Source organism: Clarias gariepinus, chromosome 13 (assembly GCF_024256425.1).
Source record: "Clarias gariepinus isolate MV-2021 ecotype Netherlands chromosome 13, CGAR_prim_01v2, whole genome shotgun sequence".
Lineage (NCBI taxonomy): Eukaryota > Metazoa > Chordata > Actinopteri > Siluriformes > Clariidae > Clarias > Clarias gariepinus.
The window spans coordinates 13,277,288-13,409,785 of record NC_071112.1 but is presented as its reverse complement, the minus strand read 5'-3'; the positions used below and the strand labels follow the sequence as shown (position 1 = coordinate 13,409,785).

General features: G+C 36.8%; 3 protein-coding genes across 8 annotated transcripts; 1 reads left to right on the top strand and 2 right to left on the bottom strand.

Moving 5' to 3' along the window:
- Positions 1-1,767: 1,767 nt before the first annotated feature.
- Positions 1,768-40,027, top strand: LOC128535599 (1-phosphatidylinositol 4,5-bisphosphate phosphodiesterase beta-4). Of its 6 annotated transcripts, none has more exons than XM_053509607.1 (37): positions 1,768-1,851; positions 10,831-10,919; positions 13,152-13,232; positions 13,322-13,381; positions 15,784-15,927; positions 16,681-16,760; positions 16,981-17,034; positions 17,224-17,305; positions 17,501-17,601; positions 19,412-19,469; positions 19,817-19,925; positions 20,178-20,388; positions 21,370-21,463; positions 21,662-21,741; positions 22,756-22,840; positions 22,927-23,017; positions 23,179-23,268; positions 23,521-23,618; positions 24,040-24,184; positions 24,979-25,063; positions 27,640-27,764; positions 29,851-29,902; positions 30,691-30,793; positions 31,187-31,351; positions 31,641-31,845; positions 32,044-32,132; positions 33,884-34,028; positions 35,593-35,654; positions 35,757-35,822; positions 35,988-36,103; positions 36,325-36,397; positions 36,506-36,681; positions 37,465-37,566; positions 38,534-38,591; positions 38,681-38,767; positions 38,889-38,925; positions 39,645-40,027. In XM_053509607.1, the coding sequence occupies exons 2-37, from the start codon at positions 10,836-10,838 to the stop codon at positions 39,731-39,733; spliced, it is 3,582 nt and encodes a 1,193-aa protein (XP_053365582.1). In that variant the 5' UTR covers positions 1,768-1,851; positions 10,831-10,835; the 3' UTR covers positions 39,734-40,027. The 6 variants fall into 6 exon arrangements, with proteins under 6 accessions (XP_053365582.1, XP_053365581.1, XP_053365580.1 ...); XM_053509606.1 differs by lacking the exon at positions 1,768-1,851 and adding an exon at positions 2,501-2,561 and having other exon boundaries at positions 10,814-10,919; XM_053509605.1 differs by lacking the exon at positions 1,768-1,851 and adding an exon at positions 10,530-10,596 and having other exon boundaries at positions 10,814-10,919; positions 35,596-35,654.
- An 18,664-nt stretch (positions 40,028-58,691) lies between these two features.
- On the bottom strand, positions 58,692-72,197 carry tpo (thyroid peroxidase). The gene is made up of 10 exons (XM_053509799.1): positions 72,163-72,197; positions 71,904-72,067; positions 69,783-69,915; positions 68,874-69,003; positions 67,647-67,853; positions 64,879-65,391; positions 61,506-61,764; positions 59,580-59,750; positions 59,201-59,438; positions 58,692-58,905 (listed from the first exon to the last, which is right to left on the bottom strand). Exons 1-10 carry the CDS (start codon positions 72,195-72,197, stop codon positions 58,692-58,694), a joined length of 2,064 nt encoding a protein of 687 aa, XP_053365774.1.
- A 4,636-nt stretch (positions 72,198-76,833) lies between these two features.
- Positions 76,834-126,351, bottom strand: sntg2 (syntrophin, gamma 2). Its single transcript, XM_053510215.1, has 17 exons — positions 125,680-126,351; positions 117,166-117,303; positions 116,150-116,206; positions 113,082-113,139; positions 112,033-112,076; positions 110,444-110,485; positions 107,810-107,897; positions 107,333-107,424; positions 103,294-103,421; positions 99,616-99,745; positions 89,028-89,066; positions 88,286-88,402; positions 87,418-87,489; positions 87,074-87,283; positions 81,489-81,581; positions 80,368-80,478; positions 76,834-77,819 (listed from the first exon to the last, which is right to left on the bottom strand). Exons 1-17 carry the CDS (start codon positions 125,746-125,748, stop codon positions 77,688-77,690), a joined length of 1,620 nt encoding a protein of 539 aa, XP_053366190.1. The 5' UTR covers positions 125,749-126,351; the 3' UTR covers positions 76,834-77,687.
- Between the last annotated feature and the right edge of the window lie 6,147 nt (positions 126,352-132,498).

The following is a 132,498-nucleotide window of genomic DNA, read 5'->3' as shown; positions in this document are numbered from 1 at the left end:
TCTGTTGATACATAAAACTGCTAAATGTTGTAAAAGCAAGGCTGTGTTTACTGTACTATAAAGCATTAAGCACAAACAAACAAAAATAAATAAATCAAACAAACAAAAATAAATAAATAAGTGTGTTGGTGAAAAAGAGAGAAGCAAATGTCAATCATTCTAGAAAATAACTAAAGGCCAGTCTGTGTGTGTTTTGTAAAAAAATAAAATAAATACACAATTATAACAAAAATTGTAATAGAAATAACAAAGCAAACAAACAGATACTACTACTACTACAACAACAACAACTACTACTACTACTACTACTACTACTAATAATAATAATAATAACAATAATAATAACAATAATTGGCCATGACTTTATTATATATTTATTATATATTGTTCAGGCTAGATTTCCCCCTGTCCAGAAGAAATTATTATTATTATTATTATTATTATTATTATTATTATTTAAAGAACGCATTCATCCTCCAGAGGGCGCCAAAACATCACTCTCGAGCCTGCGCGTGTCCAGCATGAATGCGCATGCGCAGTATTCCGCTCGGTTGCCAGGGGATACCGGCTGCAGTTTCGCGCACAGAAACCCCACCAAAACATGCATTTGATTTTCGCAATGTGTTTTCTAATAAATTTATATATAATTGTGAAGTTAGTTTAGTTTACTTTTCAACGTCACTATAAATTGAAATATTTCGAATATTTTATCATGTATCATATAATTTTCTTTCGTTATTCCAAACTTTAAAAACATGCAGTCATATACGATGACGTGGTTTGTTATGTCCTGTTTCGGTATCAACCTATTGGTGCTAGAGTTCGGTTTGGTGTAATCAAGTTGCATCTTCTCCTCATGATTAGTGGGTTTCCTCCAGATACTCCAGTTTCTCTTATGTATTGTAGGCTTATTGATGGTTCCAAATTGTCTGACGTATATGAGTGGATGCGTGAGTGTGTGTGCAGTTCTGAGTTGCAAGAGGTTGGCAGCGTCCCTTTCCCTTACAGAAATAAATTCTGCACAAAAGCATACGTCATTACAGCCAACTATTAGTTCGAATGATGGTTTAAGATGGGTAGGTAAACAGATATATCCAAGAGACCTTTGGAGGTAATCTATGTACACATGGAGTACAATACACATGGGTGTACAATAATATTTTGCATGAATATTAAGCCAAAGTTTTTATTTATTTATTTATTTATTTTTATCGGTTTGGTGTAACCAAGTTGTTACTTTTTAAAATCTTGACATTCGTGTTCTCTTGTAAATTTTAAGAATCCCCATCTCTACACGGCCCGTAGGAACAGTATAATTAAAACGGCCTCAGTAATAGAAAACCTCACAGTTCACCTGGAGGTGATGTTGTGGATGCTTTTTGTGATATTTTTGCTTCCCCTGTATGATCGTCACCTGTGTATCAGGACAGAGCATAGTGGTGTCATACATAAGCATAATAAACATAAACCTTGTCTCTCTTTTTTTTTTTTATGTCTTCGTTTTGACACAGATCCGTCCACTCGCTATCCCTCCTGGCAACTTATGTTTCAGATGACCTCAATCTGGGAGCAGACCTTATCTCCAGGGACGACTTTCTGGTGACAGAATGGTGGCTCCACCCTTAGGGGATAAAACGGATATGGGATTGGTTTGGCAGATTGATCTCGCCTCATCCAGAAACAACATGCCTGCTATATTTCTCTCTGCTGGATCACAGACTGATGCACACAGATAGACAAATGTCTCTCTCATTTCCTACTACATGAGTTACTCCCCAACACAGTAAAGAGGATGCATCAAGAGGGCCGGTCTTACATTCTCTGGGTTCTGCAATAACCAAGGAAAGCATAGTAAGGAGAAATAAACAAGGAAGCAGTGGAGACGTCTGCTGTAGTGAGCCCCTGTCTTGGGAAAAGTCCTTGGGATCAGTCAGCTTTTCTTGTGGCCATGTGAAATAAGTCAGATAGGTCTGCCGGAGCAGGTGGGATTGGTCAATAATAATAACTTTGGTAATAATGGGATTAAAAATCTGCATGCACATTTAATCAATTTTGTAAGTTATGGTGATTTAAGAATTCTGTAGAGTTATATTCACTTATTCATTCATTTCCTATATTGCTTATCTTGGACAGCGTCACAGGGAACTCCAGGTACGCAAACCCACAAATCAAACCTTTGACCATGGAGGTGCAAAGCGACAGTGCTAACCACTGGTCCACTGTGCCACCAGTAAAGTGTTGATATTGCTATAATAGTGTTAGGCTTTTTATTTGGTTTACCTGATTGTTTTACATTTTCAGTGCATTAAATTGTTAAAACTTTGACTTTATTAAAAAACAAATTTTACTATAAACAAAAAAAACTGCAGAATAGTTTATAAAATCACAAAACTCAAGAATCCAACGAAGTGCACTAAACTAATTCGCCTGTGTGTGGCGCTGTTTCCGGGTCACTTTTAACACGCATAAGCCGAGTGCACTTGAGCCAGCGGCCAGTGTGGAAATTAGGACAGGGCCAGGGACACACAGAGCGAGTTTCCCTCTGAGGCAGCGGCGAGCGGGTGAGTGAGTGAGTGAGTGAGTGTGTGTGTGTGTTCCTCACACAGCTCTCTGTCTGGAGTGACACACACGCCTCCAGTCTTCACGACTGACTATAATTAAAACTCACATCCTTGTTTAAAATCAGCTACCCGTTGCCGCAATTGTTAAAAATAAAAGCGCGCGTCTGACAGTTACTTGAAAGTGCAGACTGTATGTGTGTTGTGTTTTATTTAGTCGTCTTTAATGAGAAACAACCTGCTAAAAGAGAAATTTGATTTAAATCTACAGGTTCGATTTGTATTAAAATCAAAGTATTTAATGAAGGTCCTGTTGGTTTGCCTGAGGTTTTAATGACTTACCCAAGTTAGTGCTTAGACTGAACCTGACAGTGTGGATCCAGTCTTTACCGAGAGGAACCCGAGACATCTGCTAGAGTTATCAGAGGAGAAAGAGCATTCAGCCTGTTATATGCTGCTCCAGTGTTTTTCTCCTGCTGGCTTGCCAGATATTAGAATTTAAACTGGTGCATTAAAAAAAAAACTTCAACACACCGGGCGTTCAAGTCAAACCGGGACTTTTGATAGCCCAGAACACAGTTATGAGAGTAAAGACTAGTTTTATTTCTCTATATTGTCCCCTTCAACACTAATGCACTAACCGAGCGTTTCACTAGTGCTTGGATACCATAAAGATAGAAAGTGTTCTCGGTATGATCAGACTACCTGCTTCACACCTGAAACTCTGCCCTTCCGGAAAACTCCTTTAATAACCCAAATATGTGGAAATAGCTTGAGAATTGAGGTCAGGACTGTATGTTATATTAACTTCCATTCGAGTTCACATAATATGTTATCCGTGGATTTTCAAGGATCAGGCGTTCCACATTGCACATGTGCTTTAAGTTTTGTTCTGAAATCAGGTTTGCATCCTCATATACGAGAAATTATCAAGTCCCGGTTTGACTTGAACACCCTCATAAATATGCTGTAGATCAGTGGTTCTTAAACTTTTTTGCACCCATTGAAATTTTAACAAATATTTCACTGATACCCTCAGCATACATTTAATCCATTCATTGATTGCTTTATTCTGGCCAGGCTTGCTGGAACACTAGATATGGAGTTGGAATTTATTCTCAATATGATGCAGGTCCATATCAGGGCACCAAGCACACAGATTTACACCTTGGGGCAATTTTCCATAGCCAATTTATGTATTGTTGGCACAGTACGACAAAGATTTAGTGGTTATCACTCCCACCTCGCACCTTCAGGTTAAATTTTTTTTTTTATCTTGCCTCTGGATTGTGTTTGTTTAGTTTGCATCTTCTCCTCATGATTAGTGGGTTTCCTCCAGATACTCCAGTTTTTCTTATGTATTGTAGGCTTATTGATGGTTCCAAATTGCCTGTCGTATATGAGTGGATGCGTGAGTGTGTGTGCAGCTCTGGGTTGCAAGAGGTTGGCAGCGTCCCTTTCCCTTATAGAAATAAATTCTGCACAAAAGCATACGTCATTACAGCCAACTATTAGTTCGAATGATGGTTTAGGATGGGTAGGTAAACAGATATATCTAAGAGACCATTGGAGGTAATCTATGTACACATGGGGACAATCTAAATATTGACATAATATGTGACTTATGAATTAAATGTGTACAATAGTATTTTGCATAAGTATTAAGCCAAAGTTTTTTTTTTTTGTTTGTTTGTTTTTATCCTGAATTTTCCATGTGTTATTAAAATTGTCATTAGATATAAGCGGATGTTTTTTTTTTTCCTGTCTACTTGTTTGATGAGGTTTTAGTTAAATTCATTTGATTCCCTATGACCAGCCAAAAAGGCTAATAATTACAAAAAGTGTAAATTACAGGAGTTACTGTATGCTTTAGAGATGCTTTCTTTAAGGACCACGTTTGTGAACGATGCATAAACAGTAGCACACTAATATTGCCTAGCCAATACATAATGCCATATAACATTGTTTGCAGGGGGAAAAAAACAAATAAAGAACCATATGCATGTTACATTTACATTTACATTTAGGCATTTGGCAGACGCTCTTATCCAGAGCGACTTACAAAAAGTGCTTTAATGTTTACATAATTGGATACATACTTACACTGGGTTAACTAGGTTAATAACTAAACTAATAAGCATGTTCCCATGCATCACTTGGTCAAACTCTAACTTGCTTTAATGCTGTGTTTATGTGCTCTGTATTTTAAATATCAGACTAGTTTAGGACCGCTATACTGTAGGTAGTAGGATACTTACGTGCAAAGATTGGAAAACAAGTCTGTACCAAGAGCATGTGAAAGCAGCATGAGGCAACTTCTATATTTGGTTTATTAGTCCAGTTTCAGATATGTGTAGCCGGTATTGATACAGTATTTATACCAAGCACACATTTTCCACCCTCTCTCTCTCTCTCTCTCTCACACACACACACACACACACACACACTCTCACACACACTCTCACACACACTCTCACACACACTCTCACACACACACACACACACACACTTTACATATGCATAATATCACTTGAGGAATTGCTGGCTGGTAGCAGTAAAAGACCAAATGTGTTCTCTGATAATAGAAAATAACTTCATTTTTGTCGCATAGCTTATGATGTTTTAAAGTAACACCCAAAGGTAGTTACAGGGAGTTGATTCTTTATTCCGAGAATTTTACCTTGTCTGCATCAGGCTTGCACATCTGTACAGCATATTTACTGCATCTGGCCTTAAGTATATGAGCCAGAAAGCCAGCTGGACACCAATAAAACCAGTAAAGTTTAAATGTACACAGATCAGCCATAACTTTAAACACTTTAACATAATAACCACCTAGGTTTTAGGTTCCCCTTGTGCCAACGGGGTGGCTCTGGGCCCTTGGAGGCGTGGTTCTATGAGACATCTGGGGTGTGGTATGGTGTCTGGCACAGGGATGTTAGCAGGGGATTTTTTGGGATCAGGGTTGTTTGTCTGGCACATCCCATGGATGCTTGATTAGATTGGGATTTGAGGAATTTGGAGGAATTTGCACTTATTCCAGTGTTTCACTAGTGCTTGGATATCAAGATAGAAAGTATCTCAGTATGCCGGAGCCATGATTGGAATGCCTGCTGCATTTCTGAAATGTTGGCCTCTCAGATACTCCCTTAATAGTGAAAATTGGCTTGGATCGAGGTCAGGACTGTATGCGCTGTATGTGACAATAGCTCCCAGCCGAGTTCCTGGAATGTGCAAACGATGTTGCTTTTAAGGATCAGGATTTGTTCAAATGCTTTACTGCGACTATGAGTCTTACTGTGCTTGAAGTAAAGACTTTTTTGAAATGAGTTTTGCATCCTTATTTATGAGAAATTTTATCACAAGTCCCAGTTTGACTTGAACACCTCATGGCTCCTCGAGACATCTGGGTGAGTGCTATGGTGTGTCTGGGACAGGGATGTTAACATGGGATTCTTTGAGAATCATTGTTGTTTGTCTGCCACAACAACCTTGAACTTTTGCTGGCTAAGCCCTATACAGTATCTGACAGGCTGTGGTGCACTGGGTTTTTTGATACCTTTGTTGTCTCCCCAGTTACTGCTGTGCAGGCGTGGACGTTTTACATCAGTTTATTTGTTCAAGTGTGGTGTGAGCAAAAATGGATGCCCTACTTGTGATTTGCACGAAAGAAGAGCATCGTGCTGTGATTAGTTTTTTTTTTGTAGTCTGAGAGTGTACCTGGTGCTGAAACAACTAACGGAAAAGCATATACAAACAAACTTTTTAACTTTTCCCTGGAAGGTGAAAGTTTCTTAAAGAGAATTATTGCAGATGATGAGACATGGATTCATCACTACGAGTCTGAGAGGTTCAACAATCAACAGTGCTCCTTACAGTTAGATGCTTATTAAAGAGCTGAACCCTAAACTTTGGATTAAACACAGAAGACTGCTATTCAATGACATTGTGATCTTGCATGACAATAAAAACTTGGAGGTGTTAAAGCATCCTCTCTGTTGTCTTTATGTTGACTTTCACCTGTTTGGTACCCTGAACGCAGACTTACAATGATGAGGAAGTGAGGATAGCGGTGCTTTTGTGACTTTTAGCTCAGATAAAAAAAAAAAAAATTAATGAGGGAATATTACATAAAAAATAAATTCTATAGCCAAAGTCCGGAGAATTTTTGACTCACCGCACATGTGCGTGTGTGTGTGTGTGTGTGTGTGAGTGAGAGAAAAGCTCACAATATATATTAACTTGTTTTGATCCATATTATGGTTTGCAATTTTTTTTCCTCCCCTCTTTCAGTAACAGGACATTGCATCGCTTTGATCAGGAGTGCAAGAACGATCAAAGGACAGTGTATTCCATTACAGTCCTCTCCAAATCTTCTAATCCACTAGCTAGACAATTTTTCTTGGAGCACTGGGGTCATGCGCCTCGTCAACAGAGATGTAAAGCCGTGCAGCTACATATTTCAGCTCTTTCTTGCGCCGAGTAATTCAGAAGCCGTACTCAACACCAACAACTAATCTATGGGTTCTCCTTTAGATGTTAGAGGCAAGTCTAATGCTAATATATTCTGCAAGGCACACTTTGTAACAGCACTCAGCTCTTTAGGGATTTTGCTAATTCCCAAAGCTGTGCTATTAGCAAGTTCTCTAGACTGGCTACTAATCTGCCCTAATGTTCACATTACTTTGTAACACTTCTTAAAAAAAAAAAAAAGATAAAATAGCACCAGCGCTCAGTTAAAGAAATGAACTGATCCAATTTTGATGTCATCACTAGAATTCAAGTTTTGCATTTAAGTTGGGACAAAACTTTTTTTAATTATTATTCTTATATTTTTCTCATTACTAATACTTACATTTGAACCACTGCAATTTCAACTATTAAAATGTTGAAAAAAATGTTCAGAAAATGTTAAGTGTTTTTCTTTTTTTATCATTAGTAATAAGTTTCTCAGAAGCTTGAATGGTGGACACTATACAGTACATAAATGTATACTAATTATATAAAGTAAAGTAGGGTAAATAAACAATTGGAAAAGGTTTTTATACAATCCTTAGAATGTAGGTAATGTTACAAGCTGTTGTTGTTCAAACGCAAAAAAGGGGCAAATTTGTTTTGGTAGGTATCAAAAGAATTGTCATGAGGTTCTAGTCAAACCGGTATTGTGCAGAATAACAGAACACAGTTATGAGAGTAAAAACTACCTTTATTTCTTTATATAATCCCCTGCTACACTAATGCACTTGTTCCAGTGTTTTACTACTGCTTGGATATCATCAAGGTAGAAAGTTTTCTCATGCCATGCTCGGACTGCATGCTTCACTTTTTGAAATGCTGGTCTCACAGCAACTCCTTTAATGTGCCTCTCCTTTATTGAAAAAAAAAAACAGCCTGGTTTGATCACCAAAGCCATTCTGTTTTTTCAGGGAAATGCATGATCTTATACTGCCCATCGCACTACTTGGTCTGCACTACATTACAGGAACTTCCTCTGGACCCCCAGTGAACACCCTCACTACTTTCCTTCCTTTCTTTTCTTTCTCCATCCATTTTTTCCTAATAAAATGACCCTTTTTCCGTAAGACCTTGCCTTGTGTGTCCATGTTTCCACCTGAGTGAAAGAATTTACATCTGCAAAATCAAAAGTCCTAGTTTGACTTGAATGCTCCTCATATCTCCAAATAGCTTCTGTATATGCTGGTATGAGTTTATTTGGTAATTTTTTTTCTCTGTAATGGCATCTCCCATCATGTTTATTTTCATATTTATCTGATTGCCTTTGTTAAATGAACATTTCCCACCCACACACCTCAAAAGGTAAAAACCGTTAGGTCTGTGTCCAACTCCATCCCTATCTTGGACCAGTATACCTCTCAGTCTATATTTCAGTATACAGTATTTTCATTACCTTCACAGAAAATAGACCTTCAAGATAATATATCTCTATATAGTTTATTTACTTGCAGATAAACAAAAAATGGATGAGTATTATTCTGACCTTTCCTCACAGCACTGACTGATACATGTGGCTTCTTGCACTCTATTCAGCTAGATGCTAAGTCAGGTCAGCAAATTCTTCACGAGTTCGTCACGTCTGTCCTCTTAAATTGTCCTAAGAGACACTCACTTTGATTAGGACAATAAAAAAAAACTTACCTAGTGCTCATAAGATGGATCCCATGCATTTTAAGTCAAGTGGGACATGAGCATCTGGGGCTCACGTACAGTTCAGACCTGAAAATTAAATATGAGAGTTAACACCAGCAATCTGTTTTTTTTTCATTTGTCTGGACTTAATACTGCTTAACACTGCTGATTTGACAAAAGGGAGATACTGGTTGATTTAGGAACCAGGAACATCTATTTTGAATAAATGTTTACAGTTTTAAGTTTTGCTTAAGGAACACCCCTCAGGGAAAGCTATTAAGCCTGTTTGCATTACTATTACGAATCCAGTGAAACCAACCTCCTCTAGCAGAAAGGACGTGAGAAGGTCAAAAAAACAAGGTTAGTGCAGTAATCTTCAGTGTGTGCTCCTTTCTCTGGAGCTTATAGAGAGTGAGCCGCAGCTGGTACTTCAGCATGCATTATTTAGAGCTTAATTCAGTACTTATGAGGACTTGTACACACACATGAGTGAGCAGCATACATGTTCCATAACGATCAGCTTGACTCTCCGGTGCTGCAGACTTGATGATTTTGACAGACTGAAGTGTTTGTAATGGCCCCCACTTGGCCCATATTGTTTGATATGCTTTTTGGATGCTGCTAACTGACCACAACACACAGCCAATTCCAATGAGCACATAGGAGCTGATTTCCACCCAGCACAAAGAACTTGGGCTTTATTAACATTAATACTTTATTTATAGGCCAATAAAATTTGCAAGCAAATAAAAAGTTAAGGTCATTTAAGGTTATGAGCTCATTAAATAATATAACTAGAAAATTGTTTTGTTCATACACATTTTAATCTGATACTTTCTGGTTACACTTCTTTCTTACCTTAGAATGACTAAAATGCTACAGTAATTAAGATTACTGTTAAAATCCTGAGCACTGGTTTGTTGAATTGGATCTTTGTTGTAAATCTTTGGATCAACATAAGATGACTCAGTCACATTAAAAGATATAAAAATGTATATCTATTCTACTTTTTGTTTCATCTGACTGTTAAAGCCACAATTTGCCAAGAGCTTACAGCAATGATCTAATAATCAAAATGTATCAATCAAGAGAAGGGTTGCAATAAGAATTACTAAAACATTGGATGTACCATGAAACACTGTGAAGAGAGACATTACAAAGAACAGGATGTTCCTCCAACATACTGAATAAGGCAGGCTGCCAAGAGACCTACAGCAATATTGAAGAAGTATTATTCACTCTCTGCATGTGACAACAATCTTGTGTTTTTCACAGGCCTGGTTTTATGGGGTGGGTACAGTAAATGCAGCCCTTCTTTGTGGAGAAAAACATACAAGTCTATCTATTTTGCACCAAACCACATGGCCAAATGTTATGGTCTGATGAGACAAAGGAAGAACATTTTGAGCACAATTCTAAAAGAATGCACAAAAAGAAGGCAGCTCATCACCCAAAGAAAATACCTAATGCCAGTCTTATGCCCGTGAGGACCAAAGGCTAGTCCGTCTGGTCTGTCTTACAGAAAAGCCAATACAGCACAAACTGCCTAAAACTCTGGCCATGATAGAAAAGTATCAGGACACTCAGTGCATCACAGCCTAACTAATAACAAACTGACAAAGAGTTCAAGGTTCTTGACCTGGCCTCCAAATCCCAATTTGATCAAGCACCCATGGGATGCGGGGGACAAACATGTCCGATCCATAGAGGCCCCACTGAGCAACCCACAGCATCCAATGGACCCTTACCCAAAGTCCTGTTGCAAGACACCACAGCACACACCCAGAGGTCCTGTGGAGTCAGGCCCAAAGGGGTCAGAGCTACCCCTGCAGCGCAAGGGGAACCCAAAACCCAAGTTCAATTTTGATGGTGTTAGAGTTATGGCTGACTGGTGTGTATATATAAAGGGTGGTGTTTATTATTATTTTTTTTAAATCCTTTTGGTCAGTCAGTCAGTCAGTCAGTTAGTCAATCCTAGTGGGGCAGTAGTCTATTACAGCACCTCCCATTGCTTGTATTTATGGATGCTTGCCCTGGGTTCTATCTTCTCTTGGTGCATCCTGTGTGACGTGTAATTCACTTCTTTCTCTGTCTCTTTATTGTTTTAGCTTCTCTTGTCTTATAGGACAAATGGCCAAAGCATATGAATTTAACTGGAAGAGGCTGGTACCTCACTTTATGCAAGTAGGGGAATATTTTGACAGATTTGATGAGGTAAGGAAATTATATTATAATATAAAATATTATTTTTGAATCCCATGTTTTTTCCTGATTTTTATTTCTTTCTACATTGTAAAGCAATGCTGTAGGCAATAATCTCCTCTGAACAGTTGATATCGGTATGTGTCTCCTACTTATGCTCTGTAAAGACTTTATAACAGCTCTGATCTGCGGTGCTGTTAATTTTTAATTTTTGAGGCTGGTAACTCTAAATGAACTTCTTTTGAAATGAAGTTTTGGTCTTGCTTTTCTGGGATGGTTTCATCATGGTGCTTAATTGGGTTTTTAAATGCACTTGACAATACCTTTCTTGCAAGAACTATTTTAGAACAGCTAACCCTTTTGATTATTATTATTATTATTATTATTATTATTATTATTATTATTATTATTATTATTATATGTGTTTGTATAAAATATGGATCATGCCTATGTGTTTTAATTTACATTTAATTTATGTAGTTTTTTTTATCTGGTGCTTATTTTGTTAGATATCATGTGTCTGGGAAAGAACCACATGATACCACAGTGTCTGGAAAAGAAAACGTCTAAATGTCAGCTTTAAAGATTTAAAAGCATTGCTAAAGTCAAAAGTTGATAGTCTTTTTTTTTTACCTCCTTTAAAAATATCCGTGATACTGTTTTACAGAGTATTAAAGTACGTAAGAAACTCAGCTTAAATGCTTAAATAGAGATTGGTTAATTTTCTAGAGTTATTAATGTTGAAGTGTGGTTTAGTTATTTTGCATGCTCCCATTGACTCTGAGAATCTATGCATTTAGAATCTATTCATAAAGCATTTGCCCTAGCAGTACTATACGTCCAATGCAAGATTCATGGATTCTGCATCTTCAAAGTCATCTTTGGCTGAGGACATCTGCATTCTCAAAAGTCCTGTGAGAATTCCTGGTCAGTCTATGCTAGTTTATCTTGGACTGAATATTTTTGGAAAGCTGTTATTCTCACGTACAGTGTGTGAGTGACCGGACTAAAGCTGTCAAACCCAAGCATGAATTTCCCATGAGGGACCGCAGAGCACTTTGGGAGTTCTTTATATCCATGATATAAAAATGCAGCTGAGTGGTATTTGTTTAGTTAGTAAATATCCTCTGAACATCTTCCACACTGTGTTGGTTCATTACAAGGAATAGACTGTAATCTACTGCAGTTTATATTGTCTTACTTAAACCCCCCTCAAAACTTGACAAAGTGCCCATTTAAAAGTTTCCCACAGTACCTCAGAAATAAGGTCATAAAAAATGACACTGGAACCAGTACAAATTCCCAGTAAGATGCAATTTGGCGTGCATCAAGGGTAAATTGTCATAAAACCTTATTATAGTTTATGAGTTCACACTTTAGTATTAAATATGGAACAATTTATAAAAGTTTATAAATGTTTTCCTCTGTCTTGTTGAGAAACAAATGAAGCAAAAAGCAAACTTGGCATGCATCAGGACAGTGTTCAGATTTATCATACAAAATAACTTTACCACTGCGTTTGTGGTATTTCCTTTTAACTACTCACCAGTGTCTTGGCTCAGATTTTTAGTTTTTTTTTTTCTCTTATTTTTGGAAGCTTTTGTATCAATGAGCTAAATCCCTTAAAAGTGGCATACACTGCCTTCCGGGTAGCGTTATATTAGTTTATTCGAACAGTGGAATGACTTCTGACAAGCCGAAACCATAAAACATAACTGGTACTGTAATTGTTAATGAAGAAATGTGAAAAAAATGTTATCTATGACGAAGCCCTGAACATTTGTAAGCGTGTTTTTCTTCCTTGGAGCAAAGTTTTTTTTGTTAAAAGCTTTTAATGTTTTAGACTCTCAAGAAGCTCTTATCTGGTGAGCAGAATAATAAGATCGCAGTGAAGGGTACATGCACATAGAATTTCACATTTATGTCTTAGAAATGGTGCTGTCTTTATTTTTTAGATTTTCAGAAAGACTTATAACGGTTTAGAATGCAACAATACAGCTAATGAAATGTTATGAATGGATGCATTGAATATTTTAGGTTGTCATTTAAAGCTAAAGGCAAATTTCTCAAGTTATCACTTGATTTAACAATTTAAATAGTTTTGCAAACACTTACTGTCTGCTGTCCTGTCTTTGATTTGTGGTATTTGTTCCTCCTAGAACGGTGTATATAGATTAATTATATATATTAGTTCTTCATTAGTGTTTGAATAGTGTTTCTGTCCTGTTTGTTTTTCCCCCTTAGGATCCATTTGTCTTTGAGCCTCATTGCTTTTTCAGAGTGGATGCCTTTGCATTCTTTATCACATGGAAAAGTGAAGGAAAGGTATGAGCACTTCTGTTAGACTAATGCAGTACTTTATAGTAATTTGTCTGGGTTTCAGAATATTTATACTGCTTCTTGCTTTTCCTTAGGAAGGTCAGGTTCTGGAGTGCTCTTTAATCAACAGTATAAGAAACACAAATGTGCCCAAGGTAAAGTCATTAACATGCCTATAATTTGCACTATTAAATATAGGTTATAAAAAAGTTCGCCACATTTTTTCCAATTTGGTTTATGGTTCAAATGATGTAAATCTTTTTACGTAATGGGCCGCATTACACATAGTTAAATATAAACTCTTAAATTATCCAGACAAAACCAATCAGTTTAGTGTCCATTATACAACATTTAGTTGTGGTCCACTGATTTGATTGGACAAGTGGCGTGCCAGGAGTGCTGATATTTACAGTCTGCTCCAGAAGGGTTAGCACAGTGACACAATTTGTGTAATTTCGCCTCCCTACCACAGTGGATTTGAAATGAAGCAATCAAAATGTGATTGAAGTGTAGACTTTCAGCTTTAATTCAAGAGGTTTAGCAAAAGTATTGCTTAGGAAAATTATTTCTCATTGTTTAGGAATAGGAATGTTTTTACACAGTTTCTCCATTTTCCTAGGCTCAAAAGTAATGGGACAAATGACTGATAAGCGTTTTTATGGCTAGGTTCGGCCCGTTACCTCAATAATGTTACAGGTTATTACCAAGTTAATACTTGTACTAAGTTAATAATAAGGATATATATGGCGATATAATGCTCATCTCATACACTGATAGGAGATAGAAGGTCTGGAGTTGATTGCAAATGTTAAATATGTATTTAGCAGCTGAAAAATGGAAACTCCTATCATTGAGCAGAAACTTTAGGAGTGGCTGAAACAACAATTTGGCAATAAAATGCACTGATAAGCTCAAGAACACCAAAAGGACTGGATGACAACCAAAAAGGATGGCTGCAGAGTTCTTTCCCAGGTGAAGAAAAATCCCATCACAGCTTCTAGCCAAATCCGAAACACTCTCGAGAAAGTAGTTGTTATTATTGTTAAGAGATGCCTTTATGAATGTAAATACAGATGTTTTACCTCAAGATGCAAACCAGCATAAGAACAGAAGGGCTAGATAAAATTTTTTAGAAAAGCCTGTCCAGTTCTAGAACAACGTTCTTTGGAAAGATGAGGCCAAAACTACTGTAACTTGAGAAGGCTCACGAATGAAGGGGCTCATGATCCAAAGCATACAGCACTACATCATCATCTAACATGGTGGAGGGAGTGATATGTTATGGGTATGTACTGTATCTCTCCCAATAAATATGAGTCACTGGTGTTTATTGAAGATGTGAGTGCTGATACATGTAGCAGGGTGAATTTTGACTTCTGTGTAAGAGCTATACTTTCTGCTCAGACTCATTCAAATGCTCTAAGGCACTTCAGAGTGCAGATAAATAATGACTCAAAACCTACCACGAGCCACAAACAAGCATAAGCTCAAGGTGGCTGCAGTAAATGTCTGGCAAAGCATCTCAATAGAGGAAACTTAGCATCTGGTGATGTATATGCGATCCAAACTTCAGACAGCCATTGACTACAAATGATGTGCCTAGAAATATAAAAGGAATGATGTAGAATAATACATGTGTTTTGTATTGTCTGTTTGTCCAATTATTTTTGATCCTGTGTAAATGAATGGATCTAAGATAAAAGGCATTCATAGCTTTAAATGGATAATTTATGATTTTTTTATAAAATGGCAAAATTACAGTATAAAAATTTACATTTTCAAGATTTTTACTGTATAGAACTGTCTGTGATGTACAGTATCAGCACTGGTACATTTCACTGTTTATGTTCACAGCAACAACAACATAAAAAATCTAATTCTTCCAGTAGTTTCTTTGATTAAAACTGTATTGTTGCTACTCTTACAGACCACAGGCTGTCAGTCTGCCTGGGTTGCACGGCAACACACACCATTCTATTCAGCTGTGTTTTCTTTCAGGGCTAAAACAAATGAAATATTTGTGAACATATATATTACCGTACCTACAAAACAAATGTCAGTTATTTATACAATATACAGTGTACAATTTTGTGTGTGTACAGTCTCGTGGAGTAGAAACTAATAAAATAGAGAATAAGGAAACATTTTGTACAAATAAAAAATAGATGTAGTTTGTCATTCAGGACAAAGGCCATGGGTATATACAAAACCCATGGGTATACTTACAAAAAACATGGTTTAAAAGCAAACTTGCATATGATCTGTACTGTATGAAATATGAAGAATTCTGTCCTTTTATTCATTCATTCATTCGTTCGATGTGGCAAGTCCCTTAGGACAGTGTCACTGTGAAGCCTGATGGCAGATGGCACAAATTCTAAATTCATTTTGTGGGCTAGATTAGATCCTTTAATAGGAGCGTAATGGCCCGTGGCCCATATGTTTGACATCTCTAATCTAAATCATTATTATTTTATTTAATACGTTTATTGCTTGTTATTGTTTTGTTCCTTAGCACTGTATGATGAGTATTCAGCTGTGCATTCTGCCTCTGTAGGATCCAAAGATTCTGTCAGCAATTGAGACCACAGGGAAGTCTGAGAGTGACTTGGAGGGCAGGATCATCTGCATATGCAGTGGCACAGACTTGGTTAACCTCAGCTTCATGTACATAGTGGCACCAACCATTAGCATTGCAAAGGTAACCTAACCACTCACAGGAAGTCGAAATCCATCCTGAGGTAATCTGTTTCTCCCCGTGCACTTCAGAATATTTTCGAGGAAGGAAGAGTACTTGACTGGAGTACCAGTACATTTAAAGACCTCACACTTAAGCACTGTAAGAGGCTTCATCTGTCTCCCGGTATTTTGAGTAAAAATAGCTTCCTCATGAAACTGTTATTTAGAATGATGAGATGGAGGAAATGCGGGAAGAATGCAAGAAAAAAATATCTCCGTCTAGGAATGTTTGTGGCATCATTTATTACATATCAATGCAGCTTATCAAGCCTTGAAATGGAAATACAATTTTTGTAGTTCTCATAAAACTTGGAACAAGGTCTGACTTAGAAACTTCAGTTACCAGGAAAGAATGAATGAATATATGAGTCAGTACATGAGAGTCAGTCAGTATAAAAAAAAAATGTATACACACAGAAAAGTAGTATAGAGCAATTAAATATATAATAAAACTTTTTATATGTTTTTCTTTTTAAAAAGAATTTTTTGATTCTCTGTGTGTACATATACTGTGTGTGTGTATGTGTGTTTATATGGAAATATGTAGAGTGTGTACATCTATCTATCTGTCTGTCTGTCTACTTACTTATTAACTTATTTGCTTGTACTGTTTGGTTGTTTGTCATTTCCATGGCACTGTTGCACGTGCTGCAGAAATGTTCTTTTACCATTACATACATTTTTGCCATACATTTCCACTCGCCTCTATTCACAGCAATGGACCGTCAGCTTGCGTTTATTGATTCACAACACCCGTGCAAACAATGTGTGCCCCATGACCTGTCTCAAGAAACAGTGAGTACCAGACTGCCACTGTCAAACAGAGCAATTAAGTCACCAATTAAATTTTCTTGAAAAAGAAATGTATGATGATGTTCGAATTTCTGAATAAAACCTGTACCATATTTAAAGTTATGATTTCACACTCGGCTCTGTATCAAACAATATGACTCTTGTAATCCTGACACTGCTAATTATTTGCCCGCATTATTTAATGACAATCTTCTCTTGTTAGCTGGATGAAGCTGTCGTCTTTGACCAACGTGAGTGGAAAAATCCCGGTGAGAAGGTATACATGTGCAGCTATTTGATAAATGTAATTTCTACTTCAAATAAATGAGTCATGCGTAACGAGCGTCCTGCTGTTTGTAAAGTGGTCATGCTGAGAAGCATCAGTGTGATTAGTCCAGTGTTGTGCTTATTTGAACATCGAGCAAAGTTATTTTCAGATGTAATTGCATTTTTCCCCTTTGTACAGCATAACAAGAACTTTTGCTTCCGGCAAAACTGAGAAGGTTATATTCCAGGCGCTCAAAGACCTTGGTCTCCCAAGTGGAAAGGTGAAGTGGGAGAATGTTTACGAAAGTGCTATTTGCTGGGTTTTTAATTATGATCTCCTCAGATTGATTTTCAGTTAGCATTAGCATCAATTATCAAGAATCCTGTTACAAGTAGATCTAGTTTAGCTCATTCACCTGTACTGACCAAGTTATTTTGCAGCAGACAGCTTCTACTTGTTCTCTTGCTGCTTTCAGAATGATGAAATTGAGCCCAATGTTTTCACCTTTGGCAAGTTTTACTCCCTCACTCAGAAGATTTGCCCCAGAACTGACATTGAAGCACTGTTCAAGAAACTGTGAGTAGGCCATCATGTACAGTCCCCACACATTATCTGTAATAAAGTCCCAGGGTTTTTCCACATTCACGAATTGTTCCTGAATCAGTAACTGGTACAAGATCATAGGAAATGCTAGGGAGATTAAGTGTGATGTATTATAGTGTAGGCGTAGGGAAAAAAATCACAGCCACCTAAAAAATGCATAGAAGTGGTGTGTAAGTTATGTGTATTGGATCATACCGTTTTTTTTTTTTTTAGGCCTTCATAGATGTTTCATGCTTTAGGCAGAATTTGCTGCCATTTAAACTGTCATGATGTTAACTCATGATTAGTCGAAATTTGCCAGGGTTTTGCCAAGAGCCACTACGGTCCTGCTACATACTGCTTTCAAAATCACATGCACTCTTATAATTACAGTATGTGTCGATGCAGGCACTGGCTATGCAATACTGGCTAACTATTTTGGGTTGGCTCATTTTTTATTGACTCGTACAGTAATGCAGTACTAGTGAAGGGTGGTAGAATGGTAGAATATATATTACACGCAGTGGCGCAGTGGTAAACTGCTCGCCCTATCATCCGGAGATCACTGGTTTGGTTCCCGGGTGAGGCTGTAACTTCTCGCAGCCGGAGGTCTAGAGTTCCGCCGTTGCCGGTTCCCAAGTGCCAGATGAGAAAGGAGAAGGGTTGGGCTTTGGACTAGCAACCTGCCCTGGAAAAAAACAACCGCTACGGAAACAGCGAAAGTCCTCTACAATGGAGAACTCTCGTTGCCCTATGCACCGATTGGTGATGGTGGCCTTAAGGATTAAGGATAGTACAGTACACTTAGATATTATGCTGTTGAAAGTCTTTCGACTGCTCCCATCAAGGGGTCGCCACTGCGGACCATATGACCTGCACACACCTTGTCACAGTTTTTTAATTATTTTTTTTTTTTACTTTTATGTCAGATGCCCTTCCTCACACTACCCACTCATTTTATCCAGGCTTGGGACCAGCACTGCATCCAGTGGCTGGGGTTTGGGTATTGCCTGGGAACTGAATCTGGGCCTTCCATATGGCAGCTGAGAAACCTACAGTACCACTGAGCCATCAATTCCCATACTCAGGTTGTTGTTAACAGGCGAAAATTAATGATGTGAATGAAAAAAGAGAATGGGTTGCCAATATATAGAAACTTTTCTTAGCATACAGGAGCCATAATTATACTGCCTGAAACTCTGGCCTCCCAGGAACTCCTTTAAGTACCCAAACATGTGGAAATGGTTTGGGGCCAGTTCATGACCGTATGGAGGATGTGGCAACAACTCTCAGCCATGTTCCTGTAATGTGCAAGTGGTGTGTGTGTGAGTAATTGTGTGTGCAGTTCCCACAGACAGATACGGTATGTCCTTTGATGCTTTGATTTTCAGGGATCTGGCATTTAATTCACTGAATGTTCACAAAAACGACTGCAGTGGGCTCTGAACCATCTCGGTCAGGATCGTCATTCAAAGCCCCACACCCTTCTTTAAAACGTTTGCACCATTTAAATGCTTCACTGCAGCTAAGAGTTTCATCACCTTACTGTGCTTTCAAGAACAATTTTATCACACATTCCTGTATGACTTGAACACCCCTGATAAACAAAGTGGCAAAGTAAATAACCAAATTCCTTTTATTCTAACAAACCTAGTTTTCTTAACAAGTTTATTAAAATCCATAAATATGAAATGTTAAAAGGGAAAAAAATACATTATGGCAAGATGATTTTTTTTTTATAATTATAAGTAAAAATGATGACTGTATTTTATTGTTTAACACTGTTTCTGATATATTTTTTCAGCTGTGAAGATAAGAATGATTATTTAAACATAGAGCAATTAGTCAGCTTTTTGAATGAAGTAAGAGGCTTTTAAACAGTTACTCTACTTGCACCTTGGCTTCCTGTTTCCTACATTGTTAAATCACACTTCTCCCACTTTGCTTTGCTTCCTTTTTTTGACGAAAGAAAAATCTCTTATCCTGACACAAATGTAACCTTTTCACACTGTTGACTGATTTCTGCACATTTCCTTTGTAACAGTCTTACACTTTTTGAAGCATATACAAAGCATACTTTTTTATTTATTTATTTTTTCCTATGTGTGATTGATGTGGTTTCATTTTAAAATGGCAATACTGTAGACATTTACAGCCAGCTGGAGTCTGCTTCAGTACTAAAAAAAAACAACAACTTATTTTCACACAGAACCAACGGGACCCTCGGCTAAACGAGATACTTTTTCCGGTTTATGACCCCAAACGTGCAAGGCAAATCATAGAAACCTACGAGACTGACGAGAAGCTTCGAATGAAAGGTAAAAGTTGAAACATACATGTAAACCTTTTTCCAGCCTTAGCATTTAGTATCATTATGGATGTGTTTTGATCTATGAGGATCAGATAGCGGTGAAGCAAAGATTTGTATTTATTTTCCTGTGAAGTTCATTAGTATTCATTACACTAGGCTACTGTTGAGATCCTCCTTGATATTCATTTATTTCATTTGAAAAGTGTATGTGTCTTAATAATGTTTTTGGTATACACAATCTAATCTCTCTGCCCTTTAGGAGTGATGACATGTGATGGGTTTTGTCGGTACCTGATGTCTGATGAGAACGCACCAGTGTTTCTTGACCGACTGGAGCTCTATCAGGAGATGGATCATCCACTTTCACACTACTTCATTAACTCCTCACACAACACCTACCTGACTGGCAGGCAGTTTGGAGGAAAGTCTTCTGTGGAGATGTACCGGCAGGTCCTGCTCTCTGGTTGCAGGTTCATAATCGCATACAGTATGAACACATTGTCTGCTGTCAAACTAAGGATGAATGATTTGACACAAAGACATATTAAGACATTTCTGTGACATACAGTTATAATGTATTCAATACGAACTGTAGATTTGCCTATACTATGATGGGGTGATGTTGTCATATACTGAAATGAAAGTATTGCTTGTAATGTTTCTTATAATTTAACAATATTTTGTTCTATAGCCGACTCAACACAAAATCTCAATCAACACATGACTTTGCTATAATTTTTATTGTAGATTTTATTGTGGACATTTTAATTTAAGTACTCAAAGAAAGCATGGACAAAATCAGTTTGCAACACTTTTTACTTAATTGTAAAAAAAAAAATATATATATTTTTTTCTTAAGATGTCAAAATTAAATTATCATATATTCTTAACTAAAATATAAACAATATTCTGGGACTCATTTTACTGACAAATTAAGTATGAAATAACTGGATTTCATTAGGTTTATTTAAGCTTTTGCAATAGTAGCATGAATAAGTATTGGCTTAATTCTTATTTCTTTTAAAAGGCTGTTTCACATAGAAGGTTAGGCCTTCAATCTAACAAAAATGAAGACATTTATTACAGGGAATCTGAAAAAAAAAATTTATGAGAACTGACTCTAAAATCACATGCAAACAGCTTCTCTCTGAGTGTTTTTAACCTGTAATCATGCTGGGGTCAAAATATTTCATGGTTTAGTTTTGCAGCAGCCAAGTCTGCTTTATGTATATGAAATTAAAACAACCATTGAATAGAACAGTACAATTTAAGGAAATATTTGCAATGTATTGGCCCAATGCTCATACATTCTCTTGTAACAAAGCTTTTAGATATTTAAAAATGAATTACATTTGTTTCAGTCATTAAACAGGTCATCATTAGGAAGTTACTGAACCTCTTAGTGTGCTAGCGTATACATATTGATGTGCTTTTGTTTGTTTTAATTGCAGATGTGTGGAGCTGGACTGCTGGGATGGAAAGGGAGAGGACCAAGAGCCCATTATTACTCATGGCAAGGCCATGTGCACAGATGTGCTTTTCAAGGTGAATGCTAAAGACTTCAAAGGCTTCTTAAGAGGAGCTCATTGTACTTGAGTGCTTATTTACAATATAGCAACATTGCTGTTTTTTTTATAGTTTAGTAAATTGCTTGACTGCTTGTCATGCCTTTTTTAAGGACTAAAGATTATGTGAATGATGGAACTACAGTCTAATTGAAAACATATACACTGCATTTTCCAGGAGGTTATTCAAGCCATCAAAGAAACTGCATTTGTGACTTCTGAATACCCTGTGATTCTTTCATTTGAGAACCATTGCTCGTATGTATGTCTTGTGCTTAAAACAAGTGGCAAAAGTAATTTTATTTAAAATATATTGGTAAATTAATCATTTAATGTATTACATATTTTGGTTAAGCATTTGAGCAAATCTGTTCATTCATGCAATTATTTAATCAGCCAATCATGGGGCAACAGTGCGATGTATAAAATGATGCATGTACAGCTTAAGAGTTTTAGTTTAATGTTCACATTAAACATCATAATGAGAAAAAAAGTTGGTGATGTGTGGGCAGAGTTGGTGTGTTGATTAAAAAGGTTCAGTTTTAGGTGATCTTGTACTCCCACTGTAACCTCAGATTCCTCTTCTTGGCTGACACAAGTGGAACCTAATTTTAACTTCAGTAGTTGTGGCCTATCTGTACAGTAACAAGGTTCAACATGTTCTTGGATGCTGATCACTATACTTGTAAAGAGTAGTTATTTGAGTTGTTGCCGTCTTTCTTTAGCTCTGAACACTAGGTGTGTATATATATATATATATATATATATATATATATATAAATATATATATATATATATATATATATATATATACCCTCAGAATTCCTTCTTACTGGATTTTTTATTTATGATTTTTTTGAGCGGCATCCTGCTGTGTAAACTGTAAAGATTGTTATGTGATAAAATCCCAGGAGATCAGCAGTTTCTGAAATACTCAAACCAGGATGTCTGCCCCCAACAAACAGACTAGGGTTAAAATCACACAGGGATCGCATTTCTCCTCGTTTATTAATGGAAGCTCCTGACCTGCATTTACATTTTCTTTTGTTGTTGGTGTTTTTTGCATTGTGCTCCAGCTCTATAATTGGCTGATTAGGTGATTGCATGAATAAGCATGGTTGCAGGTGCTCTTATTAGAGTGTTTTTATCTCAGTTTATTTACGTTTAGGTACAGATATATCTCAACATATCCCCATTCATGTCTAAAATCTTTCTGAACATTAGTTTAGGTTCTTCGATTTATACTGTCTTTTTTGCATTCATGTTTTATAGGAGGCATCAACAGTATAAGCTGGCCCGATACTGTGAAGACATATTTGGAGATATACTTCTCAAGCAACCTTTAGAAGACTTCCCAGTATGTGTTTAATAAAGATTAATGATTTGTAATAATGTTTAATGGCCTTCTTTAGAAGAAATTAATTTTTTTTGTTGCTGTTTTAGATGGTGCCTGGACAGCCTTTGCCTTCACCAAATGCTCTTAAAGGAAAAATCCTCATAAAAAACAGAAGACTTAAACCTGAAGTTGAAAAGAGTAAGAGTGTATATGTATATGTATATTATATATTTGTTGTTGAAAACTTGTTAATGCACTAAATAATTTAGTAGATCATAAGCAATTATGCATTAATATACACTCATTGTAGCTATCTATATATTTTTAATGACTAAACTCTTTTTCTTTTTTGTTGGTAGAGCAACTGGATCACTTCAGGAAGCATATGGAAGCTGGAGAGACGAATACAATAATGTCGGAGGATGAGAATGAGGAAGATCCTGGCTCTGGTGGGAAAGTGCTGGTTCTCCAGCTGTTTAAATGCACAGCACATACTTTTATTATAATGTACACTACACTATTTCTACATTAGATGCTATAATACCATTAGCTAAATGCATGGAAATATAATGGCATGTTGAAATTAAGTATGTCGTCTCTTTCGAGGATGAAGAAACCTCCTGCATAGTGCTAATGAATGCTAGGACTTGATGGCTTCATTTACTAGAGAAAATGTTTTTGTTAACTTTCTATGTGTGTAGCGGAGCCCGTGGATGAGGCTCACCCAGAACGGATATGTGGAAACCTCGTCATTAGCCAGACGAATAATAGTGAAGGAAATATGCTTGCGGCAAAAAAGGTTATCCTGGATTTTTTTTTTCTTTCTCCAATGTGTGACTAAAATAGAGTGAACTTCAGATTTTTTTTTTAAATGCAAATGATATTTAAAAATAATAAACATTACAGACTATAATTCAGAATCTGTACTCGAACATTGCCATTGTTTGGCTGTAATATTTTTTAATTGTCAGTTTCTCAAGATCTTCAGTTGATGCTAACAAACTGGTGACACTCAAATAAGATCTTGTCTCCTTCTTCTCCCTGTGCTTTCAAGACTTTCTATTGAAATATCAACATTTACAGCGTTTGATATGCACTGAAGTTCAAATGTACTTTGTCTCCTTTGTTGTGTCAAAGATCAATATGCTTTTGTTTCATTTTTGCCATTAAATTCATTTATGCGTTGTACTGCTAAATCTGAACTTTATTCTCTCATGCAGGCTGGTGAAACAAATGTGGCAGATGAGCAAGCTTTGATCCAGTCTTACACATACGTTGCAGCAACCACTAATATTCACCCCTACCTGTCCAATATAGTAAACTATGCTCAGGCTGTCAAATTCCTGGGTTTTGAGGAAGCTGAAGGCAAGTTTTGTATTCTTATTAAGTTAGAACTTTTGCAATATGATCTGTACATATATTGTAGCATACGTCAACAATTTGTTGTTTTGCAGCCTAAAATTGCCTAATATTTCTAACACTTAAATATGCAACATACTACCAGCTTTGTGGTCAGTTTGCACATCTGGATTCAAATATTTTTGGCCTGAAAACTTTTGAGGCTGGTTCTAAACCGTTATAGTAGAGTTTCGCCAGTATGACTATTGTTATTTTCCTGATAAAAGGGGAGCATCTCACCCAGTCTCAAGTTGCTTGCAAACGGGAACAGTTTGTTTCTAAGGTCCTGGCTTTTCTTAAGTATTTGGCTCCATCAATAAGCCAATCAACCCACAGCAGAGAATGTAGTCTTAAATGGGTGATAAATAGTCTTGGTTTTCCGCCAATAGTAGCACTTAATGCCTAGGACAAAAAGTTCAGTTTTTATTTTTTGAGACCTGAGAAACCTTACCACATATTTGCTACTTCTATATCACGCCTTTTGGCTTTAAACAGCTTATTGCTTTTAGTAGTTTTGCTTATAATGAAATAAGCAAACATATTTTCATTAAGTGCTTAGAAGAACAGCTAATTGCTCATTTTCAGCTTAAAAAAAAAACTCCTGATTAAAGCTGTCTTATAAAACTAGTGAAAAAGGTGCCAAATGTGTCTGTCAAAAATAATGTTAAGAATGAAGCTGTATTTCTATAACACTTGGATGACTATTAATAGTTTACCCTGAAGCTACAGTATAAGCTGTGTTTTCTTATCTTTTCCTGCAGAGAAAAACATCCACTACAACATGTCTTCCTTCAACGAGTCAGTAGGATTGGGATACTTACGGACCAATGCTATTGAATTTGTCAAGTATCCTTTTCCAGCAGCTTGTCCTCTAATGATGGTCATTGAGAAACATCTTGTGGAAATTGTAGTTTCAAGTGCATAATGAAAACCCCTTTAACGAACACTTTTAAACTAAAATAGACAATCCCCACAACATTAGAGTTGGATAACCAATGGTCAGCTGGATATGTGCTTATTTATTTCAGAACTCTATTCTGCTTAGCATGACAAAGCTTATAGGACATTTCATAAACGTTCTTAAGAAGTCTCGACGTAATACATTTGCTTGTTAGGAATTGCCTTTTCCTTCCCATGCATTCTCCATAGCACTTATTCCGTATACGGTTGCAGGAGGCCTGAAGGCTATCCCAGGGGACTCGGGGCACTAGGGGGGTACACGCTGGACAGGGGGCCAGTCCATCACAGGGCACACAAGCACACAATGCCAATCAGCCTACTCCGGAGTACCTGAAGGAAACCCACCGAGCGCAGGGAGAACACACAAACTCCAAGCAAATTGCCCTTAGAAAAACCCTTGCTGGATAGCACAGTGGGAGGAGGTTTCTTGTAGTTGTTTACCAGATTTGCACACATCTTGGGATGCATTTTGATCCACTATTCTTTACAGATTTTCTCTAAATGTTTAAGGTTTCTTGCCTGTTGCTTGGCAACTCGAAGTTACAGCTCTCTCCGTGAATTTTCTATTGGATTAAGGTCTGAAGACTGGCTAGACCACTCCATGACCTTAGTTGCCTTGGCAGTATGTTTGGGGTCATTTTCATGCTGAAAGACCCATCCACAACCCATCTTCAGGACGTTCTCATTCAAAATTTTACAACACATGGCCTCATCCATTGGCCTCTCAGTGCAGCAAAGTCAATCTGTATCTTTAGCAGAGAAACAGCCCCAAAGCATAATGTTTCCACCTCTGTGCTTGACTGTAGGGACTGTGGTGTTCTTAGTGTCAGTCGGCATTTTTCTTTCTCCGGAAACAGTAAGTCAAGTTGATAACAAAGAGCTCAATTTTGGTGTATGTATGTATATATATATATATATATATATATATATATATATATATATATATATATATATATATATATATATATACACATACATACATACATACATACATACACAAACATGAAAAATGTAGCATGCTCAGTGGGCAGGCAACACAGTCTTTCTTAGAAGACTCACATCTATCTTTACTAAAAAGTTGTATTCTAACAGATAATGAAATTCTTTAAAACTTGTTTTGAAAGTAAGTATACGTTTTGCATGCACCTTGGCATTTGTATAATCAGTGGTAAAGTATTCGCATGCCTCATGGTAGGATTAGGTTTAGTTCCTTCCTAATGCATCATACCCAGGCACTGGGGTTGTATAAGGTCCCAAGCCTGGATAAAAAAGAAGTAGTGGGGCATGGGTCGCAACCTCAAGAACATGGGATTATCTTTTGCATGCACCATTGGTTGATTGATGACCCTTTAAGATCCATTGGCATAATTGTCACCTGTCTTTTTGGGGGGAAGGGGGAGGGCTGGTTTGAGGCCATCGTCTATGAGAGTTATTTGTCTCCCATAGAACTGTGAAGGTTATTTAGTTGGCACACATCTGCAATGGCTTAGCAATGCTTGCTGGTTCCTGCCAACTCTTCCTATACTCCTGTGAGCATCCAGGAAACCCTTTTCAGATGCTGGACTGCTTAGATTTTAGTCCATCTGTTTGGAGGTATCTATTGTGTGACTTTCTCCATGTCATTTCTGTCACAAAGGATACAGCAAGGTCTGTTTTTTTGTGTCTCAGTACTTCGTTGGTCGGCTTGAAGTTTGGCGTGTTCGGGGATCTGTTCCGATTCTTAAAAGACAGTTTGGTTTTGTTTAAAACTCAAGTTCACTTTGGAGATGATGGAAACTCAAGGGAGTTCTCATGTCCTTATATGAAATGGTTATTTAACTAAAAACAAATTAAACCTTCAGTAAATGATTTTTTGATATTGATGAATACTGTATGAATGGCTGCATCAAGTTTAGCGTACTGTGAAAAAAATATTCCTTTGGGTTCAATTTAAATCTACACATTTGACTGTTTACATATTTAGCTAGTGCCTTGAAATATATTATTATATTGCCAAGAGGCAAGAGTGTTCACTGTATACTACAGTAAGTGCTCACTTGTTATATAAATGAGACAACTCATTTACTTCAAGCGTTGTTTGTCTGTCTGAAGCCTTTAAAATCATTGAAGAGGAAATGAAAGAAACAATGAATTAGATTTTTATTTGGGCATTGCAATAGATAAATGTTTGGTATAAATGAATAACTGCACATTATTCTCTGAAACGTGTGAGAAATTCGAACAAAAGAAAAACTGTCTCAATTGGGGAAGCATCACCGAAGAAGTTCAGCATCTTTCTTTCTATTTTGGTTAAAAATATGGATTTAAAGCAAGGATGCTTGAGGCACATAAAAACAAAAGCCTTTATTGAATATGCCTCGTGGCGTTAACTTTTTTTCAAAGTGTTTTGATCTACAAACAATCCATAGATTCAACTTGTATTTTTCAAAACCTTCATGTTTTTCCCTGACTTAGATGCCCAGCTACAACAAGCGCCAGATGAGTCGGATATACCCCAAAGGAGGCAGAGTGGACTCTAGTAATTATATGCCTCAGATATTCTGGAATGCAGGCTGCCAGATGGTAGCGCTGAACTTTCAGACCCCTGGTAAAGCAAATGGCACCATGTCACTTGCTGTAACAAACCCCTTATGTACACATACAGTTAGAGATGTAAAATTACTTTCATTATAATCCACAGCATGCTAAAGATGGGACTAACTGCTGTAGCGCCTTAGGCTTGTGATTGTACAACAAGGTTCTATATGTAGAACTAGTGGCAAAGTGGATGACGGGTTTATTTCCCCCTCAGCAATTTAATTTTGAGGATACCTAGGCTTCATTCATAAATTATATGAAACATTCTATTTAATTATCAAAACCTCTAGCATCCAGTGAATATTGTAAATATTATTTTGGTCATATGAGCTGTGAACTATTTTAGTTTTCATTTAAAAGTTATTCTGAAAGTGCGATTGGGCTGCCACACATCGCCAGTCAGTGACACAGGGGTTTGTGGAGAAGCCATCCTTTTGAATATTCACAAGCACCCTCTCTAGAAACCTTTATGTCATTCCAAGACATCTGGAGTGGTCACATTTCTGAGTTTCTTCAGAAGCCCAACGCATAGGTGAAGCCCAGATGAATGTGCTCAGTAATCAGAAACCTGTTTGTACTACTGTGGCCTTCTGAGACCTAGTATGCCAGACTTTGTTTGAGTGTCAGAAATTAATCGGTTTGGGGAAATCACTGGAAATGTCACAGTCTGAGTTAAACCAGATTGTGAAACTGTTGAGTTAACGGGAGCCGGTTCCATGAAGGCAGTGTCCTATGCCCAATTATATTTAATTCAATTTCATTTGTAAAGCACTTTTAACAATTGCCATTGTCGCTAAGCAGCTTTACACTATCAAAAGGAAATTATGCAAAATAGTATATATATATATATATATTTACACACACACTCACCTAAAGGATTATTAGGAACACCTGTTCAATCATCTAATCAACCAATCACATGGCAGTTGCTTCAACGCATTTAGGGGTGTGGCCCTGGTCAAGACAATCTCGTGAACTCCAAACTGAATGTCAGAATGGGAAAGAAAGGTGATTTAAGCAATTTTGAGCGTGGCATGGTTGTTGGTGCCAGATGGGCCGGTCTAAGTATTTCCCAATCTGCTCAGTTACTGGGATTTTCACGCACAACCATTTCAAGGGTTTACAAAGAATGGTGTGAAAAGAGAAAAACATCCAGTATGCAGCAGTCCTGTGGGCGAAAATGCCGTGTTGATGCTAGAGGTCAGTGGAGAATGAGCCGACTGATTCAAGCTGATAGAAGAGCAACTTTGACTGAAATAACCACTCGTTACAACCGAGGTATGCAGCAAAGCATTTGTAAAGCCACAACACGCACAACCTTGAGGCGGATGGGCTACAACAGCAGAAGACCCCACTGGGTACCACTTATCTCCACTACAAATAGGAAAAAGAGGCTACAATTTGCACGAGCTCACCAAAATTGGACAGTTAAAGACAGGAAAAATGGTGCCTGGTTTAATGAGTCTCGATTTCTGTTGAGACATTCAAATGGTAGAGTCAGAATTTGTCATAAACAGAATGAGAACATGGATCCATCATGCCTTGTTACCATTGTGCAGGCTGCTGAAAGGCTCAAATCATTTCAAATTGTTTTTTTGAACATGACAATGAGTTCACTGTACAAAAATGACCCCCACAGTCACCAAATCTCAACCCAATAGAGCATCTTTGGGATGTGGTGGAACAGGAGCTTCATGCCCTGGATGTGCATCCCACAAATCTCCATCAACTGCAGGATGTTATCCTATTAATATGGGCCAACATTTCTAAAGAATGCTTTCAGCACCTTGTTGAATCAATGTTACATAGAATTTAGGCAGTTCTAAAGGCGAAAGGGGGTCAAACACCGTATTAGTATGGTGTTCCTAATAATTCTTTAGGTGAGTGTATATAAACATATATATACAAACATACATACATACATACATATATTCTGAAAACATATCTTATTAAACTTTTTAAATCTGGTAGAATGTTTATTTACTGTAACACAGCTTTAAAATAAGGTGAGATATAAAAAGAACATTATTTTACTGTATTATACTGTTTGACAAATAAAGTTTTTCTTCTTTTTATTCTCTTTTTGCCTTTTTTAGATTTGGCAATGCAGTTGAACCAAGGAAAGTTTGAGTACAATGGGTCATACGGGTACGTGAACGTTAAACTCCTGTTAACATTTATTGTTTGGGAGGTCATGTACTGTACAGTACTGTAACTTTTGATTTGCTCTCTATATATTCAATGACCCACAATATTTTTATTTTTACTTGTAGTTGCTCTGCATACAAAAAAATTAATTACAACTGTCCCTGTAAAAAGCGATTTCCTTTCCCATTTTGGGTCTGACTATTATTAATGTGTGTTTAATAATGCCTGTTGTACCTTCAAATGCAATGCAACCATAAAAAACATGCATTGTATCTTTATACAGTATGTTCTCCAAATGTGCTTACTAGACATCCCATTATATATTTTGTACCCTTTTATTGTTATATAAAGTAGCTTTCACTCTTTTGGTAAGGCATTTGTACAATGAATGACTGTACTGTAGGTGTGAGGGAAAGGAATACTTTTAACCACACCATTAAAAAATATATGATATGATTGTATGTATATGTATGGTATGCATTTTACTTATGTAGATTACACACTGACTCAATAAAAGCACATTTATTCAAACAACATACTCAAACATAGCTTTTTTTATAATCTTAAAATAAAAAAATGAAAAAATTACAGTAAGTTTCAGTGTCCCACGACGGAGTGTTATAATGTCTGTACGTGTTACACATCTGTAAGTGCTATATATTGAATATGAGACAAGGGTGGATTAATTAAATGGGTCATTGCTTTAAGGGACTGGAGGTAACGGTACAGTTGGACTATAATGGAAATAAACTAGCTTTGACAGTTTGCTTAATGTTTTGTCCTTGCAGTTATTTGCTGAAGCCAGATTTCATGCGTCGACCAGACCGCACATTTGACCCTTTCTCAGAGACCCCTGTGGATGGAGTGATTGCAGCCACTTGCAGTGTCCAGGTTCATATTATTTAAAAATAGAATAGTTTTAAAAATGTGCTTATTCAGGGGCGGATTAAAAACACTTCAAACAAGTTGCTGGAAAAAAAAAGTTTTAACTAGGCATGACAAGAACATCTTGAAATACTTGAGCTGAATTGCTTAGGGTGTGATGATGACAGAGTTTGGGGAAAAAAAGCATACAAAGTGTCAAATTTTAGAGGAACGACATAAAAGAGTCAAAGTTTAGAGGAAAGACATGAAAGTACCTGTAATCTTCTGATTTCGCATCCAAGTGTCATGTTCTTTTAGCTTAATTTATAAGTACCATTTTCGATCTCTAAGTGTAAAGCCTTAACTAGCTCAATGTTCATCAAATGGCTGAAGAACAATTCCAGTTGTGTGTTGATGTAGGTAATTTCAGGACAGTTTTTATCTGACAAGAAGATCGGCACATATGTGGAGGTGGATATGTATGGCCTGCCCACTGATACCATTCGGAAGGAGTTTCGTACTCGAATGGTGATGAACAATGGCCTGAACCCTGTATACAATGAGGAACCATTTGTTTTTAGAAAGGTAATATCTGATATGGCTTTATTGCTTGATAATGCTGATGTTTTTGGGCCATCTCTTATTCACATACTGTAGTCTCGGGCTGAGATTGTTTTATTTAGAATCTTTATGATATCATTAACCCTAATCTACAGAATGCTTCAAGACAGCAGTCAGAAAAGCAGTTGTGTGTGTTAGTATGCCACTTTGCCTCGCTGTCCTCGTATCTCTGCTCCACTGCACGTCAAATTTTTGCTTATCACTGAAATTCCTCATGTGTGCGCACACACATGCACTTTCCGTCAACCCAAAGGTAATCCTTCCAGACCTTGCGGTGCTCAGAATAGCAGTGTATGATGACAACAATAAGCTGATTGGTCAGAGGATTCTCCCCTTGGACGGTCTGCAGGCTGGCTACAGACACATCTCCCTACGAAATGAGGGCAACAATCCCCTCTCCTTACCCACCATCTTTTGCAACATCATCCTCAAAACATATGTACCTGATGGATTTGGAGGTATCTTGATCTTCATCTTATATATTCAGAAAACAGATTCACCCTGCAACAGGTCTTCTTGTTGCTAATGTTTGACACTACCAATATAAAGCATATGTCTTTAATTAGCCTTAATAATATTTGTCAATTTTAAGAGTATTTTTTTAATACATTTTATACAATAATAATTTTACACATTCACATCTTTTGTTTTTTCAGCCATCGTGGATGCTTTGTCTGACCCGAAAAAATTCTTATCCATTTGTGAAAAGAGAACAGACCAAATGAGAGCCATGGGCATTGAGACGGTAAGCATGTCCATAAATACTGCATCCAGACTTCATCCATGCTTATTAATTATTCCTCTCAATGTTTGGTGCATTTTTTTTTTATATTAAACCCTATATTATGATTGTTTACATTTTATGTGCAATATTAATGCATTGTGCAAGCCTTTTTAAACGTAAAAGAAAACATGAATTAAACATTGTTGCACAAGAAAATAAGAATAATGTAATTGTTTTATAATATAAAGGCAGTTATTGTCAGAATAAAGAAAGAGAAATTAATAACCAATGTTTAGTTTTGGAGTTTGATGTGGTTAGTACTTATCTACCAAGAAGGAAAAAAAATCCTAAAGAAATTATTTATTTATCTGACAGTACACATTGCACAGATCTAAATAATTAAACAATGATCACTGCACTCGATTATAAAACGGCACATTATTTCTTATAATGCCTCAGTACTCTATCACATTGGATTTTAATGAAAACCATAAGTAGCTGTCATATGATTGTAATAACTTCAATATTGGCTGATGCACGTACAGTAGGAGTAACAGTACATCACCATTATTCGGAAAATCTACTGTGCACACTACAGTCAATAGCCTGACTACCAGTAAACAGTATGGCAACAGATTAGTTTTGGTAATGTATACACATTCTCTGGATTGTCATTCTTTCTTTCTCTTTCTTTGGATGTTCCAGTTAAGAGTAGTCAGTGAAATCCATACACTATAGAATTGTCTTGATTCCTTTTCCCATAATAAATTGAGATTAAAACATAAATTTTTGTGAACTCCTGATATATATTGTAGTATTTAATGACATCTTTAAACCTAAGCATCACTTGCTACTTGAGAAAATGACTTGAAAAAAAAACATACATTTAGTTTATGATGTTAAATTGATGGATTGTATAGTGTCTACCATACATTTAACCCCCATTGTAAGTGGCACTGAGTCACAGAAGCTCCACAGAGTCGTAACCTTATATTTCTTCCAATGTCCATATTAATTAGTGTTGATTTCTTTCTCTATTAATTACAAATTCTCACCTAGTGTAGGTTTCTATTTTTTTTTTCCAAATCTTTAAAACATTCCATTGTTTGGATTGGATATGCTAAATTACTTTTAAATATAGTATAGTATGAATGAATGAGTGAGTGGTACTGTATATGATACAATACACTGGTTTTCTACTAAAGGTGCTTCCCGCTGTATGCTAAGTGTTCCTGTAATAAGCCCCAGGGCCACCGTGACCCTGTCTAGGTTAAAGGTTTTTAAAAGTTCTTTTAAATCTGCACAATGTGTTTGTTGTGTTTACCTGTGGATTTGCTATTGTGAGCACAGCAGGAGACACAATGATGATAAAGTGGGTCATTATGAGCATGAATCAGACATTCCTTAATCAATGGCAATTATTATGCAGTTGTGTCATCATATTAATTTCTTTTGCATGATCCTCTGAATGACTAATACTGTAAATAAAACAACCAGGGATCCTGTATTATTCTCAATACATGTAAGTTGTTTTTTTTGTTGTTTTTTTTACAATGTAAATATTCTACAATTAAAGCTGATGCATTTTGCATTGCAACCTCATAGTCATTGGTCTGTTTTATATGCAGTAGTTGGCATGCAAAAACTCTGTCACTGAGTTATAATGAAGAAATACTTTTCAACAAAGTTATGATCTAGTTATAGAGATTAAAAACTGTCTTTGCTATAAATGTAATCATTCATGAGATGGATTCCTGTGGTTGTGTGTGCAGTGGGAGATAGCTGAGGTGCCAAATGACAGCCCGAAGAGGAGTAAGAAAGGAAAGACAAATCATTTTAAGTCTGCGTCACCTCAGAAAATTTCTGAGCAACACTTTACATCATCAGGACAAAACTTGAGTGTTTCCTCAAACAAGGGTAGATTTTATACATTTCAGCTATTATTTATGTGTTTTATTGTATGGTGAAAAGGGTGTCTATAGGGGTAATGTTTGATCAATTTTAAACATTTATGCATAAACAATTATGAATTGTATCAATTCTTAATTAAGTTGATTAGGAACACCTGTTCATTTGATACTTCATGTATTTATGTTATTAGCCAATCATCTGGCAGCAGTGCACCACTTAAAATTATGCAGATACCGGTCAACTGCTTCAACTACTGTAATGCTCGCATAAAGCTTTAGAATGGGGCAAAATGTGATTTAGATAAACATCAGTGAGCTGCAGTTATGTGGGTGAAAACGGCTTGTTGTTGAGAGGACCAAGAAAATGACTCTTCACAGCTATGTGCAATCCGTTTTGAGGCAGATGAGCTACAAAGGCTGAAGACAACGTTGAGTTTAACTCCTGACAGCAGATAACATGTAGACTTACATAAACTGGGCAGATGGAAATTCAGGAAAACATTATCAGGTCTTTTTGCAGTCTTAAGCTATTCATGTGTATATAAATTGTATGTTTTGTGCTGTTGTAACATGTTTAGAAGATTGGATAAATGCATTAATCAACAGGGGAGTAGGTACAGGTGTTCCTATTAAAGTGACTGGTGTGTACAGTATGCATTAATGTGAAAAAAAATCAGAATTGTATTGTCTCTCACTCTTGTTCTGCCTCTATCATCGCATTCTTTCCACTTTAACACACTCGCGCTGTCATTCCTTTTTTAAATTCTTATACAGTATTTTTGCCTTTGTTCCCTTCTACATTTTTTTTCTCTAGCACAATCCCTGACCTCTGTCTAATTTAAGATTGAAGGGCAGATTGATAGAATTTAATGTTTTGTGGAAGTTTGACATGACAGTACCGATCCAAAGAATAATCCAGGTCACCAACTCAAGGTCAGGGATGCGTGTAAAAACGAGGCCAGCATTTCAGCTTGCATCCACAAGCTTTAAAACTGTAAAAATATTGGCCTGCATCAAGAAACTGCTAAGAAGATTTGCAAGTTGCAGTTACTTACTGTAAGTTGGATTGGGAACGATCAAAACATTATTAAAACCTGAAGCCATGCACACATCATGCATAGTGGCCACTATACAAGCCTCAAGAGGAGGTGTTATGATCTGGAGTTTCTTTGTCGTCAGTTTATTTGGCAGTACAGCTAATTAAGCTGATAACCTGAATGTACTAAATGACCAGGTTATTATATCAGTAGAGTTTTTCTACCCTGATGGCATGGTCATATTCTATAAATTAAATCCTACAGTGTGCTTTTTTTTTTTTTTTTTGGCTAGGCAGTATATTTTCTTATGTGAAAATTATTTTGATATGAGATAAGCTTTCTTTGTATGGCATTAAAACTCATTAAATACTGTTTAATCCAATTCTTTACTATTTAAAAATTTCAATAGCACATGGATTACATTTAAAGCAGTATCAAATAATCAATGCAGAAAATATAATGTACAGTATCAGCAGACGCCTTGAATGTATTTTTTTTCATACAGTTTTGCTTTACATTTTTCTTGTGTGTTAGCAGTGAGTCCTACACCTTTAAACATGCCTGAAGTTACCATCGATGACCTGAAAGAAATGAAGGTAGGAAAAAATTTATTTTTTGCTAGTGGGGGTGTCTGCATTTGTTATTCAATTTTTATTTTATTTTTTTTGTTTATTTATCTTCTTTTTCTTTAATTCCAGGCGTATATAAAACTAGTAAAAAAGCAGCTGAAGGAAGTCGATGCATTGAAGAAAAAGCATGCAGAGGTGATTTAAAGTGATTTTTACTTTGTGGCAATTGAATTGTGGGTATAGTATGGTCACATTGAGCTTGTTTTTGAAATAGATGCCTAATTATATGTGGCATCAGAAACATGAGCTGGGATATAAAAAGACTTGAATGTTTAACAGTGATGTTTCTTCTTGTCTTAGGCATACACTGCATTGCAGAGATCTCACTGCACTCAGGTGGACAAAATGGCCACACAACACGAAAAAGAAAAGCGGGCCTTGGAAAAACAATTTGAAAAAAGTGGCAAGAAGGTCAGGTAGGTAGACACAAACAGCATCATCCTGCATAGGACCTTCTGTCCTAGATGCATAACGCCTGTGAGACATGATGATACCAAACCTATTTGATTATTAAAACATGGCCTCAAGAGCTTAAAAAGTAAAAACATGCATAATGGGGCAATACAGAATGCATTTTTAATATTGGTTTGTTCGCAAAACAAAATTGAGGTCTTTTTCATTTTTTATGCTTCCTCAGTGAATGCAACTTGGAAACCAGAGGGGAAATAGAGAAAAAAATAAAGACCATTATTACAGACCACAAAACAAAGGTGCAAAATTCAGTTTGTTCCTTTCTCTCTAAAGCAGCTTGTGCTTTGCACAGCACAGCACACAGTGTGTTCAGTGAGCTACTGTACTGTTCTGCCCTGTTACGACAGGTGAAGAAAACGCTTGCTGCACAAGCAGAGGAATTGGCTGAGATTGCGAAGACCCACAACGCTGAGAACCAGGACCTCGGTGACCAGCATGTGCTACAGCAATGTGAACTACTGCGAAAGTTAATGTTAATGACACAGGAACAGCAGACACAGCAGCTCACATATCTTCATGAGCGGTGAGCCATTAATGTAAATACGTTTACTTTGATGGTGCGTCCTTCTTCAAATGAAGAATCACTTTAAGGGCACTGTGGCAAATGAAACATTTGAGAAGGGTGTTAGAAACTGCCTCTCTCACATGGCCAGGACTGGAAATAGCTTCCTTTTGAATGTGGTGTTTGGAAATAAATTTGTCAACTATAGGGTTGCTTGTGTGTCTTGTGCGGGCTGAATATCAATGCAGTGATGAATATTTAACATTGCTCAGTCAATTAAAAATGCTAAGATACCGCAGTACTGCACATGTACCTCATGTGCAATTTATTCCTGTGTTAGTTTATTTATTCAAACTCGGCAATGGCAAAGTTTGTGCTTCCCTACAGTTCCAAATAATACCCTCAAGTCAACCTCTTTACTTTGGGTTCCCCCCGCCCCAAGCAACAAGAGTGCCTTCTGTGAGGTTACTCCAGGGTGGTAGTTCATTAAATATAAAAATATTAAACACTGAAATAGATGACAGCTCTGATTTGTCATGTTGAATGAATCTTCTTAAGTTGTCTTGCCAATTTTATATATTATGTCTTTATATATACACCACGTCCCCATCACGGCAGACTCATTTATTACGGGACAGGGTAGAAAACATTATCCATAAAACGCAGCATGGAATGTTAATGGAATCTGGATGTCCTACAGCAAGTTAGTATTATTCTCTTCAGATATTACTCCTGGTCTAACAAATGACTCTATTTGTTGCTTGTTTGTGTGCGTGTTTTTTTTTTTTTTTTTTTTTTTTTTAGACAGAGTAAGGAAATGAGAGCTAACCAAGCAAAGTCATCAATGGAGAACAGTAAAGCCATTAGTCAAGACAAAAGCATCAAAAACAAGGCTGAAAGAGAACGGTAATGGTCCAGTTAATGAGAACGTCCAAGCAGAATGTCCGAATTCAGAGTTGTGCAAAACCCGGTCACTGATTTATTACATATGCATTATAAATACATACATATATGCAACAGATATGGATTAAGCCTGGTAAGTATGTTTTAAAGTGTTCTACCTGTATATTTAAAGAATTATATTAATAAAAACAACAGTAACAGAATGTATTATTTTTTCATAATAATGATGTTTATTTTTTGTTGTTTTTTGGGACATCTGGGTTCTAAACGATGTCCTCGTATTACTTGTCTCAAGCACTTATTTCCTTATCATACTTTATTTTTTTACTTTTTCTTTTTACTCACATGGCAGAAAATGTAGAGTTACAAAGTAACACTGAAGTCTTACTTTATACCTGTTAAATAACCCTCTCTGAACAGAAAACAAATCAACAATGAGACATTTTCTTTGAAAATGTTTTTTAAATCAGTTTTTTTTGTTAGCTTTAGATCATGTAAATTTATCCGCATAACATTTCCTGTGAATGCTGAGCTGTTTAGTGTCCAAAGTTCAGCTGAGACTCATGAAGCTTCCGCAGTCCCACTTGAGCTAAATCGAGTTGGTATCTTTCAAAGTTACAGAGCAAATTTAGCTTGCTTCTTTCCTCGGAAATAGCCTTATGGATAACTGGAACTGGCCATTTAAACCTTAGAATGCATTTTTTTGCACAGAACATGGGTTGTGAAATTTGACCCAGATTGCTTACACTGCGCTTGCATACCAGGTGACATATTTCATAGGCCATGTGCAGAACAGGAAAATTTAGAACAACCTTTTGTAATGTGATTGTATACATGTCAGTTATAATTTAAGACTTTATATAATTTAAGAGTTAAATATATATATATAATTCCTTTTAAGATTTAGTGTACTGTTTTCGTTTGTTTTGTGCTCTTTTCATCATTTTGTTTACACCATTTTTGTCTTCAGAAGAGTCCGAGAACTGAACAGTAACAACACAAGAAGATTCCTCATAGAAAGAAAAAAGGTACATACTGTAACTCTTTTAAAAGAAATCGACAGCTCCATATAATGCTTAGTTTTAATTCTTTTAAATGTTTGCATGTGGATTGAAAGCTTGCCGTAAATCAGTCCAAAGAGCTTGACCAGCTCCAGACAGTTCAACGTGAACAACTGGAGCAGCTGGATAAATATAACGCCGAGGTATTGTTGGTTCTATTTTTATCATTCCAAATCACCCGATTGTTCTCGACTAATTTACCCTATAATCTGTTCGACAATGCTTTCATCGTTTTTATCACTTTGTTTTTATTTTCCATCCTAGCTCTTGAAGTCACACCTTTCAACATCTCCGTGCCAGGGTAGAAGCTTACATTCACAAATCAATTTTACAATACCTCTCCTTGCTCATGACTCTTTTATTTCTCTCTATAAAAGTGCAATATATCATGCCTATGAAGTTTTTACTGCATCTCTCACACTCTCTCAGACTGCTAAACCAATCAAGCTGATCAAAGGGAGGAAACTGTTCTTCTATAAGTGTTGTGATTATTGAAAGTGTCAAAAATCATATCATCAATCAGTAAAAGTTGTCATGGATTATATTGTTTAGTGTGCATGACAGAAAGGAGATCAGTAAGGAGAAAAGAATTCTGCTGGTTTCATGTATACATAGATATAGGCATCGTACAGTATATAACATACTTGTGCCAACCCTAAAGTTACTGCCAAGACTAACTTGGGAAATTCATTTGCATCTTTTAATACCCTTTCTTTGAAAGAAAGTGATTTTGGCTTGGAGCAATTTGGCAATGAAGTGTTTTTCACAGCATTTGAATTATTTCAGCGACAGATTTAGCTGCACCTGATTAAAATCCTGTGGAGAATTAAATCTTTAGGAACTCCACTTAGCAGTCTGTCACTAATGTAAATCACAAAGCCAGGTTTGGTTTGCTTTCTAGTGTTTAGGAAATTAATATGTTGTCATCTGAATTTTGTCATTGCAGAAAAGCAGAGCTTTATGGGGATATGTGCACATCTGTTGTTTGTGCTAATGCTGCAACGATGTTCTCTTTCTTAGACCAGAATGACACAGCTCATGCAGATGAAGAACACAGAGGTGAAAAGGGTCTAAGTCCCAGTGGTGCCCTAAACTCCATAACCACATGAGACAGCAGCAGCCCTGTGAACAAATACGCACATGAACAGCTGCACAATTTTTACATTTTTTTTAAATAATTCAGATTATAGGTGGGACTTCATCCAATAAAACATTTTGTATTTATCTTTCCACACCAGTAATTTTATATAAAATATTTTCTAAATTTGTATTATAAAAATGCATTTATATATATTTATGTACCACTATACTATACATTTGTGTATTCTATAAAGATGTTTTTTTCTGCTCATTTCTTGGTTTTATTGGTGATCCGTAATGCTCTCAAGGTAAATTACTGTGGCAGTGGGGGAGTTTATTTATTTATTTATTTATTCATGTATTTTACTGAAACCTCTCATTTTAATATTGTTTAGCATGCAATTAAAATATCTCTTGAATATAAATATTAAACCCAGCGGAGAGTTGATGAGTAAAAATAAAAAGGTTTTTACAAGAAAATAGAAATGCTCCGGTGACATGCAGTACAATCACTCCAAACTTCAAGTTATTTTTATAAAAGAACTATTCTTTTTAAAAATAAGCATTCTCAGTTTTTCAACAGACACTCGCACTAATATATGCACTTCATTTTTTTTTCTTTAATAATACAGACGATTTTTTTTTTAAGTCTTTAAGAATTCAGTTTTTCCAATCTTATTTCTGGTGGGTTTCCATTGTTAGACATGTCACTGTCAATGTCTCATCGTTTAAATACAATGATTCAGTGTGCACATCTGAAAATAAGTCCAAAATGTGTGAAGGGGAGGGGGCACTGCAGAGATTATGAATATTTATGAGACCACTTGCAGTCTTTAAAAGTCCTTGAGGAAATGTCTTCAGGAATACCAAGACGAAAAAATAAATTTTAAAGATACATTTACCACTGGGTACCTCAGACTAACGGTGAAGTATACAGTACAGTTGTCAGTAAACATTCTTTACACCTGAGCTGCTCACTATTATAGATTTTGGTGGGGAAGAATCACAATAAAAACTTCAAAGCTTAAAAATAAACAAACAAACAAAGACAAAAAATGAAGGCTTAACTTTGTTTAACTGTGTTTAATGCAGCAAATATGTTTCTAATCCTGGAAAAGTCTGGAAACTATCCTGCAAAAATTTTGCCATGGGAAAAGAGATTCATGTTTACAGTATTTATTAGCCTTTGTGTGTGGAAATATGGGCACTGTGGTGCCCAGACATGATTCACTCCATATTCCCTCACACAATATTTGATCTTTGCAAAAACTGTCTGGCCAAAAAAAAAAAAAAAAAATTACACTAATATTTTGTTGTTTTGCCTTTAGCTTTGATTATGGCATTTATTCGGCATAGAATTTCTCAGCCTTATAAAACATCATGCCAGAGTTGCCATTCTTTTTGTATGAGACCTTGCATAGAGTCAAAATGCTCCATAAAGCCTTCTCCAGCACATCCCAAAGACTTTCAATATCACTAAGGTCAGGGCTGTGTGTTGGCCATTTCATGTGTGAAAATGATTCCTTTTGAAATTTGCCTGGAATATGGAATATGCCTGCGCCATTAGTGAAAAAAGAATCCAGAGATGTGACAACCTGTTTATTCAGTACATTCAGGTCATCAGCTGACTTTATTGTATTGCCTCGTAATGTTGCTTAGCCTATACCTGACCAACTGAACCCACCGCAAATCCTGTAACTTCATAAATCTCCAGAGGCTTGTACTGTGGCCACAATGCATGATGGGTGCATCGCTTCATGCACTTACCCTGCCACACCCATTACATTGGACCCATCAGACCACATGACCACATGTTTTTCCATTGGTCCAAAGACACTTTCACTCTTAAGCATAGCTGTAATTTCACCTGTTGAATTCTACTTTAAATAATAAAGAAACCTTTAATTTTCAGATTTTCTTTCCCCCAACCACATTTCTTCTGCGACGCTGATGATTTGGCATTGCACAGTTTTTAACGCAAACCTTCTTAGTTATTCTCTTTGCTTGATGCAGACTAATATTTTGAGCTTTCTTAAACACAGTAATATCTTTTCCACAACCATGGCATATGGTTTAAGAAATTGATCCCACCCAAAAGATATTAATCACTGCAGTAATTATTCAGTAAAAGAGTTTTTGCTAATTTAAATGCAAATTGTGACTTTTTTAGGTGATCAGTGTATCTTACAATAGAAGAATAGAATTAGAATAGCTTCTGTACATTATAGACACTCTTTCTGGAATCACACAGTGCTCGTTTTTGAAAATGAGGTATATTTAACTCTGTTTGCTGTAGAACAAGGGCTTGGCAGCCATGGTTCAATTCAATTCAATTCAATTCAATTTTATTTATATAGCGCTTTTAACAATGGTCATTGTCCCAAAGCAGCTTCACAAGAAAAAAATTAAAGATTTTTTTTTTTTTAAGAAAGAAAAGAAAAGAAAATATTTGGAAGTGTGTATGTGTGAGAAAAATGTGTCTAGATAATAATTAAATGAATGAATGATGAATGAAATGTCTCTGATGAGCAAGCCAAGGGTGACGGCGACAGTGGCAAGGAAAAACTCCCTGAGATGGCAATAGGAAGAAACCTTGAGAGGAACCAGACTCAACAGGGAACCCATCCTCATCTGGGTGATAACAGATAGAAATAACATCAAGTGTGTTGTGCAGGTGAAAGTTCAATATATCAGAAGTTGTGTAGATTCAGTTCAGCAGTAGGTGCAGAGGGCAGATGGGGTCAGATCACTGGAAGCACAGGAGCAGGATGTGTAGCTCCAGCCATCATAAAGCAGAATCTAGCTGGAGCAGGTCCTTCTCAAGATGCTTTAGAAACCTCGCAGGGTTGGCCTTTGTCTACTGAAGCTGGCACAATCTCCAGATGTCTCAGGATGGGTAGAAAAATACAGAAAAGATGGAGAGAATTAGCGTAGTTGCCATTCAGGATAGGTGTACTGGAGTATGAGGTTATGGGATGTGTTACGCGTATGCCAGATTAAAGAGATGCGTCTTGAGTCTACTTTTGAATTGGGAAACCGTGTCTGCTCCCCGAACAGTGTCTGGAAGGCTATTCCAAAGCTTTGGAGCCAAATATGAAAATGCCCTGCCCCCTTTTGTAGATTTTAAAATTCTGGGAATTACCAGAAGTCCAGAGTTTTGTGATCTTAAGGAGCGTGGTGGATTGTAGCGTATCAAAAGACTGGTTAGGTATGAGGGAGCTAAACCATTTAAAGCCTTGTATGTAAGTAGTACTATTTTGTAATTAATTCTAAATTGAACAGGTAGCCAGTGCAGGGATGATAATATAGGTGTTATATGATCATATTTTCTGGATCTAGTGAGAACCCTGGCAGCTGCATTTTGGACTAACTGTAGCTTGTTTATTGGGGATGCAGGACAACCACCTAGTAATGCATTACAATAGTCCAGTCTGGAGGTCATGAATGCATGAACTAGCTTTTCTGCATCAGATACGGATAGGATACTCCTAAGTTTGGCAATGGTCACACAAATGATCCGATCACAGGTTCGATCTCAGAGGCACATTGAAACCAGGATGCCTGTTATTGCCAGGTGTAACTGGGGCCACAAAGTACTTTAAAACTAATCTAATTTGGCAACTCTGTCATTACCTGTCTTGTCCCCTGCTCCTCCCCTTAACATACAAAAGCATGATTCTTGCCCCAGACACCCTACTTTAGTAGTTTTTACAGTTAGGTTTAACTTTGTGAAACTAAGTGAGATGGAGGACATTCTGTCTCATGATATTTTTAAATGCTTGTACTGATAAAATAGTATTTCAACTGAAAAAAAAAAACATATAGATGCGTCAATGAGAACTCAATCACTCACTCACTCCTCGTTTATACCGCTTTATTCTGTATTCAGGGTCGTGGGGGACCTGGAGCCTATCCCAGGAGGCTTAGGGCATGAGGCGGGGTACACCCTGGACAGGGTGTCAATCCATCGCAGGGTAAAAACTTAATGAAGATTAATATTTGTTGAATAAGTAAGTAGTAATATATTCTTGGGATTAATATGTATGCCTATTTTTTACCATTTGCCTGAACTTTTATCATTTGTATAGCTTGAATGTTTCCAACTCCTAATTGAATACATCATGCTTAAGTTAAAATAGGATTTGTATATGCATACGGTCTGAAAAATCATCCATATGTTACTGTTCCTTAATACTGAGGAAAAGCCAAAAATGATGAAAGTCATATTTTATGCTTTTTTTGCCTATAACATGCTTTGACAGCTAGACTTAAAACTTACTAAAATGATGTGGACATTCCATTTAGTTTGTAACCTTGCTTATGCTTCCAGCTTAACTTTGTAGCCAAGTTTGCTTTTGATCATGCACTATGGTGGGGAATGAATATAAGCATAATAGGATTAGTTTGTAAATTATACAAATGCAAGATGTGAAATCATCCTATTAGACAGTATGTTGTCTGTCAGTGGAACTGGAATAGAATATTTAATATGTAATTTTCTCCTTTTTCACTTTCATGGGACTTTTAAATACAGATTTTAATAAGCTACAACTGCATTTCTTATTAAGGTACAAGCAAAGGTCTATATTTCCAAGCACTAGTGATACACTGGGATAATTGCATTAGTGTAGCAGGGGATTATATGGAGAAGTAATTTTTAACTCTCGTAACTGTGCTCTGGTATTCTGCACTATCAAAAGTCCCAGTTCGACTCGAACACCCTTCGTATTTCTGGTGAAAATGTAATTAATATTAGTTTTAAACCATATCGCATTGCAGGAAATTAAAAACATTAGGATGCTGTGTAAATGTTTTGTTCTGTTCTTTTTTTTTTTTTACTCAACATTCTAAAGCTCGTCTCATCAGCCTTCAGTTCTCTGGCCATTTGCTTGCTTCTAATCTAATCTTGCCTTGAGTTTCATCACTTTTATAGGTCTGAATATATGCTTTTCTTCTCTTCATGGATATTTTTTTGACGCGTCTTTGCTCATTTGTGGATGGAAATGCCCCTTGATCCTCCAGTTGTGCGCCAGTCAAATTTGTCTGATTTGCTGTTTTCATCTCATAATGATGTTTTTCACATGAAATTCATCTACGCCTGTGGGGTTCCTAAGGTGAGCCTAGAAGATGAAAAACAAGAATCTTCTCCTTTTACTTTGTCTCTCTTTGACCATGTTCTTCTTCATGTTCTCTCTCTTACTGTGTTCGTCCTTTTTTTTTTTTTCCAAATCTCTCTGGACACTTTCTCCTTTACTGCATTTTTTTCTCACCTGTTCTTTCTCACTGTATGTTTTTCCTCACATGTTCTCCCTCACATATTTTCTCTGACCACATTCTTCTTCACTGAATTCCTTCTTACCATATTCCATCTCGTTGTGTTATTTCTCATTTGCATTTCCCTTTGCTATGTTCTGTCTTACAATTTTCTCCTTCGCATCTTTTCTCTCTATATTATTCGTCACTAGACTCTCTCACCATGGCTTCCACTATCGTTTTCTACCTCATATGTTCTCTCACAGTGTTCTCCTTCACAATTTTTTCTCCCTCCATTTTCTCACTTAGTGGATTTTGCCTCCGATATCCTCTCTCATCATGTTCTCCCTTACAGCATTTATTCCGCAGAAAAATGTAAAATGCAGCAGATACATTTTCTAAGAGCATGTCACAGACACACCACATTGTCACTCAGGCATGAACACATGTTCACACAAAGAGCAAAGAATTAATTGGTTATTTTTTAAAACAAAATGTTTTGCCCCTATAACAGGGCCGGCGAATCTTGGGATACATCTGTGATAGTCTGGTCTCGGGTATCCAGTGCTTCAAATTGTGTGCATTTTACTCAAAAACAAGTTTGTTGTGTTAAGTAGGAAACTTCTACTTTTACAGGCACTTTCCTTGCCAGAACATTTGCACGTTCGCTTCCTTAACTTCTTTGGAGTAGATGTTCCACTTACACAGAAAAAAAGTATAAAGAACAAGGAAGTAATTGTACTCTACAGGATATCCATAATGCAGTGCTAAACATACTCTCTATAATTGTTAGGCTGTACATGTACAGAAGCTAGGCTTTTAGGAATTGCCGGGCTGCTTGCCAAACCTGGTTTCCTTAATATCGAGCAGTGAAGGTTATAAAAGTTTGGTTAGCAGCTGTACTGTTGTGTGCGGTGTCTGAATGATTGTCTATGGGAAATAAAAATAAAAAAGGCGAAGTTTTGATCCTAGACTGTAAGAAATCCCTTTATGTCTATCAAGCTCTTTGTCTATAAAAGTGTGCCACTCCTTTTAAGGAAATCATGCAAGTCTCCCACAGTAATCAGTGTTTGTAGTGAACTTCAAGTAGCACAGGATGTTTGTCTTTCTTGATCCCATGTGTGTTTTGTAGACAGACTGTGATCGTTTGAACCTCCCTCATGGGTTACTGTATGTTATAAAGATGAAGCAATGCTCAGCCATGGATCTCACAGCATTGCAGCTAATTATAAAGGCGAGCGACTTTATCTTCTGGTTGCAGCACAGCAAAGTGAGTTTTTTTCTTTCTTTCTTCTTTTTTTAAAGACAATCCTGCCCAGAGCTGTTTATTTTTTCATAAGTCTCCCCGAATTCATCTGCTTGTAGCAGGGGAGTTCCTAAGCTCTATTAAATGACCTTAATTATGATAAACTTCATTACTTCCATTGGACCTACAGTACTAAGCACATGCTACAGTACAGTTGGCGTATGTAATACACCATATTTTAAAAGAATGTTGAATAGGGCTGTGCAAGGATAAGGCAAAAAGTAAAATTCCCAAATGATGCTTAGGACCTGCAGGAAGGTTTAGCTGACACTGGAGTGGAGTTTGCACAAACATGATTTACAAACGACAATTTACTGTACCTGGAACCACATAATAGAGGTTAAATGTGTTACAGAGAATTACATAGAAGTCTGATCTCAAAGCATCTTCTAGATAAGCCAAAATTTTTTTAATTTGGACAGATGCAGTCCATATGATTGGCCACAGTCACCAAAGATGTTTGAAGAAAAAAAAAAAGCAGTATTTACTAAAAAGAAAACCTTGCCAAATTCTAAGCATGAGGCTGGATCTGACACTGTATGGTTCTGGGGTCTTGTGGCAGCCAGTAGCACAAGAAACATCGCATGGGTAGATGGAAGAATGGATTTTAGTAGATATCAGCAAGTTCTGAAAGCAAATATGGTTCACTCAGTCGAAAAACTAACGTTGAAAGGAGATTAGTGTCTACAACAAGACAGTGATCCAAAACATATCCCAAAATAAAAAGCATGAACTGTGAGAAATGAGAAATGCAAGCTGCAAGTGTTTGCAATGGCTTTCACAGCAGTTTGACTTGCAAGGTGGCCCAGTAATAGCTCAGAGCCAGAACTGTTCTGCAAAGAAAAGTGGGAGACATTTCCTGAAGCAATAATATGGAAGAAAACAAAACAAAACACTAGCTCCCCACAATAAATGTTTGCAAGCTGTGATATCTGCCAGAGGGGTGTGTTACGAAAACAATGATTTAGTAGGTTTTCCAAACATTTATTTATTTATTTATTTATTTATTTTAATTGATCATCAAGTAACTTAGCCTTAATATTGAGATAATTCTTTTTTTCTTTAATAGTTTGATATCAAGTGATTTTTTAAGCTTCAAAATCAACAAAATATGTAATGCACTTCTGTACATTTCTTACCTTACTGACTTTCTCAAACTAACCAGCTCTGTATACTGTATGAGCAAATGAACAACAGTGGTAAACCATAGATCATTTTCCCAGACAAAATGTATAATTTGCATGCGTCCTTTGTTTTTTATGCACCTTCCAATGCGAGTGCTTATCCTCTAAGGTAAGAACCGTCTTGTCAGTTTTACTTTACTGTCGTGTAGATTATCTGAAGTTTGCGTATGACTTTCATTGCTTCACCTAACAGTATTTTCCATATAATCCGACAAGGTTGGTATTAGATTGCAGTCTGGTTATTTTGCAAGACAGTCAATGTGTCCCTATGTTTCATCATGCCGACTGAATAAGTAACGCAGAGATTTGGCCTGTCCACTTTACATTTGGGAGTCTCAGAGCTATGTTCTGCTAGGACATGAAAAACCCAAAATATAACCCCAAAATCTGTCAAATGGGTGAGTGCATGATTTAAAGTGAAGTCACAATGTACTGTAAGGTCTACCTCCTAACATTGTACAATGGTGTTATTAGTCGAAGTGACTAATAGTCAGTTCAAAGAGGGTCTGAACTGGTAGGTGCTTGAGTTTCCATGTAGACAAAAGGCAACGACAAAGAAGGGTTATGAAAGTGAATGTTGTAGTGGGAATGCTCTTTTTCCAGCTGTATTGTCTGTGAAAACTAAATATTCTCTTTTTTGCAGTTTACTTTTTTCTTTAATTGCTTTAGCGCTAATTGGTTCCAGGCTGGATGGCATTGTGCCACAGTAGGCAGTGTTGCTGCTTCACAGCTGAAGGGTCCACAGCTCATGTCTGTGAAAAGATTCACATGTTCCTTCCGTGTCCTTCTGGTTTTCATTTCTAATCCCCAAAATACTTTGCATGTTGAGTGGCTATGCTTAATTGCTTGAGAATGTGTGTGCACATGTGATGTCGATCTCACATCCAGAGTATATTTCAGTCTCATGTTTAGTGTTCCTGAGATACAGCAGGAACCAGATCCAACTGTGATCCTGATCTGGGCTAAGAGGCTAGTTCAAAAAAATAACTGTAGTTTAATAGTTGCATGCAGATAAAAGAAGAAGTCACCATGTTGATGGTAAATAAATGGTTTTTAACAATTTCAGTAAATTTCATCCTCTGTTGTTACACTCCACTTTCTCTCCATTTTTACTGCTTTATTTGGTGCCAAAATAAAAAGAAAGTAATTTCAGTGTTATGAACATTAATTAAAGTCCGTGCTTGAATGCAAATTTGTAAGTTTGTACTGAAGTAAAGAAAACATATCAATTTTTGAAAATAACTTTTTAAACTTTGATTCTCACAACAGCAGAATAATAAAGATTTTCTTTTTATGAATTAGGCAATTTTTTTCAGTATGCAGTCTGTTTCCTTTTTTTTTTCAATGGCATTTCTGTTTCCCTGTTTGTATTCTGTGAGCTTTTTCTTTATGAGAATTCTTATTTGGTGGCTCAACGGCGAGCACTGTTGCCTACTGTATCACCTCTGTGGATGAGGGTTTGAATCTCACCTCTGGTCTGAGTGTGCATGGTCCCCCATGTACAGTTTCCTCCCACAGTCTGAAAATGTGTGTCCGCTGATTGGCATTTCCAAATTGTCTGTAGTGTACGAGTACGTGTTTGTGTCCTGCATTGGTTTTGCACCCCACCTAAGGTGTCCCCTGCCTCACTGTATGCCCTGAGTTCCCTGCAGAGAATAAGTGGTATGGAAGGTGTATGGATTGCTAAAATGATAAAACTAAAAGGCAGCCATCAGTGTTCCCCACCACAATTCAGTATGAGGTTTAGATTTCTAAATTGACAGGCAGGTAGAACTTCCTCTCTTCGTTTTTATTCTCGAGGACATAGGCTAGGTTTCTAAGCTTGTTCTTTATTGATAATTTCCAGGAAGCAAGAATAAATTCAGTAAATATTACAAAAAGTGTCAACCTTTTGCATGAATTTTTACCCGTACAACTCCAGTCGAAAATGAGTTAACTCTATTGAATTGAACACACCTGTTCAGCCGTGCCTAAGGTGCCTTAAATATGTCACCATGACACACGCTTTTGAGTGCTGCAAATATTTCATAAGCCAGTAATATAATCACTGTGAATAATAAAACAGATGAGGAACAGGAGGTCTGTGTGAAGTATCACTGAGAAGAGAGAGAGAGCGAGACTCTGTGCTCTGAACCATTCCCTTCTTCTTTTACCACTGTTTGAACTGGGATTATGTAGGCAATCAGCAGGGTGAATGGTGGTGACCTGCTGTCATCTCTTACCCCTCTCTTTCTCTCCCTGTCTTTTACTCTCACTTTGTCCCTCAGAGGTATGTGCTGGGGGGAAAAGTGAACTCATTTGTCTGGGCATGATGGTGGAAAAGACAGAACTGAAGAATAAAGGTGCTCTAGAATTACAGCATATGAACCACTCACAAGAGAAACTTCAATTAGGTTCAAAGCACTTCATCATTATTTCTTTTTCCCGGTGATTAAAGTTTGACATTTTAACTCATGCAAACATGAAGATATATATTCTACCCGTTCCCCTTTGGGGTAGGCGGCAGGCTAACATGCAATTATTACTTCAGCTATGGCACATTTAAGCGTTGAACCTTTTCTCTTTTTTGGTGTGAGATAAATTTGACTCAGCTGTAGATAGAATAATAATAAAAATAAAAAAAAGTGCTTAAAACCCGAAACATCATTTGTGATGAAAAAGCATAAGAAAGGATCACCTGATTGTGAAATGCAAGTGTTCTGATGGCCATTTTGAGGAAAAATCTTTTAAAAGAATGAGAGTGCGCGCTTATTATAATCATTATTCCAAAAAGATTTTCTGGCGGTGCACCTGTGGCACACTTCTCTAATGCAGCTATAAATTGTACTAGAACTTTTAGGTCAAATAGCATGATTATTCAGAGTGTAATTGTCCTCAGTCCCACTCTTCCTAGGATAGACTAATCTTTCACACTGACCCTGAACAGGAATTAACACTTATACATAGAAGTTGAATAAATGAAAGAAAAAAATGAGTAAAACCCTTAGAAAGACTATAAGAATATTACTTTACACGTACAGTACTGTACATGCTGCACTATGTTTATAGAGATGTCAATTAAAAAGTTACATCTAGAAAAATTTATGTTAATCCTGAATGCCATTCATCAACCCCTTACGGTACTGCATGTGGAGCTTGTCATAAATAAACTGATTTCTTTTTTCATTTCAATAATAAAAGTATGATTATGATGAATATTGATCAACCTCTGTAACATAAAAAAAGTGTCTGATATTATGTAAAGAGCAATTTTCTCTTGGTTATGTTTGCATATAGATGACCCTATTACAGACTTGGTTTTAAAGATAGTATCAGTTATGATCTCGTGCACTTGGCAAGTTCAATTGAAGCTTGGAAAACCTTTGGAAAGCTATAATATGGGCCAGACTGCTTATTTGCGTTTCAACAGGCCGGTGAAGCCAGATAATTCTCCTGCAAAGAAAAAACAATGCTTTCATAAAACTTAATAATAAAACCAATAAAACCAGGATAATACTGGCATGTTGGAGTCATTTTTTTATTACTTGGACCAAAGGTATCACACCTGAGCCTTCTATTTCAAAAGCATGGGCTTAACATGGAGTTTCCCTTCCCTTCCCCCCCTTGCTGGTGTAACTGCTTCCACTCTTTTGGGGAGACTTTCCAATAGAGTTGGGAGTGTGGCTGAGTGTGGGATTTGTGGTTGTTCAGCTACAACAGCATTAGAGAGGTCAGGTACTGATGTTGGGTGAGGAGTTTGGGCCCCATTGTTCCATTAAAGGGTCATCTTAATGCTACAGCAAACGCAGAAATTCTGGACAATCGTGTGCTTTTAAATTTGTGGCAAAGGAAAGGGCTTAAAAATGGACAGGGGTCCACATACTTTTGGATACAATCTCTATAATATTATTATATCTTTAAATCAGAATGCATATATTGTTATAACTTTGCTTTTAAACAGCTGAAAATAATGTCATGACAGTCCTGGCTAATGCAAATTAAACCATCTTTTTTTTGGGTGCAAGGAGTAAAAGTGATTAAACTCTGCCAATTTAACACTTACTGGCCTACTGTAGTTGATCAATATTTTCTTATGGTGCACAGTACTTTATGAGATCAAATAGGCATGGTCTACCTGTGTTTGGTGGGTTTTCTCCGGGTACTCAGGTTTCACCTCACAGTCCAAGGACATGCAGAGTGGGCAAACTGATATTTCAAAATTCCCAGTACTGTGGAAATGTGTGTGCTAATGTTCCCTAATAATAATAATTAGGGGCTATACTAAGCCATGTTTACAGTTATTTTCATAGAGTACCCGATTCATTAGCTGCCATGTTTTTGGGACAAAACCCACATGAACATGTGGAAAAAATGTGCAATGTGCAATGTGACTAAATTCCCCTTGTTTAATACTGATTCCGAATAATTTATATACAATAAATATACTGTACAACAATATACAAAGGTGACCTGTAATATAAACTACATTAATTGCCTTCAGTGTCTCATTGAGGATTTCTTACTATTTAAAAACCTGTACGAGTACTTGCCTCAAAAAGCAACAGATCTGCTCTATTTATTACATGAATAGACTTTTATGATTTATGGGTCCCAGTATTGCTATATTCATTATCATACATTTTCATTTAGATGCTTTTACAAGAAGAAATGTTTTAGAGAAAATTATTTTTATAAATAAAAAAAGATTTACCACAGATTTAAATCTATATGATGCAAACACAAAACATTTCATTCTATTTGGAGTAGTGAATATAAAGGAAACATACTGTGAATTTGTTATTTTTTTTGAAAAAGGCTTTGATAAAAAAAGAGAAATAAAAAAAACACACTTTAACAACTTGCAGTTGATGGAGATTTGTGGGATGCACATCCAGGGCACGAAGCTCCCATTCCACCACATCCCAAAGATGCTCTATTGGGTTAAGATCTGGTGACTGTGGGGGTCATTTTAGTACAATGTTGTCATGTTCAAGAAACCAACTTAAAATGATTCGAGCTTTGTGACATGGTGCATTATCCTGCTGAAAGTAGCCATCAGAGGATGGGTACATGGTGGTCATAAAGGGATGGACATGGTCAGAAACGATGCTCAGGTAACTCGTGGCATTTTAACAATGCCCAGTTGGCACTAAGGGACCTAAAGTGTGCCAAGAAAACATCCCCCACACCATTACACCACCACCACCAGCCTGCACAGTGGTAACAAGGCATGATGGATCCCATGTTCTCATTTTGTTTACACCAAATTCTGACTCTACCATTTGAATGTCTAAACAGAAATCGAGACTCATCAGACCAGGCAACATGAGCTTGTGCAAATTGTAGCCTCTTTTTCCTATTTGTAGTGGAGATGAGTGGTACCCGGTGGGGTCTTCTGCTGATGTTGCCCATCCGCCTCAAGGTTGTGCGTGTTGTGGCTTCACAAATGCTTTGCTGCATACCTCGATTGTAACGAGTGGTTATTTCAGTCAAAGTTGGTCTTTCATCAGCTTGAATCAGTCGGCTCATTCTCCACTGACCTCTAGCATCAACAAGGGATTTTCGCCCACAGGACTGCCGCATACTGGATGTTTTTCCCCTTTTCACACCATTCTTTGTAAACCCTAGAAATGGTTGTGCGTGAAAATCACAGTAACTCAGCAGATTGCAAAATTGCTTAAATCACCTTTTTTCTGACATTCTGACATTCAGTTTAAAGTTCAGGAAATTGTCTTGACCCGGACCACACCCCTAAATGCATTGATTAGATAATTGCATTAATGAGAAACTGAACAGGTGTTCCTAATATTCCTTTAGGTGAGTGTATATACAAGGTGACACAAAAAAACTTTTTTTTACAATCTAATAAAACTGGAAGTGATAAAAGAAATAAATTTTATTTATAGTAATTGAAACCTAAAACTTGCCATTTACGAAACATTGATGGAATTTATCATTTTTAAAAAATTACGTCCTTTATATATATATATATATATATATATATATATTAGACAGATATAAATAATATATATGTGTGTGTGTGTTCAGCTAGCTTATCCTGAGACTCATTATTTTAGGTGTAAATGAAAGAAGCTTCTGAATGTCTATGATGTCATTTCAATCCATGTCATTCATGTCATTTTAAATGTCCTTCAGGTGAGAGGATTGTATTTATACAGAGATTCAGACATGGGATTAGTCAACCTGTAATGCAAGGTGTTCACTTAATTTAAGGAATCATTATAGAAGTTGTCAAAAGCTTACCAACTGTTTGCCATTATAATACTGTATAAACATATCACTTTCAAATATATGTGTGTTGTGCCTATTTGTTAAACCTGAGCCTTTGGATTTTATAGAGTTTATCTCAGAGTTAAGACGTAGACGTGGCCTGCATATCTATAAATATATCTGTGCTCATTTGCAGCTAGTGATGAGAAAAGGCAACATCTTGTCTTTAGATGTTTTGAACCATTTCAGCATATTCACTCATTCGGGTATGAAAGTAAGAATATTCTGCACCTCTGTGTATCTGCTGCAGATTGAGGCATGCACCATAAAAAAGAACAAAAAAGCAGTCATTCATGACGATAATTCTTCTATTTCTAATAGGGGCTTGTATTGAGATCCTGAAATCTAGGCCACTGTATACTATATATTTAGATATTTTACATGCACTTAACCAGGATTTTGCTTTGGTATTTACTCCCCTTGTTGCATGTCCTTTCTCTGACAGTTTTGAGTAAACACAGCTGAGGCATCCCTGGTTTACTGTGATGATGACACCATTGGACAGTCAGATAAACTCCATCATGCATGCCTTTTTATGCTGTCCAAATCATTTTACGTCTGCTAAAGGGGGTGGGGGGGCTGAATCGCACAAGGAACACTTCCCAATTAAACGAAACAATTCTAGAGCCTTATAAAGAGCAATCAGTTTAAGACCTTCCAGTTAATTAAATTAACTTTACAGCCTGTGCCTTTTAATCGTGTGTATTTTGTTTGCTCAGGAACATAAAACATGGCTCAGTCTGCCATCTCATAAAGCATGTAGAAAAGAACATAATCAGTACAATGTGTAATCAGTAATCAGTACTGTATTTAATATGAATCTATGTATTATGTACAGCACGGATTATGTACAGTATGATCTAATTTACAGTTGTTGTTTTTTTTTTTTTTCAAATTTAGATGCATTTAAGAATGTCCTAACATTTAAAATGTCTTGTGTTGTCATTAATAACTGCATGCACTGGATCTTATGGGTTTCACAAGTTTGTGTGATACCTGATAATCGCTTTTAGATGAAGTGGATCAACGTGTCCTTGGAATGCATGCTTCAGTGAAAGGGATAAATCTCAAAGAAGAGCTGAGCTTTTATATGAAGGAATTAGTTTGGTCAGTATCTCAAACTTGCTTAGGTTAAAATGAAAGATTTGCAGCATCTTAAACACTTAAATTCAGTATATTGGAAATTTTCTTAAGTGTAAATACAGAGGGACGATTAGCTACATTATCATCACTGTGTGTAGGACAATTACTAATCTTGACTATATATATAAACATAAATGAAAAGAAAAATTTTGTTATTGTTTTTATTTAAACAAAGTGAAAAAAGTGAGAAAGAAAAGTGTTGGGATTTCTCCAGATTAGCAAATTGAAACCATCCAAAAATAGGACTTCAATTTGTGACAATGATGTCAGACTAAGCACAAGGGCAAACGAGTGTTTATATATATAAACTACTGTACAGTTTTAAAATTCTAAATAATAACCTTTTTTTTGAAATGCTGTGAAATACAATATTGTAGAAATTTTTCATTTAAGAAGGTGGCATACACTATGCAAACACACAGAAAATATCTGTAGTGCTAAGGATAATGTAGTGTCCAGAGTTTGTCCCAGGAGCACAAAGGAAGAGGCAGAAATACACCCTCAATGGGACAAAAAAAGATCAAGAATGACTGGTATATAGCTACCCTTTATGTGATCTGACAATGCATCTTGCAGTCGGTTAAATTTACTTCAGTGGACAATAGGAAATGAACCCCTGGTATTTGGGATCACAAGCATGAACATGATTTTCTTTTATTTTTGAATTCACTTCTATCCAATTTTATGCCTCCCCAAAAAGATGAAATGACTGAGCTAGATGTTGGTGAAAAAGGCTCATTGAGTGTTGCATGCTACGGTATTCACTATATACCTTTGGATAGTGTAAAGGCAATCACACCGGAAGAAAGAGACATTTTGTCAGTGGAGAGCCTTTTATTTGGGCAGATATGTATGTGTGCTTTCCGTGGCCTGAGGACTGGGCAATTCTGTATAGTGACATCCATTTTCTCCCTCTCTCTTTTCCCAAGGACATTATCTCAGCCCACACCATCACAGCAGCAGCCTATTACATAGCCTGCTTTCAGAGGAAGATTGAATAAACACTACAGATATGGCTAGAGTGTGCCATGACCTTTAAGGTCACAGGACCATCCTAAAGTAAACCTGTCTTTCTTTTCATATATGGATGTATAGAGAATAACAAGTGCTGTACTCGAATAATATAGACCAGCCTGAGTTTCAGATTCAGCACTTCTTACATGATTTATAGACTAATTCCTGCATAGTGCTCTAGGCTCTAAATTATAATCTATTCATAGATAACTGTTTATTTACTCATTATAAAGATTAATTTCTCTATGCAACAAGTGTGAATACGTGCATTGTTCTGGCAGAGCTACATTTCTCTAATGGATCAATATTTGTCATCAGGCAGAACTCCAGAGTTGAAAAGATTGCCAGCCCATGAAAAACTCATTTAGAGACCACACTGAGGATCATGGGAACTGTTTGTAATCAAGACACTCAATAACGATCAGGTGGATGGATTTTAGGGACTTGCCAAAGTCATACCTAAAAATCTTTAGACATCGGCCATCCAAAAAGCAGCCAATGACCTGCCATTATTGTGTACGAATATAATTGATCATAATATTTTACACATGCTATAATTCATTAATTGATCTTGGTGTAATCCTCAGTTTGCCTTATTTTAGTTCAGTGTTTTTTTGTCTTGTTCTGTCTCAAGGCTGAATTGAGAGAGTTCCATCTTTATTTTATGAATATCTCTGGCTCATGCCGGTATTCAGGATTAACAAACCTTCATAAAAAGTACAAACAAAGTAACACTTAGTGTGTTGAATTTGAAATGAACTGCTCATTTTTTATCTCGCCTGGAAGCCTGCAAGATTTTTAGCATTGCCGATTGAAGTCATCTTCTGAAGTTCAGTTTAAAAAGTAATTATCCAAGTCATGTCTTTACCACAAAATGTGGTTACAGTTATCATTCAGGACATGTTTGGTGTTTGCTTCTTTAGTTTTGCATTTAAGTTATGAGACGAAGGGAATCCCAAAAACAAGAAAAGTCAATAATTTTCTACACATTGATTCAGAAATATTAACTACAAAAACGGATAATAGTGTGTGCTTAAGAAATCTCACATTTAATATTTTCTGTCTTTGTTACTATCTTTTTTTGCTTATCAGCCAAGGCAAACATTTGATCATTTATCTATGTCCTATTACACTCATGCAACATTTCTCGACACTATTTACAGTACAGTATATGGGAAGTAGGGGACGTCTTATTTATTCAATCAGTATCTGATATATCACGGTAATCATTGTAAGCAAGTGCTTGATTACAGTACACAAGATTTTATCACCACTACTTTAAGGTCAGTACATGTCACAGAGACTGTACCTGGTTTACTTTATTTTAGTAAGATTAGTATCATGAAAAACATTTCACTGTCAGGAATATAAACCCTCAATTTTTGAAGAAGAGCCAAACAAATATCAACCGTATATTATTTACGTATGCATTGTTAATGCAATTTTACTATGTAGATTACTCCTAGCAATTTCTACAACAATAGTTATTTGTGAAAAATGGAGTAATACAACCACAAACAATGGATACAGACCATAAAGCACTTCCATACAGAACATAAAGTATTAGAATATGTGATTAACCTGTGCCTATAATCCCAAAATCATAATAAACCACAGTACAAAAGCCCGCTAACCCCAATTGTGCATGAACATAGCAGATAGAGTTTGGGCTAGATCCACTTGAACCTGAAGGAGATTTTTCACTGAAGACATGAAGCAGAGATTGTTTTTCATCTAGTCTTCTGTTTTAATGCATTGAGATAGCTAAACAGTAATAAATAATGAATCATTTTATATGTAAGTTTTTTTTTTTTGCATCTTCATTTGCATGAATGATTGTCTATATAGATGAAATCATCTCTATGATTTTATGGTTTGTTCTCTCATTATGCCTGTAGCAATGACTCATTTCAAAAGGATTCCAGAATAATAATTTCACAGGCTGTCCTTTTATGACTTTGAAATAAAGCGGCAAACTTTATTGCGTCGTAATATTCCAACAATACACGATAACAGGTGTTTTAAGTCAACTGTAAAAATAGTATGAAAATCAAGATGGGCGAGGACAGTATGGTTAATGCAACATTTGATTACTCTAGTCTGCATTAGCCAATGCTGTACAGTACGTATACAGGATGTTGCATTTATGTTATATGAAAATGTATGTAATTCCTACCTGTGAGAAACAGGAAGTTTGACAGCAAGATAAAAAAACAAATTTTTGTTTTTGTGTGTGTTTTTTTCACAAATTAAGCAAGAAATATTGGAAACGGTGTTAACAAGCATAAATGGCAAACTATTATGTCAAAATTGTTTGGATTCTATCGGTGTGAATTTTATGTGATTTGGACACAATGGATAAATCAGCCTGCATGATTATTATGATTATGTTTGTGGTTATTTACTGTATGTATTCTACAGTATGTATTATCAATAATGTGTTGTTTGAGGTTAAATAACAAAAAATATAGCAAACCCATGTGCTGGCTGTGACTTTTTAGTGATTCAGTGAGAAAGTAGGTGCAGATTAGAGTTTTGTTGTATAAAAAAAAACTTTAAATTACCAAAAAATATTGAAAATCATAAGAAACAAACAAAAAAAAAACCTTCAGTTTACAGCATCACAAGCCTCCTCTACCAGCTTTTCGTTTCACTTTTTAGAGAAAGACAATCACCTACAAGACCAGCATTCATCTAGTAAAGTATTTATTTTTATTATTAACAATCTCCTGAGAATGTTAGCCATCTAGTATAGGTGGTATTTTTACATTTTTAGTACTACTTTGATTTCTAAGTTACCTATACTACTTTTATGTACTACTTTTGATTAAGTTCCTCCTTCCATGCCTCCAGATCCATTGATGGTATACTGGTGCATGACAGGAAGTGTTCAGGGTACATTCCTATAATGAAAGGATCAGCGGGAACCTCTGTCAGACCACTGTTGTCACACAAGACTCGCGACAGTGAGTGTCTCTGTAGCTCTTGTCTCTGCTGCTGGGAAAACACCCCTGGCTTTTCCCACCAGAATCTGAAACACATACAGTACAGTACATCTAGACATTGATTGACACATCATTTTGTGAATGTAAAAAAGCATTATCGAATTCTTTGTTCAAGTAAAAATTCAATTAAATGTCTCTATATATTGCTGTATAAAGAAAATGGCATATTTTTTTCCCTGCATTTTTATCGATCTATAATAGTGCTATAATAGTGCTCTTCACCCTTTACTACCTCCTTTTTCTTTTTCATTATTATTTGATAAGGCTTTTACAATAAAATACAATTTACTGCTTTCAATAACGATAGACTAAACAAGTTACCTGTCACCTTCTCTAAGCATCTTCATCTGTTTTCCGATCAAGCATGCAAATAGAGGGCCTGTCCTGGTGCCAGACATTGAATCCTCTACCAGACCTGCCAGCCACACATCAATATTATCAGGATGCCCATACAGATCCATTATCTTTTCCACCAAAGCACTGTCATGTATCAGACTCTTCAGATCTGCTATGCTTTGCACTCTGTCATATCCACAAAATAACCTCCAGTCATTGTAACCTAAAATGAATTTTAAGGAGACAATATTATATATTCGCCCTTAAGTGTTGCTCGAAGCATGTCTGTGCCGTTACTGTCATTTATCTAACAATGTATATTGTAATTTACAATGTGTCGTCCTTCTATTGGCAGTGCAGTCACCTGGCAGCCCATGATCACGTCCTCTTTGGAGGTTAAGAGCTGCCAGATCGAGTGCCTCAGGAATAGTGAGCACCATGAGTTTCTCCGTCAGCTCCTCATTCATCAGATGATTTTGGTTTTGTCTGGCAGCTGGTTGGCTTATGAGACCTCGTAATACTGGATCCAATCCTCCTGTTGGGAGAGATCAGAGGCATTTAATACTTTGCATATTACGCAAACCTATAAAAAAAAGATACGTTTATATATACACTACCGTTCAAAAGTTTTAGAACGCGCCTCTAATCTGAGGTGCTGTTAATTGGTCATTTTTCAGGCTGATAACTCTAAATGAACTTCTCTTCTGCGGCAGAGGTAGGTTTTGGTCTCGCCTTCCTGGGATGGCCTTCATTAGAGCTAGTTTCATTGACGGATTTTGCAAATGCACTTGACAATACTGTTCTTGCAAGAACGATTACAGAAAGGCTGACCTCTATGTCTTCAAATAACAACTAACTGTTGTTTTTTTGTTGTTACGTAATTACCTAATCCCATATGTGTTATTTTATAGTTTTGAAATCCCCAGTATTGTTGTAGAATGTAGAAAATAAATCACTAAACCAAAAAAAAAAAAGAAATTTGCAAGTGAATTTTGCATTTTTGAATGGTAGTGTGTATATATATAAATTGCCTGTCTTATGAGTAAGGCTGTGAAGTCTGATAATTAGTAAAGTCTGATAATTTGAAGTAAGAGTAAGGCTGTGAAGTCTGATAATTAGTAAAGTCTGATAATTTGAAGTAAAATATATTAAAATCAGAAGAAAAATATCTTAACATTTACCATTTGCTAATATTTGACTTGCTTTCTACCCAATTTTACTAGTTATTTTATTCTGTGCCTATCAAACCCATGATTATATAAAAAAAATCTTTTAATGTTTATTGTTTAACTACTGTAGCAAAACCTCACATACAGTACCATTGTTTATTTTTTTGTTCAAATTACAGTATATGGGTAAGTGTTTTTTGTACTGAGTACTTTAAAAGTAAAACAAAAATGTAAAAAGTTCAAATGAAACTTTTCTTGTTAAGTTTAAGTGCAAGTACAAAAATGTATTAATTTTTTAAAATTCCAATTCACTAATTTTCTGGACAGCGTGCCAATCCATAACAGGGCGCGCGTGCACACACTACGGGCAATTTGGGAATGCAAATTAGCCTAATCTGCATATCTTTAAACTGTGGGATAAAACTGGAGTACCCAGAGAAAATACACCAAGCATGGGAAGAACATGCAAACTCCACACATACAGCAGTGGGAATCGAACCTGGGCCCTGGAGGTGCAAGGTGACAGTGCAAACCTTAAGCCACTATGCCACTCTCCGCCTAGAACTGTACCTTCTAAGTATGGCATGGTAGCCTGAGGAGGTTTATGTTGCCTCACTGGTCTGTTCATTCTTAAATTGCAGTATTTGTTAGCACACTCCTTTCTAAATGTCTACCAATTTAATCCTCTGCAGTATATTGGGTAACCTTTTAGCGTTCTAACTGGAAATATTAATAATACTCACATTCACTTTTTAATAGTACTTTTGTGTTTCCAGAAGTCTGGAAAGTACCTTTAAGAAAAATGTGTCTGCTTCTTATAATGAACCTGTGAGTTACATACAATACTTCTTTTAAATAGTCTACTAGGATTTGAGGATTGCCTGCATACAGCATAAGCATGTGAACAATCACATTGCAACATTAATTTAACATTAATATTTAATAGTACAGCCTTCTGCATTATCTGTATGAATGGTATCAACATGATAATGAAGGCAGAGAGAGTTTCTGTTTTCATTTTCTGCTCTTTCTTTGAAGTAGATATGACTTTCTGAAATTTATACTGACAATGAGCTACACTGAAGAATCAACCAGCAAAGCAAAGCAAATATGTACTGTACCTTCTCTGATTATTCTCCAAGGACTGAAAAAGGCTTGATGCAGTTTTAAAGAGGGAAAGTGCTCATGCTCCTGGAAGCTCTCGTTTACTCTCCTGATGTATGTGGAGATAGTGGCATGTCCGAAGCGGAATGCGGCGGTAGCAAATACATTGGAGATGGAAGGATTTATGGTATCATTATAACCCTCATAAGGTCCAATGATTTGATCAAATGCTTCTTTTCCTATGATTTTTGGAATATAATCCCTCATGGTGATGATCTGTAAAAGACAGTACACAGCCTTAGATTCATATCTAAGTTTTATTTTGAGGAAGGTGAGGAAAAGTGATAATACACCTTAACTGATAAAACCTAAGTCTTCCTGGGTTTAAAAATGTGCAGGTGTTCCAAGTGATATGAGAATAAAAAAATTAAAATAAAAAAAACGCTTGTAATTCCAGATGGCCTTATGGTGATACTTTTGGGTAGTTCAGGTCTAGGTTTGTTTACATAACACTACTATCACTATCTAGGACGCCGTATATGTGCTCAACTGGAAATCTGTGTGTAAGATGGCAATTTGAGACATGCTGAAGTGTGAGATTAGATAAGATTGTGTGTTTCTTAACCACCAAAAATCAGCTTGCCTTATCACACTTTATTTAAATGAACTTAAAAAAAGAAAGAAGGGAAAAGAAAATAGCCTACAGAATCCTTGCTGTAGATGTCTTAGAGGACTTTTGTTACAGAGATTTTCATCAGTGTCTTTTTAGCAGCCGGATTGCATACTGTACAGTATAGTGACTGTTCATGAAGCTATAATGTAACCTCCTCACTATCAGACACCGGAAACCATTTTTTATTGCATTTTTGTGAAGTCAGTCCCACTGGGACTTTGTTAAAACAGTGCACACACTGCTTGATGCAACTCATCTACTTCTGTCACATAGCACTTCAGAGTCTCTTTCTCTACTACTTTAATTTAAGGGGCATGAGCTGCATTCAACCTTATAGATCTTTTTGTGGGCAATGAAATGTTTCTTTGATCTAGCACAGACTGCTCAAAGAGGACAGACATGAGTTTTGTGGCTGACAGCCTTTAATCCATAAATTTATTCTTTTCTGAGTGTGGTAAATCAAGTTTCTGTTTGCCGGTGAAAGCTGGTTGTGATGTTAGATGTAGACTAATATCTAATATCTGTCAATGGCTTAACAACAAGCAATTTGGATTGGCCAGTTCATTATGTCATGAGGCCTCCTTACTGGTATAGCAATAATGATGTTGGATAAAACTATTACACACACATATAAATGTAGATAGGCAGCTGCACTCATGATTACATTTTTTAAAAAGTGTTTCAAGTTTGTACAGTAGTGCCAGCTGGATTCTTGTAGTTCAGGCTATAACCCTTTTACTCATCCCCAAAGTGGTGTCATTGTTATCTGTCATTTTGTATAATCTGCTTAGACCATATATTTTTTGTTTTCTCCAGCAAATGGAGGATGTTAGTGTGAACAATTCACCTCACTCATCCTGAATCACAGCTTTTTCAATCACTGCTGATGACGTGATGAACGTGGCAGCAAAGCCAGCTGAATTAGCTTAATTCGGTATTAGAGATCAAATGTAATGGGGATTTTACTTTGTAAAATCAGCTGATATGACTATCACTGATACAGTATGCTGCATTAACCTACTCAACTAGTCGACAAACATTCTAATTCCATGGTCTTTCCAAATTCTTATTTTGTTTTACATTGTAAAACAATGCTGAAGTCATCCAAAATATCCAATAATCTCCTTTGAACAGTTGATACTGAGATGTGTCTGCTACTTAGGCTCTGTCAAGACTTCATAACGGCTCTAATCTGAGGTGCTGATAATGATGATTTTAAGTCTGGTAACTCTAAATGAACTTCCCTTCAGCAGAGGTAGGTTTTGGGGAGCCTTCCTGGGATGGTCTTCATGAGTGACAGTTTCATCATGGTGCTTGAAAGGTTTTGCAAATACACTTGACAATACTGTTCTTGCAAGAACTGTTCCAGAACAGCTAAACATTATACCTAAAAATAACAACTGACTGTTTTGTTGTTGTTTTTGTTAGTTGATTACCTTATTCCATGTGTTTTATAATTTAAATAAATAAATAAATTGTTCTATAATGTAGAAAATAATCTGGTATTTTGAATAATTTGCCTTAACACAAATATAAAACCAAAAATACAATTTAAGCAAATATTCGATTGTGGATGCCTAACAAATTAACTATTAAAGTGATGTCTTTTTATTACTGAAAGAAAGGGCTAGTGCTTAGCTCCACTAGTCCATTTATATCAGCTTCCCCCTGTTATTTGCACTCCAAAGCATTAGAAATTCTGAACTGGTCCAAATGGAACAATACATTCAGAAAGAGAAAATAGCTTTGGCATCCATTATGAAAATGATTTTTGCTAATTATACGGTAGTTAATTTTCATGGGTACTGTTAATAATACATATAAAAGAATCAGCACACTGGCAGGATAAAAGCAGCATATTGCAGTTTCAGTATGTGTTACAGAGCATGTGAGCACTGATCTATGTTGAAATCTCTAGAGTAGGATTTGAAGCTGCAAAACCAAAGATGGAACTTTTCCTCCTACACTGCTCTCAATAAAGCTGGCCAACTGTCTAGATTTTTTTTTTTTTAGTTTTTACTATATTCATCTATCAGCTTGTGTATAATTTTAGGTATAAATGAGTCTTTGCTTCTACTGTAAGTGATTATCAAACTGAAAATTCTCACTTGGAAGGAAGGCATGATGCCATACCCTTATGCACATTTAGTAGGAAGGTTTGTTAATCATGCTTAATGTTTGAGTGATCTGGCTAATGTTAATGCACATTTTGCCCACTTCTTATTTCCATAAAGCTGAGGTGTGTACTTTTTCGCAGTTCAGAGAATTGGACTCAAATATGCAGAGCTTCATCATCAGTAATCACCCGTTAGAGGTCAAGTTTGTGAAGCATATGTAATTTATGGAATGTATTTTCCATAAATTTATTTGAGAAGTCATGTTTCATTGCAGTCATTGTTCAACTTCAGCAGTGAGATAATCTTTATTTAATTACACCCCAGGGCTTTTTCAGTTACGGGCAATAGTGCTTAAACTTTATCCTGATCTTAAATGATTACTCAATCAACGTTAAATTGATATTAATGTTTGTGTTTTCTGGTGATTTCTTCTAAAATGAATGTTTTGTGAGAGTTCCAGCTTTGCCATACGAACTGGAAGTTTCTCCCCACACATGGCACAATGGCCATGATGCAGAGATGATCGATTGTCTCCAAACACCAGTCAAGCTGTTTGTTCCTCTAATACGAGTCGAAGAAAGTGCTGTAGATTTCTCATACCTGATGCAATGCTCCGATGATTTTCCGGCTCTCCTGATAGATTGTCTTGGAGCTCCAGTGGGTGTTCAGTTCTTTCAATCGTGTGGCAATGCGATTGTGCTCCCTCACCCAGAGCGTGTGAAGAGCAATCAGAGGCAGAATCTCGTTCACCCTGCTATCTCCAGCAAGGAAACACTCGAGGCGTTTTTTCGGGCCTGTACCTGGCTCTTGGAAGCATGCAGACGTGGGGTTATTGACAAACGGCAGGTAAGCACGACCTTCGGTATCGGTGTGTTCACTGTTAACTGCGAGCAAGCCCTCAGAGCTCGAGGCGTTCCTGAGCATCCTCTCTAATTCTACAGAGTGTCCGTAGACGGTAGATGCGTCGAGGAAGGAAGTTATTAAATTCATCTGCTGTCTCTGCAGCATCTGTTGTGGGTGCAGAGTGTGTGGCGGGCCATTTACGCAGGCTGGTGCAGAGCGGAAAAATGGAAGACAGCTCTTACTTCCAAACAGTTTATCATGCAGAGGAATCTGTGACACGCACAAACATAAATACAAGGACACAGAGAGTACATTATGTCTCATTCTCTTTGTCTTCTTTATAAACAGGGAACCATGTTAGCCCTTAAGCCCTTAAAACACTGCCTCATCTAATTGTTCATGATCGTACAGAGTGAATTAAATTGACATTAAAACTGTATGTTGTAAGTTGTAATTTTTACAGTATGATATCCGCACTTGGTAAATGAGCCAGTTAAATTATTGTATCTTCAGCACACCATTAGAATATTTATAATTTGGCATTTGAATTTGAAAAATGGTTTCGCATAGGTTATAATAGGATTCAGTTGTAGTGTACCTTGACCAGAAATGAATAAATGAAATGCGCATCACAGCAGGAGTGTTGTGAAGTTGTAAAATTAGAGCATTGTGTTACAGTATGTTGACACTTTCAGTTTTTTAAATTAAAAATTTTCCTAAATCTTTTCATTTATTCATCCAAAATGTTTAATCCTCTCTGGTTTTTAGAGCTGAGCTGATTCTGTAAATGAGCCCCCAAACTATTGCTAAGTTAGCATAGCTCCAGTCTGGAGTTGGTTCAGGGCCATTTTCAGTCAGAAATTACTGGCCAGTCACATTCGTTTCATTTCACTCTATAGTTTGTTTGCTCTGAAGTTGTTCTCTGGAACACAGCTTGCCCGTTCCTAAAATAGCTCTGCTGCTCAGGGGCAATTCTCATGGCTGCACGCTAGCACGCTGAAGATGTGCTTGGTTTTGATCTGTACAGCGTGCTCAGAGAAACACATCTAAAGCTGGTTATGATGTTTGTTTGTTTTTTGCATCCTGCATAGCTGCATCTTTAAAAATTAGTCAACATAGACTAAATTATATGTTTCGAGCCGTGCCAAGGATTTACAGCTTGTGTTTTCTGGAGCATTTGGAAGGCAGGTTCTTGAGACCAGCAGGAGATTTACATCCTACTGTGCTTTTCACTACCATATGTACTGTATCCGCAATGTGTTTTTATTTGTTTCTTATTGATCATTTATCCTGATGCATATCATAATATGGGTATTTAAAGTGTGGTGTGTGTTCAAGGTCAGTACAAATGCAAATACATTTCACCGTTCTGTGTATCTATTGTGCTCCCCCATCTGGCTGGGAATACTGAGATTAGTTACAAAACAACACTGTGGTGTGATTTCTAACTGTATTTTTATGAGCAGTCATTGCCCCGAAGGAGTCTGAAACATATGCCTGTGCAAAGAGAGTCACCCTAGCAACTTACTATTTTCAACAGCGTTTGTGGTTTGACAGAGATAAAGAAGCAATCAATGAGATATACACTTTTTAAATTTACACACACACACACACACACACACACCAGTTATCCTGTAAATAAGCACGTTTAAAATGACCTTCGCTGAATTGAGCCATATGCATTTATATTTTACAGTAAGAGGCTGGTCATATCAAAATCAAAAACATTATTCTATTGTTTAAGACATTGAAATGATAAGGTTGTGTCTGACAATTCTATGGAAAAAAGTAAACCTTATCAGATAGATTTGTTAATGAATCATTCATGTTGTAGTCACTTATCTTTTATACCACTCTATCATGTATTCAGAGTCGCGGGGGGCTTGGAGCCTATCCCAGGAGACATAGGGCACGAGGTGGGGTACACCCTGGACAGGGTGCCAATCCATCACAGGGCACACACACATGCACCCACTCATTCACACACTACGGGCACTTTGGGAATGCCAATTAGCCTAATCTGCATGTCTGTGGACTGTGGGAAGAAACCGGAGTACCTGGAGGAAACCCACCAAGCACGGGGAGAACATGCAAATGTTTTAGTCTCATTCCACAAATGTTTGCAATAATATCCCGACTATTTGAAATTTTTAGCTCTAATACATCCTACATTAAGTCCAAATTGGCAATATTTACAGCTTTGACCTTTTTTTTTTTCAGTTATTGAAGTTAGGATTATAGCTATTAGATTCAACTGATCACTTATATTGATTAATGACAACAGTACTACAAAAATATTTGTAGCAGCTCTGATAACAGGGGACTGTGATTTTAACCACTGTAACAAAATCCCCAGTTACAGTTCACAGAGCATTTTGATAACCAATGCTCCAAACAACCCTAGGTTTTGACAGGTTGCTGCTGGATTTGTCATACTAACAAGGTCTTTTTTGAAAATACTTTATTCAAAGCATCTTGTGGTATTTTTGCTCGTCTGATTTCTGACATTTGTGTGTGGCCGTTACCTGAATCGGAAAGCAAGGATTGGAATTTCCACACGTGTGCAGGCAGTTGATTCCCTCCAAAAAGGCAGCTTTGCTTGTGCTTTGAGGGGTGAAGGAGATGTCATGGTCTATATACTGACCCCAGTCCACCAGCATCTGGGTATACGCCTCATCCTTTAAGCAGCACTGGCTGGAGATTTGCATAATTTTGTTGCTGACTTCCCGAACCTTAAAATATGATTGATGTGATGTTTAAATCAGAAAAGACTAATGTGATTAACGTGCTTAGGTACAAAAATAAAAAATGCTGTAGTAATTTTTAGTGTTGTTTTCCTAGCCTCTTTCCTCAGCTGACAGGCCCCTGCCCAGATCCAAATAAATAATTCTCCTCATCTCATACATTTTAATGTGGGCACTAAGTCTTCCATTTACTAAAGAGATGACCAACAAAGGCCACTCTGATATTTTTTAGAGGCCGAAACACTGCAGATGTATTACTGTGAGGGTGATTGAATAGGTTTAAAAACAAAAGTCTTAAAAATGTTCAACCAAAAAGCTTTGATTTTATCGTTATAACATATATTCATATTACTTCAAACCTCACTTAACAATTAAAAAATGCAGCGTATTTCACTTCCCGAGTGATCCCTTTTAAAGATATTTCCAGATTTGTTTATTAGTAACATAACGTCCTATTTACACTTTATCTTACAAACCTACTGTATATACTGTAGTGCACGTTCTGCATAAGGTTCAAGATCTCTGAGTTCTAAGTAAATCTATTTCTGTTTCTATTTACAGTATTTATGATTATCTTGATGATTACCATGAAGATGGGAGTATAAACTTTTGCTGTGTAATCTGTCTGGCAGGAAATGTAATAAAATGGACCCAACGGGATATATTTTTCGGAAAAAAAAAAAAAAAAAGAAAATAGAGTTTCCAGGGTGAACCTCGAGGGGACACATTATACTAAATTGATTGCAAACGCCAGGTGGCAAATGTGATAAAACATCTGGGGTGAAAACTTTAAGGATGCAGTGTCAGAAAATCCAGAATTGAGTAAAATACTGTTCATAATTGGGTGCACAAATAATTACAAGGACCTAACGTAATTACAAACAATTATAGTAAATTATCAACTCTTTTTTTATTGCAATGTGATATTTTTAAACTTCTTAAAACCTCATGCTCCTGTTTGTCATGGTTCTTTTTCATTATTAATGAGCATGAATCTGTGTGGCTTACAGGGGGAAGATGGAAGCCGTTGTACTGGTGCCCAATGCCCCAGCCTTTCGGTTGGCTTTCTCCATCCTCGTACTCTGCTGGGAGCCATCTGGCCAAGACCGTACTGGCTGCTCCCCAAAGAGGTTTATTTCTGAATAACAAAGTGGTTGCTTTAGAAAAGTTTCATGACATGTGACAACACAATTTTTACACAACGTGCTGCAAAGGGTGACAATGTCATTCATGTAATATTTATATTTAATCAGACTTGAATAAATTTCTACTTTAAATGTTTACATAATGCCATTTAAACCTTTTCTTTTTTGTAAAAGCAATTCAATATTTACAATTAGAAGTCTACATCTTCATTTATGGACAGTATTATCATGTTTTGGGGATGTAACAAGTAAATAATAATAAGAAAAGTAATTATTTTATTTGTAGAACACATTTGAGCTTTTATAGAATTGGCAATTACTGTATAATCATGCATACAGTACAAGTAAGTGATCGAGGCTGGACCACTGTACCGTATTTAATAAGCCTAGATTTTAAATAATGTTTTGTAAGCTCAGGATAAACCCTATAATGTCACACAGCAAAGGAGCAGCTTTAAATATTGATACGATGCATCTCTGTGTGCTGGACACATTTGGTGCAGTAATACAAGATTCGCACTCAGCTTAGGGTTTTGCTTTAGTTGGTCTCACATTCACACTACAAATAGAATACCCTCTATCTGCTGCACAATCCCTGACCTATCCTATCTGTCATGGCTCATCTTATCAACTTGGCCTTGTTGCTTCAGCAAAATGCCAGGGTCTGGTTAGCATGAGAGCAAGCACAGGGCTGATTAATATGGTTTCAAAACAGCCTGGGAGATGGGCATTTTGCAGTGTGTTATGGATGAATTATTAAGAGAGTCGCTACCTGTTATTGCACACTCCAGAGATGGTGCGGTATTTCTCCGAATCTCCTCCTGTGGGACAGCTGGTTGACTGTCCGGGTGAAGGACATCCAGATAGATTTGCTATCAGCTCCACTTCATCCAGGGAAAAGAGATCTAAAAAAATCAAGCTAGTTAATTGACTCATTTAAATTCTATTTCTTTTGGGTAAACAGTCCTTTTTGTTTAACCAACATGCATTACTGGGATTAAGGTATCTCCTTAAAAACTAAATAGTCAATCTCAGATTTCAATCATGCTAAATGCATCTAGTAGAACAGATACACAAAGTAATAATTTTAGAATGGTCAAATTCTTGGACTGCATCAAGCACCAAAGACAATTAAGGAAATTTGAAATTACTGGGGTTGGCACAGGGGATTAGTGGTAAACACAGAGCTTACGTTCGATTTCCGCCTCTGTGTGCATGAAGTTTACCGGTTCTCCCAGTGCTTGGTTGATTTCATTTGCAATAGAGAAAACCAATTATAGACTAACCAGAAAAATGGAAAAAAAGTTATGTTCTTATGAGTCCAGATTGACCCTATTTTATAGTGATGGGCAAGTCAGGGTTAAGAAAAACAGCACATGAAGTCATGCACAGTGCCCACGGTACCAGCCTCTGAAGTCAGCTGATGACCTGAATGTACTGAATGATCAGGTTATCACATTTTTCCTCCTTGAAGGTACAGGCATATTCCAGGATTCAAAGTGTTAAAGTGTGGTTCTGGGAGAATGCAGACTTATATTCAGACATAATTTTGCCACTGCACAGTGCACTGAAATCAATGGCAATCAATGAAATCTTGAAGTGTGCAACTTTTTTTCTTTCTTTTTTTGCCCAGGCAGTGTTTGTTATGCTAGTAATCCTTTCTTAACAGCACTGATGTGATGTGTGTACATGGCAGACACACTAAGCATTCTAGGTATAACAGGAAACACATAAATCTAGAGGGTATTTAACAATGAAAATACCTAATTATTGTTATTTATTAAATATTTATAGAGGAGTCTCCAGTGTAAGTGTTGTGTAATGGTCTGTACATCATGCGATTCTCCATATTTGTGCCTTTTATTACAGAATGTTTCTTTTCTATGACATTTGTGTTTTGTAGGACTGGTATTTGGACATTTGTTTCCAGAGGCTATTTTGTTCATCTTATCTCAGTTAAATTATGTCATTTGTATTTTTTTCACCTTGTTTAGTTAAATTTGTCTGTCTATTTATAGTATAGGCATTTTTTCATTCTCTGTCTTGTGTCTGATATTTTGACTGTTGCCTATAGATTTTAGCCCAGTCGTAGTTTTCATATAATATTTAAAATTCATGTTTTGATTTCATATTTTGTCATTCTTTCCTTCTTCATACTCCATATCCTGTGTAGGGCCATTGGAAGCTGATCCTATGCAACTCAAGGATCAAAGAATGCGACTTCCTGGATGCACAGGTTCATACTGTACACCCAGTTACAATATACACTATGGGTACTTTGGAAATCAAAACAGCATACAACAAATGTCTTTAGACTGAAAGAAAGAAATGGAAGTAACCTCGGGGAAATCCACAAAAGATGGGGAGAACCTTTTAATTCCACTAAACCCTCAGGGGTGAGGCTACAAAATATAGCATAACATAATCTGCAGTAATGATCACCAACCTGGAGATCTGCCTTCCTACTGAAATTCTTTTCAGTCCTAATCCAACATTCCTGCCCCAGATAATCAGTCCTCTTGAGTACCCAGAGCAGGTCTGTAGGAAGACAGAGCTCCAGGATCAGGAAATGGCAGTACCACAGGGAGAATTCAGTTCATATGGGATACATTATAAAGATTTATTTTCAGATCTATTTATCTATTCTACAGTATGATATCCTATATACTTTAGTGTGTGTGTGTGTGTGTGTATATATATATATATATATATATATATATATATATATACACATACACACACACACTAAAGTATATAGGATATCATACTGTATTATACTGTAGGATACTGACAGGTAAATCTCAATAAATAAATAGGACAAGGCTTTTTGAGCAAAACTTTCCTACAGTATTAATGAATGTGTAATTTTAAATGTCTTGACACAGTGTCTTACCTGAAATAGAAACAGATCTTTTCTGCCTCCTACTTTCCCTTTTCTTTAGAAGAAGCAGAGCAGTTTGAAAGACCTCTGCTGCTCTTGTTATTTCATAACTTCCTGCAGCTGCTTGCCTGGAGAATGCATACATCTGCATGTAGGATGGCTGAGAGTGATTTCTGCTATTCAGAAAAAAGGCACTGTAAATCTGTTTATTTAATTATTTTTAGACAAAGTCATCATTAACAATTTGTGCAAAGAAAACCGTTTTATTTACCCTTTTGCAGTCTGATGTAATGCACTGTTGACCATCTGATGACTCTCTTGTATTGTGGATATTAGCAAAGTTTTAAACATGATTTGTTTTTCTAAAAAAATTAAAAAACATGGCACTTATGTCTTAGAGGACGTATCCTGTAAATTTAACGTTCACACTACAGCCCAACACCACCGGGCTACCACTGCCCCCACACATACAAATAAAGAATGGCTCAGATATCATAACTTAGATAATATGATACACAAAGTATAATTAGTATAAACTGTACACTACTATGGCAACATTGTAGCCTGTTAACACTGTTAACATCTTGCATCTCTACAGTAGGTCCTGGGGTCAGGGTCTGTGTGCATGGAGTTTGCATGCTGCCACCATGCTTGGTGGGTTTCCTCCAAGTTCTCCGGGCTTCCTCCCACAGCCCAAAGACATGCAGATTAAGCTAACTGGTGTTCTCAAATTGCCTGCAGTGTGTAAATGTTGACCGGAGGTCCTACCATGGTCGTACAAGATGAAAATAAATACAATGGTCATCATTGGCCTCCACGGTCCCTAGTTGCATTACACACTGTAAACCCTAATGTTGTCTTTACTTATACAATCAAGTAATGTTGACTAAACATTACTTAAAATTTTGCATTTTGGAACCATCACTTAAAAATATAAGTTCATTTAACTTATTTACCATCAAAATGCATAAACTTAAGATTTCAAGTGTTGTGAGCTCAAAATCATGATTAATCCTTTGGGGGAAAAAACATTTTCAAAAGGTCAATTTTCACAAATGTGAATGTGGCGTGGGCGGGGCGGTGGCTGACGACCAGCATGCTTTGCGGGGATGTCGGTGTGTTCACCATGATGGGGAAAGGTGTTTGGGTTAGTGGCTTCGGCCCTGTTTGTGTTTGTGTGTGTGGGTAAGGGGTGATGTGTGAAATGTGCTCTGGTTCATGCTGATGCTGAGTTGGATGGTGGTTCCTGTGTGAATGTGCTGCTTATGCCATACATGCTGTGTACCTAATAAAGTACTCTCCAACATTCTTTCCGGTGGAAAATTGTGGCATTTTGTCAATAAAAAAAATCTAAGCTTAAAAATGCTGTTCATTGTTCTATTTCAGTTCGGTGTGCACAAAGCTTGCAGTCAAATATAAGAACATTGTTTAACAGGTTTAAGTTACATTTTCATGTTGAGTTAACTTAAATATATAAGTACACTTAAAAAAAATTTATACCAAGTGAATGCAATTTTTTAAGTACATTAAATAAGTGCTAAGTTTGTTGAACTGATTGATTTAAGTACAGTCTACAAAACCGCCAAGTTAAATAAACTTAAATATGCAAGTTTTGGAAGATTCCATTACTCAATTAAATTGAGGCAACGAGTTTACTCAATCAATTTAGTCCAATTAACTTATTAGGGTTTTCAGTGCAGAGGTTCTTAGATAGATGGATGGATGGATGGATGGATGGATGGATGATGTATTAATACATACTTCTCAATATACAGTATGTACTGTATATCCTTTTAATATTATTCAGCAATTAATATTAAGTAGCAACTACTGCACAACCCCATCAATGACAGACAGTCATGCACAGTTGTACAGACACACAGTCACTTTATAACAGTCCCTTTTATCACACGTCATTGCACGCATACCACAGATTACAACATATTACTGTACAGCTACTGTTGTACAACTATTATTGTGACAAATAAAAATTCTTGAATCTTAAAACTTTGGACAAGTAATATATGTATGAGAATGAGAGAAGTCAAGACCTCCTGCCATGGGTTAAAGCTGGACAGGTAATAATAATAATAATAATATTATTATTATTATTATTATTATTATTATTATTATTATAGTAATTATAATAATTATTATGGACTTCTATTAATAATTTATGTAAGCATTGCAGCAATACATGTTAACTTTCTCTCTCACACACATATTATTCAATACATACAATATACAGCAAATTTAAGAATCTTTTAAATAGGTTAGAATTCATTCACTTAGGAATAAATGTATGTGCAATAGCAGAATATTCTATAACGCATTTCCTGGAAGATGAATATAGACCTCAGCTATTTATAAGGAGCAGTCACACAAGCCCATTTTATCACCCTTTGATTTAAACCTTTGTGTACTCCCTGTGATTATTTATGATAATGTTTTTGTGCTACACTATCAGTTGCAGTGCTAATATGCAAAATAAAGGTAGATGTATAATAGAAATAAATCAGGCATATATTAAATGATAAATTAAAAAAGGCCTACGTTCAGGTGGAGTTGAATCTGCAAATGTGTATGAAAGCAAAATATGGCAAAGTAGCAGCCTGGTTGTGGAGTTCATCATTATTTCAGAGCTAAAAAAAAAAAAAAAAAAAAAAAAAAAAAAACAGACATTATATTTTAAATAAATAAATAGTTTGAACATTTTTGAGTAGCATTTTTTCATCATTACTGCAATTTTAATATCATTTTTACACCTGAGGACAACCTAATTCATAAGTTATAAATGTTATTAATATATATGCTATACTGCATTTTCTGCATCATATAGTAACAAATACAATATGTTCAACATCAAAGAAAATCTAACAATTTTTTCAAATCAAACCATTTTATGAATAAGCAGAAATTAAGCTTATATACAGTAAATAGCGTTTTAAAAGAAAGTTTCTTACGTCATGTCCCTCGATGTAGTATCCTGCTCTTTGCGTACTCACTTATCTCCCTGTTCTGGGGTTTTTCTCCTCCTAAGAGCGCATAGTCATACCCTGCTGACTCCACACAAAGCCACTTGATTTTGTAGTCTTTTCTGGTGCTCTTCAAGTGCATGACTTACGTAGGTAGAATCCACAAAATATATACACACTACACTTCAATGTACCTCACATTTGTCACTAACTGAAGTTTTAGTGTATTTTCATGTATAAAAGTAACTTTTATTACTTATCTAAACCTCTTCATTTCAATACAATTGTGCTGTCTAACCAAATAACATTATTCAGTATTTAGAGGTTTAGACTAACATTGTCTATGATAAGATATCAACCAAAAGTAACACCATACAGTATACTGTAAATAAACAATATTCTGCCTAGTCTAACTGGTAGAACATTAAAGAAGAAAGACTAAGCTCCCTCAACCTGCTTTTTGCAATTAGAAAGCATTCACGTCTTCTAGGGAGGCAAGGAAACACATCGTTTAATTTAAGTATTTGCTTGGAAGACCATACTAAAGCATTCTACTAAGACTGAGTTAGGTCTAAGGGTGTCCATCCTCAAGTTCAACATTGCAGTTTTGCAAAGACTACTTTATTTCATTGATGTATATAGCATAGAGTTATCGACTGACTAGTAACGTGTATTTTTCAAGTCTGTCTTAAATCAAAATTGAGGTGCTTGCAAGTAAACTAGAGTATAATAGGTCTTGGTCGTCAAATTTCTCTGCTCTGCACGACTATAAAGTTTTTCACCTAGAACATGAGTACAATGTACTGTAAGAAAATGCGTTCGACTTCCACAACCTTCATTCTGTGCAAAAAAGCCACTCCAAACTTCAGCTAAAACTCATTTGAAGCTCATAAAATCTTTCAGTTATGCTGCATTTAGTACAAATTTAACTCCATATGGCTAGTTTAATATAAAGTTCAACTTTTACTAACTGTGAAAAATTTAGGTTTTAATCATTATAAACGTTTTCCCGCTCTGATTACTTACATTGTACTTGAGCTCCTAGGGACTTACTCACGGTTGATGAGCAGAGCAGGAAAATTCATAATGACTAAGATCTATGGTGTAATGTACTTATACAGTATGTGTTTTGATTAAAGACAGATTTATAAAAATAAATAAATAAATATAACACACCTGCATAAATCCACCCAACCCTACACACCCAACATTTAAGACCTTAAAGGATTTACAAAGCCCAGATTTTTGCATCCCTTTTAGCTGTTGTTGAAAGTAACTGATACTGTGATTATTTCTTCAACACAAAGCTGAGCACTAGATTACAAGCTCTTCAGACAGAAAAAGTTTCCTGTCTTAGGTGTGTGCATAATTTATCAGTAAGGGGCCCATGCTGAAGCACTCCACCTAGCTGGGTCTTGTCATCTCTTTTGTGGTTTGTAATGCGAATTAAAAATGCTGTTTTATTTTAGCACAGCTCATTTAAGCCTTCTTCTGTTCAGAAAATTTCAGTTTTAAGTAGTTGTCTTCCTTATGCCCAGTATTCTGCAGGAGTTCTTTGAACAGAACTGAGTGCTGCTACTTTAGAATTCACTCTGTGAAAGGTTCTGCTTCATGCTAAAGTGCTTCAGATGGTCCTTTTGTTCTGAGCCTGTAATGCCAACAAAAATCTAAGAAATAGGATCGATTGAAAGAAGAAGAAGGGGGAGGAGAAAAAGAATATTATTTTGTTAAAATTCAAAGTAAGGTCAAGAGGCAGTTCAGCATCAGAACAATTTATGTAGTCTGTAGTTTTTATTTCATGTTGCATAGGACATTAGTGTTTATCATCTGTAATTGCACTAATTATCAGCAAAACGATGAACAATAAGCAGAGGCAGTACAAAGAAATCTGTCAGTTTTAAACATCTAAAAGTTTTATCAGTACTCTGGACACAAAAGAGATCTGCACACAAAAGAGATCATACACCTTTTTGTCAACAGTTAATTAACTGCTTCTTTATTTGGAAAGGTACTGAATAACACCATACAGAACAATGTGGCAAATTATGGGCCTTCAATTTGATCACAGATTAGAAGGAGAAAGAAACTTTTTGTATGAAGGCAGTTGGCGACCTTACATGATCTAATTACTATTTAACCAAACAGCTTTACTACAAATCTGTTAAATGTGTTATTGTTAAGGAATTTTAGAGTGAAAATGTGAAAATCTTGGACATTTCATTACAAAATTTTGTGACTTTCAGTTCATGCTAAAAGTTGCGAAAAGTTGAGGCTTTGTTGCAGTTACTGTGCAGCAGTTTGATAAAACAACATCAAAGTATAATAATGGCTGCAATCATGAAAAATGTATTTTAACAGCTGAACACTGTACACTGGTTTGGGGATAATCTTTAGTCATAATGATCATAACCTTAGTCATAACATTAGTCATAACTGTAGATAAAGACACAAGGATAGAAGTTCATATCATGGTATTAACTTCTTCCAAGGTACACCCGTAATGGTCTTTAAAGTATTAAATGCAATGCATGCATTTACAAACCCATAATGCCATGTCCTAAATGTGAACATTTGATTTGCTACATGATCAACATGAATTTGTTTTAAGCAGACTGGTGAAGATAGCATAATCAAGTACCAAACCATTAATCAGTGCATGTCAAAATATCATCTAATCCAAAAGTTCTTTTTCTTTAACATTTTAGCTTAGAAGAGTCATACAAAAATAACAAGAACTAGATATATTCATAGATATTGTGCATAAAATAGTAGATGAAACCACAGACGAAGATGGTACATGTTTCTTCCAACACTTGCGTTTCTAGCTGTTGTACATGTACTTTCGTGTGATGCTTTGATTGTTGACAAAGAGTGGATCCACTGAGGCCACTTTGGCAGCGATGAAGGAGTGGATACAGTGAAGAACAGCTGTTAGGTTAGCAAACTCCAGCTCCTAATGGGGTCACCAAAAAGAGCAAAAGTCACTCGATTTTTAAACATACAATTTTATGTATAAAACAATGGTTTATCTTCCAGGATTAAATGCAATCACATGCATAAAATGTACTGCATGCTGCAGTACTTTTGGGAAATATTTTAATTCTCTATAGTAATCCTTATACAGTATGTATGTGCAAAATTTCTGGTGAATTATAAACAAACATTTTTCTAAAATAATGCTAATGCTACTTAACTACAATATGAAAATTTGGGACTGTGCAGAGACCCACCTATCTAAGCTTAAAAAAAATGATTCTAGTTATTTTATCTTCAGCTGTAAAGACAGAGAATTTGAAAAACTTTATTGAAAAATCTGATACTGAGCCTTTTCACAGCCTGACATGTCAGTGACGGCAAAATTGGATGATCACTAGAGAAGCAGAAGATTTCATATTTTATTATTGTGTTAGTTAAATTGAAGGTACTTCAAGTTTAAACTCTGATGCTACAAAACTGCTGTGCTTAGATATCATTGCTCAGGCCCAGCAGAGGTTTAACTATAAACCTCTACATATAGATGATTATGGCTCTCTTAAGACATTGATAGTGTGCATCATCAGCATTTTACGATCATAAACTTCTTGTTTTAGCCACAGGTTTAGTTTTGCTAAGCTGTAACCTCTGATACAAACTGCACATGCAAGGCTTGTGAAATATTGGTTTCTCTTTGTTTGCACTTTGTCTGGAAAAAAAAAAAGCGTGAACCAATAGCCTACAAAAAGACAGTAAAACAAACATTTTCACAATTTCAGCTTTAAGAATGTGAGTATATAATATCATCAGCTGTGTGGTCAGGAACTGTTTGCCAACAGCGACAACTGTGAAAAATCACCCTGGTGGATTTTTGTTGATTCCACAGTAATACTCAGTAAACAATAAAAAGTCCACATTTCCTACATTTTCTCTGTTCTCCAATTACCAACTAGGGCACTACAGTCAGGAACATGAGATGGGAAAAGTGTTTTAACAAGCCATTTGATTCTCATCTGTTAAAGAATGATAAAAATATGAAAATGTATAAGTAATTCTTAACCAGAGGTTTTGGATATTCATTTAAAATTCTACAGGTTTGATGACATAGATTGCATTAAATGTACTATAAATACATTATCTGTCCATACAAAGTTGCCATTTCAGAAAGGTCCAATTATTGGCTTGCGTGAATCAAGAAATCACAATTGCACACTTACAATTGTTGAAATTTTTATATGATTTTCTTTATATACAGTACATACACACACATATCCACATATACACTGTACAGTATATACACACATACACTACCGTTCAAAAGTTTGGGGTCGCTTTCTAACTCCAACATCATTCCTGATTTTTATTTCTTTCTACATTGTAAAGGAATGCTGGAGGCTTCCAAAAATGCATTAATCTCGTTTGAACAGTTAACAGTGAGATGTGTCTGCTACTTATGCTCTGCAAAGACTTCATAACGCCTCTACTCTGATTTAGGCTGATAACTCTAAATAAACTTCTCGTCTGCGGCAGAGGTAGGTTTTGGTCTCGCCCTCCTGGGATGGCCTTCATGAGAGCCAGTTTCATTATGGTGCTTGACTGATTTTGCAAATGCACTTGACAATACTGTTCTTGCAAGAACTATTACAGAAAGGCTGACCTCTGTGTCTTCAAATAACAACTAACTGTTGTTTTTGTTGTTGTTAAGTAATTACCTAATTCCATATGTGTTATTTTAAAGTTTTGAAATCCCAGTATTGTTGTAGAATATAGAAAATAAATCACTAAACAAAAACAAAGAAATTTGCAAGTGACCCCAAACTTTTGAACGGTAGTGTGTGTGTGTGTGTATATATATATATATATATATATATATATATATATATATATATATATATATATATATATATATAAATGTTTGTGATGAAAGATCACTTTAACTCTTGGTGAAGCAGTATTGTAAAAAACATATGCACAATTTGATGCGTACTTAGGATTAGGTCTATGATGTGTGGCCAAAAACCACTTTTTGTTAAAGCTAAAAAAATAAATAGAGTTTTATTTAATAGGGGGTATTAAGATCGGTCTTTGGAGTAATGAAAAAAGGTTATGTGGTCTAGCGAGGTCAGACTGACACGATTCCAGAGTGATGGATGTGTCATGTGGCCTTTTTTATCATGCATAGTGCCTGCTCTACAAACCACTGGAGGCAGTGTTATGATCTGGGTTGCTTTAGTTGGTCTGGTCTAGGCTGAGGAATGTTATGGGGTAATAAAATGAAATCAGCTGCTGTCAGGAATGCACTAAAGGACCAGGTTATCACATCAACAGTGTTTTTTCCCCTGATAGCAAAGACATATTAAGAGACTCAAACTGTGAAAGAGTGGTTCCTGGATCCACAAATGGAATCATTTTCATGCATGGACTGACCACCACATTGCACGGTATAGTCGAAGTTAAAGCTAGTGGAATAATTTATTAGAATTTGGAAACTTTTTTTTTTTTTCTGGCCAGTAGTTCATAAGACTTACCTTCATTTCTATCTGTTGGTTTTCTGAATTTTTAAATAAAAGTTTTACTCGTGTCTTTCCATCATCTGAGGAACCCTTTAGTTGGGAAAACTTATATCTCCAAATGACTTTCTGTGGATAACAAAACCAGAATAAATCAAATATAGCAGACAGGTTGAAACACTAAAGCTAAGTTAAAAGTTGACAGATGGCTTGGAACATGCATGTAACATATGTAGTTGCTGCTGTATTTCTGAGTCTGCTAATCTCAGAAGAGCTTTTCTACTCCAGTTCCTTCTATATAAATACAAGAAATCTATCAATGACTGTGTGGGATTAGATATTCTGTTCTAAACCAAGAGTGGAAGCCATTAATCAAGAACAGAAGAAGAACTGACAAGGATAAAGGTGATGTTTGTTTACTCTTCGGGCAGTAATACATCGATGTCATATACTATATAAATATGTACTTATGATTGCATCAGCTGGCACTGGACTTGTGGCCATTTTTCACTCCAGAGCTTTGTTTTATGATTTAAAATGGATTGTATTAATTGCCTGGCTCATATAGAGGGACTATACAAATGGACTGACGCACCAGACCATGAGCATAGAGCGCTTCTAAGTCCTAAACAAAGATGGACAGCTGGAGTCTGTAGTGAAAGCAGCTCATTAAGAGCTGCTGAAAAGCCTGATCGGGCCTCGTTTGCATATTCGTCATCGCCAGTCATTGTGGCCGCCTTATAGAGCAAAACCAATCAGCTAACACACACTCACTCCTATGCAAATTAGTTTCAAACCATTAACAATGCAGGCCAAATTTAGAACAGCCTGTCAGGCTTGTATAGGCCAATAATATTCAGACTGGTCTATAAGTCAAGCTTATAATAATCCAGATCTAATTATGAGTCATTTCATCCAACCATGTTTTGATAATAAGGGAAAAGTTGCCTGGAAATGTACTTTAATTAGACGTTACTCTCTGCACAAACTGATGGTTATGAAAGCTTTGAAGGCTCTGAACTATCTCCTTCCTTTTGGACCAAAATTAGCACTTATGTTAAACCCTCTAGTCACACACAGGCTTGTGTCACCAAGAGTAAAGATGGAGTCAAGACCAGCATATTTTTAGTCCTTATTACCTTTGAAATGCTCTCAGAACAGGAGAAGCCGGATTCAAAGTCAAGTGTAAAGCACAGTATTTTCCCTTGGCTACTACACATGTAGGTTTTTGACTAAGGAGTGAAAGAAAAAAGTTAGCAGTTAATTTTAGGCATTCAGAAAGAATATTAGAAACACAACATATCAAACAGACAGTTCAATGCACTAAGCCATTACTGCCTGCCTATATTATCTAACTGTTTCATTCATGCTGATGTAAATAGGTGAATATTTGTCACTTTCCTCAGGAAGAGGACAGGTAGATTTCAGTCGCTATGGCAACAGCTGCCCAGCGCTTGTCTCTTTAGTGGAGAGGGGAATGAGAAAAATCAACGTGTTTGAAATCTAATGAATATATTATGATGTCAATAGAGAACGATTTAGTTATTGTTCTTACTGAACAATTTAGTTATAATCTTTCTTAGAGGACACACTGCCAGAGGGTGTTGTCTTATTTGAGACATTTCTCTTGCATTCCAGCAAAATCATGAGCGAAGTGCTAATAAAAGGAAACACACTGAAGATAGTGGTAAAAACCTAGATAACCATGTTTCTTTTTCTCTTTTGACTATGAACCTCTCACTAAACAATTATTGTAATCAGAAAAAATGTCAGAAAAAATCAGCCAAAATGATTCATATGCATCATGGCTGGATTCTATAAGCACCTTCATAACACTGTACCTGTGCTGCTACTACTTGCTGCTGAGTTGGGTTTATAAATATCAATCACATCCTCCCCTGAGAGAAAACATTTTTATGCATGAAATTGTGACTACAGAGTTAGTAGCCAGGTTAAATCAATTAGGCTTCATCTAGGCACATTTTATGGTCACTCAGTGATTTGCTCATCCTGAAACAGAAACAAATCTGTTAAGTGAAGGCATTAAAATTTACAAGCCATCACTTTTTACTGTTGCTCTGTATCATTGACAAATATGAAATTTTTGCTGGCTTTATCACACATTTTCCCCAGTCCTATTTCTTTTCATTTAATAGCATAAATTGTCGTCACACATCCAATAGTTTTGTAAACTCTCCATAGCTGCAGTTCCCAATCTTTTCAGTAGCACTTTGTAGCTCTCCCTTGCCGCATATTTGCCAATACTTTATTCCCTTGTAAATAAAAAGGAATCCTCCTCCTGAATTTCAAAACACATACATTTCCATCAGAAGAAGCATGTTAGCATCCTTAAATTCAGCATGTTAGAATGCATGTCAGATTTTGGCACACTTTTGGTCCATGTTGTTTTTTGGATGGGGATGGACTGCTACTCACAGTGCCCGTCAAAAACTTAAGTGTGCTTCGTTCCCAGATGCATTGCCATGCTTTACAAGGCAACAGACGTTCATTTGACAGGAAAAGCCTAATGTCGCATTGTGTGAGCACTGTCTGTGACATGTAAAGTGCAGACTATACAGAGCTAATTGGAGAGCTTCCTCTGGGTATTCAAAGAACACATAGTAACGAGTGCTTTAGGATTTACCCATCAGCTTAACTCAAGCTTAGATCTGATCAGCCCTGCATGAAAACACTGACTGTCTTCTTAATGCTGAAAAATGGGAGCCATGCACATTTGTTGCTAAAAAAACCATAGAGTACCTGAATATTATCCAACTTCAGCTGGCAACAAAAACAATACTGCTGTGCACATTTTGTATTACAGCACTGTATATGCTCACCTTAAAACCAACAAGTGCATCATGTTTAAATAAATTTGAAAAAAAAAAAAACAGGTCTTTTACTTTGGTTGCTGCTTATGTTTATTTCACTGCTTATGTTTATTTCATACTGTACTGTTTTGAATAAAAGCCTTATTCTAGAACGCACGTTTGACTAATTGTCTGAAGAACTCACTAATTGAAATTCATAAAATTCACTAATACATCATATGACAACAATAAGGTTGGGTGACTTTTTTCCCTCCTTTTTGTGTCAAGCACTAAGAAAATCACATGCAATCCTTCTCTGCAAAATGCCTAGGGATAATCCCCACACTGGGCATGCTCATACATGCACAATGAACTTATCAACAACTCAGGTTATTGCACCTCAAGTTTTGATGACTGGCAGAAACCAGCTTTAAGTCAGCCAAATCATGCAGTAAAAACCTAATGAATTAGGACGAGTAAACATGTTTGTTACATGATAAGTGGTAGGTTTACAAAGCAGACGCAGAAATTGTTTAATTGAGACCTTAACCATATCTATATCCAAGGGTACTACATGTAGCTGCAGCTCCGCAGACTCCAGTTTTGCATACTGATACCAGGAATTTTGTTGGTTGGATTAAGGGCACCAAGTCTTTAATCTCAATTAATACAGTCTGAAAGAGTGGCGTCTTCCTCATTCTACATTAAAATCAAATGTGAACTTTTCAACTGCTTCTTTTAGGCACACGCCTTGGGATCTATTCAGTTAAAGGGGAAAGAATGAGAACTTGGAAGAATCATCTTCCTGAACTCGATGTGATTTTGCCACTTGAAAATTTCACAGAACACAATGTGATTATTATATCTGTCATGCTCTTTTACAAACCTCTATTATTTCCATTTTACAGACCTACCAAACTGGAAAAAACACCATTTTACAGAGAAGGAGACAGACAATCTCTTGGGGGTTGTAAAGAATATTGGTGCAGATCCTCACTGTGGAATATGGAAGGGTTTACACATGCTGCATTGTGTTTGTGTTGTATGATATAGATTTGAATCTTTTCTGACAGCGTCTTTCCTTTGTATTATTTATAAAAGTCTTTAGTTAAGGGTACCGAGCATCACAGCACTGTGTGTAAGGAATATTATAGCAGGCACTGCTGGCCATTTTTTAAAATCCCTGACCTGACATCTGAAGATGTACTTTAATAACCATGCTTGGATTAATTTAGAAGAAAACAAACCATGATAATTTGCAGCTTGGTTAGCTAGTCTGAAATAAGTTTTAATGTATGTGCTCATAACACATTAAGATGTTAACCTTTTTTAAGTGCTATGCGCTGGTTAGCTAGACAGCTAAAGTGACTATCATCTAAAGGCCTAAAAGTAAATACCGTACATGCTTTTCAACATCAGCTCTGTAATATTGCAATAAATGTTTAATACTTGGGAAAAAATTCACATCTTGTAGAATGACATGGAGTGAAAAAAAAAATGCCAATTATCCTTTCAGCACAGGTTTTACCAGAAATTCTATGCAATGTGGAATGTTAACCATCAGTTAATTTATTTGTGCAGTCTATGCTTTAGAGCTGTGGAAAGTTAGGTGTTTGGCCCACCATAGCCTTAAAGAGCAATGTTCTTAATGAATGATCAAGGATTACATCCTTCACCTCCTGAACTTAAGGCAGCTCACATTTTACAAAAGTGATCCAGCTGGAGTTTGTCAGTAAACCAACGATGCCGCCAGGCTTTGTGTAGCAGAGGCAATTTAACGGCTCAGTGAGGGTAAGTCTTACAAAACAGTTACTTTAGTGAAATTTAATTAAAGCAATAATAATGTTCGAAAAGGGACAAATCACAGGGGAATAGCAGGCTTGCCTCCAGTTCCACACTTCTGTTCTGGACTGCCAGGATAATTAAAAGCAATGGGTTACATGTAAATGAAAAACTAACTATCATTTATTCTGAATGATTGTGTTGTGGACTGGTAATACAAATGTTTTTATGTTAAGAGGTCACTTTACCCTAAATAACATGACATAAAATATAAGTCAAGGAAAAAAAAAAACCAAAGAAGTAATTATTAGCTAGGTTAATCAGTTAATTGCCGGCCCATATTACAAATAAATGTGCAAACAATTTTGATATGTACAGTATGCACATACATACAGTACAGTACATAAACATAGATACATCAGCATCCAACTAAATTATCTTTTTGTCTGTCATTCATTGCAATGAGAGATCAGCACAGACAATAACATTAGTATATAAATTATTACTGTACCAAAACACACAAACGGATTACTGAGTAAAAAAAAAAAAAAAAAAAAAAAAAAATTTTTGTTTTTTTTTTCTTAATTGTAAAATTTTGCAAGTGTGACTAAGTACGTACTGTAATATTAAATAAACTTACAAAATGGTTCATAGATCATAATATGGTTGGGAAGTGAATTAATATCAATAAATTAAAATTTCTAAATATGAATTTAAGTACTGTAAATAAAATTTTTAATTAATCAATACAGTCAATTTATATGCAAATGTGATTGTACATTCTAGTAAATATAATACATTTTAATACTTTATCATAATTATTACGTAATAACTCGACCACCTCTAGTATACTGTAATGTACTGTACACTACCGCTCAAAGGTTTGGCATTACTTGCAAATTTCTTTCTTTTCTACTGTACATTTTACAACAGTACTGGGGATTTAAAAACTATAAAATACCACATATGGAATTAGGTAATTATGTAACAACAACAGTCGGCTGTTATTTTAAGACATAGAGGTCAGCCTTTCTGGAACAGTTCTTGCAAGAACAGTATTTTCAAGTGCATATGCAAAACCCATCAAGCACCATGATGAAACTGCCTCTGATAAAGACCGTCCGAGGAAGGCAAGACCAAAGCTGTAGAGGAGATGTTCATTTAGAGTTACCAGTCTCAAAAATCATCAATTAACATCACCTCGGATTAGAGCCTTTACAGATCATGAGTAGCAGATACATCTCAACATTAACTATTTAATGGAGATTACTGCATATTTTGGACTATATTGCTTTACAATGTAGAAAGAAATAGGAATCAGGAACAACCATATAGTTGGAAAGTGATCTCAAACTTGAGCGGTAGCGTATGCTACACCATTTTTCATGTTTGATATGATGCTAGTGTCAGAAGTTTTACTGGATAATATAAATAATATTTTCCAAGTAAAAAGATCAGCATGTTTTTTGTTAAATATTTTAAACTACTAGCTTATAAATAGTAGAGAAAGAGTAGTATTGTTAATAGCAGTAATAAGGCATTTTAAAATATTCATATTACAGTATGTCCAATTAAGCGTAGTCTTTTATAGCATGATCTGTAGAATGACTGTAATATGGGGTGATTATTAAAAAAAGAGGGTAGACTGCAAAATAAATAAAAATAATGGGGTTGGTACTGGCGTATTTGATAAGGAAAAAGAAAGTTCATCTACACATTTATTATTTGCTGATGAATCATTGTTTTTTATTTGTGCATTCTTGAGTAGTAGTTTGTAATAATGTATGCACACAAAATCTCTGTTGTGGCAGTAACTATAATGCATTACAGAATAAAATATGATCAGAATTAGATCGGCAATTTCAAGCATTATAGTGTTCAAGGCCAAAATATTAATATTCTGTATTGGATGAGAACCGTCCTACATTTTACTTACAGTACAGAATAAAACTATATATATATGTTTATTTATTGTCCATGGCTTCTCTCTTACCCTCAAGGTGTATTTAATAATTCAACTTTTTGTTTGTTTCAGACAACACTAAACTTAATAAATCCCTGAGCATCTATACAAAACATGTATCATTAAACACCAGCTAGAGATTTCTTTCCACACAATCTATTGCACTCACCCCTGTTCTTTGCACCTCCATGAAGACGGCTCTCTGAAAGGCTTTTTCCCAGAGTGCCAGCTCTGTACCAAGCTCTACACTGAAGCAGTAGCTCTGCCCGTGACCCACCAGCACACTAAAGCTGAACCCTTCACTGTCCCGCAGCTCACAGTCCTGCTGCAGGCCCACGCACAGCTTCGGTTGAATCCAGCAGTCCTCAGCTATCCACAGCTATACAGAGCAACACGGCCAACTCATTATACACTACATGATCATTTATGGTGACCCTGTTGCTCGCGAGATATACAGCTACTAGCACATACTGCTTCTGGCATAAAATGCTAATAATAAACATAGAACTTTACCTTATGAACCTTAAAGAGAACCTCACAGAGGTTAAATGTAGCCTCAGCTTGAGCCCATTCCGACGCACCAGCCTGGAGAAAAAAAATTGTGTTTTTATGCAACATTCAAAGTACAGTAAAATTCTGCACAATTGTGCTTAGCAGTTTCAGTTTTTAGACCATATTTGACATTGTGTAAAATTGTAGCTCAGCATTTTTTTTTCTTTTTCATTTTTTTATTTGCATATCTGTTCAGTATGATTCTGCGTGACCCACCGAGCTAAAATGCTTACATAATTTATTTTGAGTCTGTACAAACTGAGGTACTGAACTGACAGAGATACACAGATTTAGCATCAAACTTCTAAACAAAAATAAACAGTTTTTCATAATCCAGCTCTATCCACATTTTTATCAGCTATGCCACCGTTATTAATAATATTATAATAAATCTAAAAAACATAATTGTTTACTGAGCCATAGCATTGTCACTCTGTTTCTGAAGTAGGGAGTTTTAGAATTCAGATGAATATGAAAGCAATGCTAGGCTACAGTTCAGTGGAAGAAATGAAATGATAAAACATTTGTCACGAATAACTTATGTCCTGTTGCGAGTGGTGGTAATAGCTTTTCTTCTGTACAATCCATTAAAACTAATGGACTCATTATATATGACTACAGTATGAAGGATGCACTGACATCCACAAAAGACCAGAGCTGCCTAAAAGATGTTTATGAAAGAAACCTAGCCAAGCACAAGATTGACTGCCCTATCCCCTTGGCTTAAAAGTGTCCTTGGGTTGGGTTGTACTCTTTATGATTTATAATTGGTGCAGAAAGTGTTTGGATTTTTGTTTTATTTTTTTGCTTTACAGAGGTATGAACTTACAGGAGGGCCCCTGAGAATGTAGAGATTGGAGCCTTTCAATGCCAGGAACTTGTAGCCTTGAACCTGGTTGGCATTGCTCCTGTGAAGGTGCTCACACACCCAACCCATATGGATGATCTGCACAGAGAAACATTTGCTGGCTGAAAATCAATTTCCCACAACCTGCAGAGAGAGTTCCACACATCGAGCATTGCACTCATGTTGGCATTTTCCACCAAGAGCTATTGACTTTTAGTTTTATAAAAGGTTTGTTTTTTATAAGCAGCTGCAAATAATAATATATTCACAGATGCTTAAGTAAGTTTAAGCAATTTTACTAAAACTGAAACTAGAACAGAAAATAGGAGGAGAAAGACAAAATTTAACAGTTATTGCCTTATTCACCCCGGATGATGTACAGTACTGTAGATCTGTGGGTGATTTTTTTTTGTGATCTCATGAATTATATTGTACCAAATATGACTGATTATTTCAGTCATATTATTATAATTCCACTCTTACTTCCTTTTGAAAGTTGTTCATAGGAACAAATTACACATTTATAGAGAAAGGGCAGAATAGTTCATCAAAATAATGGTACACATTTCCATTCTAACATTACAGGTTTTAATGCTTGAACGCATTTTTATGAATGCTAAGGGTGCTATAGTGCAAGAAGAACAATTTTCTTGACTTTGACCCAGATGTAGAATACTTTAAATATGTAAAGCATGAGTACAAACACACTGAAATAAAGGCATACCTGCTCATCAGGAGAATAGTATTTGTTTGAAGTTTTAATCTGAAAAAGGATGAAACAATTTTACAGTTCATCTCATTAATATGAATATAAGCTTAAACTCTAATATCATTATACAGTTGTTCAACATAATGCATACAAATCACCGACTGCTATGTTATATTATTTTAAATACAATTATAATACAAGGAAAGCTTATGTAGTCACAAAAGCCTTTTTAAATTTAAAAATCAAAAATCAAAAAATTTGAAAAATAACTTACAGTATAGAATTAGCTAAATACTGTCACTGTACATTATTATTACGTGCCCATTTATTTATATAATTTTACAATTTTATATGTATAGATAAGTTCACCCTTAAGATTTGTTCACACTGCAGGCCCAAATCCGATTTTTGACTTAACCTAGTTTCCAGATTTAAATTTTAATCAGTTTGGAAAAAAATGTGAATCTGATTTCTGCAAACCAGATTTGAACCAAATCCAGAGGTGAATTGAAATTAAATCCAGATTTAAAATGGATTCATAAACATGTATCTCTGTCTGGATGCTCTACCTGCTCTCCCCACACTGGATTTAAGCGGTCCATCATGTCACTCACAACATGATGCAGGAAAGTCCACAATATCACATGGTATGGACATAAATACTTGATCGTAAAATGAGCAGGATGACGATGGAAGAAATGGAGATTTAAATGGAGAATGATAGTCCTTGGACAGAGGAGGAAATGAAAAGTCTGATAGCACTTCAGGGAATGTGATATCTCCATTCTTAACTGTCCTCTTGTTATGAGTCGCCAGCATTTGACTTCATACAGCACATATACTGTACAGTACTACAACGAACCCACACCTCCTGCGTCATTAGCACAGTAACGAATGCAGACAGATCGACAATGTGTCACATTTGGGCTGCCAATCTAAACAGAGGCCAATCCATTCTGATTATGATGAAACCATTATGAAACAAGTCTGATTCGCCTGTAGTCTGAACACAGCACTACTCTGGTCTTCTTAACCTAGTTTCTTTGCATAAAAGTGCAGTCATGGAAAGTAAATCCTTAATGAAGACAGCAATTAAAGATAACCTTCTACATGTTTATTCAATTCATTATCACGATCTATACAACAGCAGTGTTGAATTCTCAAATCTAATTGGTCAGAAGGCGTGATGATGATTTTCTGATTCGGTACTCCTCTCCAGCAACAGATCTGACAACAGTGCCAGCTGAATTTATGAGCACAGGTTTGTATTAATATGTTTGTATTAAAATATTTTAGCAATATCACACGAGAGAAAGTGCTGTACTGCTGGATATAGCATGGCTGAGATGTGGTAGCAGACACGAGCGGGCATTTTTACTTATTCCACCTTAGAATATCACCTCTGTTAACTTCTGGGTTCTGTGGTAAATCCCAAATAGTGTTAAATGGAAAGCTAGTGAGCTACAGTATGTAGAGTGTACAATCCAGTGTCACAGATACACACCTAGTAGTGCCCTTGATCAGGGGTTAGAGAGTGATTTGGAATTCAGCCTTGTGTTCAGAGCTACTTAGCTTTGCAGACGTCTATAAATGAACACTTTAGATGCAATTAGTTAGTTAGTTCAGATGCAATTCGAAAGCAAGTGTATTTTTTAATATGGCATAATGTTAGCAGATGGGATTTCTTGCTGAATGTGCTCCTGTGACTGGTTTTGAATGTGGTGTTGCGCAGGCAGTTGCTCTCTCTTCTGGATCGCGGGCTGTAGTGACTCTACCTTTACCTACTGTATACTGCGACCGACAGTTTAATTAACACCACTGACATAGAGTGAGATACATCGAGTTTAATGTCCCAGTGGTGTTACGCTCCATTTCAACCCCTCATGGGATGTCTCTCGTCAAATCAGATTGCTCGGTTGGAACTATTTGTTAAGTAATATAACAAGTAACAAAACAAGTAACACAGGGACTTGTGGGCAGATGATGCCCATAATCTAAGGTATCAGAATCAGAATCAGAAAGAGTTTTATTGCCAAGTACGCTTACACGTAAAAGGAATTTGTTTTAGTGACAGAGCTTCCAGAACAGAAAACAAATGACAAGACAAAAACAGCACGACAAAAAAAAAAAAAAAAAAAACATTTGACATCAAATGGAGTAGGGTGTGAGATACTTTTTAAATAAGTTATATAAATATCTGAAATCTGTGGTATTATACAGTATATTGCACTGTGATACTGTACACAATATTGCACATATATTTATTGACAGTTGATGTTTAACTGTTCATGAGGGAGATTGCCTGGGGAAAAAAACTGTTTTTGTGCCTGACTGTCCTAGTGTTAGGTGCTCTATAGCGTCGACCCGACGGCAAAAGTTCAAATAAAAGGTGGCCTGGGTGTGAGGGGTCCAAAGTGATACTCCGAGCCCTTTTCCTCACTCAGGATGTGTACAGTTCTTGTGGCGTGGGCAGGGCAGTGCCAATAATTCTTTCAGCAGTCCGAACCGTCCTTTGTAGTCTTCTGATGTCTGTTTTCGTAGCTGAGCCAAACCAGACAGTTATTGAAGTGCACAGGACGGATTCAATGACGGCTGAGTAGAACTGTGTGAGCAGCTCCTGTGGCAGGTTGAATTTCTTTAGCTGGCGAAGGAAATACAACCTCTGGTGGGCCTTTTTAACAACAGAGTCAATGTGAATGTCCCACTTCAGGTCCTGAGAGATGGTCGTGCACAGGAACCGGAATGACTCTACTGCTGTCACAGTGCTGTTCATGATGGTAATTGGGGGAAGTGCAGGTGGGTTCCTCCTGAAGTCCACAATCATCTCCACTGTTTTGAGCATGTTCAGCTCCAGGTTGTTGAGACTGCACCAGACAGCCAGCTGCTCAACCTCACTTCTGTAAGCAGACTCGTCACCGTCCTGAATGAGGCCGATGATTGTGGTGTCATCTGCAAATTTCAGGAGCTTGACAGTGGGGTCTGTAGAGGTGCAGTCATTGGTGTACAGGGAGAAAAGCAGTGGGGAGAGAACGCATCCCTGAGGGGCTCCAGTATTGGTGGTGTGGCTGTTGGACATGAATTCCCCCAGTCTCACTAGCTGCTGCCTGTCTGTCAGAAAGCTGGTGATCCAGTGACAGATAGAGCTAGGAACAGAGAGCTGGTTTAGTTTGGTCTGAAGCAGTGCTGGGATGATCGTATTAAAAGCTGATGAAAAGTCTATAAACAAGACCCTTGCATAAGCCCCTGGTTTGTCCAGATGTTGGAGGATGAAGTGCAGTCCCATGTTGACTGCATCATCAACAGACCTGTTTGCTCTATAGGCAAACTGCAGGGGGTCCAGTAAGGGTCCTGTGATGTCTCTCAGATAGGCCAACACCAGTCTTTCAAATGACTTCATGACCACAGATGTTAGGGCGACTGGTCTGTAGTCATTAAGTCCTGTGATTTTAGGATTTTTTGGAATGGGGATGATTGTGGAACGTTTAAAGCACAAATGCACTTCACATTGTTCCAGTTATCTGTTGGAGATCTGTGTAAAGATGGGAGCCAGCTGGTCAGCACAGGATTTCAGACAGGCTGGTGTCACGCCGTCTGGGCCTGGAGCTTTCCTTCTCTTTTGTTTTAGAAAGATCTGGCGAACATTCTTTTCACAGACCTGGAGTGCAGGGGGGGAAGAGAGGATGGTTGCTAGAGGTGATAATGGTGGTGTAGAAAGAGGGTCAGGACAGGGGTGTGGTGTGAAACTGGGTGTTTCAAATCTACAATAGAACTCATTCAGGTCATCAACCAGTTGTTGATTCCCTACAGAGTTGGGGGTTGGCGTCTTGTAGTTAGTGATGGTTTTCAGGCCTTTCCACACAGAAGCAGGGTCGTTTACAGAAAACTGATTTTCTAGTTTTTCAGAGTAGCTTCTCTTAGCCGCTCTGATTGCCCTTGTTAGTGTGTTCCTGGCCTGTTTGTACAAGATCCTGTCCCCACTCCTGAAGGCATCCTCTTTGGCCTGACGAAGCTGTCTGAGTTTTGCTGTAAACCATGGTTTGTCATTGTTATATGTTAAAAAAGTCCTGGTAGGGATGCACATGTCCTCACAGAAACTGATGTAGGATGTTACAGAATCTGTGAGCTCGTCCAGATTGGTGGCAGCAGCTTCAAAAACACTCCAATCAGTGCAGTCAAAACAGGCCTGTAATTCCTGCTCTGCTTCACTGGTCCATCTCTTTACTGTCCTTACTACAGGCTTAGCAGTTTTAAGTTTTTGCCTATAGGTCGGGAGAAGATGAACCAGGCAGTGGTCAGAAAGTCCTAAAGCTGCTCTGGGGATAGAGCGATATGCATCCTTTATTGTGGTGTAGCAGTGATCCAAAGTATTTTTGTCTCTCGTGGGGCATGTAATGTGCTGTTTGTATTTAGGCAGTTCACGTTTAAGGTTTGCTTTGTTAAAATCCCCAAGTATAATTAAAACCGAGTCTGGGTGTTGTTGCTCCGTGTCTGTGATGTGAGCAGCCAGCTGTTGCAATGCTGCGTTCACACACGCTTGTGGAGGGATGTACACACTCACAAGAATGAACGAGGTAAACTCCCGCGGCGAATAGAAAGGCTTGCAGTTGATGAAATATGCCTCTAGATCAGGACAGCACATCTTCTTCAATGGTGTCACATTTGTACACCAACGTTCATTGATGTAAAAGCATGTCCCGCCGCCTCGCAATTTCCCCGTTGATTCCGTGTCGCGATCCGCTCTGAACAGCTGGAAGCCCGGCAGGTGTAGCGCGTTGTCCGGAATGGCTTCATTCAGCCAGGTTTCCGTGAAACACAGCGCAGCAGAGTTTGAAAAGTTCTTATTTTTCCTGGAGAGCAGGAAAAATTCGTCCATTTTATTGGGTAAAGAGCGGAGATTCGCCAGATGTATACTCGGCAGCGCAGTTCTAAAGCTGCGCTGTCGGAGCTTGACGAGCGCGCCGGCTCTCTTCCCCCGCCTGCGCTTCTTAAAGCATTTCAACAGTGCCGCTGCTCCGCCAGTTACAATGTTCAGAAAAACATTTGAGAAGTCGAAAACTGGTTGGAAATTGTGTGATGTGTCCTGCTGAATGTTCAACAGTTCATCTCTGGTATAAGTGATAACATTTGAGAAACAAAAAACAGGACAAACTAACAAAAACAGTAAGACAGATAGAGAGCTCCACACCGAGGCAGCCATCCGCGGCGCCATCTCCTAACCAAAGGTAAAGCAATAAAATCATAAGTGATAATAGAAACGAACTAGTGAATGGTTATTGTAATGCCATTTTATTTTAATTAATTTATTTTATTTTTTTTTTCTTCCCGATTTTCTCCCTAATTTAGTCGTGGCCAATTCCTCCCCGTCACTAGGGGGCTTCCACATTAGGGCTACTACTACCATTCAGTCGGGAGAGCGAAGACTATCCTGTGTTTTTCTCCGAACTGCGTGACGTCAGCCGACTGCATCTTTTCGAACTGCTTGCTCACACACCGTTAGGGGCGGAGTAACACACTGAGAGGAAAGCGCTAGCCGCTTCTTCCGCGTGCGCGAGCTCACAGACGCCCCTGATTGGTCATGATTAATGTGGGAGCACAAAGTACCTCTTAGCCTAAAGATGGCGCCGGTGAGGTCGGCTGCCGTCGCGACTGCTCCGACCACCTTTTCTTTGTTTTTGTTCTTTAAGTTAGTTTACAGCGTTTTAAAACCGGCAAAATTACCATCATGGGGTACATTAGTTATGATAGAGACACTCTTGTTTCTATTGGTATACAATGTACTCACAATTCGACGTTTTTAACTCCGATCTCACTCGGATCCGAGCTGGCCGAGTGAGATCCTGAGGAACAACAAAGGACGCGACGCGAAGCGACGGCCCCGAGGGAAACGAGCCGGCGTCAGGAACAGGCTGAGAGCCCGTGCACACCGCACACCTCTGCCTAGCATCCTGCTCGCCAACGTCCAGTCACTGGAGAACAAGCTCGATGACCTCAGGGCCAGGATAAAGTTCCAGAGAGACATTCGGGACTGCAATCTCCTCTGCTTCACCGAGACATGGCTGAACCCAGCGGTGCCGGACCACGCCATCCAGCCGGCCGAGTTCTTCTCGGTTCACCGCATGGACAGGGCGCGGGACTCTGGGAAGTCAAGAGGAGGCGGCGTGTGTTTAATGGTGAACAGCAGCTGGTGCAACAGCGCGAGCGTTGTTCCTCTCACACGCTCCTGCACACCAAACCTGGAACTACTGTCCATCATGTGTCGTCCTTTTTACCTTCCTCGGGAGTTTACATCGGTCATAATCAGCGCCGTTTATATTCCACCACAAGCGGACACAGACACTGCCTTATGCGAGCTGCATGAGGCACTCACACAACAACAAACACAACACCGGGACGCTGCGCTTATTGTGGCGGGGGACTTTAATAGTGCCAACCTCAAACGCGCAGCGCTGAACTTTTATCAGCACATCACCTGCCCCACCAGGGGCGAAAGGACACTGGACCACTGTTACACTACAGTCAAGGACGGTTACAAGGCACAATCTTGCCCACCGTTTGGTAAATCCGACCACGCCGCCATCTTCCTCATGCCAAAATACAAACAAAGGCTGAAACAGGAAGTTCCGGTTCAGAAGGAGGTCGCGCGCTGGACGGACCAATCGGTGGCCGCGTTACAGGACGCACTTGATGACGCAGACTGGGACATGTTCAGAAACAGCTCCGACGATGACGTCAGTGTGTTTACGGAAGCGGTTGTGGGATTCATCGGGAAACTAGCGGATGATACCGTAGAAAAAAAGACTATTAAAACGTTTCCCAACCAGAAGCCATGGGTGGATAAAACCATCCGCGACGCTCTGAGATCTCGCACCGCTGCCTACAACACGGGACTCGCGTCGGGGGACATGGAACCGTACAAGGCTGCGTCATACAGCGTCCGGAAGGCGGTGAAAGAGGCGAAGCAGCGCTACGGGAGGAAACTAGAGTCACAACTCCAACAGAGTGACTCTAGGAGCCTGTGGCAGGGACTAAGAACAATAACGGATTATAAAGCACCAACATCCGGTATGATAAACGCAGACGTGTCTCTGGCAGACGAGTTGAACACTTTCTATGCTCGCTTCGAGGCTGCAGCTAAAGACGCTAGCGATGCTAATGCTAGCGGCGCTAACGGCTGCAGACAGGAAGTCACTGCCAGCACCGGAAGCGCGTTCATCATCACCGAGCATGACGTGAGGAGAGCCTTCAAGAGAGTGAACACAAGGAAAGCAGCAGGACCAGACGGCATCTCAGGCCGCATTCTCAGAGCCTGCGCAGACCAGCTAGCACCTGTGTTCACTGAGATATTCAACATCTCTTTATCTCAGTCGGTGATCCCCACATGCTTCAAAGAATCCATCATTGTTCCTGTCCCAAAGAAACCTCATCCTGCTTCCCTCAATGATTATCGCTCTGTAGCCCTCACCTCAGTAGTGATGAAGTGCTTTGAACGCCTGGTCAGAGACTTCATCATCTCTTCACTACCAGACACACTCGACCCACTACAGTTTGCTTATCGTCCAAACCGTTCCACGGACGATGCAATCTCTCATCTCCTCCATACATCTCTCACTCACCTGGACTCTCGGAGGGGGAATTATGTGAAAATGCTCTTCATCGACTACAGTTCTGCATTTAATACCATAATTCCCTCCACACTTACCACCAAGCTGGAGCACCTGGGACTCAGCTCATCCATGTGTCAGTGGATCTCCAATTTTCTGACTGGCAGACCACAGGCAGTAAGGATGGGCGGACATGTCTCAGCCTCCCTCACTCTCAGCACTGGAGCCCCCCAGGGTTGTGTTCTGAGCCCCCTGTTGTACTCTCTGTACACCCACGACTGCGTGGCCACTACCAGCTCCACCACCATCATCAAGTTTGCTGACGACACTGTTGTGGTGGGCCTGATCACGAACAACGATGAGACGGCCTACCTGGAGGAGGTTGGAAATCTGGAGAACTGGTGCCAGAGAAACAATCTCCTCCTGAACGTCAGTAAGACAAAGGAGCTGATAGTGGACTTCAGTACAAAGCAGGTGAGGAACTACCAGACCCCCGTCATCAACAGGAGCCCAGTGGAGAGAGTGGACAGCTTCAGATACCTCGGTGTTCACATCACGCAGGACCTGGCATGGTCCTGTCACATCAACACCGTGGTAAAAAAGGCCCGGCAGCGTCTCTACCACCTCAGACGCTTGAGAGACTTTAGACTGCCCTCCAAGGTGCTCAGGAATTTCTACTCCTGCACCATAGAGAGCATCCTGACGGGAAATATCAAGACCTGGTTCGGGAACAGCACCATGCAGGACAGACGAGCTCTACAGAGGGTGGTGCGATCAGCTGAGCGCATCATCCGCATCGAGCTCCCTGACCTGCACTCGATCTACAGCAAGCGGTGCTTGACCAAGGCCAGGAAGATCGTGAAGGACCTCAGTCACCCCAATAACGGACTGTTTACTCTGTTGCGGTCTGGGAAGCGATTCCGCTCCTTGAAGACCAACACAGAGAGACTAAGGAGGAGCTTCTTCCCGCAGGCGATAAGGTCACTCAACCACAACCACGAACTAACACAATCTTTCCATAATTGATCAAATCTATCAATCCTTTTACATCCATGAACACTATGGACAATTACACGCTCACCTTCCTTCATATCTACACTACATTTTGTACATCTACATCCTGGACCATTGCACAAAGTCATTTTAATAACTTTGCACACCTACCTTCACAATTACACTACTATGTTTACGTTTACATCCTGGACCAGTGCACAAAGTCACTTTAATAACCTCTGCACAAAGACACTTTCTTCTATGCATATTTGCACACCAGTACAGTATATTTCAATTTGTACAGTATATTTCTATTTTTATGCACATCATATTTCTATGTACAGTATATTTCTATTTTTATGCATATCGTATTTCTATTTTTATTTTTAGTTCCATTTTTTTCTAGCACATTTCTATTTTTATTTTTAGTTCAATTTTTTCCTAGTTTAATTAAATTTTTTTTATTTAATTTTTTATCGTATTCTTTTATTTATATTTATTTCTTATTTGTAAACTTTAATTCTCTTTTAGGGTCAATAGCAGTCGTATAATACATTTCACTACATTTCGTACTGTGTATGTTTGTGTATGTGACAAATAAAATTTTAATTTTGAATTTTTTTTATCCCTCCCCTCTGAGAGAGCTCTGCCAATCAGCTCTCTCTAGGCCTCCGGCTGGGAGAGGTAACAGCATCACCCTGGGATCGAACCAGCGTTCTCCAAATGATAGGGCGAGCACTTTACCACTGCGCCACTCGGAGGCGAATGCTATTTTATTTTTGATTATTTCTCTAATAACAGCAACCCCATTGTGTTTTTCAGTATGCCTTACTAAACAGGCTTGGAATTATGAAGCACATTGGATTCTCAGGGGTTTAGATCTGTTTTAGCTTTAAGCTAGCTGAAGTCTATTTTGAAGAATGTATGCAGATAATGCAATAAAATAATTTTCATGAGAAGTTGATAAAAAAATCCTTATTGTACAGAAATAAAAGTTGATAAGTCTTTTTATACTGTAAAAGTTACATAAAATCTTGAACGCTATTCAACTGAAATCCTTTGGTAACACTAAAACCTCACCACTTCCCATCTTTTTTTAAAATATTGGACAAAGTACATAGCTAGTTTCTAATAAACTCAGCAACAATGAACTGCTGGTAAAAGGACCTGTCAGAAACCTGTCAAATCCCACAAAGCCATAAGTGACAAGCCAAGCTTCATGTACTCTATTTATGGGTTATAGGTCACCACAATAAAAGTCAGAGTTCCGTTTCTCACTCGCACATACAATCATTACTTAATTGAACATTTAGCAATCAGTGTCTCGATCCATAATTAGCTGACGTAAGGGCAGTAATTGCATGTAAGCCAGGCAGCTGTGTGGCAGTAAATCAGAACATGTTTGAGCTCGACTATAGAAAAGGCCCACTAGATCATCAGTGCTCTAATTAACACGCTACACAGGAAATGAGTTCATTAGGCAACATTCTTGTAGGATTTTAGTTCTTGGTTGTGAACACTGCAACAGGGGAATTCGGCACAAGCACGCAAGATTATGACAAACAGGCTGAAGATAAAGTTCGTATGAAATGGAACTGTCTATTATGTTTTAGAATGTTCACGTTTTTGTTATGTTGTCCAGTTGGTATCACAAAGAACAGCCTGTGATGTTGAAATTTTGCCCTTTCAATTGTTATTGCGTACTTCCTGTGTCTGAGGTTTAACCCAAACAGAATAATAGGCTGCTTTTACCTGTTCTGACTGCTCTAATCAACAATTTCTCTCATCAACAGCCTCTACCTCATGGCACTGGGTGGAAAAAAGAGCATTAGCTGTAATTGTGTGTGTGTGTGTGTGTGTGTGTGTGTGTGTGTGTGTGTGTGTGTGTGTGTGTGTTTTATTCACTCATCTGCGCTTCTATACTAATATTTTAAGGGAAGAGCACAATCATGCAGACACACTTTTCAACAGGCATACTCATCAGTTTTTGTATGATAAGTAATACTCACATAGTCCTGGGTCAGATCATTAATATTGGTTGATATTGCTTGAAGCCAATCTGTACTTTCTGCTGCAGTGCAAAACTGTAGAACATTGGTGCATGCTCCATCTAAGGCAAATACTTCAAAACTGTTCGACCTGATTGGAACAGAGGGAGAGAGAAAAAAAAGATGGGTGGGAATTGAATATACTGTATTTGTAAAGCACAAGAAACTCTATTGACCTCAGATAAGCAGGTCTATGTAGCAAATCAAGTTTGCTAAGATGAGCACAGATAGCATAGTAATTTATTTTTAATGCAGTTAAGGCACCTAAATAAAATGTTAGGTGTCGTGTATAAATAACATGCAATAGTAATTAAGTAAAAGAATAAATTGCTTTCTGAGGTATATCAGGCTAGCCTTCATTTAGTTTCACATTGTTTTTTTCCCAAACAGTCATTATAAATAAAAGACTGATTCAGATACGGTTTCTTACTATTTTTGAATAAAGCTTCTGCTGACATCTTTTACTGCAGTGGTGTTCATAATAACATGTGTGCATAATAAAATATTATTATTAGCCTTGTCATCAACTGCATCTACTGTAGTTTGATGGCTTTGACATTTGATTTATGTGTGTTTGCGACTTGGTATAGATGACTAACTTTTTAATTTGGTGGACTGATTGCTTAATGACAGCTGTCAGTTGTATTCAACAGAAAGTGAAATGACTCAGTATAGTGGCAAAATGCCTTTCTATGATGGTTGAGAGCAACTGCATTTATGCTAATAGTCTTAAATAACTGACAGGATGAACTTATTTATTATGTAACTTAGAAAAAAAAAACATTTAAAAGAGTCAGAAGCAATGACCAAGAAAGTTATACCTGCTTGTTTAACTCTATACTACTCTAGACAGTATATTTAGATGTGGGTAATACCAATTATATAAAATTATACATTGTTCCTTAGGGTTCTCTGGTCCCTCCACTGCCAGAATTAAAGACACAAAGTTCCCCCTAGGCGTTTGAGTTTACTCCACAGTGACACTGATCAGTTTGAAACATATGTTAAACATAAATAATACTGCCTAAAATCCACTAAGAATGGTCCAACAAGGCAATATACTGAAATTGACAAAGAAAATAATTTATGGAATTATAACATCGCCTAGAGACAGTTCCTGGAGAAGTTGAGAAGTGTTAGAGATTTTTGAGCTCTTCCAATTGATGGCTCTTGTTTTCTGAGCAGACCTAAAATGATCAAGCTACTGTAGAAGTCATTGGAGCAAAGGGGTTCGAAGCAGGTCCCAAGCAATCCTCAAAATAATAAAAAAAGCTGCACATTGTGCAGAAAGCTGACTTGATTCCAAAGCACTCAGGAGACCCAGCTGAACGTTTTTAATATAATTGGCAGTGCAAAATTGAGGGAGATATACCTGCCCAGTAATGAACTGGAAAAATGGGAATTTTGTCATTTCAAATCCTTAGAAAAGTATTAGCACTCCATTCTCATACAGAAGATGGCCACCCCTACAAATAATATACATAATTTCCATTGCATTATCCACATCAGTTCTGCACAGCACCCTGTTGCTTAGCAGCTTAAAATTAATAATGCTGTCTCTATTTCACAGATTTCTCACTCTTTTACACTTGCCTCCAAAGTCCTGGCACTCGTTAGAGAGTATCTATATAATAATGTGTTAGAGAAACAAAATATTGTCCATATGTATTTCGACTATATGGGAAAAGTAAATAGAATAATAAGAAGCAGAGAACTTCATTGTATTAAATATATTATTGTCATACGTATATTTTATAGACACTAGAGTTGTCCAAAACCTAGGTGTAGTATATTGTAATCGAAAGTGACAATAATCGAAAAAAATCAAGAAAATGATAAAAGAATTAGAAACTAAGAAAGTATGAAGAAAGATTTGGATCAACAATAAAAAAAAAAAAGCTATCCAGTTTAAGTATTTTTTTCTGCTGGGAATAAAACAATTTAGGGAGAATGATTGAGTGTAATACTTTATATTTGTAGTGTACAGTTTTAAAATGTTTAAGTGGCTTATGTACAATGAAACTATTTTCATTGTTCATGAAACTGAAGTGACATCATTCCATGACATACACCAGGATCGTTTTACACGTTTTATGCTTAGCTGTGATCTAATTGTTTTTTGCCGTGCTTCCATGGCCAAATGCCATAATGTGTCACTAAATTAGACTCATATATTTATTTTATTTAAAAAAAATGATTGTCCAAAGCGCCATAATTAAAATTAATACAGCTCATGTGTACAGTAGAACGATTCTCTGCTTGGGCTGGTTCTGATAGAAATTGCCTGGAGAATGTAATGTTCTGCTTGAACGAGCAGCAGCCTGCAGTCAACTCCTCTGAAACCAAGAAACTGTCTGTGTGAGTGACAGAACACAATAAAAAATCCATTAGTCAGGAGAAGTGCATTTTTACTGAGCTGTGCCATGCATTGTGAAAGGGCTCTAACAGGGAGAGGACTGATAGAATGAGTGGAAACAAACAGAATGGGAATGCGTGTGGGAAGGCAGGAAATTTAGGTCCAAAATAGGAAACGTGAACTCTAGGGAGAGTCAAAAAGAAGCATTAAAACAAAAAAAATAATCAATTAATATTTCTTTTTGGGGATATGAAACTGTTTGAAAATGAAAGTAGGGTTAAAAATTTGAAGCTGAGTATAAAATTTATTTTAAATTTAATGAAAGGGGCAGTGATGAAAATAATCTACATGAATATTAGAATGTACTGTAAGCCAAAGCAAGCTGGAGTGCAAAATAAATAAATAAATTCAACTGAATAAGATCCATTATATCCATTACATAGCCTAGGGCAGTGATCAACAACCTAATCCAACAGACCTGATCCATGTAATTGAGTAGCCTGATTATGTGGAGCAGGTGTGTTAGATTTGGATTCTGTAGAGAAGTCGATTTCCAAAACAGGGCTGCTAATTAGTATCCAACATTCATGAAGGAAAATGCCCTTCTACAATAAATTTATTATATAACAATGGATTACAACGAGCTTTATTCCTTGCTTATGCAAGTCTATATGTAAATAACTGATCAGAAATATATATGCTTGTATATAATCAACTTATACAAGTCACTTGAATTTTAAGCTGACAACTAAGTGTCAAATAATAGAAAATAAAGCACTAAATCTAAAGCACAAAATGCTTGAAGCAAAGTAATAATAATCTGAGATTCCTGCTGAAGTGAGTAAGGTCTAAGAAAAATTACTTTCTATCAATATACTGTATATGCACCTTAATGTATCATTCATAATTATGAATGACAAACATACATCAAAAATTATCTGCACTCTGGCAGCAGAATTTATGTAAATAATTCACATATTGACATTCTGATCTTAAATTTTAATTCAATCATTTAAAATATTTATTTTCTTTTTAATTAACTTCTTAATTGTTTGGGAGTTTCATTTTGGGAGAAATAATACCGTCTATGAAAGGTAGAGCTGCTTTTTATAAACCTCAGTGCCCGTGATCTGCATCAGTGACCTTTTCAGACACAGCATGCCTCTGCATAGATATTGGACTTAACACTTGCTCACTTAGATGAAAAACGCCTGAAAACCAACAAACCGGCCAGGTTGTGCCACACGTTGGATCTAGAATTGCATCACAACGAATTACTGCACCTTAATTTATCGCTTCCAGCTTTGTGTTTGGAGAGTCGAGCCATGGACAGGGGGAGGGTGACGGCGTCCAGCCACCGCTTCTCGTACTTTGGTTCATTAGCCGAGGGTGAGGAGGGTGAAGACGGTGCCTAGATAGAATAAATGAGAGAAAAAAGAAGGCAAAATGATGAGCAACAGGGGAGGGGCACTTTATCTTAGCCCCTCTTCAGTGCACTTTGATCAGTGCAAAACAACAACTGGGTCGCATGCTTCAGTAGCATCACTAAAGCTGCATGCTGTGTTTATATAATAAACCTTGCCTTCTTTCAGTACACCATCCTAGAATATTTACTAAATGAGAACATTTTGACACTTTGAAAAGCAGGGCTGCGCTTGATATATTTACTGCAAATATGCAAATAACATGAGGCCTCTGAAGCATCTCAAGATTAATAAGAGAAGAAGATTGAAACAAATTGGTGTGTGCTGGGTATACATGTTCACCATTAAAACAGCTTTCAGCTACAAAACAGCTATTAACAAAATCCCAGACTAGGTATAAGGCTGTGAAGAGTTTAGGACTTGCATGAAAAACTCCTTTATGAGCAGCCTCTTAATTACAGTCAAATGTTTCTAATATACAGTACTGTATGTCTTTATGGTTATGATGCGCATGCTTTGGATGTACGTAAATCTCCATGCCTAGTTGACCTTCATGAAAACCTCAGACCTCCGTTTGCTTTTAGAAACAAAATTTTTTCCTTAAAACCACTAATAAATTGTGTCTCTATGTAGACCTCTAGCATTTTTAACTCAAAAACGCAGACTGTCTAGTCCTCAAATTATTACTTCCACAGAGCACAATTTCCCGCTTCAACACTAAATCACAGTGGAGAAAAGAGCACTGAAGGGCTGTACTCAAACTGAAGTACTCTTACTTCCGAAAGCATTTACAACAGAAGAAAAACAAATTTAAATTCCTAAAGAAAAATAGATTACTATGCACTGTAGTAACATTGTTTATTAACTACAATAAATAAACTAAAACTATAGCAGAAAATGCTATAGTAATACTGTATGTAAACAGAACAAGCAAAGTAACATTTAAATGCTAACGTTAATTTAAAAAAATGAAAAAAGTAAATGAAAAATGTGGTAAAACAAAGTTCTAAATCAGTGGGAAAAAGTAATGAAATAAAATAAAATAAATAAAAAAAAGAAAAAAATGTGTTACTATTTTTGCTGGTAAGTTTTTTCCAAGCATCTTGGAGAACCTGCCACAATTCATCTGCAGGCTATGGCTGTCATACTTGCTTCGGGTCTCAGATAACTTTGTTGAGTTTTTCTTTTGCACAGTACTGCATAAAATGAAGAATATAAGTCAGGGGTTCTGATTGGTTCAGAAGGTTATAAAGGTTAAAAAAAAAATACATTCTAAACCCAAATCTGCCTGAGGTTTTACTGCTTTTGACTTGACATGGGTATACAGTATAACATGGTTACATCAAGAAAGTTGTAATAGAACAAGATGTCAAGATGTTCTCCTGTGCTGAAAATTACTCCAGTGTAGGTTAATCTTATTATATTTCACTAGATCACTAGTGACTTATATATTTGTGCTTTAAAATTAAACACTGTGAAATTACACTACAGACTGCAGTAGACGCAAATATAAACATGTTAAAAAGAAAATAAGGTTATATTCAGTTGTGTGTACCTGTAACACCTTTGCAGCTATTTCATCACGTTACATTTATGAGGGCTGTCCAAGTGAATTCTGATACTGGGAATCAAATCAAAAGTTTGGTGCTATTGCCAATTAGGCATATGTCTTAGGCACTTTCTAAAGCGGGATACACTGTTGATGCACACCAAGGCTGGATAATTAAACCTGATTTGACTTTCATGTCGCACTGTGCTAAAGTCTGAGATGACAAGGAATAAAAAATAGTCACCATGTCAAAATGCATTATGGTGACAAAGTGCCTGCCTTCTACCACGGACCAAATCCCAGCACCACTGACATTGTTGTCCTTCATATCAGGCTGCCTGCCATACCACAAGATATTTCTGAGGCAACGAGAGATGCAACACTAATTATTGGAAGGCATGTAAATGAATCAGTGCTCATCCCCGGGTGCTGTGAAAGCAAAACAGTGTCAATCAACTCAATGTCGGAGGAGCATACAGGGAATGACAAGCTCTGCGAATTCTAATCACCTGCAGGGAAGGAAACATCAAGAGTAAAGCAGGATTAACAAAAAGCCTCATTTAGACAACACTTTTGTTGACTCAGCAATTAGACAACCACAGCTCATGTTTTAATACAATCTTTTCTTGAACACACAACTAGAGAATACAAGAGCTGGAAAAAGAGCTAGCGCCAAAAGAAACAATGCATTCGAATCTTTACCCACCATGTTTTTCTACCTGCATACAGTGACAGTTTAATAATGGAGTAAACCAACTGTGCAGATTTTTTAAGCATTTGCCTGCTAATAAAAGAGAAACAAGAAATAAGCCTGCCATCCATTCATTCTTCGTCTGTGATGCCGAGCATATTTCATCCAGAAGGCTTCATTAAAACACACACCCATGCTCTAAAATGCTCATTCGTGTGTTTCTACTCATGTGGATGAATTTGGTGCTTTGAGGCACTGAGTCATGTAGTCATAGTATGTTCACCTTCACACGACACTCTCTGTTTGATAATAAGCTACCTGATAAGCTGTCACCTACCTGCCCTGCCCTATAGGAGCACCAGCACAGCAATATCTACTGCCTGGTATACATTATGTCTTAACACATAAGGAGCTTGTCTAATTCCATTTACTAAACAAAGATGAAATGAACTCATATGGTTAGGGCACTGGAATTTACATAACATTAGTATGTGATATTATGGGATAGATGAGTGTCTGGTCCCACAGCTAGAGCCTTGTGAAGCTGGTAGATTATAGTCTTCTGAGATTCACTAGGCGTGCTAAATCTTTTTGCATCTCAGCAAGTCATCACATTCACACCTCTCAACAATGGAAAAAGGAATTATGCATGGAATGGTGTCCAATAACAGCTCATAAATTTCACTACTATTTACTAAAGCCAAAAATAGTCTCAGGAGTAAAAATAGAAGATTGTGGTAGTGACCATTACTATTGAGAAATCTAACTGTACGTGAAATATATGTTTAGTGATTCTGGTGGTAATTTGCTGGTTGATGCTAGTTGCAATGATGTTTATTAGAAGAAAATATATAAACAATCTCAAGCATAAGAGCTGCAGTACGTGCAGTGGTGGCTAAACAGTTGATACGGGGTCAATGACAATGACACTTTTGGGCCCTTGAGTAAAACCCTGAATCCTCCATGCTCCACGAGGACTGTATCATGGCTGACCCAGTGTTTTGACCTGAGCTTATTAACAAGCTGGCATATGCAAAAACATAATTTCACTGACTTGCAATGTATATGTGACATACAAATGCTTTTTCTTTATAATGATCAGTTTTCCTCGTTAGCTTCAGCAACTTTGTGTCATATTAATGAGAAGTTTGGTAATGTACTGCAGCTACTGTACACAATGTAGTCACAATGATTTATGGCTTGGCTCAGCTTAGCCCAGCTAGTTAGACTTGGCTAAGATAGTTAGGATCTACAAACAAATACACACAATAGCATTGGCAGTGGTATTAACACAAACATTGGAGTGCTGGAATGTATTGTGTTTTTCAGAGTTTAAAGATGAGGGCTAGACAGACAAAGACTATGGCACTATTAAAGACATTGGCACTACTACAGTATCAAAAAACTGTTGAAACATGAAAGTTTTAACTATAATACGTAGCTGACTCTGAAGATTTCATTACATCCAATTAATCTCTGACTAAATATGATATGATATGATAATTCTAGATGAATATGCCGTCAGTCAGTCAGGGTGGATTTTCTTTTAAAATCCATTTAAGTTTACAGCCTGTCATTCAAGCACCTTTCCACTCTTTTTAATTGGATTATTTGTTTAGGGCTGCCTGACAGAATACTGTATGTTGAGATCCACTTACTGTGTTGCTTAAATTCCCATTTAAATGTAAACCACTGTCAAAAAGTGGTGAAGATGCTCTGCTACTCTGATCACTGGATGGTCCTGGAGAGCCTGAAAAGAAAATATCCCAGACTGTTTAGGATTAAACAAATAACCACACTGGTTGTAAGCATAATCTAGATGTATTACTGTAATCAGATGTGATAAGTTAAAATCAGCAACTAAAACAGTAAATCCAAACTAAGATACCTTTTATTTACAATGTGTAAACAAGTAAATCCTCTCTTAAATTTTTATCAGTTTTGCATTTCTAACAGCACTGAAATATTTGAAAAGCTAGAAAGCTAGAGACTGGATGAACAGCGTTTGATGTGCCAACCAAATCTAGAAGAAGGACCACATTTCTTTAAGGGTCTTGGCTCTACAGCAGTTTAGAGCTGTTGTAACCCCCTGCAGAGCTTGTGAATGCTCGTGAAGGTGCACAGTGCGAACTCACCTAATGGGAGCTTTAAAAAGGCTGGTGCCTCCCTGAGGTACCTCACAGTGATTGTAACTTCATCTCCAGCAGTTCGCAAGAGATGAACCTGCCCAAGAAACAAAAGAATGTGACAGACAAGGAAAGAAGTGAGGCAGTGAGAGCACTGTGGGAGACGGATATAGAGAATAAGATTCTCTTAACACTGCAGGACAGTCGACATGATAAAAGTTGACACTAGTGAAAGAAATGCATAAAATGAGAACGCCACATTAAACTGGGTTTATAGGACTTGTACATTTAAATTAATTCATTTATTAAAATTAAAATGCAAGTGCATGAGGGATTTCAATATGACTCCTCTGAATAATTACAGAGTTCTCTACCCTCTGCTAAGCTTTTGTGTGATCTAAGGGACCAGTTAACTGCTGCTCAGACATGTAATTAGCCCCGTGGTCTGTGGTAGCTTGGCATTGCATCATCCACTCTGCACATGATATAAAACTACTGTCCAAATATATGAAAAGCCTATGTTCAAGTAATTCACACTACTCCTTTTATCTAAACAACTGCCTAATGCTTTTCAGAATGCACCGATACCTTTTTTTTTTACATTTCTAAAGGGATTTGATCAAAACCATAAATAGAGGAATTATCAAATCTAGCCCAGTCAATTTTTTAGTCTATGATTAATAAGAAGTGGTTTGTCAAGAATTTCTAGATAAGGCTCACCCCAAATCAGGCTAACTATAAAATGGTGCCTTTGACATTTAAAGACCTTAATGACATTGCTATGGCATATCTTGCTGATCTCTCAGAGCATTACAGCAGCTCCCGACCACTTTAAACAGCTGATGCAGGCTTACTGCTAATCCCTAGGATCACTTACAACCTGGTGAAAAGGCTTTTTTTCTTGTATAGCTCCTAAACAGTGGCGCAGTGTTTTGAGAATATAAGGAATGCAAGCTGTCTTTGGGTTTTGGGTAAAACAATCTTTATACAGGCCTGTGCTAAGCTTATACTTAGGTTTTCTAATGGCATAGTTGTTATTCATATATTATTACTTTCCTTTTTATCCGTCAGTTTAATGTTCATAAAATTATCACTCATAATAAAAGCCAAATAGATGCTTTTCATAGTCTCCTCACCTCTTTTAAAACTACGTATTGTCCTTGCCTATAAAAGGATCATGGTTTTAATTATTCAGTGATGACTGAACATGTGTGTTCTTCCATGCTTCGAATGTACTCAAATAAAAAAAAAAATTCTGCTAACTTTTCCTTATTTATTTCATTCATATTAATAAGGTTTATTCCATTATGGCTGCTCTCTAAATAAAAGACCTAAAAGTTAAACATTTTTAATTTCATCTTTTTATTACCTGAGGATGAGACTGTGACGCTGCACAGTGGGTATTACTGTACATACACCAGTTTTTAATATGTAATCTTTATCTTTGATGCATTCTGAGCATAAGTGAATCTCTGATCTCAACCTGTAACATATGAGGCTAAAGAACCACAATATTCTTCGAATGAGACTGATATTAAGAGACTTTATATTGTTTACATGAGAACTCTAACCTCTCAAGCTTCCTGCTCTCCTATTTGCTTCCCCTGGTTCATGCTCCCTTGTCAGTGTCAGCACCTGTGTCGAGTTTGTTTTGAATGTTCTTCCAAAATCACAAGCAGTTACACTGCCATTCTACACCATGCCTCCTGTCCTCCTTGTTTCCTAGTATTTTTTTAGTTCTACTGTCTCCGAGACATGTTTCTGCTGTCTTCTGCTTTTTCACTCTGGGCTGCCTCTCTGTATTAAGATTCATGGATTTGTCTCTTGAATATGACCAAGGAACTGTATCCAGGTTTTTGGAATTTGCACTTACTTAAATACCCTTGGACTCTCGTGTGTTCCATAATCATGGCTTTAAAATGTGAAAAGTAAGAGCAATTTGGCCATATTTAACTAGAAAATGACAGTTGCTGAAAAAAACTAACAGACCATCCTTTAGTTCTTATTCATGACTGCCTAGTGATCAGACATAAAACCTTTCTATTGATTTGCAGTGACTCTATCTGTCTAAAAGAAGACAATTGGACCAAAACTATGACAGCAAATTGCCTTCCACAATATAACAGAGTCACCATTTAACCTTTAGTTTGTCACCTTTGTATAAATAAATCAGTGTCAGGTAATTTATTTACAACACAAGACCATCTTTCACTGTCGAGTTCATTGATTTCCTCCAGATTAGTATATTAACAGCTAAGAATCTGACACTGTCTCTTTTTTGCAGTACAGTCCCACCTAATAATCAAACCTTAATCCCTGAAAAACCAATGGTCAATATGTTACAAAAGAATTCTCAAAGCTGCAACAGCTTGGCTTTGTTAGACTGTGGTTTCAGATAGTAATATAATCAATCATGCCTCTTGACTTTCTGAATGTGACACCAGCTGGTTGGATTGGAGTGAGAAATAGCAAGCGAGAGAGAGAAAGAGAGAGATATGTGTTATGGTTGGTCCAGAATGAAAAAAACAAACAAACAAACAAAAGTACACATTAAAAGGCACCTATGATCACAGCTCCATCACTCTGTCAATTTCATCACCTCAGGCAGACGAGTAATGACACTACTAATGATTTAATACTTACGACTTCTTCATGTGTGCACTTCTCCACATTGATGCCATTAATCTGCATAAGACAAAAGTCTTGGTTGAAAAATAAGATAAAACAATTTTTTCATGGACTAGAAGTTACTGTAATAACAATGCAGCAAACTGTAGTCTACTCCACTGTGTCCTATACAGTGAGGACACAGTGGAAAAAATAGTTTTTTTAAATTTGATTTGAGACCAAGTTATACTTTTGCGTCCACATACTTGTACTCATCAGTGGATGGCACAAAGCAGTCCACATTTATATTTGGATAAAGTATGTGTGAGCTTGGACACTGGAGGGGCCACTGGATGTGACAAATGTGATATAAACATAAAATGCAGAGGGGAAACCCCGAAACATTGCCTGGCCAAAAAACTCTTAAAGTCTTAAATGTATTTAGATTTAAATGAGAAAATACTTGAAAGCTTTTAAGTTTTTAGTTTAATTATGTTTAATATCGTTGTGGAAAAGATGTTACTGTGTTTCAAAGGGTCAAATCCATGGCCTGCATCAATCAAAAAAAAAAAAATAAATAAATAAGGGGGTCGCTAAAATGACTAAAATTGGGGTAAGAACTGTCTAACATATTAAAAAGATCTGTAAGGACTGTGTTAAACTGTTAACGACTGTACTGGTAAAAAAAAAATCATAAAAGGAAAGTGATTAGAGATCAAACACATGGTAAGGTTGCCTCATTAAAAAATTGAGAATAAAAATCACAGCTATATTGTTTAATTTTCATGCACACTGCAATAAGGGGTCACATGTTTGGGGCAAAAACAGCTATGTGGCTATTAGAACACCAATTGTTATTGAGACCAAAATGTCTAGCCTATAGAAAATGAAAAGTACCTAAAACCTTGAGGGGATTTTTTTTTCATGCTTTATTTTGACAATTTTATTCTTTAAATTTTCTATATTTTTTAAAAACCTAAACAAATAATAAAACCATTCAGCTATTTCTTGGAGTCGGAGTCTGAAATAAATAAAGGATAGTGAATATCTTATTGTCACACTTTCCAATAAACTCCTCCCTGCATCAAAAAGCAGACACACAAACATGCTTCAATGCATAAGTATAAATCAGTTCACCAAGGTATCTTGTTGTAAATTTTTTTGTAGTTGTTCATAATTGTGCCAGTGCATAATGCATGTATCTGAGTGTGGATAATTTCATAGTGATGTCAAATCACACTCAAATGTCATTTATGTGTCTACTAGAGATGAGAACTTAAATCGCTGCTGACTTAAAGCAGTACAAGCAGAACACAGCTCAATGAAATTAGCTTAGAGCAAACTAGGACATAGCTACAAATTTAATGCACAAATGGTATACATTTCATTCATTTTCTTTTTTTTTTATTTGAGATTGTGGGTGAAAGGGTACTTTAAAAAAAGACCTCATTACTTTTATCCCTTAGATTCATATAATGAGATCAAAGGTTAAACCTGCAGTTGACCTTGAGAAAATGAAGCAGTAGGAAACATCATTAGGATGCAGAGAGCACCTTGATCTGACATGCAACTTTGGCCCTGGGCATTGTGGAGAATTAGAGTCAGCTAACACTCGCTCCACTAACCTGTAATACAGCGTCGCCGATAAACAGCATTCCTGTCTGATCAGCTGCAGGCCAGACACAGACAAGTGGCAAAGGTTAATGGAGACATTAGGATACAATTAGTCATTTCATATGTGCTAATATGATGGAAATGGCAATCAGCCCCAGTGACTGAGACGTCTGCCAATATAGCCCTAAGCAGAGTGTAGACAAAAGTGGCTTTAATCCAAAAACCATACAAGTCTGAAATTTAGCTAATTTCTCATCATGAATAACAAATCCATATGCGTGTCATTAGCTTTCTGAAATTTAACACATGACTCCAAAAGTTAGAATGCTGGTTATGTGATCTGAAGTCATTAAGATCAAGTCATTGAGTAGATTTCAAAAATCCCCAACAAGACTTTGAGTTAAGTTTTCAAATGTCACTAAATAATAGCATGTTTGTCATACTGCAACTCTGCATACGGCGTCATGCTGATCTGATGCCATGGGTAATCACTTCACTCATTGCTTTAGATTATTTCTTTTCATTGATGAGTCTGCTTACTCAGGCTCTCTACAGGGTTGTTTTTGTGGCATAGAAAACATACATGATACATAATATAGTCCTGTACTTAAAGTACTATAAAAGGCACACAGAAATTTTGAAGTTGTTGACTTCACATAAAAGAGATCTGACTGCATAAAATAAATAACTGGAAAAAAAAAGACTTGGACAATATAATTTCTGGGTTCAGAGAACCAATGTAGCAGTTTTACTGATGTTGCATGCTTATACTGTATTCTGTATGAGGCATTGCAATTTATTGCTCAGAATCATATGGTCCAGAACTTGGCATGTGCATCAGTATACTAGGGACAAGCATATGGCCTCTAATTACACACTTATTAAACAGTCTGCCTCAACAGATTAAGTGGGTTTTGGCTCTGGACTGCAGACACAGTAAATTATATCCTTAAAAAGAGATAATCAGTGTTGATACTGGGAGGATAACGTATAGTTATCACTTAAGCCTTAACTAATTTAACTGTACAATAACTGGAAGGAAAGCTCGGTAGTGCCTTACCTACTTGATCTTTGAATATCTTCGAAATGACCACAGGCACTTTATGCTCAGCTCCTCCCTGAAATAAATAAAACTCTCTCCAGGTGATTTAGCAAACCTACCACCCACTGATTATACAAGCTACACTTTATAACCTAGCAAATCATTCAGCACTATTGACTCATCCAAGTTTCCTCTGGGTGGCATAATGAATTTTAATCTCTACCATAGCATTCTCTTTGATCTCCAAAACATATCCATGCACATATAACACCATGTTTCTTGTATGTGACTACTGATTATTTCTAAAATTTAATCTCCAAGTTATTAACATACTGTATAAAAGATTTAAAAACCCTAAAGAAAGTATTTATGTCACACATTTAAATAACCAGTGTACATTCACTTGTAACTTAAGTGTACAGTCACATAACTTATAAATCCATAAAAATGATTATGACAGTTTAAATCATGTACATGTTAAACAATATGGTTCAGAACTATGACCAAGTTCAAAATATATTCTTGTAATCTGTATACTTAAAAATGTCATACACACATAGGGCTATATTCAAAGCTGGAAACTTTCAAAAGCATTAAAAGTATTTAAAAGCAGTGTATGCTAATGGTGTTTTTAAGGCAGCTTATTCAACTTGATTCAAAATAACATGCATGTAATTTGGGCCACAAAGGTTGGCAGATGTTTTAAAAAGAAAAATCAATGTTTTTTAATAATGGCTAATCAACCATCTTTAAACACAAACTCTTTTTTTTTCGCTTTCTTACATTACTTGCAACAATACACAAATTAAGAGAGACTAATATGCTGTTATGTAAATAAGAAGATCTTATAAACATCTAACAGGAGGCTTATATACAGTATCAGCAATATGTTGCAGGATAAATGTTGATTATTACTGTAATCAAAATAATAAATATATTTAAAAAATATGACTTCTAAATCGATTTAAATACATGACTTCCACCCTTGATATTTCACCATAAACTCACTGTATATATATATAAATACACTACACTACACTACATTACAACCTATTACCGCTAGATAAGGTGTTAAGCTGAGGCAGAGGTGAAAAACTGTATCTACTGCAGACTTGAATCAACTGAATATACAGGACATGGACAATATTTTTTTCTGGAAAATTGAAATGGGGAGGGGGTATTTTCTCTTCAATTTATTCACCTGCCAAATCTCACCCACCAACTAGCTCTCCACATCTGTGACATCTACTATAGAGAGGGTGACACGTGCTTTCGGTGAGATACGTGAAGGCAGCCGACCACATCTTTTTGAGCTGCTGCTTATGCTGCATCACAGGGAATAATAACACACTCAGAGAAAAGCGTTTTCTGCCCTTTTACACATACATGAGCTCACAGATGCCTACGAATGTCGCTGTGATTGACGGGGAAAACAGGGAAGTAGGCAATCCCTCCTACTCTTTGGCATCATTGGGATATTGGGACTCAGGATCTCCTGTCAGTCTGGACACTTTTCATGTTGCGCCATGGAAAACATTAATTTGAGTTTGATTTAAATAAAAGGATTTTCTTAAAGTTAATGTGAGTTTCTGCATTTATAAGCGTATTTAATTGTATGTATTAGTACATTATAAAAATTATTAGATCTTAGAGGGTCTTATGGAAATCCAACCTCAGACAAACAACAACTAAACTAACAAACTAAACAAACTAAACAACAACTAAACTAACAACCTAAACTTTTTTTTTACCATGCCAACAAAACAAATGAAGGCAAAAAGTAAATACATGTGGTCAATATTTAGACTCAACAGTTTGTAGATCCACCTTTAGCAGCAATAACTTGAAGGAATCGTTCCCTTTATGACTTTAGCAGTGTCTCACATCGTTCTAGTTTTACAACATTGCTTCATTTTATTGAGGTTTTTAAGCATTCACTTATGCACAGCTTTTTTAAGGTTTCACCACAGCATTTTTGAGGTCTGTACTTTGACTAGGCCTTCAGATGGACTTACATTTGCCTCTATAATACTCTGCCCAGGTCCAGTGGCTGCAAAATCATCCCAAATCATCACCCATCCACCACCATGCTTGACAGTGTGTATTAAGTGTTTGGTTTTGCCCAAACATGGTGCGGTGCATTAAGCCTAAACAACTGCACTTTGGTCTCTACTGACCATACGGCATTGTTCTAGAAGCCTTGCTGTTTGTTCAGATGTACTTTTGCTAACCTCAGTCATGCTTCCCTATTATTTTTTGGCAGAATCTTTTTTTTTGCCAATCTTCTGGCAACCCTTTTAAACAACCCATACTTGTTTAGTCTTTTTCTAATTATGCAGTCATGTGCTAACAAGCTCAGTGAGGCCAGTAGGGTCAGAGATGTAGCTCTTGTTTTTTTGTTTTTTTTTAGGTTTCTCTGAGTGTTGCACTGTCTGACCTTGGGGTGAATGTGCTGGGACGTCTAGCACTGGGTAGATTGGCAACTGTCTTGGATGATTTTATGACTGCACATCTGCTGATGATCAATTAATTAAAGCCTGATAAGCTGCAGCACCTGGCTGCACTATAGCCTCTTGAATCCTATGCAAGCAGTAAGCTGGTACTTGAGTAAATATGTATTGCCCACATGTATATTTCTTAATTTGGCTTCATTTTGTTAAATAAATAATTGCAGCGTGAAAAAAGTTATGCGTTGTTTGTCTAAACTCAAAAAGACACAGAATTAAAAGAGGGAGTTTCTTATTTTAGACACAGTCTCTTCTAATCTCTTCACGTGAATACGACTAAAATAATTTATTGTTATTTATGCATTTAATATAAATTAAATGTCATTCCAGATGTTTGAATAAACCATAAACTACAGATATCAAACTAATTTTAAAGAAAACTGTAATTCATTCCTTTTCTTACATGAATAATGTTCAAGTAACTTGTGTATCTGCGTTCTAAATACCTCTGCATGTGATTTTAGTATTAACTCCACACAAAATGTTTGCAACTCTAAATACAGCCCATGGTAAAATAGTGTATATAACTACATTTATTTTTTAACTGTTTCTTTTTAAATGCAGACAAAATGAACCTACTTTGATACTCAGACCAAGACCACCAGTTGCCTGTCTCCGGAGTACAACAGTTCTGTGCTTTAAAAAAGGGGAATTTAATTGGTAGGATTATAAAAGCCACATTATCAAAATGTCATATTTAGCAGAAGCAATAACTGAAACAGGAGAGGCATACCTTGATCACACACTCAGCATAGTAGTACGTTTTAAAATAGATTTTTGTGAGGAAGTATTACAACACTAGGTCCACAGTGCATTGTACAACACGAAACAGAGGCACTGCTAGTTGAACTACATACCATACAGTGTGTAACTAATGTAACACATGTAAGGCATGCACCATAAATAAAACAAAACAATGCGGCACATAATAAATCCACAGGACAGTACAACTATACAGTTCTACTGTAAAACAGAGCTGTAAGAATGGCAAATCTAAAAGAAAACTGTAGTGCAGAGCTAAACAAAACCAGACCGATTATATATCGAATTATAACTCATCATAGGTACAGTACTGTAAATGTTCTGGAATTGTATGAAGAAAGTTGAAAAATAATGATTGTAGGTACAGATCAATAGATACTACCTTGATAATTTAAATAGTGGTGGTGAGTTTTTAAATAGTTATGACTTACTCAATATAAAATACTGCTTTTATTGTTTCTGTTCATTAGTATACACAGATGACACTATGGTGCAGAGAATAAGCCAACCGGTATGTGATGGTGTAAGCCATGTTTAGAAAAGTACACATTACAATTTGTACACAAGTACAATTTGAATTTGAACATTAGAATATGTTACTCGAATTGGATGCTTAATAATTATAATAATAATTCTAATGACTTTCCTTCTGTTGATCCTTTGCAATCTGTCAGTAACACAACCATTCTCCTATAACACTGCACTGGTTCTGCAGACATTGGGGGGAAAAAAAGCTGAAAATGCACTGTGTTTGGCTTCTAGAAATCATTCAAAGCAGCTCAAGCCTCTGTGAAATTAAATCTTTTTGTGCAGTTCAAGGCCTCAGTACTTACATTTAAGTGATGTGCACCACCACCTATGCAGACCACATCCTGTTTCTGTATGGTCAGTATCTCTCTAGTTAACTTCAAACGGATGTCATAAGTATTACTGTTTTTTTCATCATACAACAGGGCAAGTCCGGTTTTTGTCTGTAAACAGAAAGGAAAGAAGAATTTTGCGTTAGTTGGATGATTTTACAGGAGGCCGTGTGTAAAGCTTAAAAAAGAGCGCTTTTTCATATCTGCAACATTCTAAATTGTGTTAGTCTCAATAGCTGCTGATCAAACATGTTGCAGCAGTATTACTTGGCTTTCAAATGTAAACAAAAGATATTCAACACCCGAAACGTCACAGTCGACTGTAACTGCGTATGTCTGAATTTAGAGAGAATGATGTTGGTGAACAAGGACATCTTGTTCAAAAAATTCCAGCCTGATGATTGATTTTATAATTCTGATGGGAGACAACCCTTTTAAAGGATTAACTAAACATATACTAAATAAAACATGCTTTCAGGCATGTACCTCTTGAAGAAAAAGAAGGTGCTAAAGACTGATAGTATAATGCTGTCCAGTTAATTTAGTTAGACTCAGAAATTAATCCCAAGTGCACTTTTCTGTAGCTTGTAAATTGAAAAATATTTCTCAATGCGTGAGCAAAATACAAACAGGTCTGTACCAAACAGATCAGTACTGGTCATAAAAGTAGATTTTTATTCCTGAGTTTATAATATTTCTGAGGGTGAATTTAGTAAGTACAGTGTCAAAAGCAATGGGACTCTTATGTATTGTGAAATACGCCTTTTTCTCCTCGTCTTTATTGCCCTGTCCTTGAAAAATATAATACAAAAGCTACTGAAAAGTAAAGTGTATTAAGACGACAGTAATAGAGTAACTGTTAGTTGACACATTGTGTGCATATTTTCTCACTCATGTAAGGGTGACATTAATTGGTGTACACCTACAGTACAGTTACATTGTCCTGGCCTACTTTTCTACCTGGCACCAGGGCCATTTCTCCCAAAAGACATGCACATTTAGGTCGAGTGCCTTCACCTCTAACTCCAGAGGGACAAGATAATTAATCAAAGTTTAGAACCATAGTCTGACTCTAGGAGAAAGCTGATATATTATGCGCTTTGGAATCTGCACTAGACTGCATCAGCCTCCAGAGATTTACATTGCATAGCTGGAATAACTAAGCCAGGAGAACATTACTGCACGATTCTGTGATGACAAACTACAAGTATACTTGTGCCCAGCTAACCATGTGTGCAAATTACTACTAACAAATCCAGTGTAATTAACAGGTAATATTCACTTTAGTAATGCTGTCAGGGTATTTGGCATGCCACAAATGCAGTTCGTGAGTGGAACATCTTGTGGCATTTGTCAGGTTTGATACATCTCCTGTTTTACTTTAAAGTTTATAAAGATGAGGAAAACGCAGAATCAGGGCCCAAGAGAACAGGCCATGCTGCGTTCTCTGCGCTGATGCATAGCGTGTACACTATTTTCCATTACACATTTCAATTCAGTATGGGAAGCATTCAAGTTGATGAGGGGTGGATGTGGTAAAATTAACCAAGCAGTAAATGCTTGCATCTATTGACATTTTCTGCTCTGCTTTTATCTCTGTGGTCCTGCCTGAGGGTTTCATGATTTAACTGCTAAAAGTAGGAGGTCTGACCAGCTTCAAAATAAATAAGCAAGTAAAAAAATAAATAAACACAACATACAACCCTTTGACTTTTGCAGAAAGTTTTTTTCAGGCCTGTCAAAAAATTTCCCGTAAAAAAAAAAAAAAAAAACAGAATCTGATGGCAGGTTGCCTCAATTAAACCATTTCTGCTGAAGGAGACTCGAGGTCAGCTGCTACCTAGAGATCATCCCTGATAATTTTCTACTCCTTCGAGCGTGCTTCCCACAGATACTTAGCCAAGAATATTGCCTTTCTCAACACTAGGGACAGCCGATAAATAGTCAGTATAACATGTACTGCAAGATTAAAAACGTTCCTTCTAATCCATAAAGTCACTGATAGGGAAAGGTAGTCACAGCTTGATGTGCATCACACCTATAACACCTTTGAATACTAGATTTTTTTACAGATCAACTCAAGTTTCAAGAAACTGCAAGGTATAAATCTGCTCAGCATTTGCAGTACAACTATGGTTTGACTGAACAGATTTTCCAAGTTGTTCATCACAGAATTAAAGAGGAATCACACAGAGCTTGAAATCAAGTGATGGATTTTCTAAGAAAGGTGCAGGAGGTATTTTTCTAAGCGATGGGGAAAGAAATTGACCAGTCTCGACTGTTACGTTTCGGTTCAATTCAAAGAGGTCACCCGGGATTTTCATTAACAACCTAACGCTACAAAATCTTATGGCCAAATGGTATTTGCAGCACAGTAAGTAACTGAATATAGTTGGGAAATTGAAACAAACATTGGCGGTATAACAAGCTCAAATGTACACGATTTCCCAAAAGCATAGTCTTAATGTGATTTTAATAGAACTGTCTTTTAAGACATGCTACACTGCTTTTGCAAAACACAGCCTATATTTTGCTTAGCAGAGCTGTCAGAATTGATACATAGGTAATTAGGACAGGAGCAGTTTGGAAATTAATGCTAACAAGAAACTTTTTTCTTAATTCAATATACTGAAGACAACAGAAAACCATCTAGCCTTCGTGCCTCATGTGCATAACCTAATCATCCAGCCCTCTGTGGTATCCAAATAATCTCCTCATAAAGACAAATGAAATGCATACTTCGCATAATTAAATGGCAGCATCACCATTTTAATAATAGCAACCTCTGAAACGAAACAAATAAATGTCATCTTAATCACCTACATTCTCCTCTTTTACTATTGGTCTTTTTTTTAAATAAAAAAATGTGAAATGTTTCTAGTAAAACCATTTCAAAGAGACAGGTCAAAATAAACACTGATGTGTATTGGTACATTGACAATAGACAATTTCAAATTGTCCAAAATCACAGTAAAATATAACAACAATAGTGAGATAGGGATTGGTCTAGAAGTGTAGCATTCCTTTGGGTGAGTAAACAACATTAATACAGCTGATTTGAGGAATAAGTGAAGAGTTTTAAGAAAGCTGAGAAAGCACTGTGGCATGTCTGTGTCTAAACCAGACAAATTAAAAGGCACTGAAGATGATTCAGGCAATCCAGCCAAATAGCATATCTAATGATCCACTGTTTAAATTTGTCATGTGCTAATAATCACTTATATAATATTTTATTATGCTGAACATTTTTCAATATCATTACTGTGTGACAATTAGTAATGTGTATGTAGTGAAATATTGCCAAAAAAGAGCCCCAAGGTCTCTGGTTTAATCCTGAGCTCAGATTACTGTTTGTGTAGAGTTTTGTATGTTCTCCCAATGTTTGTATGAGATTCCTCCCACCTGCAAAATCTAGTATATTGACTTTGCTCTTGCTGTGAATGAGTGTGTGAATGTATGTGTGCACAGTGCCCTGTAATGGACTTTCATCATGTTTAGGGTGCATTTCCACCTTACACCTTACATTGTTATAGGACAGGCTTTGTTCCCACTCTTACACTTACAGTACCAAGAAAAAGCAGTTATTAAAAAAAAATGAATGAATGAATGAATAAATGAATGAATGAATATTTCCTATGTACATAACTGTAAAATTCCAGGGCTAGCATGTGTGAACGTGAGCCCTTATGTGGCAACATGTCCTTATTTATTCATATTACTGTTCATATTATACTGTACTGTATGTTAAAGACAATATTTAAAAAAAAGAATTTCTTTTGTGTGTGTTCTAGCATGCTCAGAAATTTGGTGTTGGAACTGAAGAATTTTCTGCTCCACTTGGTTCTGCTCTGAGCACACAAATTAACTATTTAGCTCATTTGATAGCCCTGTCCCAGGGTAAGTGTTTACTGAATTTATGGTTGTAAATTTGGTATGAGTCCGATTGGGACAGTTTAGCAAACTCCCAAATTCCCAAATATAAAGCAGTCAAACGAAAACTGAGCCACTTGGAACAAAGTTTAAGGATCATACACTGCCTATCAGCTACTAAAAGGTTTACTAAAAATTACTATATGTTCTTATAGGCAAAGATATGTGCAATGTTTCTTATATAATTCTTCATGAGAAAACTTTCAGTCCATACGTCTACCGATTTAAATGAGTCATGCAGACTAAATCTGAATCAGGACAAAATGCATCTTCTTAATGCTTCCATTTTAATAAGCAGCGTGTCTGCAAGTACTGCATTACAACCTAACTTATATTTTTCTCTAGCGTTTCTATGCCACTTTACATGTAATTTGCAGTTCCTTAAACAGAGAATGTATCTACGTACTACACCTTATGTAGCAGTCACACTAGTGTAGTAGTACTGTATGTTTACACGATAAAAGAAATACATAAAGTTAAGCTCACACAACAGCAGCATGCTAACATTAATTCAATGCATACAATAGCACTGTTTCATTTTCAATTCTGATTGGTTTGAAGGTGCTGTCTACTTTTCAATAACAGTTGTGTCAGTAGTGCCAACTGCAGGGTTAATCACTAGTTCATATTTATGCATCTGTTAAAAAACATAGTTGGTTTACCTTTTCAGTTGTAGGTCACTAAGATGATAATTCTTGCCTTGAAGGTAATATTTGTTTATATACTGTAAATTATAGGGTAAGTCATAAAAAAATTAAAACATAATTTAATTATTTAAACACATATTGTAATTGCAATTTATACTGTGGTTATATAACTATTAAATGTACCATTTAGTATTTAATCATATATGTATAGGCTAACAGCAAATATTTTGATGTTATATAATAATAATGTATATACAGTATCATAATGTTTCCCAGTATTTATTTAGCACCTAAAGTTATTTAAAAAAATAACTAAAATAAAATAAATAAAAAGACCTAAATTACTGACAACCCTGAATAAATTTTTTATGTGAATATTAGTTGTAATAAATCAATTTTTTTTGCGATTGGATAATTTGCATTGGTCCATATTTTGATTTTTAGGTAATTACCTGTGCAGTTCTAAAAAGATCAAATTATTAAATGTAATTATAAACAGATAAGAATTTGATTGTCATATTTAGATCTGTCTTTAAACCAAAAAAACTTGATAAAGTGCATCTTGGTATACGTGTATGTGCATGGCCCTGGGACAGACTGCCATCCCATCCAGTGTACATTCCCATCTTGGGCTTCAAATATATTGCAATCCTGACCAGGATAAAATGGTTATCATTAGGGTTCTTGAAAGTGCAAGAGAGAGAGAGAGAGAGAGAGAGAGCAACAAAGAGAAAAGAGAAAGAGAGAGAGAGAGAGAGAGAGAGAGAGAGAGAGAGAGAGAGCAATACTTGCAAACTACTGTGATATACCAGAAATAAAATAGTTTAGGAGCAGGACATGATATACTGTAGGAGAAGAAGTAACTCTGGGAAGATAAAAGCACACTACCCTGTCACTGATTTTTACTTCATACAGAGCACTACCTCTATTGTATGCAACATGTGCATGTGTGATTATAATACATACAGTTTAATATTTTGGAATATTTAAGGCTTTAAGGACCCACAGACAAAATCATGATTAAATACTAATGAATCATAGAAAAGATAGCTGTGTTAAATGATAATAAATATTATGTGCAGAACAATTCTCACATTTTATTCGCTCAAACACTGACTACTGCCATGGTGAGAACTGTGAATTTGAAATATAGATGGATTACATACAATAATGGATTACATAAGCTTTCCCACTCAAAAAAAAATTTTCTAAAAAGGTAAGCCTATAGCGTATAGTGTTTGGGGGTTTTTACAATAATTTGGCAAAAAAAATATTGCTTGAGAAAAGATCCAGAGAGTGCTTTGTAATATTCTACTAATTACCCGCATATGAGTTACAATTCATACAGTCGATGGATTGTAAAATAAGCAAAATCCTAAAACAGAGAGAAACGGTTGCAGCCAGAAGTCCTTCACCATCTGTGTAAGCAAAGTGCTTCTGAAACTACAGGAGGTAATACCAATTGATGCTTTTTTGTGCTATGATTCATCAAACTGCTCACAGGAAACTTTCCTAGAACCACTGACATGAGGTTATAGTGCTCACAGAAAACACTGAAAATGATGGCTTGTTTGTGTGCCTTTTTGCATATCACAAGCTGTTGCACTATATGTCAGAGTTGGTAAGACCAATATTTTAGAAGAGATCAGTAAGGAGTCTAATGTGCAGTTCAACCTTTTGCATACTTTGCAGAAATTCTGTTATGCTTCTGTTTCTTTGTATATATGTATGTCCACATCACAACTTGCATAAAATAAGAATTATGTGGAAGTAATTATGTACGGTTTGCACAATTTAAATAGCAAAATAATAGAAAAGACACAAGAAAATTGCAATAATCGTCTGACCTGGATTAGCTCAGGTTGTTCTGGTGGAAATGAGAGAAATGAAAGACGTGTTAAAATGAAAGTATTTGAAATAATAACTGTACATAAAAAGAATTTCCCACCCAAAGAAAAAATATTGAAAAATGAATTGCCCTAATGATACCATAATATGATCAATAACTGAAAAAGAAAAGGTGCATGCCTCGCTGTAAAAAACAGAGTGTGATGGTTACAACTGTAACTTTAATTTTCAGTAACCTTTCTATAAAAAGTTGACTCTTGATGTGAAAAAAACAGAATTTTTTTTAAAGACAAAAGTCCATTCATTAAAGCTTTTAGCATTATAGACACATTACTGTAACTCATACCCATCATACACTAAATAGCCATCTACAGAAAAATCTGTAACAAAACCGACTTGTTCAATAAATGCCATCAACTAGCACAGATCGCTTAAAACTAGTCACGGTTTCTGGAGAAATGCCATCTTGTAAAATTGTCTAATTATCAAGTCGAATCTGGGCGATTGCTACATTAACATGACCTGAAAGCAACACATTTCTAAATGTTGCCAATTACATCTAAGTTTTCTTGAGCAACAACACCACTAGCACATACTGTAAATGGAAATGTGACTGTGTAGTGTAATTCATCAACTTTTTGAAAAAACAATTTTTTTTAGAAAGTACATATGATACAGGCTTTATAGTCTATACACTAAATAATATATTTTATGTATTCATGGTATCTATCCTTTCCAGGTCAAAGTCTTTGAATTTCTCCTGTTACCTGTATATCCAATCAGATGTTCATTTATACCTGGAAACGTCTCACCTCCCTTCCATATACAGCTGTCAGACGTAATGCGTGAAAAGCGCCCTTACATGAGGAATTAGCTGCTTTGACTTTCCTGAAGTTTCTGACATTTAAATGTTAAAGCTCAAAGCTCATCATCGCCACGGTCAAATGTAATATTATCTAATCTGCCCCCAATTAGAAAGAAAGTTGTTTTTTGGCATGTTTGTTCTTACTTACACTAGAAATTATAACTTGAGGAAATAAAGATTTTTGTTTATATAGGATATTGTGCAAGATTATATGAAATAATTAAATTTGAAAATTAATTTGCATTAATTTAGTGTAGTAGCATAAACAGCATACCTTTTAAGCAAAACCAATCCCTCACAATATCATACACACTCAGCACTATTAATAGCAAGGTAATTGTTAATATGTGTTTTCCCACTGTATCTGGAGAATTGATCATTGCTACAACTGCTATGGAAGCACGACTTAAAAAAGGTAATCTATAAGATGACTTTAAGAATTGGCAAAACAGAAATAGTCAATACCTTGTCACATCTTATCTCTCCAAAAAGGAAAATAAAAAAACCAAAGCAATCAAACACAAAGCTCTGCTCTGAAAGCATAGACATGTACAAAGGAGTAAAATTACAAATGAGATCCTGACACAAACAATACATTTGAGATGAGGAATTCTGTGGATCACCAATAAAAACCCACAGTAGGAGCTGCAAATGCCAGGCAGATGTAAATGCCAGGCAAGAAATAACTACACCAATCCCAATTAAACAAATAAATATAAACTAATTATGCGGTCGTTAACATTTCAGTTATCCTACAGAGAGGAACTTTGAAAATCATAACCTCATATACGTCATTGTAGTAAATGCATATGCATTTATGATATGCTTTATATACTTATGCATTAAGTGTACAAGCCAAGAACTGAAGGAAGCTATGCTGCTGTCAGCACACACGATTCTCAAGCCCTTCTCTATGATGATTCCTGTAATGCTCGTAAAGCGAGATCTGCGCTCAAGTGCATGGCGTGCATGTTAAATTTCACGTTTAACTTCATTTCTTAATGCGTACGAGTTCTCTAGGCGTTACAAAGTTGCATTATGCGTCTTTTGGACCTGACGCTGAAACAGCATTCCTGTTTACACAGCTCTTACATCAGCCTATAATAACAAACATGCTCAGTAATCAGTGCTTCCTTTCTATCGTGTGTGTGTGTGTGTGTGTGTGTGTGTGTGGGAAGAGAGCCCAGGTGTCCTCACCCATGTGGGGAGCCAGAGGCTGCCGGGGCGCTCGAGCGGATCGGCTCGTCGTTTGCCGGCCGCGTTCATTTCCCGCGCAGCCGCTGCTTCCAGCCAAGCGCACGTCGCTCGCGCATTTATCCGGTTATAGCGAAAAGGACGAGAGAGAGAGAGGGAGAGAGAGAGAGGAAATAGGTTTCACTGGCGCTCACTTTCCCCGGAGCCGAACATCACGCTCACATAAACGATTCAGTCTGGGAACGTCCAAGTTGTCACAGGTAACGAAATATCCTCTCAGATTTGAGCAGCTGCATCTGTTTCGCAAATAAGTAGTGGCTTTGTAATAACTTCCGGCGTTAAAGAGCCAGATAGTTCCAATAAGACAGGAAGTTTGAGACGAGGCGTTTCTGTCCTAAGTTGTGCGCGTGCAGGCAGAGTTAGTGATGGATATGGCAGCTCGCGACAGCAACGACCGACGCTGCGACTCTTAACGCGCGTCGTCACGAAGTCTTGGGAAGTACAGTATAATTTCCCTCGATGCATTAACGAGCGAATTCGCTCTGCAGCCTGTATTTGTTAGCCGGTTACTCTTTATACTCTGAGTCTCGAAGTAATTCGTTGCGTCGACTGTTCGGTAGCGGATTAGGAGAAACCCCGAATGCTTTCCGAGGTGGTGCATCAGGTCTCGTGACGCACGCGAAGCAAGGAAAGGCAGTGAGTGAATAAGCGAGAAGAATGACGGGTACTGCTGGAGGACACCAGCATTCTCTGCTTGACAGTTACCAGATGAACTCCATTATAACGCACGGAGTAGCCTATATTTATACACAGTATATTAAAGCAACGCTGTAGCTAGGGTTGTTTTTGGCAACCCAAGAACACAGAGGGATGCTGAGCTTAAGTGTGTATAGTCCACGGTTTATTGAGCTACAGAGTCAGCCAAAAATGTATACATGCTTAAAATAAAATAGTATGATGCATATCCATATAATATTATATATTAATAATATATATTAATATACATCATATAACGTATAGCAATAAATTTAGTGTTAAAATATTTACAGTATACAAGTTTTTCTTTTCCTGAAGTGCTTTCTTTTCCTGAAGTGCTTTTTTTTGGCTAACTCTGTATATAAACAGCCTGAACAATTTCATATGATCCTATAATCCAGATGAACTATTTTTGTAATTGTTTGGATGATTTATGACATTGACATTTAATGCAATACTAATTACAAAAAATAAAAAATGATAACCAACTCATTTCAACAGCATCTCATTTACAGTTCATATTATGCATATTATAATATACTGTAGCTTTCAGTCATACAGTTGTTATTCAGGTTATATTATACTGTATATGGGGCGGCACAACTGACTGAAGGTTGTTACTCTTTCCAGTTGGCAGAATCTTCATGTAAACTATAATAAATTATAAAGATTTGTACAGCTTGTATCTGTTTCTAGTATGGTTTCATTACTGCTTTGTCTCATATAAATAATAAATAAATGGGTGAGAGAGTTTTACTTTTGATTAGTCCAAGAAAAATATCAAAACATCCCATACACATAATTTCTCCAAAGACAAGTGTCAAATGTTGCAACCTACATGCAGAGTGGTAAAAGTGCATTTCAGCGCCTTCCCCATGTGATGTGATGTGGGAGGTAAAGCGTGGCTGGGAACACATCCAAAAGCGGATCCAGCGGCCCTGGCTTTAGAATGAGTCGGTCACTGCTGCTTAGACAGCCTGGCTGATAAACATTCATTTCACATGGGGTGCCTTACAGAAGGGCCTCTGCACACGACACAGGCCCAACTTTGGCAAGGGTGAAGAAGGCAGCAGGGTCTAAATTTGCACCATGCTCATCCTGATATGCTCGGTGGAATGCAGCATGACAGAGCAGTTAACTGAGATGGTGGGAGACACCTTCACTTGAGCCTGTAAGGCAGCTTTGTTCACCTCCTCCGCAATGGTTGTTATTCCTTGCATGTCAGGATGCGAGTCACCCTGGGGAAGATATTTCACATTTTCAGGGAACGCTGCATCAACAGTTTAGCATGAAAGCATTTTTTTCTCTCTCCCCTGCCTCTTGCTCCCAACTCATTTAAACTGATAAAAACACTTGACTTGCATTAAAAAAAACCTCCAGCAGAAATGGATTCTTCAACAAATGGACATCAATAGAATATTTATGTATCTTTAGCAGCAGTGAAACTATCAAGCAGCACTGCATTGACTCAATAAAAGTGCATTTATTTTAAATGGCATACATCAATTCAAGTATTCAGTAAATAAGATTGTTATGTGGCTTTGTTTTCAATACAAAATAAAAGGAATACCTTAATTTTATAAGACATTTATTTACATTCTGTAATGAGCAGGACATACCAGAAATCTGACCTTAGATAAAAGGTTTATAAGTGACAACTAGTAATTTTCCTTAAGTATGATGAGTATAATTTAACTAGGAGAGAAAATTCTTGCTCTCACACTTTCCTGTAGATCTTTGTAGAGTTTGCAATGCACCCCTGAGGTTAAGGCTTGTGAAATGCAGCAGAGAAACTTAATACACTTTTCACATTTTTTTATTCCTCTTGCCTCATTGTTGTCTTTTATATATTGTGCTCATTTCAAGTAATAGAGATGTGGCTTGGTGGGAATTCAGAACAGCCTCTCAAAACCAGGGGCTGTGGGATGTGACCTGGGCTTTGTCAAGCAGATTTCTCATTTTCACTGTCAGCAGGGGTCTGTTTGTGAAAGACCAACAATTTCATCTGGGATCAAATTATTGTTGCTTTGGGAGGGTGGGTGTGTGTATTTAATATTTAGCAGACTATGGCTTTCTATGAGAATAAAGAAGACATTTTGCTGAAAGCATTCCTTATTAATGAAATAAAGTAAGAGAAATGTGTTCTCAAATCATTTATTTGTCTGTTGTCTGTGCAGTGGGGTATACTTGCCAAATAGGCATATTTTTTACAAATAACATCTCGGAGTTAAGAGAAGGTTTATTTATTACATTTTAGTATAGGGTCATAAGATTCTGCCTTGGTTGGCAAAGCAATATGCTAATCAGCAATCACTTGACAGGTTAATGAAGTATTAAATTATACTTTTTAAAGCGTGGCCACTAAATATTGAATATATGCTGAAGAGCTACTAAAGGAATTAACCATATATAATGATGTTTATTCTAGTAGGTTCAGTACACAAGTTCCTCTGTCTGGCTGCTACATTTTCAAAGTAGGTCACTGTGCAAATAGTGAATTGAACATTAAAAGGTACAGTATGCAGTTCTTATCCAATACACTTCAAAATCAGCTAATCTCTCCTTGTGGTCTGCTAGCTGTACATTTTGCATTTAGGCAAAAAAATCTAGTGTTCATACACAGCCCTGCCTTCGTAAATGGAAACTATATAAAATTCAACCACATCCAATCGGCTATAGTGGGCAGGGTATTCATGCATGGGCACAGGGTAAAGGCAAACAGGGAGTGGGTGTTGGGGGGGAAAGGGGGCAGTGTGAGTGAGAGGAGCAATAACTCTGGCACATGCTATCGTGCTGGACTCCTCACATTGCCAAGAAGGAGAAATGGCCAAGAAATAGGCAAAAAGGAGAAGGACTGAAAAGCAAAAATAAAAAACAGGTTTTATGAACAGGCGAGGAAAAGAGACAGGATCTAGTCAGAGGTATAACAGTTCCATTACATTTAAAGTTACTACTGATGCTATTACCAATACAAAGGCTAACATACTCTTTGGCGTAGACCTTGGCTTAAATAAGTATTTGGTTTCAACACCTACTTATAACAATCAGCCATGACAATAAAACCATTAGCATTAAAAATCACGTTGGTTTTGGGTTGCCCTTGTGCCACTGAAGTGGTGGTCCCACAGGGCATGGCCCCACATGGCTTCTGGGGGTGTGCTTTGGTGTCCTTCGGGTGGGGTCTCACTTAATCAGACTTGTGCTCAAAAGCAGTATTATCCGGGGATCTGAGGACTTTGGGTTTTTTGGCTGCTTGGCCCTGTGCACAGCAGGCTGTGGTGTACTGTGTATTCTGGCCAGCATTGACTTTTTGGTGATTTGTGTTTATCAGTGGGATTGATCTGAACAGGCTGGCCTGGGTGAGTCTTGTGTTTTCATGGTCTTGTCATCGGTTCGCTAGTACAGTACAGTACTGTATATAGTCAATAATCAATGTTGGACAGTTCACCGGTCGATGGTGTTAATGTTATGGCTGATCGCGATATTGTAAATAGTGGCAGGCTTATTGTCTGACTTTCTACAATATATCAAAACATACGATACTTTTTAAGTTTTTATAGTGATCAAATTTGCTTCCTTTTATTGAGGCTAACTTATCTTTGATCAGCAGCCACTCTAGATTCCATGTACATAACTGAAGGGAGGGCTGGATTTGTTTGTTAAGTTTAAATATCAGCAAGATCTCTACTCCTTTAAGTATGTAATTTCTTTTGTATACATTCTTTATTATAAATAGAATACACACACATTTTAGGAAGTGAAGAAACACATTGAGTTTTGGTTTACCACTGACATCTTTAAAATCCTGTAAATTAATTAAATGAATGTGAATGTTCTTGCATTCTGTGTACTCTGCATTGCCTTAACAGCCATAGTGTAAGGAAAGTGCCTTATGCTTGTATAGTGCATGCTGTGGGCAAGATGTGTCATGATACAATGTTTCGTATGTATGAGAATGCGAGACTTTATAATGAGCAACAAGACCTGTATTGAACAGCTTTTATATACATGCACAATGCTCTCTTAATTAAATTACCTCTGTAACCTTATTGTCATGCTCATAAAAAGTATGAGTGTTACCAAAGCACACTGTTATATGAGACTGTACTTTTATACTGATAATTAATGAACTTATTTTTTTTTTTCCTGAAAGCAGTCTTAATACAAGATTTAAGTAAAGTTGAGGTGAATAAACATTTCTTTGCTATTACTGGAATTGGGTAATAAACTGTCCAACACATTATTAAACCTTGTAAGGACTGTGCTGGACCTTTAACTTCATAAAAGAAATGTGGTCAGAAAAACACTTAAATGCTTAGTAAACATAAAAAAAATAATAATTAGAGTAGAAATTACAGTCAGGTTTTGTAGTGAAGTAAGAGCATTTCCACATGCACAATGTGATGAGAACTCACAGGATTGGGACTAAACAGCCATGTGGCCATAAGAAAACTTGTTAGTTAGTGTAATTTAACTTTAAGATTGGACTTGGAGCGATGGAAAATGTGATCTGATGAGTCCAGACTAACCCTATTTTAGAGCATTGGGTGTGTCATGGTAAGAAGGGTTAATTAATTGGGACAGGGCTAGTCTAAGCAATATTATTGCCACGTTAACATGAAGTCAGATGACTACCTGAATGTACTGAATGACCAGGTTATCACATCTATGGAGTTTTTTCCCCCTGATAATACAAGTATATTCCAGGATTAAAATTGTGAAAATGTGGTTCTGGGAGCATGAGGAATCATTTTCACACATGAATTCAACACCACACTGGGCATCGTCATCAGAGCCAAAGGCAATCAATGAAATCTTTTTTTTTATCTGGGTGTATTTGTGGTTTATTTTTAAGACTTATTATTCTTCATTTAAATAGTATTTGTTAATACTAATTCAAGGTAAAACAACTTCAGAAAGAAACAAGTAGTAACAAAAATTTATAAGTACACCTCTGCAATATATATATATTATATATATATATATATATATATATATATATATATATATATATATATATATAATCATAGCATCCTAATGAAAAGAAGTGTGAATAGATTTACCTAAGCTCTTTGAGTGAGCATGTCTTCCAGTTACTTACTGTTAAATAATATCATGTCAATATTGTGAGGGTTTATTGAACAAGGAAAACAGAGTGGAAAATGACAAAGGTTTTCTTTGGCTTTAAGGTTTAGAGATCATTACTGGAGTTGCTGCTGTGATCCTGCACTGTCTTTCATACTCCAGAGACATATCTGGGGCTGTCATGGCAGACAAAGAAAGATGCAGTAGTCAACACAGCTGGATAAATAATGCTTTACTCTATAGTCAGACATGGGAGAATATTGTGCATCCTTTCTATTAGTGTTTGTCAGATGAAAAATGTGTTTATTTATTGATGTACATGTATCAACTATAAAAAATAAACTTTGAGAATATATGGATGTTGGCATGGTGTTGAGGTGGACCCAGTTTAAAAATGAAGGATAGCGCAGTGGTTAAGGCATTGGACAATGGTTCAAAAGGTCCCAGGTTCAAATCCCACAGTCCCTGTTGGGCCCTTGAGCAAGGCCCTTAATCCACAACTGCTCAGATGTATAATGAGATAAGATATGTCATTCTGGATAAGGGCGTCTGCCAAGTGCGTAAATGTAACCTGCTTAAATATCTATCAAAGGACTGTCAAGTTTAAAAATATGGAATCATAGCTATTGATTTACCTTTTTTTGGTTTTAACTGCTTCTAACTGTAAAGCAGAACATGTTTGCTTAGGCACTTAAAGTTGATTGATTGAAGAGATCCTATAGATGGTCTTGCAATATGCAGTGTTTTCTACTGTATATGGTACCAGTAAGGCTCTCATGGCAGTTTTGGGCTGTACGGCAAAACACAGGTTTTATTATTGTATATCTTTTCTTGTTAACAATTTACACAGTGACTTCTATAGGAGACATTTCACACTGTATTTAGCTTTTTATTTTTTGTCTGAGTTTGCAGTATCAGCACTTTGTTACAATTAGGAGGCATGGCTATCCTTTTAGACGATACAACCCCAAATAACCCTAT

Excerpts from the sequence above, each read along its gene's own strand:
- sntg2 (XM_053510215.1), bottom strand. The coding sequence starts at position 125,748 with ATGAACGCGGCCGGCAAACGACGAGCCGATCCGCTCGAGCGCCCCGGC. Across the intron at positions 112,077-113,081 it reads GATATTCAAAGATCAAGTAG|CTGATCAGACAGGAATGCTG; the intron begins GTAAGGCACTAC and ends TCTGGCCTGCAG. Across the intron at positions 107,425-107,809 it reads CTTTTTAAAGCTCCCATTAG|GCTCTCCAGGACCATCCAGT; the intron begins GTGAGTTCGCAC and ends TTTTCTTTTCAG.
- tpo (XM_053509799.1), bottom strand. The coding sequence starts at position 72,197 with ATGGTCAACAGTGCATTACATCAGACTGCAAAAGG. Across the intron at positions 69,004-69,782 it reads TCTGGAGTGTGCAATAACAG|AAATAAACCTCTTTGGGGAG; the intron begins GTAGCGACTCTC and ends TTTGTTATTCAG. Across the intron at positions 61,765-64,878 it reads TCATCGGAGCATTGCATCAG|ATCATCACCATGAGGGATTA; the intron begins GTATGAGAAATC and ends TGTCTTTTACAG.
- LOC128535599 (XM_053509604.1), top strand. Across the intron at positions 17,035-17,223 it reads GGAAAAATCCCGGTGAGAAG|CATAACAAGAACTTTTGCTT; the intron begins GTATACATGTGC and ends CCCTTTGTACAG. Across the intron at positions 36,104-36,324 it reads AAAAGTGGCAAGAAGGTCAG|TGAATGCAACTTGGAAACCA; the intron begins GTAGGTAGACAC and ends ATGCTTCCTCAG.